General features: G+C 49.3%; 5 protein-coding genes across 13 annotated transcripts in view; 2 read left to right on the forward strand and 3 right to left on the reverse strand.

Moving 5' to 3' along the window:
* Positions 1 to 3,166: 3,166 nt before the first annotated feature.
* On the reverse strand, positions 3,167 to 10,589 carry ephx4 (epoxide hydrolase 4). The gene is made up of 7 exons (XM_048990038.1): positions 10,153 to 10,589; positions 9,265 to 9,350; positions 6,824 to 6,981; positions 6,454 to 6,582; positions 5,936 to 6,039; positions 5,105 to 5,253; positions 3,167 to 4,139 (listed from the first exon to the last, which is right to left on the reverse strand). The coding sequence occupies exons 1-7, from the start codon at positions 10,393 to 10,395 to the stop codon at positions 3,890 to 3,892; spliced, it is 1,119 nt and encodes a 372-aa protein (XP_048845995.1). The 5' UTR covers positions 10,396 to 10,589; the 3' UTR covers positions 3,167 to 3,889.
* An 8,798-nt stretch (positions 10,590 to 19,387) lies between these two features.
* tgfbr3 (transforming growth factor, beta receptor III) lies at positions 19,388 to 85,066 on the forward strand. The gene is made up of 17 exons (XM_048989067.1): positions 19,388 to 19,587; positions 25,461 to 25,595; positions 40,108 to 40,295; positions 53,497 to 53,634; positions 61,088 to 61,271; positions 63,357 to 63,519; positions 65,374 to 65,521; positions 67,683 to 67,866; positions 68,063 to 68,304; positions 69,202 to 69,348; positions 69,909 to 70,061; positions 71,261 to 71,446; positions 72,459 to 72,755; positions 74,095 to 74,215; positions 76,070 to 76,114; positions 76,221 to 76,328; positions 81,759 to 85,066. The coding sequence occupies exons 2-17, from the start codon at positions 25,535 to 25,537 to the stop codon at positions 81,875 to 81,877; spliced, it is 2,484 nt and encodes an 827-aa protein (XP_048845024.1). The 5' UTR covers positions 19,388 to 19,587; positions 25,461 to 25,534; the 3' UTR covers positions 81,878 to 85,066.
* Positions 85,067 to 93,453: 8,387 nt separating this feature from the next.
* On the reverse strand, positions 93,454 to 102,558 carry cdc7 (cell division cycle 7 homolog (S. cerevisiae)). The gene is given in 13 exon segments (XM_048989722.1): positions 93,454 to 94,106; positions 94,462 to 94,555; positions 94,557 to 94,612; positions 96,261 to 96,343; positions 97,076 to 97,251; positions 97,858 to 97,944; positions 98,697 to 98,916; positions 99,808 to 99,950; positions 100,051 to 100,144; positions 101,304 to 101,439; positions 101,549 to 101,635; positions 101,890 to 101,983; positions 102,459 to 102,558. Coding segments are annotated over 12 exon segments (1,590 nt in total). The 5' UTR covers positions 102,459 to 102,558; the 3' UTR covers positions 93,454 to 93,786.
* A 56-nt stretch (positions 102,559 to 102,614) lies between these two features.
* hfm1 (helicase for meiosis 1) lies at positions 102,615 to 121,328 on the reverse strand. Of its 8 annotated transcripts, none has more exons than XM_048989717.1 (41): positions 121,274 to 121,283; positions 120,917 to 120,947; positions 120,296 to 120,392; positions 120,033 to 120,175; positions 118,184 to 118,463; positions 117,513 to 117,793; positions 115,862 to 115,903; positions 115,159 to 115,229; positions 114,911 to 115,043; positions 114,402 to 114,553; positions 114,194 to 114,271; positions 113,924 to 114,079; positions 113,625 to 113,825; positions 113,451 to 113,539; positions 112,914 to 112,957; positions 112,681 to 112,782; positions 112,047 to 112,192; positions 111,802 to 111,896; positions 111,499 to 111,632; positions 111,335 to 111,382; positions 111,161 to 111,241; positions 110,911 to 111,002; positions 110,705 to 110,811; positions 110,566 to 110,613; positions 109,971 to 110,068; positions 109,540 to 109,674; positions 108,906 to 108,991; positions 108,727 to 108,810; positions 108,089 to 108,246; positions 107,879 to 107,982; positions 107,048 to 107,224; positions 106,804 to 106,896; positions 106,514 to 106,638; positions 105,966 to 106,045; positions 105,638 to 105,744; positions 105,310 to 105,390; positions 104,910 to 105,164; positions 104,665 to 104,725; positions 104,321 to 104,426; positions 103,899 to 104,038; positions 103,523 to 103,784 (listed from the first exon to the last, which is right to left on the reverse strand). In XM_048989717.1, exons 3-41 carry the CDS (start codon positions 120,364 to 120,366, stop codon positions 103,640 to 103,642), a joined length of 4,629 nt encoding a protein of 1,542 aa, XP_048845674.1. In that variant the 5' UTR covers positions 120,367 to 120,392; positions 120,917 to 120,947; positions 121,274 to 121,283; the 3' UTR covers positions 103,523 to 103,639. The 8 variants fall into 8 exon arrangements, 7 of the variants coding, with proteins under 7 accessions (XP_048845676.1, XP_048845674.1, XP_048845672.1 ...); XM_048989715.1 differs by lacking the exon at positions 121,274 to 121,283 and adding an exon at positions 121,185 to 121,223; XM_048989720.1 differs by lacking the exon at positions 121,274 to 121,283 and having other exon boundaries at positions 118,184 to 118,219; positions 118,313 to 118,463; positions 120,917 to 121,175.
* A 2,594-nt stretch (positions 121,329 to 123,922) lies between these two features.
* LOC125716807 (zinc finger protein 644-like) overlaps positions 123,923 to 141,501 on the forward strand; it is a 22,439-nt gene continuing 4,860 nt past the window's right edge. The window contains exons 1-3 of one of the 2 annotated variants that reach the window (XM_048989568.1): positions 123,923 to 124,046; positions 136,811 to 139,684; positions 140,089 to 140,658. In XM_048989568.1, the coding sequence (XP_048845525.1) occupies positions 136,825 to 139,684; positions 140,089 to 140,658 (3,430 nt within the window). In that variant the 5' untranslated portion in view covers positions 123,923 to 124,046; positions 136,811 to 136,824. The remainder of the gene's footprint in view (positions 124,047 to 136,810; positions 139,685 to 140,088; positions 140,659 to 141,501) is intronic. The other variant, XM_048989569.1, reaches the window with a different exon arrangement.

Genomic DNA, 141,501 nt, shown 5'->3' on the forward strand with positions numbered 1-141,501 from the left:
GAAAGTAATTGATGTTACCAGTGGCTAGTAGTGGATAGTGGCAGTTGAAAACATCACTGAGCCAGGATAGATTTAGAGGTAAGAGGCTTAGGCTGCCCCCCAGGAGCCTTTCTGCCCCTGCCCTGTCCATCTGTGTCGCTCATTCCGTTTCACCAATTGAGGGTATAAATAATGGGCTGCCCTTGGCTCTCCAGGGGACAGCGGTGAAGGCATTAGGGAATCGCGGCTCGTACAGAGCTGGGCCGTGGAATTGGCCCCTTCCAGCTCCCCTCCTTAAAGGCGGAGCAGGCTCCTGGTAAACCAGGGCAACAAGGGCGGCATGTTTCATACTTTCCCTGACAGAGGGCGGCTTCGTCCTGTGGAATCCCCTCAAGGCGATCAAAGAAAACCCCCCCCCCCGCAGGCTTTCATTTAGCGCCTCGGAAACAAAACAGCTTGTGTGAGTCACGCGGACGCCTGGCACACCAGCTCCCGTCTGCCTCGAGGTTTGTGGCGCCTGTCTGTGGGACGGGCAGGACCCCACTGGCACGTCCCACTGGGGAAATGGGGGTCTGGCGGGGGGAGGAAGGGAGGAGCAGGAGGAAGAAAGACTGAAAGGAGGATAAAAGGAGTGGAGGACATTAAAGGGAGCAACTGGCAAAAAAACTGATGGCAGACAGCTCCCCCCCCACCTCAAAAGAAATGTCCCAATGAGGGGCAACCCCCCCCCCAGTTCCCTATCTGAGTGAATGCTGGCTGCAAGGTGCCCCCTCCTCCATAGGTCTCCAGAGCACATGAATGTAACTGCAGCCCCACCCCAAAGGTTTTTATCCCTGGCAGTTCCTCTTCGCAACTCACTCAGAGAATTAATTAACGCTTCTTGCCTTTTAATGGCGTGCTTTCCAGTCAGCCTCCATCATGACTGTGAGGCTCTTCAAGGCCAGCGGGGTCTCTGCTGAATTCCCCTGAGTAGGAATGGCCACCAGGAGGCAGTGCTGTGCTCAGACCTGTAGATGGGCTTGAACCTGGAGCCCTGGGGCTAGCAGCAGAGAACATAGCTTGCTGAGCCACTATGCAGGAACAGCGCAGTCGTTTTACACAAAATCATTACAGCGGGGTTTACGGTTCAATTAAATCATCCTGGGCAGTTTGTCTGAGAGATTCAATTTTTGTATTTTCCATCCCTTAGTGGACATTTTAGTCGCTCTGTCTTTAAGCAAAGCGATGTCAGTAACAAAAACAGTTTACTCAAAATACTGCAGGGTTTAAACGGTGCAGTTATTTTTGGATGATGCATTGAAGGACTGGCATATGCATTAAACAGCATTTTATTTGAAAGAACGTATACATAGTTGTATATCTTGACTTACTTACCTTAAAATAATTTGTGAATTTGTGAGTGCCAGGATTTTGCCCAGGATACCACAGGAGATGCTAGCTAATAAAAGCACTACAGCGCGGAGGTTCACATGAAGGGGGAGCAGATTACAGCAAGGTCAGAAGGACTGGGTGAGACCGATAACCCTCGAACCTGCTTTTCTGCTGTTCCAAGGGTAGTGGGCGAATTTTGAAAATGCGGCAAGGAGGCACCGATGCGTGAAGGCAGGCCTTTCCTAGCAGATGCGTTGATTTATCGCGACAGCAGATCCTGTGCACCGGCTGTTCACTCTGTCTCAGAGTCATAGCGTGCCTCAAAGGGACGGGGACAGCAGTGAGAGCCCGAACCTAATGGAGGCAGGCGGCTGGGAGTGACACCTCGTATCTGTGCCCCGCCAGGTCCCCCAGGGGCCGCTGAACACCCACTCGGAATCGCCAGGCTTTTACTGACCCCGCAGCCCAGCACGCCGGCCGCTTTGGCTGAGCATTTTATTCTCGCGGAGGCTGGAAAAGGAACCACAAAAAAAATCGCTAAGTCACTTACTTGGGTGGCAGCTGAGCCGCTGATGTTAGCGTCCCTCATGCAGAGGATGGCAGAGAAAATGCGTCTCCGTATTACAAACTGTGGAGATCGTACGACCGCTTGTAGGCCAAGTGCTCAGACACATTCGAATCTCTGCAGCCTGTCTGTTGTCTCGTCACTGGCTTTTTGTGGAGAAAAATAGTAAAATCTATTCAGAAGTCTGTGTAAATGGAACATCAGTCTCACCTCTGGGAAAAATAAGTTTATTTAGACACAGGAAACGACGGTTAATACAGTTAAAGGCTTCTAGTCGTCTTCCTCGAGAATCATCACACTCCGTCTTAATCCCAAAAGCAGAACTAATAAGCGAAGCCTGAGGAGTTGTGCTTTTGGGCTGTTTTCGCACTGTGAGGGCGTCTGATGTCCCTAGAGAGGAGCTGCTTTTGTGGGACCACCACAGCTACTCCAGCAAATGAAAATATCGAGTAAGATATGCAGTAATAATATTAATCCGCGAATCTCACCAGGAAAAGCGGGCGGACGGTGTTACAGTAATGTCTTTGTCGGAGATTATTGATAATTGGAGTTATTTTTATAGCACAGCTGATTATATCTCTGCTTCATTGTTGCTTTAATGAATCGTTAACCTCAGGATCACCTCTGCGGAACGGACCGGCGTGCAAATACTGAGCAGTGCCTGCAGGTCTCAGACGGCCACACGCATGCTAATGGCAAAGCTAACAAAAGGGTAGGATGTCAGATAGACGTCAGGCTTTCCTGATCATGGCTTCAGATGCCAGGTCTCCTCCTTGTGTTTTGTAAGGTCAGTCCGTGACCGGCCCAGCACCTCTTGCCCAGATTTGGATTCCTGAGCCCATCCAATCAGCTACCGGTAACGTAGCGTCGCGGAGCAAAGGCCTCGTAGATACTGGCCATTTCACAAGTGAGAGGTAGCCGAGATTATAATCTCGGAGGTAGCTGAGATTATATTTTCCTGCAAATATAATCTCCATGTAGATGACCGAGTTTTCCAGGAAGTGCCGAAATTTCCCTGTGATATTAGATTCATCATTCTCCTCAGATTACTAGTCTTCGAATAGGTTACCAAGCAGCCCACCTTACCTAACCCTAACCTAACCCTAACCTAACCCTAACCTAACCCTAACCTAACCCTAACCCTTCAATTCACAGGTAAGAGCCTTATGCAAAGTCTTGGTGACTGATGGCGAGGTGACCTTGTATAATGCCAGCCGGCTCAAAAAATATTACAACCGTCATAAGAGAACATCATTTTCATTGCTGTTTATTTGTTTAGAAAATTAAAACGATGAAAACAATTCTCATTGAAATAATAAATGCCGTGTTCAGACAAATACAAGAAGTTTACGATACTCAACCATCACCTCGTATTACAGGAAGGCCAAGGTAACCGAAAGAGAGAGGAAAATGAAACGCAGCAGTAAAGACATTCATTAAGAGAACACATCACCTGATAGAGAGAGAGCAAGAAGGCCGGGGAGATGAGATTCTCCTGTCACAGCTAACAAGAAAGTGCGGAGCTTGGGAAGAGGATCACGCCCTTCTGCTGGAACCTCACAAGGGTACCGGTGGGTCTCCCGAAATTCCTCCGCAGCCCACGCAGTCCTGTCCCAGAGAACAGGCCCAGGGAATAATCTCACCTCTGGGAAATGGAGCAGATGCCTACGGTGATTGTCACGGGTTCAGTCACGCAAATGGGTGTTGTTGTTTTTTTTTGTCAGGACCACCTTGGTCAGTCAAAGGCACCATGCAATACGATTGACAGGGAGATTTTCCCTATTGGTAAGCTGCTCAATTACAAGTACTGAGGCCACGGGAAAAAAACAACAAAAAAAAACGAACCAAAAATGAAGACGACTCCAATAAAAATGTGCTTGTTAACTGATGATTAAGTAAGTCTGTACTATTGTCCTCACTGCCAGTGCTGCGTTGGGTCTTGTCCGTTTTCTGACGGGCGCCTGCGGCAGACGCCTAAGCCAGCGAGTGTCTGTAGCTCCTGCGGCTCTCGCCCTCCTTCAGGAAGGTCCAGATGAGCGTGTTGACGATGTCGGGCTGGTCCTGCTGCAGCCAGTGGCTGGCCCCGGAGATGATGTTAAGCCGGAAGTGACCGCGGATGTAGAGGCGGCACTGCTCCGCCATGTCCTGCTCCAGGAAGGCGTCCTGCTCCCCCCAGAGGAGCAGGACGGGACACCGGATGTCCCGCCTCCTCAGGGCCGGCGAGCTGGTAGGAAACAGCGGACAGCCACAGCATGTCTGGGGGATCCCCGCCTGCACCACTGCTATCATAGCTTTCATTTTATTATTTTTTATCTAGTTTCTATTTTATTTTCAATTTTCATTTGAAATCCACTTTTAGTTTTAGTTGGTGTCCAGCGTGGCTTTATTCATTTTTATTTTAAAGACATATTTCTATTTCATTTTATATAATTTAGCTTCTTTTTTAATTTTTGTAATTTAACTTCAAGGGATAGACTGAAAGTTCAGTTTGCCTGATCATTAGAGAATTTTGCACGAACCCACCGTGTACAAGGTCCTCAAAATGGACGAAACATATTCTAGAAATTCCAAATGGTCATGAAATATCACTTTAACTAAATAGTATATAAAAATGCTAACAGTTTTTACATTTTACATTTATCTTATCTAGTTTTGGAAGCCATATTTATAGTTTCATTTGGTTGTAGCTTTTAAATGTTTGTATCATTTTATGAAAATGTTGTTATAGTTTTAGATTCTGTTAATTGTAATAACGCCACAGTGGACTCACTGCAATAAATAACTGCTAGTTAATGTATAAAACGATAAGCTTCAAAGGTTGCTGTAGGACCAGGAGGATCCATGACCTAAAATGGTAAAACATACAGTTACAGGGCTTGAAACATGGTCACATGTTTGGTAAGCGGCAGATAATGGATGTATTGTTTTGTTATTTTTCATGGTGGGAAGAAATATCTCCTCTGCTTCCCTCTGTCATAGGGAGCATGTTACCAGACGGCCAGTTGTAGGCACCTTCCGTCTCATGCCTTTTTATCGTAACGTGCCTGTGGAGGCTTGAATCTTGCAATACTGCAGCGGAACACTAGAGGGCAGTCAGGATGCATGTCGCCAGCAGAGGGTGCCATAGGAATAGTAAGTGATACATGCCAAATAACGGGGCGGGTAATGCCCTCCCCCTGCCTCTCTCACCTGAACATGTTCCTGTAGTAGTTGAGGGGGCCTGTGAGGGCCCCAGGCTGGGAAAAGTAGTACAGGTACGCTTCCACATCCTCACTGGTCAGCCCGCTGCCCTTCCGGCCAATCCCAGTCCTGCTGCTGGTGAATAGGCTTTTCAGAGCCTATAGGGGGAGACACTGTCAGTGGTGGGGGGTCACGCCCGTGAATACCCGCCGTGTTCCCCATTCCTTGCATCTGGATTATCTGGGCTGCTGGCCGGCCACATGCGCATGCCACGTCACCGTAGTCACAGTGACAGCTGGTCTCCATGGTGATTTTGGGCTCTGGGTGAGAGACTGTACGAGGCCTTTAACATCAACCTTGGACCTGGACCCTGCATGCGTGCTTGCCCCCCCCCCCATTCTGGGACTGAGAGCTGGAGCTGAGTGCCTAACGGTCAGAGCAGCACGTGGGCTGCCCCCGGCATTTCCCATCACACGTACTCAGAGAGCGAGGATTCCCAAAGCAAACGCACAAGGACCTCCATTCAGGCTGTGTGTGCACTGACAGCGCTTTCCATTGGCGTTGATGGGAGCCCTGCAACCACGTCCCCCGCGCTCTGCAAACACGCGGCGTCACAAACCTATTTTAATTATAACGTTGCCCTTGAAATAGCTACCTTTGCTTACGTGCTTCTGGGGGTCAGGGACGAATGAAGAAACATGCAGAACAAATAAATGAAAGACTGGTACCGTGTGTGTGTGCACTGTTTAGTGAAAGGGGGCCTTTTTAAAAAAAATCGGGGCCTGGATCTCTTGGTCTGTTTCCATGGAAACCTCTGGGGGCACGCCACACACCGCTCACCTTGAAGTCGTGCATGGAGAAGACCAGCTCGGGAAGGCGGGGCAACTGGAAGAAGAACATGTAGCTGGACTTGACCAACTGGCTGAGGTGTCGGGGGGTGTAATCTGAAATGACAGACCGGTCCAAGTGGGGCGGCGGGGGACATTTCTGTTGTGCCTTTTGGCCTCGGCCGAGTTAATGATCGCCCGCCGTGGACTTTGTTTTCAGCTCACGTCCAGTTGGCACATTTTTGTGTATACAAACACACATCCACATGTACTCAATGACATCAGTGAAATCCCTTTGGTCATATAACCCCCACCACTGCCATTATTTACCGTAAAATAAAGGGGATGGAAACATCAAAAATGGGTTTTTGGAGGGAAATATTTGGTAGACTCAGGAACTGAATGTCCTCGTTTTACAGCTTGTGGTCTGCATCAACATTTATCAGGTTTCGTCTCAAAAATTATGACGTCTTGAATAATCGCTTGCATGAGCAGCTGCGATCACGTAGGTTGAAGCGCGTGAAAACATACCTGCGAACACGGAGGGGTGGGGGCAGTTCAGGACGATGAGCTTGGTTACCATCTCGGGGTAGTGGATGGCGAACAGCCAGGCCAGAAAGCCACCCAGGTCATGGCCCACAAGGATGCATCTGTTATAGCCTAGTCGCAGCCAAACAAGGGGGTGTGTCAGGGCAGAGAGGAACGACAAGGTGGACCATAAAAGCTGAGGGTGACCTCTGTTCTGGAAGGTGGCCCAGACTGAGAAGCAGCTGAACTATGAGATGTACACTAGACCTATCAGAACATGTTTCTCATGGCCCCCCGGAGATGTGGAGGTAGGTGTGGAGATGGGGGTGAGCTACACAGGTGTAGACGTGCTGGTGCGGATCCTGGCACCCACCCAGACACTCCATCACGTCCTTGATGTCGGCCAGCAGGTAGTCCATGCGGTAGCTGTCGGTGGATGTGGGCTGGTCTGACTCGCCGTACCCCCTCATGTCCACGGCCACCACCCGGAATTCGCTCTTGAACTCCCGGAGCTGGTGACGCCATGAGAACCTGCGGGAAGCAGGCCGTGCGGAGTGGAAGCAAGAGACATCTCTGCGTGCCTATCTAGGTGGGAGCCAGCTGGTCAGGTGACAACGCCGGTGCACCAGCATGACACAGAAACAACTGTGACAAAAGAGTTTGCGTCGACCGCTTGGGAAACACGCTAAAATTCTGTCATGGTGAAGGATTTTTTCATCCCACGTTTGTTGAATCCTAATAATTCAACTATTAATCTTCCAGAATTGGTGATTTCGTAAGATCGCTGTTCACTGTTACCGATATATATTCACATGATTACAAATGTCATTGTTTGGGCTGAAACCTCCCCCTACAGGTAAACCTGGCCTGACCTTTGTTCGGTGGCTGCAAACGTCCTCTCAGACCTTCTCCTTAACGATTTAAGGGATCAGGAGATGCCGCAGTGTAAGTAATGACTCAGCATGACAGTGACGCTTGAAAGCACAAGTGACACGAAGCACAAACATAAAGTCAGTGCTCCAGGGCTTCGGCCTGAAGAACTCAAGTTACTTAAGAACTTTTTGTGATTAAATGGAGGCAACAATGTCGGGGAATCCAAGATTTAAAAAAAAAAACTCAGTCACTAGTAGCATCATTTGCATAAATTCATGTTCAGAAACTGCACTATTCTGCATGAGTTTGTTTGTTTGTTTGTTGAGTCTCATTGTATCAGAGAGGCACCCAGATCCAGCCCCTTCTCTGTCTTCCTTGGGTGCCCTTTGTACTACCAGGTTAATATAGAGAAGCACGGAACAAACAATAAGGACATGGAGAGCTGCAAAGATGGTAACTTGCAGTCTGGAATTAGGTGCAAAATTGCACGAAAGAGAAGTTTTGAAGAGGTCGCGGTTGCCATGGAGACAAGAATTGTGACCGCGGTGACCTTTGCAGTAGGGACACGGTGAGCATCGTCCTTGTGGATAAAAGAGAAGGACACGTGTCGAGCTTCTGCAGAGTGAGAATCCTGACTACACGTGTACCCCTACAGACTTCCTCTCGGATATCCCTACATGCCGATCTCTACATACATGTGCACTAGCCAGGATCGCAGAATCAGCGTCACCATCTGTGGACCAGAGAGCGACCGGCAAAACGTGGAAACCGTAGGATCAGGGAGATGAGTAAGGTGGAATCTGCTAATCACTATGGCGCCCATCGCCTGGCATCAACGCACAACCGTCACCCTCGAACCCGAGGGTCAGACCGTTTCGAACCTCATAAGAACATACGTTTACAAAGGAGAGGAGGTCATTCAGCCCATCAAGCTCGTTTGGAAGGAGAACTTAACTAATAGCTCAGAGTTGTTAAAATCTTACCCAGCTCCGATTAAACCCAGGATTTTAGCTTGCGCTACACTCACATGCCCTCCAGCTCTCAGGCGCTTCCTGTTTGCTCAACCATCTTCGTCCCGCCACTTATTCTGTCCATTTCGTAGAAAACGTTTAATTAATAATGAGCCACATAAAGAACGATTAGCTTAATATGGCTACTGGGATCCATTCTTTCTAGAGAATACACAAATACCGCGGTTGATTCTACACAAGATGACTGGCTGTTAAATATCCAGGCAGCAAATTAATACCAATCAAATTATATTAGTACCGATACCTAGATCCGCTTAGGGTTACTCTAGAAAGTAAACATACAAAACTGGGATCTCTGATGGAATCTCAGCTGATTATTTCAGTCCGATGTCAGCCCTGGATTTTGTAATTGTTATCAAAATAAACATCATATTCAAATAAACTATTAATTAGACTCTATTGATATTCTGTTGAAGACATTTTGGGAGACAAAGGTTTCTAGCCAAACAGAGCACAAACACACCCAGGGGATAGTATGTCAGTGCAGTGTAATCAGCTCCTAAAAAACAGCAACTAACATAAACTGGGACTAACCAAAGCCCACTTTGGGGTTGTGTTTCTAGATCACATGCAGCCCTGGTTTCTGTCACATCTTTCAAAACCTGATACTAAGACCAAGATGGGACTTTAAAATCCTACAAAAACTCATAGAGACAATTATATTGCATTTGGCTTCATTTCTCCAAAACTGAAAGATGTGTTAGGCTTCTATAATAAGGGCGGATGTATTGTGGATCTTGTTCTTATTATACTGAAGCAGGGGCACCGCTAGAGGTTTTGCGCCCCGTGAAAGCATTTCATTTTAAGTCTCCAAACCAATGCAATTATGTTTCCAATTTTAGGGGGCCGTAGAATCTATCTCCCCTTTACAGCGCCTCTGTTTTGTATCTGTGCCTGTGTAATGTCTTACCAGAACTCGGGGAAACCATGGAGAAATAGGATGAGAGGTTTTCCCCGCTCTCCTGCCGCGACGTAGTGGAATCTCAGGCCAGATTCCTGGGATTGAGGAAGGGGGAAAGAACACGCGTGTCAGTACGCTGCATTATGTGTAAAACAAAAACTTTGGCTTCTTTAATTCCACACAAGTCTGAACCAGATCGCCCATCGCCGAGTTGAAGGTCACGCGGTGCGCCAAGCCTCCGCACCGCCTTATATTGTTATGAAGCATGAAAACGTGCAACCTTCTATTTATTAATTTAAACATGTTTAGGTTAAAGCTGGGGGTTTCCGTTCCGATGGTTAAGCAGTCCAAGCTAATTGCTGCTCCAGTCGGCCAATATCTAATTACTGGTATCAAGGCACCAAATAAGGCGAGAAGAACAAAATACGGGTTAATGCTACATATTCATATAGGGGCCCAAATTTAATGCTAAATATATTTTCAAAAATATTTAATACCAATCATAATACATCGACCATAAAATGCACTACTGCTTTGCATTTTAGGAGTCGTATCTTGCGTACGTGTATAGATGTAAAGGCAGTAAAATCGACGCTGGAACAGCGGACCGAGATTAAAACTACAGGAGCCGCGACTTTCCCGTAACAGCATAGAGAGCAAAGCCAACATACAGCCGATATAAGGGGACCGCTCGGAACGGGGGGGCGAGGAGCTGTCCTCAGCACCAGCTGGGTAATCAATACACGAAATACAGGGGGACAGACTGGTACCGCGTTGGAAATAAGGTGACTGCGTTACAAAGATCGGGGGGCCGCTCCAGTCTCACCCTCCGAGATCGCGGGGGAGGGACACTCCAAGCACAAACACGCAATGAAAGGAGCGAGAGGAGCGCCTTACCTTTATTTTGACATAACAGTGGGTTCCCAAGGACGTGTCGTTGAGACAGGCAGGGGCAGTCTCTCGGATTTTCCAATGAAATGCCCGAGACGGCCTCGCAATCGCGTTCCAGCAAAGTTTAAGCAGCACACAGCAGGTGCACAGCGCACAATAGCTGTAGATCAGGGACCAGAAGCCGATGCCTTTGATTTTGCCCGTTAACGTGAACGTAAACATGAGCAAGCCGCGGAGCAGCTTCGCCATCTTTACGCTACGGTGTGCAAAACAGCGCGCGTCACGTCGCCGGACGATTTTCGCTCCGTTAAGCGGTTAACGGCGACTGAAAGTGCATGACGGAGGCAGCGCCGTCCGCCCGATGACACCCCAGCGCGGACCGAGACCCCCGCAACATGAACTCGAGTCAGACGTCAGGATTTACGCCTGCGTGTGTGTATGGGGATGGGGGTGGGGGTGGATTGCGATTGCAGGTTCATGAAATTAAACCCTTAAGATAAGGGAGTTAACCAGTATTTATGATAACCTCGAATACAGGCGGTGTTAATCAGAAACATGCGCAAGTCTCAGGAAAAATATATTAATACTACTACCCCTATAACTAGTACTACTAATAATTAATATAATAGAAACATTTTAATCCCCTTTCTGCGTCCATTCATCCTTCCAGTCGTTTAGGCCTATCTTTGAAAATGAAAAGCAATAAATGATTTAAGATTGCAAGACAATTGTTTAAAACTGATATATTTTTAAGTTATGGGAAGGCGTTCTTTACAGTGACTTGTGTATGGGAAAGAGCCAGACCTTTGCCCCGGATGAATGATGAATTCACATTATGGATTTCTGTAACATCTCGGAGAACCAGAAGCACGTTCTGAAGCACTTGCAGTGATTTATTTGTTTTTCTCGGTTTCCCGAGGCTTCTCCTACCATTGGGACGTCGCTAATAGGAAAAGTGGTTATTGGAAATAGATGTACGTATGCTGCATCAGTCATCCTTACCCCACATGTCAACACGTATTCCTACAAACAAATCCATCTCTGTCTGTTGTGATCCAAAGCTGCAAATCTAGAACTCAGCATGATTCTGGGTCCAAAGGTTCGTGGTGCAGAAGAGGCCATCTGTCTGAACTTCACACTGCAAAATGTCCGAAGTCCTGGAGAGCACATCGTGTGATGTTGGACTGGGAAATGAGGGGCTGTGTGTGGGGCTGGGAGCAGACTGGGTGGGGAAGATGGAGCTTCGGGGAGCCGCTAACGTCGGGTATAGAAATGAAGCACCTAGAGTGGCGGTCGCTGATGCGGTAGCAGTCACAGTGCCTTGGGTAATGCTGTGGGACTTTGGGGAGGCTCTGGGCACTCTATACTGAAGGGTTTTCCTTGCAAAAGTCTCCTTTGCCAAATCTTACAAGGAATTGTGGAAGTGTTGTGTCGCGCAGCAGTGTTCCGAGGTTGGAGTCAGGATTCCCATCCAAGTCTAATATCCTGTAGTTACAATGGCACTCAAACCATGACGGATGGGGCACTGCCACCGGCTAACCCGAGAGAGGCAGGTTCGACAGTCCGTCTGCATTTATCACAGCAGGGAGGCGGGTCTTATCTCCATTCCTGTGATGGCTTTGCACCCTCACTGAGGATCAGATGTCTCAGAGTGTGGGGACAGTTGTGTCGGCCGGGGAGAGTGTGTGTCCAGTGAGGAACGTAGAGAGAATGTTATGTGACCTTGCAGGTTATGTACTGGTTAGCACTTGAGGTGGGGGTCCGGCCCACCCCACTAAAAGTCTGGCCAGATGTGTGCTATGAGCTGTCGCCAATTTTCACTTATAAAAATACATTTAACGTGAGGCCCTACTCACTACTCACATACTCACTACTCACATACTCACTACTCACCTACTCAATTGCTTATATGGTTACCTGTCCAGAATGGAAGATGGACTTTTCCAAGTTATATACATTTATTTCATTCCAAAGACCAATTCTTTCAACCAAATTATTTTCAGCCATATTTCTGGAATGTACCCAAAGTTTGAGAAGTGTGCAAATGTAAGTGTAAGGGTCTTATTGGCCAGTACGCGCACATTATCTCTCCTGGCTAGTTTCGGAATTACTCCAGTTTATATATCATATAAATTAAGAATAGTGGTTTGAGTGGTGATGTGAAAAGTACAATTTTAACACAAGGGGGCGCGAAAGGGTTAGGATTTCTCAATCGTCGTACTGCTTGTATGAAGTGACTGATTTTTCCATCCATCTTCCGAAATCGCTTATCCTATTTAGAGTCGTAGGGCGTCCGGAGCCTATCCCGGAGGCTATAGGCGCAAGGCAGGGAATAACCCAGGACGTTGCACCGACCCATCGCATGGTACACTCACGCATAATTCACACACATGCACACCTATGGGCAATTTGGTAACTGCAATTAACATCAGCATGCTTTTGGACTGTGGGAGGAAACCAGAGTGCGCGGGGAAACCCCACGACAACACGGGGAGAACATGCAAACTCCGCACCCACGGAATCATGGCGGAGACTTGGTCCCACAGGCGTGAGGCGACAGTGCTGACCAATGCACATGCCGCCCGTGGCTGATTTTTATTTTATAACTAGTGAAGAAGCCGTATTAACTTACGAAAAATTAATTCTGAAATTACAGAAATAATAGAATTCAGGAGACAAGCAAATATTATAGTGAAGAAATTGCCCAATAAACCCGGAGTAGTGGGTCCCTATTCAGTTCTGCTACATCAGAGAGACATGGCTAATTACAAGCTAACTTCGCTATCCCTGCCCCACACACAAGTCCCAGCTGTCCTTCAGCTTCTGATTGACTGAACACACCTGATCCAGGTAATCAGCAGTGTGTGGGGCAGGGATAGCTGGAAAACAAGCAGGGCAGTGGGTCTCGAGGACCGAGTTTGAGAACCACTGGTCTAGGAGGTGTGGATTCTATATTTTATGTATTTGTTGGCTTGAAAATTTGTTTCTGATGACTTTCTGATAATTATTATTATCAACAAAGAAGTCAAATAGCAAAAGATGATAAAGCCCCTTGTAATGTTTTGAATATTTCCGGAATGGTTACGATCAATGGGTTTTTCCTATTTTCGATATGCATGCAGCTTTATTTTTGAACCACTGGGTGGCGTCCACACTCTAAACATTCACGTTTCTCTTTGACAGATACTAGTAATACAGTTAGACGTAAAGTAAAATAAAATGATTTTCCATAACGGACCCAAATAGAAACGACAGGAAGTAAATAAGTAACACAATGTACAAATAATAAAAAAGCAGACCTAGAAAATACAGTGGCCCTCTGTCATATTAATCACTGAGGAGAATTCTAACCCCCTGTGAAAGTTTTGCTTCTCACTTTTCTGACGGAGACTTCTGAGGGGCACCGGAGCCGATTCAGTCCCCAGGGCGGCCTTCAGACAGCGAGGCTCCCCGGAACTTTAAACCCCGCGTTATACCACTTGGCTGAACTTGGCAAGCTGATGACGTGGCTTTGTAATGGTCGATGCGCAGCTCAAAACCCAGCCGACAGAAGTTAGCAACGAAACGCTAGTTTGCAGATGTAATTCATTCTTATATCTAAACTGTAATCGAATAGCTAAGACACGGAATGACTACATTAAATTAAAACATTACTTCAAGTGATGTACTACCACAAACAATCTTTTTAAGAGAAAATGCACCATTCTTTCAACGGATAGCCTACTGACGTCAACAACTACAGTTTTTCTATTAGATTTGATGAGCTAATTTGTAAAATATGGATACGCTCTTATGCAAGTTGTCAAAAGAAATCAGCAGTCACTTTAACATACAATGTTGCATTTCTTAAGCAAAGGAAAAGGAAACAAAACTATTTTCAATACTGATCAATCAGTTTTAGTTGCACGAAAGATCAAACCCAGCGACTCCACGTGGCCCAGGTAAGTGATTACAAACTACGGGCCCTGTCACCGCAGGTTATGGAGTTAACAAGACAATTAGACAATAATATTTTATGTGACTGTTTGCTTGCAATGGCAGCTTCAGGCGGTCATTTCTGAGAAATGGATGCTTATTCTTTTATACTATTTTTTGGACTTACATATTGGGTCTTGATTTAAGGAGGTGTTATTATCGTAACTCAATCCATTAAAAAATATTGTGACAGAGCTTTAAAATACAGGTGTAGGCGGACATTTGAACACCGCATTTTCTGCCACCGTGACATTACGCGTTTGCCGCCAAGACGCAGCCTAAATAAAACATGCAGCGACTGTCGCCTGGATTTTTAATGCGGTTAAATAAAATGTCACACACACACACGCGAACGAAGTCAACGCCAGCGCGTAGTGGGCTTTTCGAAAACATCCCATAAATCTGCCGGGAGAAAGAGTCCTATTTGTGCGCAATAACGTTTCTAGCAGAGCGCGCCGCAGACTGGTCACCAGGGAGCGTCTGCGTCGGAAGCGGAGCGGCAACGCGCTGCTCCTGGCCGGGAGCCTCGCACTCCTCCGCCGTCTCCTCCAGCTGCAAGGACAGCGAAGAAATGCCTCGCTAAAAGTGTATGCCATAAACGGACAAGAAGTATTTTCACAGCCGTGAAAACATTTTAAGTCTCAAGAATCCTACTGGATATTTCGAATATCTAAAAATGTTTGGACCTTTGCGGAATAGAATAGGAATATTATATGGAGGTATCGCGAATACCGTGTGTAATGTAAGACCGAACGCACAGAACACTCCAGACTATTAAAACATCATCCGTCGTGAGCGCAAACTGTGGCAAAACCATTGTGAGTTTATGGCAAGGACTGACAATAAAAATCAAATGGAAATTAGTACGGTTCGTATTTTATTTAATTTATTTGACGAAATATATGAAGAAAGAGGCTGCAATATTATCTATAATCTTCCTTCGTATACCTGAAGATGTCGTTTGGAACACCTGGGGCCCATTTAAACATCGTATATTAAACCAGGCATATTTGTTTAATCCCTTTCTTGCTAACAGGAAACAGACAGAAAAATATGTATAAACACGCACTTGTAGTAGACAACAATTTTTATTCCAGTAAGTCCTCTGAATGCTTGATAAAATTACAGGGATAGAGTGGTGTTTTGGAGAGAAATGCTTCTTGATTGATTTTGTGTTAGGAAGCAGGACCGGATATTTCTGTGGCTTGGTGTCCGGGATCCGTGTCTCCTCAGATATACCAATTACACCGTCCACGTCATTCTAAACTTGAGAGATTGTTCTACAAAATACTAAAATATAGAATTATGGGTTTTTTATACCGGGGAACATTCTCATTAATTATTAATTAAATGAAAGACTTGATATAGATTAAACGAAGTAATATTTGACCAGTTTCCGCATCTCTATGCCGGTAAGAAGGCGTACATAGTACAGGTCGCCACAAGGGGGCAGTGGTCGCCGTAACCGACAGATTCTGTGAGTAAAGTTGTATGACGTGATTTTTTATTAATAATATTTATGTCTACAAAAATCCAGCAAAGCTGTTGGCTCAAATAGTTTAGTATTGGAGTTCAGTATGTAAAATGTGAAATTAGCTCAGATTTAAGAAGAACGTTGTTGCAAAATTGGGGAAAATTGGTTTCCAAGACCAATACACAATAATTTCTGCAGTCTGAATAGCCTGCTGCTGTCAGGATTGGAGAGCGATAGACTGTTGTCCAGTAGACCCAAGCCTAGTGGGTTACGTTCTGCGTGCTCAGTCACAAGCCGGATCTCCTGTGTTGGACTCTCAGCGACACGCTTGTGACCTCTGACCCCAGAAGCTCTCGGTGCTCATGGACTCATGTCTTCCCGATTAATGCCTGAGATCCCAAATAAAGCCACATTCAGCGAGTCTGTCATGGCTCCTGCAGTGACCGCTGGAGGATTTCTGTGGATGGGGTGCGTGAATGACTCTGACGTTGATGACAGAGGCCTGGCGTGAGGTTCCTGAGACCCCAGGCCTGGGGTGCCCCCCCCCCCCAGGGATGTTGGGGGAGGACTTTGGTGCTGAAGTCATTGCCCTCCCCCAAGACTCCTCAACTGTTTCTCTTATGAAGAATTCAGTAGGGAGTTCTGGTGCTGTGTCACACTGCTCTTTGTTTGTCTTGGAAAATCTCCATTGACTGTCCTCTCAGCCCCCCCAGCTCGTTAAGTGAGCCCCATCACATCCTTGTTGAGGGCCTTTGTCCCCCTGCTGCCTCTCCTCCAGGGGGCGCAGTTTTACAGCCTCTCGCACCACCGACTCTCATTCAAACAGCTGAGACTGCAGAGAGGGAACTCTGGATCCTGGCCCGCAAACCCACCTAGAACATTCCACAAGACCCCCCCCCCGCGATCTGACCCAGCTTGTGGCCCAAGCAGCCTGTGCTGGCTGACATCTCTGTCGTCTATCCAGCGGGTGGAAGCGGATGAGGGACCCGGTCGGTCCGCTGTTCTGAATGTGGATTTGGTCACAGTGGTGTGTGCCAACCCAGCCCTGGCACACAGTAACCAGCCAGGGGAAGTTACTGCAGACCCACATGTGGCATCCTGCATTTCCCCTGAGCTTCTCTGTGCCACAGCCGCTGGGCGAGTCTGCTGATTGAGCAGGTCGCTGAATTTACGAAATTCTAACTTGATTGCCACCCTAGAGGGAAAAATGTGACGACCGTTGTTTGTGCATAAATTGAAAATTGAAAAAGAAAACACTGAAGCTTTCAGCCGATACTCTGGAACTGGCTCGTGCCCGAGTTTATGTTCGCACGGTCTGGCCAGAATAAACAGTGACCCCTGTTCGTTTGGAGGTGGGACCGGCATGCGCCTCGGCAGCGTTCTCACTGGCCGACGCGTCCCCGGGTCACCGCCATGAGGCCAACATCTCGGCTTTAGCGCGGCGCGCCGAATGCCTGGCAGGGGGGGCCCATGCCTCTTGGTCTAATATTCTCATATTCTTGTGGCGGGGCTTAGGGCCTGAACCCCATGACCATCTGCATTTTGACCTCCAGATCTCCCTCCTGCTCTCCCCATCTTTGCAGCGTTGCCATTTTTTTGAGGACATTTCGAAGACCTGCTATTTTGCCACCTCAAAGATGCAGTCTTCTGTTCGGAAAACAGCCGCCCAGCCAAGGAGAGGCAGAAGAAGAAGCGTTTGTCCAGAAAGACACAACCGGACCGATGGCTTTCTTTATTTCTGCCTTTTAAAAGTAAAAAGTTTGCGTGAGAATCTTGTCTCCTGGCTGAAAGGGCAAGAAGTAAACAGGAGTGAGGTAAAGGCAGGCGTGCGGGGCTGAACCCGCCTCTATCAAACACGCTATTCTGTCCACCACCAGAGCAAACACCAACAGGCCACTAAGCAGTAAACAGGACTGCACTCGGCACGGAGCGTTCTAGCTAAACATCCTCTGATGCCGCCCCCCCCAGTTCAAGCCATATATCATGCCAGGCCGGCCTCCAGCTGCCACAAGGAGTCTGCGCCACAGGCCAGATCAGTTTAGTGGCAGCAGGGTGGGGGGCTGGAAAACTGACATCAGTGTGAGTGATAGGGTGTGTCCTCTCTGACCTTCCTCCGAAAATGTGGCCTCCAGCCCAAGCGCTAAACCACGATTTCGACAGAGCCCCCCAGGGACAGCCTGGCCAGACCAATAGATTATTTTTAATGCTTTCATATCACCCCTGATGGAAAGAAAGAATAAACATTTGACTTAATGAAGAGGAAAGAAGCCGGTTACAGTTTCCAGTTTGATAGGGAAGTGTTTTCCTAGCGCGGTGTGTACCATTATGGAGACGGATACTGGGAACGTCTGCACGTCAGACAGTGGGACTCACTGCACAGAGTCACCGACTTTCAAAACACACAAAGCTCATAGAGAGTTTAAAACTATATGCACCATAGACTTAAGTATCTAGAAACAAAAAAATTAACTAATTTGCCTTTGCAGCCATCCAATAGCAGTGCATGCTGGGAAGGAGGAAGTAACTTGCAGTGTTCAGCATCACTTAAACCACACATTTGGCCACAGTCACTCCACTTCGGTAAGGGCAAGGGGCCCCAAAATTACTTTTTGAGTGGGGGTCCCGAAACAAGAAACCCACCCTTAGCTACAGACACCCCCCAGCTTGCCTGCCCATGCCATACCCCATACTGCTTTGGGGCCTCATGAGCTCAGACCTCCAGCTGGGGACCTCTGGCAACAGCTTCATCTGAAAACACACAGGGGTGAGTCCCAGATTAGACCTGTGTGTGTGTGTGTGTGTGTGAGAGAGAGAGAGAGCGAGAGCGTGTGTGTACGTGGTTAAAGTTAACTAACTGGCGTTAAATAATGCGCAAACCGCAGTACTCATTTCCTCGCGTAACAATAAGGCAAAATTGCGCCTTTTTTAAAGATGAAGCGATAATAAAACGCAGGCACATCTGTGACTTTTTATCACGTCCTTTCACCGTCTTTAATCCCATCGTTAGATCGCAGTTAATCATAAATTATGTAAATGGAAACAGAAGAGGGATTTTCAGAATTTGCCTGGCAATCAATGGGGAATTAAGCCGATTATATCAAAACACCGGAGACCACAGGAGCCCTGGATCAATTTCTGTCATTTTCCCCTATTTTGTTCAAAATAAACTCCGCTTGAGATAAACTTCCCATACACGTTATTTACTGCTCTTATAAATTCACACTACGAGCAGACACTCTGTATCATCGCAGAAGTAGATGTTATGGGAACACATTAGATCCACTGAGAAAGGTTACACGTCAATTTTACCTTTATTGTTCATTATTTTCATATATTCCTTGTCGCTGATCTCCGCCCACGTGCGAAGCCGGGAAATTAAATGTGAAATCAGCGCGCGATGGCTCCCCTCCACAAGGAGGACAGCGGGCTTTTATGGGGTCTCACCATATTACATTAGTGTGGATCGAGTCCCCAGTCTCGACAGAAAGCACGAGTTTGCAATGAATGGGCGTATGCAAAAAGCAGCCGATTGCAGAGGGTTAGACCAAGTGCAATGAAAAGTATTTTATTCCACTTTCATTTGGGTCGCCAAGAGCAACAATTGCGTACCGCCAGGCGCAAAGCAATGCCTTTGGGACGGGCTATAAGGTGGCCAAACCCGCCGTCTTACTCTGGGACGTTGAAATCCCACCTTTGGCCGTTCGCTCCAATGAGAGCCGAAGCGCAGCTTGAGTGATGGCGGCCCACACCCCCCCTTGCCAAGCTCCGCCTCGGCACGGCTCATCACTCAGGGCTCAGCTTAAAAACTTTTCAACTTTTTCGGTGACAGGAGAGTCGCCGACGTCAGCGTGGTAACCTGGCATTTCCGCGCAGTGTTATACTTAGCAGGAGCTGCGGACAAGCGTCTCAAATCCAGCGGAATTAAATTAAATTAAAAGTAAAATCGGCGAGGTTTGAGGCAGCGGGGCGGGATACCAAGTTCGCCTTCACGGGTACGTCGGCCGTCTGCATTACGCCAGTGTCCAGTGCAATCTGTGTACAAAGTTAAATAAAAACGCAAAACAGCGCTTTTAAAGTTATGCGAGTGAAACAGAAGCGGAGGATGTGTAGGAGTAACTTCACTGCAGGCGTGTTTACTTCGCAGGAGTAACTTCACTGCATGTTTACTTCGCAGGAGTAACTTCACTGCAGGCGTGTTTACTGCACGTTTGGCTGCTTTTGCTCCGCTTTCTGCTTGCTCAGGTTGTGCGGGTGAACATTCCAGAGCGGGACGGGATCATTATTAGGTATTAAATGTTAATTATTACTGCAGTGACAGCGGGCCAGTATTTATGCACGGGGGGTGGTTACGGGGCAGCAGTGAAGGCATTTTTGCCTCTAGGATGAATATGACATTCAGAAGTGGCGACTCCATCCCTCCATCTCTTTTTAACTGGCGGCACAGTCTGATGACTTTTACACCCATGTCAGGTTATCTGTAAATACAGCGTACGGTTCCTTTAACTGGGGGATACGTTTTTCTTAATCAAGACATTTTACTTTCGGCAAAAAAATGTTGTTGAGTTTTGGAGGAGAGAAAGCAGGGAAAGTGAGTGCATAGCTAGCGTGTGTGGAACCATAATGTGTAATGGGACACGGAGTGGCCGCTTTATCGCACTTGCTGAGCGTCACGGTTATAAGCGCTGAAAGTTATGTCCTGCTTAGAGTCAAATCGGGCTCTACTTACAGTGCGCGTTTGAAGGAAAAATCTGATTATACATAATTTTCAGTTCGTGATAATAAAGCCACCAGACAAGATAAAATTTTAAGCCGTATTACAGATATATTCCAAAGTTATTATTGTAAAATAATATGCATAAATTTGGAACGCAAAGAATTTTTTTAATGTTGACAACAGGTCAAACAGGTGGCTGTAATGCAAATACGTCGCAAAGTAATTTTAGCAATTAAACAAATGCGGTGCTGTTTTGGTGCCGCGTGTGTGACAGCGATAGAGACGCGCATTTTGCTGCGTCCTGCACACTTACCCACACATACAAGCAGCAGCCACCTGGCAGTGTTTAGCAGGGGTGTTTTTTGTTTGCAACTCCAAGACAACGATTGGCACAGCCAGATATCATGCCAACTATTTTCTATCAATTCAAAGCCCGTCTTAACGCATCTGGTAGCGTTTATATGAGATGTTACGGCTGCGTGTCTCCAGGTTTTGTTTTTTACGTGCTCAAATTAGTAATGCTTTAGTTCTGATGTAGATATTGATGCAGACGTTTCATGATGAGTACAAAAGTAAAAACCAACTTTCTGCTTTTTGCGTGAAGTGTACGCGCCTATATAGCCCATTAAAAATCGCGTGGCAGCCTGGTTTTTGATGTTACGAACGGTGTCACTAGATTTCAGCATGTTTGCTGATAATATTCTCGAAATAGCTGCACATAATGCAGGCGACCCACTGCGCCCAAATGTCTTTGCAGATAAGTGGCTTTATGTGCCACAGGAAGTTTAATTTACCGGCATGAGACAAATTCTTATTAAGCCGTTTCATGGGGCCGCTGAGACCGATCATGATTTGTTTGTTTGGCGGAGTGTCATAACCAGAACAAATTAGATGTATCTAGTTGAACAGCATGTGCCAAAAACCCATGAAATTCTAACAACATTCATCTGTTTCTGACTAACCAACGTGCCTGAAGCTGACACATTCTGCTGTTTTACTGCGTGATTATCTGTATTCAGATTCCTGACCGGTGTGCGGATAAACCTATTCTGACTTGTAGCTTTCGGAGGGGCGTAATCGATGCTTCTGCCAGGTGTGATCGCCGTGACTGTTCATACTCGTACTGCTCGCGGTTCTCAAAGCAGGAAATGCACGCCGCCTGTTCCAAGCACATGCACGTTGCAGATAAGTCGCGAGCAGCACGTGTGTGCGAGTGAACCCGAATGGAAGATTCCACAAAAATGGGGGAGGGCAGACTTACACTTCATACATGTATGGACCCATACAATAACCAAATGATGGCCTCCCTCGAGTTCAGCCTCGCTGCCTCTATATAATTTTTACAGCTCTACGGTCATAGGTCGCCTCCATCCAGCTCCCCCTGTTGGTTCGGGAAGGATCACTCCACACACACACGTCCATTCTGGGATGTTTATTTGAATAGATACCTTTTTTTCCGAAGGTGGATGTGAGATGGCGATGGCAGGGTGGGTGGGGGGGAGGCGTTCTGTCCAGCCCACAGGGGCTTGTGTGTTGCTTATATTTGTTTTGGGTGTGAAAGTGGCGTGTTGATCGTTCCTTCTCCGTTCCACAGATGTGAGCTTAGGCCTCAGGGAGGATGTGGGCTCCGGTGCTCCACCTTTGCTTCCTTATTTATTTCATCCTGTTCTGTAGCTAAGCTGCTGTCATGTCAGCCGCGTTCTGACTGGGATTCGTAGCTGTACCCCTCGGGCCCGCTGTAAACTTATTTAATGTCATGTGGCGTGCTTGCTGTCACTACACTCATCCCCGGTTTGATTTTGCTGATGACGGATGGATCTGTGGCGGGCAGCCAAATGGGCTGAGTCACACCCTTGGATGGCAGTCGGCGAGCGCACCTGAGCGGAAAGCTCCAGAAGAGCCGATTGGCCAATCGACGGCACGTTGACGAAGATGGTGTTGCCTAGCAACCGGCCTGCATGCTGGGACAGCATTAATGCTTGCGCTTACCTGAATGTGCCTGTTTATCGTCATGCGGACGTACATCTGCACCCACTTGGGTTTTTAAAGGGACAGTCACAGCTTTATTTCGCTTGAGCAGTGTGTCAGAGTGAGGCAGGGCACATGCCAGGCTTGAGCGCAGGAGTGTGGGGGTGCGTGCGTGCGTGCGTGCGCGAGTCACGCGGTGCTGCGGCGCTCTGCAGGGGTCCCTCGCAGCTGGCCGCTGGTGTCTGTGCGCCGGGCGTGAGGTCACTCGCAGTGAGGGAGTACTCCAAGGAGGCCCTGAGCGGAGGAGCAGATCCGCTCTTATAAACACATGACATCCCTGCGTTGTTTAGGCTGGGCCCCTCGGTTATTTATGAAAAAGCACTCTGTGCTTGATTAATGTCCCCCGCGGGGCCGCAGTACAGGCTCTGGCCTCTTTTTCAGACGGGTGAGAGGCCCCCGTACCTGCGACTGGGGGGCGGGGCTAACTCTTGGCCAGGTGTTCTTAACCCAGGCCGTGGTTGGGAGAGGCGGGGGCTGGAATATCTGGCCTGTTTCCTGTTTTATAACTCCATACCGTAATAATAAATGACATAAGTTGCCCGAGCTGAGTCTAGAGGTGGGACCCTAAAGATTAGACCTCAAAGTGAGGAGAACGTCTGGCCACCTGCTTCCAGGTCACCTTGGACCCGGGTTTCTCTTCTTTGCCTCTGATAATGTTTAGCCACTTGTTTTCATAATGGGGCCTCGTGAAAAACGACTCCATTGATGCGTGGCCTGGGGTTCTTCTGTTTCTCCTTCCCTGTGGGCCATGGATCGCCGGAGCACTGGTTTTATTCTGTTCCGGCCCGGCCTGATGACCTGCCTATATACTCCACCTCATCAGTACCCCATGGCAGTTAATACTTCTGTGCAGTTGGAGAGAGTTTGGGTCTGATGTGGATCCCAGACTGAGCGGTGTGGGGTTGTGTGCGGCCCGTGTTCTGCCGATGTTGGGGCATTTGCTCTGCACAGCCGGACTGGGGCTCTGAACCCCTTTATTCCAGCCTTTAAAATCGTATATTGAAACAGGACAGTAATTGATACTTTATTGATCCCCTGTAGGGAAATTATCTTTACACCTCCCTCAACTTGCTGTTTGTGGAGTACGGGCTGCCACCCGCAGCGGCGCCCAGGGAGCTGGGGGTTAAGGGTCTTGCTTAAGGAGCCGCAGACGTGCTGAGGCTGGGTTCGAACCTGCGACCTTCTGATTACAAGGACACAGGCTTAGCCCACTGAGCCACACGCTTGTTGGTTTCTCCACCCCCTGTCCCCTGTGAGATGTGTAATGGAGGCCCCCCCCCCCATGACACCAAGATTCGCTCTCGTGCCCCTGGGTTCTTTAATATATCCAGAGGGCCTCTGCTGGAGTCGGGGGGGCATTTATTGAGGTTTTTCAATTTCAGTCTGAAGAAGGGGGTGATAAGGATGCCCCCCTCCATATTTTAGCCCCGAAAATCCCTTGCTCTGCAGTTTGGATCCCCCAGGGCTAACCCCCGTGAACGATGAATCACCCCCCCCACCCTCTGTGCTTGGAAGTGCAATATTTGTCAAGATATTCCAAAACCCCCGTTTATCTCCTGCAGCTGTCAGTGCGTAAAAGGCTCTTTGTCCGCAGTGGCTACGCCCCCCCCCCCGCAGTGGCACTCCTGCTGCTTGGTGCTGCTTTGGCCTGCACTGACATCACTGCCGTTCCCCGGCCGCCCTGCTCATTGGACGCGGCTTTGACCGTGATGTCAGGGCTTTTAGCGCCGCCCTTTGTGTAATTTGGACGGCTTTCCCGCACGCCTTGCCCATTGTTTATTGTCTTGCCTCTAGGCCTCTGTGCCCCGACCTCCTCGGCTGTCTCCTCCCCGTGGGGTGAACACACGCCACGTTTTCACACCCCTCCCTAATTCCTTCTCCTGAAAGCCATGCCGTTTGAGGACGGCTGCTAAAATGCTGCGGTAACACGGGACTGAAATGGTGACCCATAGGATCCATAGCATCTTTCTGGGGTGTAGGGGGAGCTTAGCATGGTGTCATTAGCTAAACCGGTGCTTTCACAATGAGTGTTTCGGCGATAATCTCGTCAGCGGTCCGCAAGAGGTGACCAGCCCATCTGAGCTGGAAGGGCCAGAGGTCGCACTCACCCCAGAATGACAAGAACGACAAGGTTTATCCCCTTCTTTTCAGGGGCCATCTTGGATCATCGGCAGATTAGCGCTCGCTAAATTTAACTCTGTGTTCAGGAACGAGAGGGTTCTCCTTGTATAAAAGTCTGTCTGGGGTTGGCTCAGTCACAAACTAGTTTAAGTGTGGGCTGAATCATGGGAATTCTTGTGTTCTTGATTTGGTGGCTGGGAATCATGTTCATGGTTGGTCCGTGTCCGCCTCACCTCTGTGGGATTCCCCATTCTGCTTCTTATTAAGGTTGCTATAGCAGTCTCTTGTGCCCGGTGTGCTCTTGACAGACTAAGTTTAAGATGCTTCACATGGGAAGAACATTCTCTAATGGCCGCTGGGGATGTGTTGTTGACGTGCTGTTGATGTGTCGTTGTTCGGTTGTTGATATTCAGTCAGAGTTGAGTGGTGATTAATCGATCGGTAATGAGATACTGTACTGGTTATTCTGTATGTTTTACTTCAGTCCCAGAGTAATATTGAAAGAATTTGGTGACTCATCAATGCTAGCAGTTTTTTGGCTCAGAACAAGGGCTGGGCCCTTTGCTGTAAATGAAAAATGTTATATCTTTAATTTGACATCAGTGACCTGCCTGGACCACGAATGAATTTTGGTGGTGAAAAGAGTAAGAAGGGATGTCTGGGGTGACAGTGGGACATGTCTGTGTCTCTCAGCTATAAGGCTTTTTCAGCCCTAAGGTTGTGGCCCTAAAGGTTACCACAGAACCCTGAGTAATTCGTTAACTGTTAAATAACTCAACAGAATAGAATGACATTCAAAAGCTCAGTTGAGTAGGATGGACTAATCGTTCATCGTCCCGGACATCACAGACTCCCCCAGAAGTCCACCGACCACCACAGAGGTCACATGACTGGATTGTGAACTTTATCTCCAGACTCAGAGCGTCAGTTGTGTTGCCTTTTGCGTATGAGGTTGAGTTGATGATTGTCTTAGGTAGTGAAGAGTTTTCTGTTCTTCCACAGACGGGGATTTGAGAGTGAAAGACCACAGGAGGTTCTTCATCCTTGCACCTTGAGACAACCATAGCCTTAACAGAATGGCCAACTGCCTTCTCGTCCTGTTCCTTCTCCAGAGCCTCTGCCCCTTGACCACTGCAGGTAAGACTTGGACCGCTTCTGATTTGTTAGCACCTCCGGAATTTTTGGAGTCGTTCTAACCCAGAGATGTTAATGATTATAAAGCATTCCTTATTGTAGCGGCTGGTATGTGGATTCACAAACATTCTATTTGAAAAGTGCTGGGAGTGGCTTTTGTCTAAGTCTTCAAACGTATCTTGATATACTGATGACGGCATCATTTGGAGAAGGTACAGTGGTACCTTGGTTTGCAAGCATAATTTGTTCTGGAAACGTCCAAAGCACTCGTATATCAAAGCGAATTTTCCCATTAGAAATAATGGAAACTCAGATGATTCGTTCCACAACCCAAATATACTAATATAAAAATGATTAATACAAAATATAAAGTAAAAATACATAAAACCAATTAACCTGCACTTTACCTTTGAAAAGAATCGTGGATGGTGTGAGGGAGACGAGAGAGAGGAGAAGAGGAGGGTTATTTTGTAGGATGACTTTCACTATAACTAACAGAATCACTGCTATCTGTTTGCTCACTGGAATCTTTTTCTTTTTGTGCAACTTTAACAAGGAACCTATCCAATGACAGCTGTTTTTGTCTCCTTTTCGGAAATGCGGAAATGTGACATTGCATTATCCTTAAACAGATTCATTGCTCGCACTGCTACACCCTTATTCGGGTGTTTCTTTTCTACTAAATTTTAACTATACGAGTGAGGCACGCCGACTGGGACCGAGCATGGGAGACAATTACCCACAATACCGCAGCGTGAGAGAGAGAAGAACCATCGGCTCAGTTGTGATTGTCTGACGCTCGGCAGACAAAGCGCATACGTAATACTCGCATTGCAAGACCCCGCTCGTTTATCAAGTTAAAATTAATTAAAAAATTTTGCCCATCTTGCAAGACACTCGCAAACCAAGTTACTCGTAATCCAAGGTTTTACTGTAATGAGTATTTACATTTGAGCATTTTCTGGCAATGCAAACGGCAGACTGTAGAAAGTTAGTTAAGCTTTTGGGTTGCAGTCCTGGTGAGCAGTTCCTCCAGCTATGAGTGGTGGCCTGTCGGATGGCTGCATCACCTTCGCCCTCCTCTAAGGGAAGGGCATCAGCTTTGCCATGGGCGATGACTATGATCCCTGGAACAATGGCTACTTGTTGGTGGGTGCTGGTGGGGGCAGTCAGAAATGATCTTTCCATTCTGGAAGTTGACCCAACGCCCACTCCATGTCGCCAGTTGGTATGCTGCCATTCCATCACTCTAAGACCACAAGGTCCTCTGAGAGCAGCACCAAGGAAGTGCTGACAGTTTAAATTCCAGTCCTCAGATATGTGTGTCGGGTCCCCACTGCCCAGCGGTCCCTGGGCCAGCTCCAGGTCTCCTCCCTGATTTTTTCAGTTCTGCTGTTTATCATCGTCCACCGTATCCATAGACGTTTAAGAAAGCTGAAGTGAACGTGGTTTCTGCGTTATACTGCCGCGGCTCGGACATTGGGACTCACTTGGGTGAAAAGACGTGTTGAGTAATGCTAATTGCCACCCACCCCCTACCCCCAGCCCCCCTCTGACAGAGACAGTGAGGTCATGCTCCAGTTTTCCGCCCTCCCCCTTTTACAAGCTCTAGTGGAACGGTCTTGGCTGGGCCCGCATTGTTTTTCCTCACTCAACAGGCTGAAGTCAAATTGGTTAATATCCTCTACGGGGGGGGGGGGGGGGGGGGGTGAAGTGAGATAATGGGACACATAATGTTCTTGCAACATCTCCCTTTACACATGATGAGTAATGCTCACTGTGAGCTGTACCACCTTGGGCAGGGGGGGGGTTAGTGAAAATGAGTGGGACGTTCTCCAGATGACTTTTTAATTACTACAGCAAACCCTGTGATTATTATTTTGATGATTTATCTGCACACCTGGCTCTGGTCTCCTGAGAAACCTCCTCACCACACTGCCCTTGAATTCGATGAGGAGAGATTGGGATCAGGATTGGTGAGGATACAGCAGTTCTCACCGCATTAGGATTTGATGTATAGCTTGGATGTGTGAACATGATTCATCATTCAGCTTTTGGTTCACCGAGGACTGAGGTCTGTTCTTTTGGGAGCAGCTAGGTGGTCAATTTGGGCCCCACGCTGAATGCCATTAGCATAAGATAATTTTACCGTATCACAGTTGGAAATACTGAAAGGCATGTACAGGTTGAAAACCACCTGGAAGTATTACGATGCTGACACCTAGCTGAAAGCTGATTGGCTTCCAGAATGCCCCCTCCCCTGTCACTCACCGAATAAAAACATATCACTGGCTAATGATAAGGTTGACCCTGTTCTGTGAATTATGGCCCCTCTAGTGCCCCCCACTTTAAAAAGTCCTAGATTCACCCCTATGTGGCCCAATCAGGTGCTCAGCAGGGGACGCTGATGGTTTATTGAGGGTCGTCTATCAGGCCTGTCGTTTTCCAGTAGAAACAACCAAAGAGACGCTAATGAGAGGAGTTTGACTGGGGAATGTCAGCTGACTGCCGTGGCCAATGCTGCCGCTGCAGTCAGGGCTGTGTTTCTGTAGACGGCTAAATGCAGGTTTCGCTTTTGATTATAGGATATTAAAACCTTAATTTGACCACGTTCACCTTTTAGATGTCTATTTATAATGAGCCTAGGGGGTGTGGGAGAAAACTCCAGGGACACACAAGATGCATTTGACAGACTGACAACTTTTGTTTCTTAAGAGCGGTAAGGATGGGTAATCATGGGATGTAGCTGACCGAGAGCAGCCTTTAAGGCGCTGAAGGGGCTGTAGGTTTAAGGTCCTGCGTGTGAGGTGGGTGTTTAAGGTTCACAGTCACATGCAGTGGTACTCATCTCTGTGATATTCCATACATAGGCACAAAACAAGTGTATCTACAGTAACCTTTAACTTATTTATCAAATGCTTTTCTCCAAAGTGAGGCAAATAGCACATTACAAGAATACATGCTGTATGAGTGCAGCTACACCGAGCTTCCAGTGATCACCCAGGTGCGAGAGTGAGCAGGAATGGACCAGTAGCTACACGACACCTTATAAACAAAGCGAGAACCTTAAAAGCCTACAGTTATTAGGTGTCACATTTTTATTTGTTAATTTTGGGAGCAAGAGGTCAAAATGTTGATTTTAGTACATCCATACTGTCTTGGTTTGAGAACCTGCACTGGGACAACATGGGGCATGAGGTGGTCCCCTCCCGTGAGACCGGCTGGCCGCGATGAAGACGTCACAATTAAGTTAGAGGACAGAGCCCCTGGACGGCATCCTGGCTGTCAGTTCTCCTTTGTGTAAACATCAGGCTTCGGGATTGGTTAAGAGAACAGTTACGTAACGCAGCGATTTGTGTGCAGTGTGGCCGCCTCCTTCGCAGGGGCCGTCGCTCACTGGCGCTGGGCTTCACACAGCAGGCCGTCACCCCCACCCACTCTGAGCCAAGCTTCCCGCCAGACGCCGTCCGTAAAACAGAGCAGGAGAATATCCATGTTCGTAGTTGTTGAGCAGTGGTGGGCATGAGGCCGGGGGCGTGTGGGTGGTGGGGGACGGGGGACGGGGGGGGTGGGGGGGTGCCAGAAACACCAGCATCTCTCCTGCCAAAAAAAAACCCCCCACGGGATGCTGGTGACACCAAACGCATCGGCAAAGGGGGGCTTTCAGCGCGAACACATCGCTATCACCAGTGTGCACACCCCTCACACGGCGGCTCACATGCCCCTCACACGGCGGCTCACATGCCCCTCGCACGGCGACTCACATGCCCCTCGCACGGCCACTCACATGCCCCTCGCACGCCTCTCGCACGGCGGCTCACATGCCCCTCGCACGCCCCTCACACGGCCACTCACATGCCCCTCGCACGCCCCTCGCACGGCCACTCACATGCCCCTCGCACGCCCCTCGCACGGCCACTCGCACGTCCCTCGCACGGCCACTCACATGCCCCTCGCACGCCTCTCGCACGGCGGCTCACATGCCCCTCGCACGCCCCTCACACGGCCACTCACATGCCCCTCGCACGCCCCTCACACGGCCACTCACATGCCCCTCGCATGCCTCTCGCACGGCGGCTCACATGCCCCTCGCACGCCTCTCGCACGCCCCTCGCACGGCGGCTCACAAAGCGTGCAGGAAAGTCCAGGGTTGGTGGGACGCCACGCTGACTCACCACAGAACTGGGTTACCGGTCTGTATGTGGTGCCGGTGACCCTCTGACAAACAGGATGTCGAGAAAGCGATGAGGGGGGGTGGATGGTGCTGTGGCTGGCTGGCGCTCGACGCTCACGCTGTATTTATATGTGTTTTCTGTCCTGTATCACTTTATACCCTGAAATCTCCCTCCTGACTCTGTTCTGAGGGATGTCTGTGTCTCTTCCCGATTTTCTCTCCTCTCTATTTCCTTTATTCCCATCGGCGCAGCATCTTACGCAATCGGCGTAATCGGATACGTGTGTGGACTGCGGCCGCCCCCCCCCCATCTCCTCTCTCCCTGCACGGGCCCCAGCGAGGGCCCTCTCCCCAGTATGTTGGGACCAGATGCTGCCTCCTGACTTGCTCTCCAGCCTCGGTGCCCAGCAATGAGGAACCAGCGTATTTACATAGGAACTGGAAACCAGTTGGCCGAGCGCAGGCGCTTAATTAAAGCTCTCGGTGTTGCATCGCCGGCGAGGACCTGGCTCCCCACCCCCCGCCCCCTTTCCCGGCAATCGTCCCGGCTGCCTGCAGACTTGATCTTTGGCCAGCTGCGGGGCCCGGCTGGTGTCAGGCCTGCGGCTGGGCGGGCCGCGTGCATGGCTGCATGGCACAGAGGTGCAGGGCGCGTGTCTCCGCCCGCCCAGCTGCTGGGTCAGCTTGTTTGCACCTCATGAATATTTAAGGTAAATAAAGCTTCATCTGAACTGTGGGCTACAGACTTTTTCCATTTTGTGCGCGTGTGCCTGCATGTGTGTGTGCCTGCATGTGCGTGTGCCTGCATGCGTGTGTGTGCATGACGCACACACCCCCGTCCAGCCCCTGACAGTTCCCGGAGCGGCAGCGGGTCTAGGGGCGCCACGGTCTGCCGGACTGGCTTTGCCAAGAAGTGGTCAGACGAGGCCCCTAGGCTCCATTCCCACTCGTTTGTGGGGCCGCCTGGAGAAACGTCGGCAACTCCGAGCGGGATCTGGAACCGCTCCCTCCGGAACGCCGGTGCCGGATTCCTGTTGTGGGGTTTACCGCGATCCCTGCGCCACTCCTGGCCAGCTAGTCAGCCTGTTTGGATTTCGGAACAAGGAACTCGGGGAACTGCATCCGTGTTCTGCAGCCTGGGCAACGGTGGGAATAGGTTAGTGCCACAGGGAGGGCAGGTCGGCACGGTCTGGACTGGGAGCACGAGGTGGAGTGAAGAGAGCTGCCCATTAGCGGAGCGCAGCAAATGAATCTCAGAATGTCAGAATTCATTTTATCGGCTCACCTACATGTCCTAGGAATTTGTCTCGACAGTCCTGGTGCATTTAAGACATTTAACACAGAACATAAATACAAAAAAAGCAATGAAACAGAAGAAGAAGAACTGTGAATGAGGCCGTCTGAGAATCTAACCATCCACACATTTCTGACGAGGAGAAAATGACCCGAAGGCTATTTCACGGTCCCACTTTGAGGAAACCTCCTGGGGGGCTGGGTTCACCTTCTGAAGGTGTGTGAGCCTCGCATGCGGTTTGGGGGGGCTTGGGGCAGATGTGCACAGAGATGGTGAGTGACCTGACGTGCAGCACATTTTTAATTGTTTTTTTGCTGTTGTACTTTTACATGCTCCGGGGTACGGCGGCCAGTGAGCCTGCATGGGTCTTTCATGTGGGGTTAGCATGTATGGCACCCCGGAGGGTAAACGTGGCTGCCTGAACAAGCTGTGGCCCCGGTGCTACACATATGCACACACACACACACACACACACACACACACACACACACACACACACACACACACAAAAAACACATGCACACAGACTCCTAGGCCCCGCCTCCTTCCCCAGACAGATAAGACGCAGTGGTCTGCAGACCCAGCTGTTGGTCTCGTCCCTGACACCTTCTCAAGGCACATGGAAAGCGTGCGTCTGTGTGTGTTTGTGTCTGTGTGAGTGTGTGTGTGTGTGTTTGCGTGTGTGTGTGTGTGTGTGCGTGTGTGTGTGTGTGCGTGTGTGTGTGTGTGTGTGTGTGTGTGTGTGTGTGTGTGTGTGTGTGTGTGTACGCGCACGTGTGCGTTTTCGAGTAATCGGGCCCAGTGAATGATTTCGGTTTTGCTGTAATGGGCTCCAGATGTGGCCATGCGGACTTTTCCATTGTATTCTGGGGAGCTGCGAGTCTCGGCCAGCCGCTGGAGGCTGGAGCAGAGAGAGGCCTGCTCAGCCTGGGCCCCCGGTGATAGAGAGAGCCCAGGTGGCAGGTTGGGGAGCCCCCCTTCTGCTCAGCAGGGCCTGCTCGGGTTGACAGGTACAAAATTTGTTTTCCTCTTTTATAAACCAAAGGACATTTATTACTGTCTGATGTCCCCCCCCCAGCTGGATCACTCCACTTTCCACTACTCTGCACCCCCGGTCTGGAGGTGTTTTGATCCAGCGGTTCCATCTGCCAGGCCCCTGTCACATTTTCCGTATCTCTCTGCTCTTGTTGATAATTCCATGTACACAGAGTCCGTCAGTAACACTCCAGGAGTTAATAAGGGTTTGTAGATAAATCTACATTTATGTTGATTTTTTTTCTTTTTTTTGGCAGTTTATCTTTTTTCTGTGATTTTCTTGACACAGTTCAGGTTAAGTACCAAACGGCTCCAGCAGACCCCTGAGTGTCCTTAACCACTGCGCCACCTGCTGGCTGCTGTCAGGCACACAACATGACTCCCCAAGATAGCGGACTCAATATGATGTCGTCTTCTGTGATTGGTCAATTCAGTGTTATCATATTTGAATGTCTGACAGATATTTACATACTTTCTCGACTGGGGCCCTGCAAACTGTTTTCAGACAGTTTGGCCCCCCCAGTCTGGGACTCCTGCCCTTTTAGCTGGGGAGTTCTCAGGGTCTCACTAGCATCTATTCAGTGACCTTTGACCCCTTGTGACCTGACAGCTGCTGTCCACGACAGGAGCCTCCCTCCTTCTCCCTCCTTTACCTCACATCCCATAATTTCTGCTGTTATACATTAGTGGAAAGATGCAGTGGAAGATTTCACTATGTCTTTCCAGATTATGGGCTTAGACCCCGGCTCCCGTAACTCCCTTCACTGTATGTTCTTTTATTTTCGTTCAGTGTCGTTTTGTTCTGTTTGATTTCGTTTGAGCTTGTTTTGTTGCTGTATGTTGTGCAGTGACTGTATCGCCACCCAGGGCTCTGCACGCCGAAGTCGTTTCTTGTTCATTTTTGTTAATTTGCTTCTTTCGCATCCCCCGCAGTGGGTGGAGAGTCAGCTCGCTCGCTCGCCCTGCGGTGAGTGAAATCAGCACTCGTGCGGCTTCCTGTTACAAGAAGCGGTGTGCGGGGCAGTCCTGCAGTGCGTCACCCCTGCTGGCGCTGTGGGATCCCAGATCGAGAGGCCCGTGGCGTCACCATGAGCACTGCTGTGTTTGTGCTGCGTCTATGCGCTAGGCCACAGCGTGGGGGGATGTGCTCCTTTCAAACTTTCCCCGCAGCTTTCACTGCTGAGTAAAAGTGTCCCGCTTAGATAAATGCTGCCTTGCACTGTCAGCACAAGCACGCGGTCCCGCTCACTCAGGATGGACCAGGAGCCGTTCATGTGGGGAACAGCACTTGCACCCCCCATTACTCTTTCTCTAGTCCGAGGGAAGGGCGTTCTCAGACTGAGCTCTGTGGGGGGGGGGGGTCACTCTGGCCTATGGAAACAGGTGGACTCTCTGAAATTTCGAGTGGGTGATGCGATGGCCTGCATTTCTTCTCTCTGGAAAGTGACAGCACCGCCCTCACCCTGCAGCCGCTCTCGTGCTGCTGTGTGCCGCTCATCAGGTCCATTTGGCTTCAACAAGCTCTGGGTGGGGGGGCGCTCCTCATTCTCACAGCTGCTCGAGTGAGACGTTTCTTCTTCACCATGGTGTCATCCTTCAGCACGAAAACCCGCAAGATTTACAACCTGCGTCTCGAGGCTGGGGGGGGGGGGGGAGGGCACAGTGTGGCCCCCAATAATAATCCCCTTTTACTGGCTGTCTGGTCTCCTAGACAAACAGGCCGACTCAGAACATAAAACTCCGAATTGATTTCGCTTCTGCTTAATCTCTCCTAGAATCTCTGGCCCAGATGAATGTCTGAGCCTTATAAAAACATACGACTGGCTGTCTTCTGCTGGACGCGATATTTGTGCTGTGCATTGAGTGATGTGTCTTTTGAGATTCTCCGGCAAGGTGAGGCCATCTCTGTGTGCATGAGCCTCTTGTTGTTATCAGGGTTTGTTGTGCGCCCTCCGGAATTCCCTAAAGATCAGCTCTGCTCCTCCTCGCCTCGACCCACTCTGCTCCTCCTCGCCTCGACCCGCTCTGCTCCTCCTCGCCTCGACCCGCTCTGCACCTCCTCGCCTCAACCTGCTCTACACCTCCTTGCCTCGACCCGCTCTGCTCCTCCTCACCTCGACCCGCTCTGCTCCTCCTTGCCTCAACCCGCTCTGCACCTCCTCTGCTCAGCTGCTCTGCTCCTTCTCACCTCGTCCCGCTCTGCTCCTCCTCCATTCAGCCTGCTCTGCTCCTCCTCGCCTCGACCCACTCTGCTCCTCCTCCATTCAGCCTGTCCTGCTCCTCCTCGCCTCGACCCACTCTGCTCCTCCTCCACTCAGCCTGTCCTGCTCCTCCTCGCCTCGACCCGATCTGCTCCTCCTCCATTCAGCCTGCTCTGCTCCTCCTCACCTCGACCCGCCCTGCTCCTCCTCGGCTCGGTCCGCTTAATGTTTGTTACCAAGGCTTCTAACTCTTTAAAAAAAGTCTCCGTGCTCTCTGTGAATTGTGGCCTCTGGCTGAGAGACCTCAGAAGTTGGATTTGTCTTCTGATCCTCACGTGAACTTTTGTCTGTCCTCTGGGGGGCACCCTCTGTGCCTCTGAGGCCTTCTTCTTCTGGTCCGAGTGCCGGTTTCAGACCGGGAATCAAACGGATGCTCTGCAGGCTTTGGACCTCGGTGGATTTGTTTTATGTCCCTGTTGGTGCTTCATCCTGGTTCAAGGAGTGACCTGCCCTCAGAGCTGGGATGGGGGGGTGCAGGCTCTGAGGCCCCCAGAAGAAGGATTTACACCCGGCTCTGTTCCCCGCCTGGGACACCCCCACTTTATGTCTTCTCGCAGATCTTCTCAGTGCTGTGTGGATGGCTGGAATCTCTGTCTGTAAAATCGAAATTTGTTTTGTTAATTTTAGGTTGATCGTCAAGTTCAAAGGAACTATCCTTCCGGCAAAATCCCTCCCTCGTCTGTCGGTGAATCTCCTTTGGCCCTTCTGGGCGTACAGTTGTGTTTCAGATTTCATGTTTGGTCCGGGGAGTTTTACCATCTCCCTCCCTGATTAATGTCGGGCCTCCTCTTCATCCTCACCCCCCCACCCACCCCCGACTTCCTCCTGTCCTCCCCCGCTTCCACGGCCCATGTGCTGCCGAATTCATGTATTTTACTCGCCCGGCGACTTGAACACGTGCCACGCTCACAAAAGCTCGTTATCACAACCCGGAGGCGTGCCCCCCCCCCCCCCCCCCCCCCCCCCTCGTCACTCTGCTCGCCGGTCATCTGAATTACTGTAATGCCCAGATAAACCTTCCTGTCATTGTGCAGAATTAACTGTAAGGCTCCTTCCCACTTTGAGAGCGATAAGAAGAGTGCAGCAGAAAGTAAAGGGCTCTCATGCCTCTACCTGCTTGGTTACAACAGCCTGTTTTCTGCTGTTTGCCAGTGAAATTCTGTCCCCGACGAGGGGGGGCAGCATGGCGTGGCACGCGGGGGTCTGCAGGACTGTCACATTTAACTACCTTACAGATCCGCCGCTCACACAGAGTCTTGGGACGCTGGCTTAATTCGGAAAAAATATTGCCAATTTTTTGGTTTTATAAGAAAATCATTACTTTACTCTTTTGTTTACAAATAATATATATATATATAATATATATAATATATAATATATCACATTAGAAACAATCAGTAGGTTTAAGTACAGCATTAATTTGAAGTATTATAAATTATAAATGAGCGGTTCTGAGTTAAGAAGCTCATTGACACTCTGTCTCACTGGGTGCTTCTTAGTTAGTAACACATTTGCAATAACATAAAACGCCAAACGTTAGTATTTAGTGTCCCTATGGGAGCCATTGACTGCAATTTCAATTAGTAGCAAAATGGAAAGAACAGAAGTGAAGGAGTCGTGCGTAAACAATGCTTGTCGATGGACTTTTGTTAGAGACCAATAAATGTGTAACACTGTTCCAGAATTACACAAGCATCCCGAGGCTTCCTGTGAGCGGCGTGTATGGTGGGCTGGGGGGGGGGGACGAGGGATGGGGTGGTGCCCAGCTCCTGAACGGGCATCTGTATGATTACTGCGCGGATGCAGATGAAGAAAACAAAATATTCAGAACGTTTTATAAGATTAAATCAAAATAATGCCCCCAGCAACACTGCCTCCTGAGGGGAAAATCCCCAACCCCCCCAGGCTGTAGTGTTTCTTTATGGGTTAGCCCAGAGGCTGTTGAGTCGCGTCTGGGGGAGCGTGTCCCCCACACAGGTGCCTCCGAAAGCAGCTCTCTTACTGGGTGTCTGAGGCCTGTGACGGGCGACTTCCTGACGCCTCGCACCATGACGACGGCGGTACGTGTTTTTCAGGGAAGTGGGTGCCATGTGCTCGTCTGCTAACCTTGGTGTCGCCTGGATTCCCCCAGGCATCATGTTGAAACTACACGTGTCTTGCTGCAGCGACACTGCCATCAGATCAGCGTTCTCACTTTCCCCACCCACTCCTGCGGGCTGCGCTCTTTGCGGGGCGACGCCCACTCGGCACGGGGTTGATGCGTGGCGACCGGTGATCTGCTTCCAGCAGTCTTGCTCATCTGTGTCTGTGATTCTCAGGGTCTCCAGCAGTGCCGTCAAACTTCCGCACGGGCTTTTAAAAATGGCTTTGCTGTGAGACGCTCCTGCGGGGCTCTGGGGTTGTCCGCCGTGCCGTAACCGTCAGGGAGTCTGGGGTTCAGTCTGAGTCTAACTCCATTATTTCTGGAGTGGGTCGTGTAGTCGGTGCCAGAAGGACAGTGTTCTGATCCCTGATCACCGTGTTTGTTTTAGTGATTGGCTGTTTTCGTTGGACGCCTCCTGTGATGTCAGAAATCTCCTTTAATATTGATGCGAGCAGAAGAAAACGATGCGCGATCTCGGCCGCATGCCTTCGTGCCGCAGCCTCCTGACGCACGGCCCCGCGGTTTGTTTTCGTTCCTGCTCCCGCGAGTCACCCGCCATGCGAGAGTCCATCCAGGCCCTGCTTCGTAAAGCTGGCCACCTGAAGTGCTTGAAGGCCTTGGAAGTTTTCAGTAGATGTTTCTGAAGCAGACCTGGCAATATGTTAGTATTTTGTCCTGCTTCTTCTACGTCTTATGACAGAATATGTCAAAAGATCCACAGATATTAATTGAAGAGCACCATGTACTATTTGATTTTTTTTCACTGTTTCTTGGCTTGTAGGTGGTTAGAAAAGTGCTGATACCTTTAAAGCACTATTGTGTTTGCTGTTGTGGACCCAAAGCCAGTGGCACCCAATTTCTGCAGAAGTTCAGCCAGGTTTTCTTGGGAGTTCCTTTCTGTGCTACGACTGACGGCAGAGCATAAATAGTTCAGTGTCTGTTTACAGCTGAACGTCTCAGTCTCATCATCTCACAGCCCACATGAGCGGCACCATGTGTCCTTGTAAAGGTGTCCTTCCAGGCCTGACTCGTGCGCTTTGAGCCTTAAACAGTTGGCTTCAATGTAGTATGGATGAAAATGTAGTTTGAGCTCTTCTTGCAGGGGAGGTGCCTATGATGTCGGCCGTTAGAGGCTACCCCCCCCCCCAAACAGCGGCGACAGAAATGGCTTCGTTTGCTGCTCTGAGACCTGCTCTGTCACTGGCCGAGTAAAGACGCCGCTGTGTGACTGTTGGCTGGGGCTGCGTAGGTGCTCTGTGTTGATGTTGAGGTGGCCGAGAAGCAGGTGTTTGGCTTCATCTGACAGGCCTCACCCTCCCAGGCCTTCTGGAAGGTGCCGTTTAGTATGTCTCACCACTGGGAAGGTCTCTCGGCCTCCTGCGCCGCCTCTCAGGGCCCGACTGCGGTCCGTATCGCAGGAACTGCCCGTCTCCCCGACAGTGGCGGCCATCTTGGTTTCTGCTTTCACCTACCTGCCACATTCCGCGCTTCACTAGCCACACACATTCGAGGCGGGTTTAACTTGTAGGAGCTAAGCTGAGGTGTAGCAGCTCCCTCATGCGCTTGTGGTGGGAGGCGAGCCTGGCTAGACCGAGCTGGGGGCTGCAGGCACAGGGACCTCTTATGGGTGGATGGGGAATAGGTGGCAGGGGAGATAAACCATCCTCAAAGCCGGCGGGCGGATAAAGGGCCCTTACGCCTGTCCTGGACTGATCGCTGCTCCAGATGTGAGATCGTTTATGCACCGTTTGCTTCTCTTTCGGTTAGAATAACAGGGAGAAGGATGTGTAATCCCTGCGATACTGCCAGCGCACGCAGGAAGAGTCGCATCGTGAAAAGCACCATTGATTCTTCACCCCCGAGCGTGTCCCAGAGCCCCTTGGGGTGCGTGTGCCGCGTCCCTCCCAGCTTTTCCACTCTACAGGTCAGGTTGTCATGAATGGCTTTGCCAGATGTGTGTTGCGACACACCGAAAAAATCCATAAGGGATCCGACGTGAAATTTCAGGATTTTGATTCTTTTTCGCAAGGCTGCCCACGCACTGGATGGCCCGAGTGCTCTGTGGGACCAGTCTCGTCCGCTCAGTGTCCCTGGCATTTCTTGCAGCTTGGTGGTGTTTGGCTTGTGACCTTTACAGCCCCCTGTTCCATTCGGGCCGGGATGGCTTTGAATACATGCCCTGCATTTCAAAAACAACATTCCTGGGAGCCTGGGAACGTGCCTTGTTTACTGCCACCCAATTCAATCCCATTTGTTTTAGCGCTGGAAAACAAACGCGGGCTTCCTATAGTTATCTCGCAAATCTTACATATTCTTTTTCTGATGTATTTTTTTGTTTTTTGTCTGGAAGCACTTGGATGAAACAAAAAATGAACGTAATCTGTCGCCCATCTTCGCGGGAGCCTCTTGTTTTCTGTCTGGCTGATAATGGCTGATCCATCTGCTTTCTGTGGGACGCGCAGCAATAGGCCGCAGTGACACTCAGCTGCAGGATTCTGTGATTTAAAATGCGACACTGCAATTCACCGTACGACCTTCCCCCGCTAATTAGAAATCTGCAGCTCTCTCTGTGTGCCTGGTGGATTCGTTGAGCTCTTCCGAGAGGCCTGATATGAGATTCCCGGATGTGTTATGAGCTTATCTGCGAATCACCGGCGCTGATGTGGCTTAGATTTTCCTGAAAAGGAATTTCTTGTCGCAGTCATGCTTCCTTGCTCTTGTTTTCTGCTTCTCCACAGTGTTTCCACGCACAAGCCTTGCAGCATTGTGGCAGCGCCATTGTATTGCCAAAACGTTAGGGAAATATCTATGTCGTGAACCCCTCTGCGTCCATGCGCCTGGAGGCCCGCTGCCGGCAAACGCAGCATGAGCCTCGTCTTCCGGAAAAGGAGCCCAGTCAATACTTAGGAAAACATTGTTTGTATTTCCCACCAAAATCACTCCATGCATCCCTGCTGGGCGGTTCTGTTTTTGGCCCGCAGCCCTGACTAACACTGACCAGGTCCGTCTCAGAATGACATCAGCACGAGGAGGATTCAGGCTCCTTTAAGAGGTTATTCAGAAGAGATGTAGAGTAACCTGTTGGAGTTTAAGGACCCTCCCCCGACTTGATAGACTGTTGCTTGGATGTTACCCAAGTTAGTGGTGCATTTTTAAAAATCAGTAATTCCCAAAAAGGTAAAACAAAAGGTTCCTTATACTGGTGAGGATGGGGGGGGTGTCGCGGGGGTCGTAAAGGAGTGCAGCGTCCCGCTTCCGGAGCCAAGTCTGAGCATGCAGTCAGCCCCCGTCTCTCCAGAGGCCTTTGAAGATGACCTCAGCTCTTCCTACCCCCTTGGTCCCTCACGCATGCCCCTCTCCAGACCCCATGTGCTTGATTTGGAAGGTGGAGATCAGGGACGTCATCCTACGTGCACTGGCGGTTGGGGGTGGGGGGCGTTGGACGAGACAGGAAAGGCAGGTCCTCTCGATAGGGGCATCTGCTGGGCAGCCTGGAGCCCAGGCTGTATTGGGATTTCTCAATAGTTAGATGCCCAGGTTTGCTGTTGACATCATATCCTGTTTTTTTTCTGACAGTATATCCTTTCCTCGGTTTGTTGCCCCTGCAGGCCTGTTCTCCCGGAGCCCGTGTGAGCTGCTGCCCGTAGGGGACGGCCACCCGGTGCAGGCTGTGCTGCAAAGCTTCACCGTGCTCTCTGGCTGCGCCAGCAAGGGCACCATCAGCCTCCCGCAGGAGGTGCACATCATCAACCTGAGGAGGAATGGCCCCAACAGCGGCGCGGAGAAGACCACGGAGGTATGGCATCACCTAACCTGCGAGTGGCATTTAGGGGTGTCCAAATATGGCTGCACACATAATATTTAGTTGATGAATAATTTCGTTGAGATATCATCGGTTTTGAATTTCGAAACTTCGTTTCCCCGCAGTCGGCCCATAGCCTTGGTGGGAAAAGTGGACATTTATGTCAGGCCGGATGTTCTGGGTTCTTCTGAGCCATGAAGCGAGGTGAAGTGAGGTGAAGCCATCCTGCTTTGATAGGTGGCCATTGACTGTGGCCTTGCCCTCGGTGGGACTGTACGACTAGCGGCAGGGTCTCCGCTGCGCGAATACACGCCTGTACCGGCTAATGCAGCGGTCAGCAGCCTTTTTAAAGTAAAGAGCCATTTTCTAAAAAAGAGCCGCAGCCGCGCGGTCAGAGAGCCGCAGCCGCGCGGTCAGAGAGCCGCAGCCGCGCGGTCAGAGAGCCGCAGCCGCGCGGTCAGAGAGCCGCAGCCGCTCGGTCAGAGAGCCGCAGCCGCGCGGTCAGAGAGCCGCGGCCGCTCGGTCAGAGAGCCGCGGCCGCGTGGTCAGAGAGGCGCGGCCGCTCGGTCAGAGAGCCGCGGCCGCGCGGTCAGAGAGCCGCGGCCGCTCGGTCAGAGAGCCGCGGCCGCTCGGTCAGAGAGCCGCGGCCGCGCGGTCAGAGAGCCGCGGCCGCTCGGTCAGAGAGCCGCGGCCGCGCGGTCAGAGAGCCGCGGCCGCGCGGTCAGAGAGCCGCGGCCGCGCGGTCAGAGAGCCGCGGCCATGCGGTCAGAGAGCCGCGGCCATGCGGTCAGAGAGCCGCAGCCATGCGGTCAGAGAGCTGCAGCCCCTCGGTCAAAGAGCCACAGGTTGCTGACTCCTTTGCTAAGGGGATTAGCATTGTGCCCTAGTGGGTTCATTTAATTAGGAGCAAAGGTGTAAGAAGTGTCCTGCCATGACTAATGGATGACTGGTAATGGCCGCACAGCTCTCCTTGCTGACCGCAGCAGTTCTCTGGTGGTGAGAAATGTTTCAGCCTCTTTCATCCTTTTAAATGAGGCCCCTGTGACATCCAAGTGCGAGACCTCGCTCCTGCCTGTAGCCTCGCTGCTGACGCCCCCGGGATTCAGGCTCCGGTTCGGGAGGCCGGCTAGGCTGTTTCACCCCATTTGTGACAGAGCAGAGGTCCTTTGGCTCGATGTGAGCCGGGGCGACCCGTGTGGGTCAAGGTTCTGCGTTCTCTTGGCTGCTGAGAGCCGGGGGCTTAAATTGCGCTGAAACTGAATATCTGTCCCAGCGTCGGACACAATGGAGGATTTAATTTGCTCCATTGCCCTCTGTACTTCTCGTACTTTTCTGCTCCGGTGATGCGGAGTGATAAGAGGCCATTCTCACAGCAAGAACAGACCCTTGCAATCGGGCAGCCCGGTCCCTTGTCATTGTCCCTCAATGAAGCTCAGCTTAAATGTCTCCAGTAACCCTTGCATGAATGAAATAGACATGAATGGGTTAGTTGGTCATTTTCTAAGAGCATCTGCCAACGTTAATGAATGCTAGTCTGAAGAAACACCTCACAGAGGTTAGCAATGAAGCTAAGAGTTGACATTGGTTCTGTGTTGGGTTGGTAGATGTTTACCAAGCTGCCCTGGTTTGATGTCACGCCCCCCCAGATCCTTAACTATCACACGCCTGTTTGCATGAAGATAGATAACATTGTTCTCGCTGCTCCTCCCCTGCATCCTTCTTTTCCTGCCGGAGGCTGCCCCCGGAAGCCTGTGTTGCCCCGTTCTGGAGTCTTTTCTCTGCCCCCTTTACCCCCCCCCCATGTGGCAGCAGGCCGAGGGGGGGCCTCCCATGTAAACATCCATAAGAGATCAGATTGAGGCCAGAGACCGTGCAACAAGAAAGAAAGGTGGAGAATAGAGATGCATGCTATCTTGGGGGGAGCAGCTGGCTCCCAGCCTGAGAACCATGATGCTTAGCGATAATGCAGAATCTAAAATCCGTTTGGGCCGTAATGACATAAAGAAAACAAAACCAGACGTCGTTACATTGGGGGTAAAACATACATAAATCCATAATATGTAAGCATCACGTTGGGGAACAGCTGAGAAAGTCTGTGGTGGAATCTCTTAAAGTGGTGAAATTTCGACATAATGCGTAATCTCCACGATCATTTATCTCAATGGCACAGATTTCCTCATTCGGCCGGGGTCTTATCGGCCGCTAGTCGTCCACCCCTGAGTGGTGTAGGGAGATCGCTGACTTGGGCAGTGACCCCACACAGCGGTGGTGAGTCGCTTCTGGCGTCACTCCCTGTTACTCACCACGCACCAGTTGTGTTTTTAGCCCGAGGAAATATCCGTCAGTGTGTTAGAATCTAAACTTTACCCATCAGCTACGTGCGAAACATGCTGTCCAGGCTTGTCACGGACGCCCATGTGCCACTTCGCTTTTTTCCGCCTTCCGATTGTGATTGAAAAGTCTTCGGTTTCCGTAAAAGAATCCCGCCATTATACATGATCAGTTGTGCGGGTGTCTCAAATTCCTAAGCGCTGAAAGTCAAACTTTAAGCTGGACTAATTCAATACGCGAGTGGGGGGGCGGGGGAGGCTCTGATTTCCTCACAGGAATTAGTCATTAATTGCCTTTATAGTTCAGATAAAGTGTTTAAAGAAAGTTTCAGATCTCATCACTATAAATGGAAAGTGTGTTTTCTCCTGGCTTCAGACCTTTACGTGATACTCTGGGCAGATGTTAACCGCTAAACAGTGGAAATGGTATCTCAGAGACGCCATGCGTCAGACCGAATGACCATCATGTAATATGCCTGACACGCAGCAGGAAGCCTGCGCTGGTGTGCTCTTACTCATCGAGCTGTCGAACACTGAACATCCACATGCACGTTTGAATGACTTAGGCAGCCTATGCACTCACCTGAAGTCAGATCCTACCAGTTCATTTCATAATATACAGATATGAGCCACTTATTTCATGTACAAATTTTAGTTTTAACAAACTAGCTTTAACAGTCTGTTGAAGCCAGGAGTTATAATTTTGCTTTCTTCATGTTTGAGGAATAATCTGCGTTTTGCTAAACAGCGGTAAGTAATTGCCTTATATAAATGATAATTGGCTCTTACTGATTTGGATGATTATAAAGGTTGAATTTTTGGATACTTGTACCTGTTTTTCAGCATAGTGAGCTCAGTGAATTATTGACCAAACGGTCATATAAATGCTTGCTTGTGTACCAAAAAAGGAGAAGTGGACCTGTTAATTGTAAAATCGTGCTGTTTTAATGAGGATTCAATCAGAATGTTCTCTGTAGATATTCGACGCGCCAAGTATGATTTCTTGCAAATAAAGCATTTATTGTCTGTCTCTGTTTTTGCCAGTTTTGCTTTCTGGCATTTGCTGGGATTCAGTCCAAAACCGAATTCTACAGGTGTTGCATCATATTAAGAAACTAGCGCTTGATTGCCTGTTTTATTGAAGAATGTGTGGCAGAGAGCATGTAAGAAAGGTGACCTGGATTGTTTCCTCTTAGGCCCGAACATTCATCATCTGTAATGAGCATTTTTGTTCAGTCACCATTGTTCATTATTTTATCTTGATTCATCATTTGTTTGATTTGGTGAAATGGAATCCCACTCGTAGAAGCAGATTATTGCGTTGAACTGAGTTGGACGTCCCACTGCGGGGTCCCCTGAAGGACAACATCGGTCTTCTCATGCTTGGTCATGCTTGCTAGAGTTCTGTTTTTTACGCTGGGGATATCACGTGCTGAGACGAACTGTAAGCAGGCACAGTTAAACACACTGCGAGGAGTTGAACACACTGCGAGGAGTTTAACACTCTGCGAGGAGTTGAACACTCTGTGAGGAATTAAATACACTGCAAGGAGTTGGACACTGTGCGACGAGTTGAACACACTGCGAGGAGTTGAACACACTGCGAGGAGTTAAACACACTGCGAGGAATTAAATACACTGCAAGGAGTTGGACACTGTGCGACGAGTTGAACACACTGCGAGGAGTAAAACACTCTGCGAGGAGTTTAACACTCTGCGAGGAGTTGAACACTCTGTGAGGAATTAAATACACTGCAAGGAGTTGGACACTGTGCGACGAGTTGAACACACTGCGAGGAGTTAAACACGCTGCACTTTGTCAGCTGCGGGTCACAGATAAGATGCTGCACTCAGCTGTTTAAGGACCTCCATGTCTCTGCACCCTGTACCTGCACTTGACTCTTGATGGGCCAAGAAGAGGACCTTGATGATTGTCGATCTGTTAGCCTTGGAAGCCAAAACACTGAAGGAACATGAGGGTCAAACGGCCTCTGATCTCTGCGCTGAAGCCTTTTCTATATTCTCCAAAGGTTCTTGGTTTTTATTTGTGCCCGTGGCCGTCCGTGTGCCGTCCGTGTGCCGTCCGTGTGCCGTCCGTGTGCCGTCTGTGTGCCGTCCACTTAAACTAAACCAGCTAATTCCCACCATGAAGAAATTTCCTGGGTTTCACTTCTTGCTCTTTGGCTTCCTAAGAACTTATGAAACTTGACCCCTCTTGGTGCTTCGGGCCTGTGTGGTCCTGGGCTTGCTCGCCCGCTCACCCGTCTGTGTCGTCCTCTGCAGGCGGGCCAGTTTGGGTGCTACGGTCTCGGCTGGTCAGTCCTCAGGCGTGGAGGCTCAGCCCGGAGATTAGACACCACCCATAAAACTGAGGGACATGCCAAAGCCTAAAACATTTGACAGCTGGCACTCAGCGGTCAGGATCCTGTGGCTCTCATTGGCTCCCACCTGACCATGGATGGCAGATGCGGCCCGTATTCTCTTATCCCCCCCCCACCTAGAGTGGCTGTTCTAAAGCCACTCCCACCCCAGTGGCAACCCTGGGATTGGCTGTCTGCTGATGACAAGCCCCTGTGTCAAAGTAAATTTTCTTGCACACATAAACAGTTGGAGGATGAGTGACCAAATGGCTGCACTGGAAACTGAGAAGCCTTATAAAGTTGCAGCTTGGAGATGCTCAGCCTCCTCCAGGAATGCCGAAGAAGCGGATTTCGTTCAGAGGATGCCGGGAGGAATGGGTGACCCACAGAGCTCTGGACATTATTTTTGCTGAACTGTTGAGTTAACCCGTTGTGATTTGATTTATGTAGCGTTCTGCTTGCCTGCTCCTGGCTTTTACTGAGACTCCTACAGTGTAGAATATCTGGTGTCTGGTGTCTGGCTGTGAAGTGATTTCAGACCCCACGTCATCACTGGTCAGCACTGGTATTCCACTGTGACTGATGACCCGGTACCTCTGTTTTGCACTCTTCTGCTGTGCTAACACCCATCTGGGCCGCATGTCAGCAAGCAGCTTCCGCAAGTTGCTCAGAGGTGAGTCTGTTGGCTCTTCCAGTTGGACGGGACGTGAAGGAATCACGAGGCCCTGGTATCTGCCCAGGTGTTCAGTGGAGAGGCGGGATCTTCTTCATTGATGTTAGTCACATTGCCTCAGTTGAAGGGAGCATGCTGGCCCTTTAAGAGAGCTTCACAGAAATCCATCTTGTCCTGCTTTATGAGGGTTTTCCTTTGTTTATTTTGGACGGGAATCTTAGACAACTTGTTTTCCAAGTCAGCGAGTGGTCCGTCAGTAATCCCAGGGTGTTTTTTAAATTTTCTTCTTTTTTCATCCATGCCGAACTTCTCCTCTAAAACATCACCCAGCCGGACGTAAGAGGAAGTTGCTTGTTGGCCGGGACGTGCGTCGCGTCCTGCGGTCTGCAGCGTGTGCCGTCCAGGCCCACCGTCGTTCGTGACGCGCCGTTCTCCGCACCGCCTTCACTTGGCCTCTCCACATCCTGGAAAACTGTCTGCTGAGGTTCGCTTTCTGTACCAAATGTGCAGCTTAAAGCGTAAAATGAATGTTAAATTTAAAGCGGAGAACAGGCCCTGCTGTAAGCTGAGTCCGGGAACGGCTTCCTGCAGCTTTTGGGAGTCATGGGCGATTTTCTCTGATGAACTCATGCAAATCGTTACCTTCACGCATCCCAAGTTGCGTCTTGACGCCGATAACGGTTTTCTTTGGTCACCGAGTCTCTGGAGGTGTCGGCAGGCATGCGGGCTGCAAAAGTGCTGAATTTAAAAGCAGACCTTCGGCTTCAGGAGAGGCTGCTGACGTTCCTGAAGCTCTTGGGGACGTATCCATTCCTTCTTGAGACCTTCCAGGTTTCTGGTTTCCGCATAGCGATTTCTCCTGTCCTATGAGGTCACAGGCTTACCAGACTCCCCAGCTACAAACAGCGCCAGCCATCTTAATGTCCTGTCCTGGCATGACCTCATCTTGGACAGTGAAGGACATGGTATTTCATGTTGGATGGTGTAGATGGAGTGAAGGAGAGGGTGTGGGGGGGCTCTGGTCCTTCTCGCCATGGCCATGCATGCTGCCCCACCCAGGCCGGTCTTGGTTTGTCTCTGCCTGCCTTTGCAGCCTGATCTCCAGCATGTCTTCCCTGCTCCCTAGCCCTGGCACCAAGCAGCCTGCACCTCGGCCCGGAAAACCCAGCGAGCAGCTCCATCCAAGGACCACAATCTATGCAGACTTTTTATTTTCCGAGCTTCATGCAAGAAACGACTGGGGAGGAAAACTGCCAGAGTTATGATTCCCATTATTTTCCTCCGATGGAAAGTCAGGATTCTGCACTCAGACGAAGCTCTGCACCCATAAAAGAGAACAGCGCCGGTGTTAATTTTTTAACAAGCTCAAAACAGGATTCCTGGACCTGCCTTTGAAATTCCTGGAGTTAATAAATTTCATGCTGCAGTAACTGAATAACAGCCCAAGCATATTGCACCTCAGCTAAAGGTTGCAGGGCTGGGAAGAGGTCAGTGCACTGAAGTACAGTGCAGTCGGTGTAATTCGTCACCATGTGAGCGCTTGTGAGACGGGTGCTTTGGTTACGGTGCACCCCCACTTCGCGAGGTCCCCCGGCTGGATCGCTATGCCTGGTTAAGCACTGAGGGATGTGCAGAGCTGTGCGTTTGTGCCCTGGGTGGCTTTGGGCGTTCAGTGCGGGAGACCGCTAGAGGAAGGTCTCCCTGTCAGAGACGTCCACCTGTTTGATCATTAAGCTCCCGACGCAGTACCAGTCGGGCCTGACGACGGCTCCGCGAGTGGGTGGGGTCACAGGCCAGCTCGGTAAACACCGGTGCTCATGAATGAGCCAGGAGATTGGAGCACAAAGAGGTCATTCTGTACTGGTATCTGATAAGAGAATTATAGAGCGGATCGTGTGTGAGGTGGGGGTCAACACTGCTTGTTTTCCAGATAAGCGGCTGGATTTTGGCGTGGCTTGCAGTTCAAACGCACAGTGCGCCATTAATGGGAATCCAAGCTGGTAAAACAGGGCCACTCAAAGATGGCCGCCCTCAGGTCCAGGCCGGCCTGAACCGTCCTCACCTACCGATTAAACTCAGCCTTCTCAGTCTAAGGTGTTTTTCACTCCGTGATGTGACCTCATCTTTTTCTGTGTCACTCTGCCAAGTGCTCTAGCTCGGCCTGGCGCTTATATCCACAGAATATTCCAGTAAGAATGTGGCTCTAGGTGGCTCTCTGTGTTGCCAGGTAACCAGTGTGGCGGTCTGTTGTACGGGGATGAGGGTTACGGGCCAGGCCTCAGGACCGAGATCCTATACAGAGCCACGGCGTTCTGTGTTTTTGTGGAATCGCAAATTCCGAAGTTGTTTGTTCTCTGAGAAGCCGCTGTCCACCCCCCTGCACTGCAGATCACCCCCCTGCACTGCAGATCAGGCCAGCTGGGGGCAGGAGTAACGGAAATGAGATCTGCTGAAGCAGCGTGATGCTTTCATTTTATCAAGCTAAACATATTATCCTTCCCCCCCCCCCCTGCCATTTTCTGCTGACGGAGGATGTTATAGAATAACAGTGTTCTGGTGAGTGACTGTATTTTTACCCCCGTGTTGAGAGTTAGGCCAAAGGGGCGAGGGCCTGGTGTGGCCGAGTCCCGCCCTCTGCATACGATTTGGAGGAACAAGTGGGGCAAACAAGAGGCCAGACTGCTCTGTTTAATGTCCCGCGTGGACCCCCTTTATCTACGCTGGAGCCCCTTTGGAGGAGAATCAAAAGTTGTGATGGCATCAGACTATTTTATCAGGGTGGGGTCCTCAGACATTTGCAGCTCAGGAGAAGAAGTCGTCCAGCCTGCTGGACCAAGAGGCGAATGTTTCCCTGAGGGTCGGCAAAGGGCCCCGAGGGTCAGCAAAGGGCCCCTGAGGGTCGGCAAAGGGCCCCGAGGGTCGGCAAAGGGCCCCGAGGGTCAGCAAAGGGCCCCTGAGGGTCGGCAAAGGGCCCCTGAGGGTCGGCAAAGGGCTCTGTCCCCATACACCTCTTCCACCGGAGCCAGGACACGCTATTGGCTCTGCTGGCTCGTCTTCCCAGCCCGCTTCACCACTGGTGACTTTGAGGGCCAAACATTCTCTGACGTCTTCTGCACGTCAGCAGGAAGTGACTTCGGTAATTAATTAAGCAGGTGATGCCGGATGGACATTCGACCCCACGCCCTTCTGGGGTGACAGCGGCACGATGGAGACCCATGTGGGTCTGGTCCTGTCAGCAGTGCTTCTGTCGCATCGTGGGATGAGGTGCTTAATCCCAGGATGGCATTTGCATGCTGAAAGAGTTGGAAGTTTGCACTGCACTCCAGCTCTGAGCCCTCCAGTGTCGCTCATTAGCAGATTGTTTCCCTGAGTACGGAGGAATGTGGACATGTGCTCTCACCATGAAGGCTGTCAGTTACGAGGTCGCCTCTAGCGCCCCCTAATACTAAAAACGTAAGAAGCTGACCTGGCACCAGCAAAACATCCGACCGCATAAATGTGTGAAAACTGTAAAAATGTCCAGTAAAAGACAGCCTGCGTCCAAGTGGGCCATGAAGCCCCCCCCCCCCTGTGTTATCTCCCAGTGCTTTTATGTTCTGCCACCGACTGGAGACAGACTGATTTCCATCAGAGTGAAGCAGAGAGGCTCCAGGTGCAGATGCGGATCGCCGGGGGGCGGGATAGAGCCACCATCGGCTTTTTTACTTGTGCCCATCGCATCGGCGGCCCACCCTCACCCTGGCCCCTCCCCCTCCCCAGAGAGCATGCTCCATTCTTCATCCTCAATGACCTGTAAAAAACCAAGATGTGCATAAAGAGGTTGTTTACCTCCCCCACACACAGAGGAACACACACACTCACACACAGACACACCAACGTACACAAACTCTCTCACTTTTTTCTCTGCCTGTATGTATGTCTGTCTCTCTCTCTTTCTCTCTCTCACACTCTTTCTATTTCACTCTGTCTCACTCTCTCTGTCTCTCTCTCTCTCTATCACACTCTTTCTCTTTCACTCTCTCTCACTCTCTCTGTCTCTCTCTCTCTCTATCACACTCTTTCTCTTTCACTCTCTCTGATTCTCTCTCACTATTGCTATGTCTCTTAGATTCTCTCTCTCTCAGTCCGTCTTCCTCACTCTTTCTCCCTTACTTTCACTCTCTCTGTCTCTCTTTTTCTCTCTCTCTCCCCTCTTTTTCTTGTGCTTCCTCTCATTATCTCTCTCTCCCTTGTTGGCCTCTCCTGCTTTTTCTCTCCCTCACTCTCTTTCTCTCTCTCACTCTGTCTCTCTCGATCTCTCACTTTCTCTTTGTGTCTCTCTTTTGCACTCTGCCTCACTCTCTTGCTCTCCTTTTCTCTCTCACACTCTCTCCCTCACTTTTTCCCATTTTTCTCGCTGTCTTGTTCTTTCTTGCTCTCTTTCTTGCTCTCACTCGTTCTCTCTCCTCCCACTTTCTCACCCTCTTTCCCTACCTCCCTCTCGCTCCCTCTGTCTCTTTTGTGTAGTTATAAAGCACCGATAAGTCACTGACCAGGGCAGTGACCCCCCTTGGGGGCAGAAGCCCCGCAGCCCAAATGATAATGGGCCAATCGCACGCCTGCATTCATTTCGCCAGGTCGCAGTGTCTGGAAGCCCCATGATTGTCCTTTATTTCTGCCTGACTTCTTCCAGACCTTCAGACCTCCTCGTCTTGGAGTATTTTCTGTTATGGAGGGTCTGCCTCTGTGTACCTCAGAGATCCATGTGCCCTCACGGGTGACCAAGGCTGCTTCCTTGTCAGCAGAATCGGACCTGAACAGCAGGGTGTGATACTTCTGTCCAGGGCATGTGGAGGCATGTGTAGATTCCTTCTGGGGGGGGGGGGGTTGTCATTTATAGCAATGACAATTTGGGAGGATTTATAGTACATATTTTGTCCAATCACCGTTGCTTCTGCAGTCATGTGAGAAGCCAGTGGCGGCCATGTTTGCCAGAGATCACTTTCTGAGAGAGGGGCCTGTCATGTTAGCAGGACTCCCTGCGTAATGAGACGCGTATTTGGTCTGTCAACAGAGGAAACACCGTTTTCCTTCAGTCGGGGTCACACTTGCAGGCAGGGCTGCCATGCACAGCTGCGGTAACAGCTTCTGTGCATTTCTCCGCTGCCTCCAAGGCCTTGATTAATCACCTACTGACTGGAGCGGCTCGGATCTTTTTCACACTTTTCAGTGAATTTAAGTAGTCAGTGAATTTTCAGTAAGCTGCTTGCAATTTTTTTCTCCAGTGCGGGGAGTGACATCATGCCTGATTGTGACATCACACTGTGACATCACACTGTGACATCACAGCATCTGATTTCAGAGCCACAAGATTCCTTTAATGCCCAAAGAGTCCTGTACCTCCTGCGAGGGATTCTGTCACTGTGGCTGCATTGCATGGTGGAAATCGGGGATCAGGAGGTAGCTGAAGGATCCTGAGTGTCCGTAACGTTTTCCCAAGGTCCATGGAGGCGATATACACCCCCGACCTTCCGAAGGCGTGGGCCAAGGAATGCTCGCCTGAACGGCCACTCTGCTGGGCCGACAGCAGCTGTCTCTATGCGTGGAGTTCGGGTTTCTCAGTAACACGATCCATCCCGACAAGCGTCCGCCCCGCTGCCATCAACAATTCGCTGTAGTGGACCCCGCTGCTCTGACGCCGTTAAACTCCTGGCCATAAATCGGCTCTTTGCGGCCCTCCACGCTCCTGCTCCGCCATCCCACAGACCCCAGGATCTTTGCTGCTGACGTGGAGTCGCGCGCCGGCATGAGGCCACGCCGGCCCCGACCACTCGCCTGAATGCCGCGGATGGCCCCTGCAGCTTGTTTATGTATCTTGGTTGCCGTGGTGACCGCTGGGCCTCCATGGTGCCTCCTGGGACCCAGGTTCTGAAGCCCGGTGTGGGGGGAGGAGGTGCAGAGGCCCGGGCTATTCGCCGCTACTCAGTCCCCTCTAAAAAAAGGTGTTTACGCTTGTGCTGCGAAATTCATGCTTTTGGAATGATTTGTGTCCGATTGTGAAATTCCACAACTTTTACAAGCTCGAGTTACTCGCCATGACTCCCTCTCCCTCTCCCCCTGTCTGGTTTTATTGCCCTTGTTTAATCTGGAATGCCTCTCCGCACTTGAAGCCTGGCCAGAGTGAGCAGGCACTCTTTTGCTCCAGAGGCTGGCTGCCCGCGATCTGCGTGTGTTTTTCTGTTCTGGGGGCGTGGCCTGAGCACGATCGCTTCAGCAGATTTAGCTTCTGCTCTCAAAACATTCGGCAGAGAAAAACACTTTTTTTTTAATAAACCAATGAAACGGGCAGTCTGGGTCTTGAAGTCCTGCCTCTTGCCTTCCTGCCTGCGCCTTTTTGAGTTTTCCATCTCGCGTTTGAATATTCCGCCCATTCCCGAGCTTGAAAGCCCCGGCCGCTAACTCCCGTTGACCTGTGGGTGGTGTCCCGCCCTTTGAAGCTGCCCCCTCCCTCGTATGTCATGTCACTTAATTCCCCAGACCCTCAGGGTGTCTCGGGCACCCTAACCCCCTCCAAGGCCAGTATGTCTGCCCCTGGTCTTGAATGGGCACAAAACCGGTCTGTCTGTGCCCGACAGGCAGGTTTGTATGCAGGGTTTGAGGGGGGGGGGGGTGTGGTTATACCTGGGGATGGGCAGAGTCACACAGGTGGAGAGTTAAAGGGCTTTAGAACATACCATTCTGGGATTATTTCAGGGCCAAAAACATCACCACGGAAACCTTCAGCACATGGGATGTGCCACAGGGGCAGGTCTCCTTCGACCGTGACCGGGGCGTGTTCCTAACAGGCTTCTTACCTGGAAGGTCTGTGTCAGGACTTTGATGTATGACTGGTTCGCTGCATTAGAAGGTACCATCCACATCACGCCCAGACAGTAACTAGCCTTGGATGTTCTCCCCAGGTGTGGAGGGTCCGTACGTCAGATTGATCTCCCTAGTTTGCACATCACACAGATGTGGCCAATGGTTCCTACGCTTTCACCACATTTTGTCCTGGGGTAGTGCTTGAGCGTGGGGTGGGGTGACAGATCTTCTGGGAGGTTCTCCATGTGCTTCTCACGATGTTTTCTTCATGGGTCCACGTCCATAAATGAAAGCAAAATATTATGGAAAGAGCAAAACATAGCAGACCTCTGTCTCCCGGTCCCTGCAGTGGGGATAGTCCCAGCAAACCGTCGTGATTGGGTTACGGGGGGGTCGACGTGAATCGGGATAATTTGACGGGAACCCTGATGGATTGGAGCGGCGGGGGGCAGGTCAGTTCACATACAGGAAGTGCCTAATGCGATTAGCCTGGGAGCCGGGTGAACGTTCGGTCATGGGGGCCGGGCAGACATGGGGTGGGGGGGGGGTGTTTGGCCGCCACCTAGTATCACCCCTGCTGTTCCTCATCTCATCTTATGCCACTTAAGTCAGTCTCCCAGGGGAGGGGTCCTGTGTTTTTCTTCCCAGCCAGCTGACCCCTGAAAAATAAAAACTCAACTCAGAAAGCAGGAAATTATATTTATTGCAGCTGATGGAGCTGCAGCCTGCTTCAGGGAGGGAGTGAGGGTTGGTTTTGGTGTAGATCGAGGTTCACGGAGGGCCGCCTACTTCTTCCAAACCCCCCCCATTTGGGGGTCACCCCCTCACACCTTTCTTTTTGTTTGTTATGCAAGCAGAATCTTGTATAACGATCCGTCGTATTTGTGAAGCTATTGAAATGAGAATAATGTTGCCGTTGAACGGCGCACAGCCTTCTGGGAACACGGCCCGCGGGGCCAGATGAATATGTAACCAATCCTGTCCCCTTGCAGGTGACCCTCCATCTGAAGCCCATACACTCCTTGAAGGTCCACCAGAGGCCCCTGGCCTTTGTGCTGAACTCGCCGCAGCCGGTCCTCTGGAAGCTGGAGATGGAGAAGCTGGTGCCGAGCGTCAGGCGCGTTTTCCACGTGAGTCTGCCCCCCCCAGCCGTTTGCTGGCTCCTGTCTGTCCATCTGTGGCAGTTTCACACAACCGCCAAACTTAATACAGGCATCTAATACAGTAATACTGTAATACAGTACAGTAACATAGTAATCTCTCGCACAAACCCTTACGTCAGTTACATTTTATGTGCCGGATTTACCTTCCAGTATCATTCAGGACATCTTATATCTTATAGCAAAAACCCATAAACCAAATATGTATATACTAGTAATACATACTAAAGAACAAATACTAAATAAATTAGCAGATAAAGTGCACAAGTACATACTGTATATATGTCACCTTTTGTATCAGAGCTTAAATTAACCTCCATGTATTGCGGATATATTTTTGCATAAATTTGGATTTACTTTTGGATTTAAGTCGGCCGGCCTTATGTATGCCGAGAGCTGCCTATAGTATGGTATCGCAATGAAGCACGCATGTCAGTGTGGCAGCTTAAGACAACAGCTGAATGTAACAGCCAAACATATTATTATTATCATGTTCCTGTGTTTGGTCTTGTGCTTGGTGCCGTGTTTGGAGCCATGTTTTGGTGTTTGGTGGTGTGTTTGGTGCTGTGTTTTGGTGTTTGGTAGTGTGTTTTTGTGCGATGGCTTGGTGTTTGTGTTTGGTGCTTGTGTTTGGTGTTTGTGCTTGGTGCTGTTTTGGTGGTGTGTTTTGGTGCTTGTGTTTGGTGCTTGGTGCTGTGTTTTGGTGTTTGGTGGTGTGTTTTGGTGCTTGTGTTTGGTGCTTGTGTTTGGTGCTTGGTGCTGTGTTTTGGTGCTTGGTGGTGTGTTTTGGTGTTTGGTGGTGTGTTTGGTGCTGTGTTTTGGTGCTTGTGTTCGGTGTTGTGTGTGCTTCGTCTGTCCCCTGTAGGACCCTTATTGTGTTCCACAACGTTTTCAGTTTCACATTAAAACACAGCCATGTGCTATTTTCGTTGTCGAGTGATGATTATCAGTTCCCTGAGAAATGGTGCTTAAAATCGAACGGTGACCCGCATCCCATAATACTCTCACTGCTTCAGCTTCAGGGTATAGGGCGACTGCTGTCATTCATTGGCTTTCGCTGCTGTTACTAGGCAATTATGCAATGCAAAAAAAAATATCTAATGACCAGCACTGAAATACTTCGGCTTATTTTGGGGGTGGGAGGTGACCGGACGGCTCACCAAAAAGTTCTGGCGGACACTGTGCAGATCCAAAGCAGGATCACAATGTTAGACATTGACTCAATGCCTTTAAACGAGGCCTTTGGGTCTTAATGCTCTGACTCAGGGTTCCGCAGCGCTGTCCGTAACTCAGCGCCCATCATTTCCAGTCTCCCCTCGTTCAGTCAGACTTTTTTCTCATTTGCCGTAGGCCGGACTTTTGTCGCTTAGCCTCTTAGCATCCGTCCGCACTTGGGTGGCACATTTGTGAATGCGGTGCTTTGAAAATTGTGGGTATTTTGGACCTGGCACCCCGTCTAGGGCACACCCATACTGCGTGCCCTGCGCCATCTTGGACAGACTCCAGGCTCCTTACAACCTTGTCAGTGATAAACAGCTGGAAGATAGACAGATGGGTTTTCTGGAACATTGTGTTTGTTGTCTGTTAAAAATGGGCTAATGATGTCCCAGGTTGCCCTGTGACCCTCCTGAACTCGGAGTTTGAATGAGGACGTGGGGGGGCATGGGACCCATTTCCTCCCTTACTGGTATTTCCTGAAAACCAGTAGCTTCTACCATGTGAGCTGGAATGGGAAGGGGTGAGAGCGGCTTTGAGGTGACAGGTAACGGGGGGAGGGGGGGGAGTCAGGTGGGGTATTTTAACCTCTAAATATGTAATAATGCATGATATGATATGTAGACTTTCCAATATACCTGTTCTCGTATAGATGGCAGATAAAGCGTAATCTCATCTGGGGTGGGCCGTTCATCAGAAGGTTGTCAGTTCCAGTCTCAGAGTCGGCAGAGTCGGTTGGAGGCCCTCCGGACCCCCGGCAGGCCTTCAGATGGACGGCCGTGTGGCTAAACCCCCTCCTCACATCCTGCAGCAGGATTGTAGGCAAGCGGGAGGCATTGCAATGTGCAGGGTCGCACGTGGCCATGGGATCGTGCTCAGGTGGAATATTCGCAGCTCTTGCTGAGAGGCCGGCCAGCTGCACACGGCGCGATCGAAAGAGGCCCAAACATACAGAGGGAGTGACGCTCCCTCGCCAGATGGAAGCGGGAAGTGGGCTGAGCTCCTTAATGGCGCGGCTGCCTTATATTTGTCGGGTTACGGGAAGGATGCCCCAGCTGCAGCCGAATGCTTCTCGTGCAGTGCAGTGCAGTGCAGTGCCTTTCATGCGACCTGTGGCTTCTTAATTAACATCATGCCGGGCCGACACCGGGTCGCGGCCCCGGGTTATGATAGGCGAGTCCCTTCGCTGCGTGGTCTCACCCTTGCCTCGCGCAGTATGAAGTGACACGTTCAGTCATTCAGACGCACAAGCTGAAGCAGTGAGCTGGGCTGGGCTGGGTTGGGAAACATACCCTAACCCCCCCGGTCTGACTGAACTCTGATCCAGTGTGTCAGCTGCATCCACAATGTGCACATTTACCATAGATACCATAGATCAGAGGGGGCGGATTACAAGAATATAAAACAAGTTCTTACTATTAGAATGTTTTCTTCTGCGTTTTACTGGCGTAAAACTTGTTGGTCAGGTTCACAGCATCCATTTTGCGCAGCAAACCGACCACACGTACATCCCATGAAAATTAAAAAGACTAAAATTTAAAAACATGCCAATTTTAACCAATCACCAGCTCACCAAAAAAAATGACCAATAAAATCACTTTCAAAAATAGTCATTTAACAAAAAAACAAACGCTGGCACTCGGCAGGTCCAGCTCACTCTGGGTCCCCGGGATGCAGCCTAGTCAAACCTGCTGATTAATTTAATTAGCAGATGCTTTTTTTTGACGTATATTTTTTGGAGACAGTAGGGCAATTCAGGATGCCCTTCTGATCACGGACACAGTGTCCCAGCAGACTGAGCTCCACAGCGCCTCCCTCTGACTGTCTAAGTCTTGCTTATTGTTACTGGCAGAAAAACTGCGGAGTGAGACAGCAGCAGGTGTGACCGGGGGGTGGTGGACGATGCCCTGGCTCGAACCATCCTCCCCAGATAGCTGATAGACGCCCCGTTATGGTGCTGTTTGTGTGGGTCACTGTAGTATTTATCTGGAAATCAGCGAGCTCTTTTTGCAGCATGCAACTTCCTGTAAACAGCCCCAGATGGGAACTGGGTTATGAAAGCTGTGCTGGGTTTGCGTCCCGGACGGCGGCTGCGGTGCTCCTTAATGCGCCCCACCCACAGACGCACATGTGCACACACACATGCAGCCACCACATAGCTGAAGCTCTCGCAAGAACCCTAATGGAACCAGGCAGAGAGTCGCTTTGCTCTGCAGGTACTGTCGTCCTGTGATGTCACGGTGTCACTAGAGTGCTGTGTGCTCATTGGTCAGCGATCGAGAACAAAGGCACCGTCAGTGAAGCACAGATACCAGGGTGGAGCTCGACCAAAGCCGGTGACACTTAATTACTTCTTTCCATTTTGGGCTTCAAGCTAACGTCTAGTGCACTGGGCCCCATTTTGTGGTCACTGCCTTTTTTCCACTCACGAGTGGATTACTGGTCCCAGCAGCGGCCATTAAACCTCCACCACTGTCTGTGTTGACGAGCTAGATCATTTATCAGCATGGCGAAGATGGCTCGGCTCAGTTCCTTTGGAGGCCAAAACACGTACGACCCAAAGAGGATCTGCTTAAGAATGCTAGCGGTTTAGCATTAGCGTTCCGTAGCAGTTATATAAGGCGAGCATTTCCTATGGGTGATAAAAGCCAAAACTAAACATAATTTCGCGGACATTGTAAGTGGCAGATGCCAGCCTCTCTTCCAGCCTGGCTTCGATACAGCTGTGTCTCCTCCGGGCAGATTAACTAAAAAGCATGTTTTTAATGTGAAACTGCTTTAACTGCAATTAAATGATTCAATTTGCAGGCAGTTGGATTTCTTTTCTCTTCTGCCAAGCGTATGATTTTGTGTTGTTTACTGATCGGCCTGACTGTGCACACTCTGAAGTGTGTGTTTGGATAGCAGGACTTTACAGTATTCCTGCAGTCCCACTGAAGCACCGGTGTGTGTGAGGGGCCCCTCGACGGGTAATAGCACGTAACACCCCCAGCAGCGCCGTGGTACTCGGGGTGGGGTGGGCGCAGCGTCCCCCGAAGTCACGCTGACTGGCGGGAATGAGAGCCAGCTGCTCTTTTCTGGCGTGTTTTTGCGAAAATCAAGATGCATCTCCAAGTGACCATATTTAGTTTGCTTTACAATGACGGGCTCAGGGGTTTATCGTGCCGCGACCCCCCCGGCTCCGGCGCGGGTGAGGGGTAACGGCGTGTTCCTGGCTCTCGCTGCGCTGGCTCCGCTCCCGCTTAAATCGGTCACACATTAGTTCATATCTCAGAACAAGGCCGCGAAGGACCCCTTCAGGGCTGCGAGCCGCCGGGGTGAAAGTAAATAGGCGTTTGTTTATGTGGGGCGGAGATAGTTCTGGGTCAGGGGGGCTTCAGCATGGGGGGGCTTGTAATTAGCAAGGGCACGAATTGTACCTTTAGGGGGAGGGCAGTAAAACTGCTTTTATAGCCTGTTGCTGTGACAGGAGGGACGGTCGCTGGATTCCTGTGTGCTGCCCCCCCCCTGCCAATAAGACCTTAAAGGCCAACTGAGATCATTCCTCAGGACCTGATAATCTCAGCTAAATCAGGGTGGAGCCTGTCTCAGAACCTGGTTTGAACCTGTGATGTTTCTACGCTGGGACACCAGGTGAGCAGCCAGGCCTCTTTAGGCTCGGCTGTTGTACCCTAGTGTTCAGTCTGAACATTGTGCTCTGAGACGGCCTGCTGTAAATGACGCTGGAGACGAGTTCTTCGCCAGAGCCCCTGAAAGCCGGCAACGGTGAGCTGGCCCTGCCGAATGCCAGGCCGTTTCCCAGAGGAGCTGTTTCTTAGGCTCTGACCGCCGCATCTCCGCCTTCGGCTCTCGGCAGACGTGCATCACGCTAAAACAATTCCCTCTCGCCGGCGAGCTGGCCGACGCTGCCAAGGTATTCCTGTTAAAGTGACCTAATGCTCGCCTCCTTATTTCCAGGTTTTAAGCCCTAGGCTCGCCCCCCCCCCCCCCCAAAAAAAAAACTATGGCCTATTTGCAGTCTGATGCTTTCTTTGTCGTTTCGATGAGGTCGGGTGTCACCCGAGGACCAGGACCAGTCAGATGATGCAGCCTGATGCCTTTGAATTGATAATATTTTAAGATTCAGAATTAGAATGATTTTATTGGGCATGTATGAACATGCAAGGGATTGTCTTGGTGGGTGTTGCCCCCTGTATATCATGTAACATGCGAGACGATTTTCAGACAAGTGCGTGCACATGAAATTTCGCACATAATTTCCTCCCTGAACAGTCTGCTGACAGTCAGAAGTGGCATGGGATGGAAAATGAAAGGCTGAGCTAAATAGATAGATGAATCGTTAATGTGAGTGAACAGGTGACACTGGGATGAATCACAGTTACAGCCAGAAGTACGGAGTGTCTGCTGTTAGTGGAGCAGTTACTGAACATAAGCTGCCTTGGTGTGGAGACTGCCTTCAGTGTCTCCGTAAGGGGGGGACAGCGTCCCGGCACTGACAGGCGACTCCCCCAGCCCCTTTTTCCATACTTTAATCCCTGCCAGGAAACGCGCCACACAAACCTGAATTTTTATTGTTTCCATTTTTTTAAATTTTATTTTACCTTTCGTAAAGAACATCAGCGAGACAGCCAGAGGTCAAGCAGATGTTCAGCACCGCGGCAGATTATGATCGCAGGCGGACGAGAACGCGGAACGTAGCGGAACACCGCTGGGGCGATGCACTCCTGTCCTCTTTTCCGGTCACCATGTGTTTTTCTCGGAAAGCTTGGAAGTGTTCGAACGGCACCTGTTGGCGTCGTGAATCGAACCCGGAGTCTGACCGTAATGAATCTCGTTAAGGGCACTGAGCTGACAGCGATTCTCGAAGCGGGATTTCAGCAGGCCGATGTTACCTGTGTGCTGGGATCTCGTGGATCTGCGGTTCGTGCCGTGTCGGCCAGTCAGCGTGCTGAACCAGAGCGTGACACACTCATTAAGACCCGCCCCCGGTCACCTTAACACAGTCTCATTCAGCGCATTAGGGCCCCTTTTCCTTCCCTCTGGTTCGCATTGAACATTCTTGCTTTGTGAGGCAAGGACTGCATTTTGTTTTTCAGCCATTTTGGTTCAACAGTAATTATCAGTTAATGATTTGGTCGCTGGCATGGATGGGGTTCTTATGATGTGGTAAAACCCAGGCATGCGGCTGGGGGAGTTCGGCGTCACCGTGTTGCAGAGTGAGGAGGCCCCTGACTCAACGTGATTGTCTCTGCAGGCCAGCTGCAGGCCCCCACCAGTAGGAGGCGCTGTCCGTGGGTCCCGGCGAGGGGGCGGGTAGCTCCAAGAGGTACAGCTGGATTCCTCATGACGCACGGGAGTGCGTTATATAAACTGGTGAAACCCGACACTGCATTGTGCAAGCCGGGCGTCGTGAGAGAGCGGCTTCATCTCAGCCTCGAGCCGCTGGTCACGGATCCTGCAGAAACATCTCACTCTTAATGTTTACATTTTTTAACCTAACAAGTCCAGCACCTTCTGCTCCCCTCTACGGTCTCAGATTTCAGCATTTAATCTCCCTGTTTACCTTTGAAACCGGGCTGTCGTGCTCTGGTCACAGGTGGGACATAATTGCAAGCAGGTTGAAATTTCAACTTAGCACTTAAACACTTAATCAGACTTATTAATGTGCATATTGAACTAATTTCCTGCCACTTTTTCTCCTGAATCTGTCAGCTGTAAAAAAGTCACATGCATAATAAATCAGATAGCTGCTCTTACAATCTATGCTTTCATATGTTTTCATGCTCTGTATTTAGTGATTCATCCATATAGACTGTTGTGAGGTTTTTCTGCCTGAAACCTCGGCTGCGTGAGCCGTCCGACTCCCTAAAACCTTGTTCCACCTTGTTCTCACGGGTGTAAATCGTCGCTTCTTTCTGAAAAACTGCTCAGCAGAAAATATCATTTTAGCTCGTCTTTCAAAGCGACAGGCTGTCGGTTTTTCTCCCTGACGGTGTCTGAGGGGGTGCTACCTGGGGGTGAGGGGGTGCTGCCTGGGGGTGAGGGGGTGCTGCCTGGGGGTGAGGGGGATTGGTGACGGAGTCCTCAGTGCTCCCCTTGAGCCTGTCTCTCCATGGAGGTCCTTGGAGGGGTCAGCGCCTTCTATCCAGGGGGGGCTGATTAAAAAGGGGGCACCCCCCGTCATGGCCTCCTCATTCATCTCCCCCAGGTGTCCAGGGGCTCCGATATGCAGCTGAAGATGGGACATTTGAGGGACTCCTGCGAGGTTGAGAAGGAGGAGCTCCCTCATGCCAACGAGCGCCTGCTGGCCTGGGCCTATGAGAAGTTCAAGGCTGTTACCTCGTTCTCCGAGCTCCGCATCACCAGGAACGTGTACATCAATGTGGGAGAAGGTAGGTGGATCTGGGCATCGGGGAGGCCAGGAACATCCGGCTATGCTCAGGCTCTCCCTCACTAACCCAGGACCCTGCGACGGTCCATGGTCAGGACGGAGATGCCAGGGTTAGCTGTGTGAGTGGTCAGTATTCCGCTCACGTGATTCCAAATCCATGAGGAATTCTCGTTGGATGGTTTGCCTGCTTGTCACGGTCTCCTCTGACCCGGCTCCACGTGCGCTGGAGTGTGGGATTTGGGGGTGGGGGGAGGGAGGTGCATGACGGTAACGTACTTTTAGAGACTGACAGAAATGGAGCGAACAGCTGCCCCGATGCTGGGCTGCAAGCCAGCCATATTGTTTATGGTGTTATTGCAGATTTGTGGAAGGTGGGTAGGATGAGGGGGATGAGAGCAGGCGAGTGAGAGAGAGAGAGACAGAGAGGGAGAGATGGGGAGATGGAGAGAGAGAGAGAGAGAGAGAGAGGGGTGGTTGGCAGGGGATGACTGAGCAGATGTTTGGACTTTACAGGCCAGACATGGAAAATACAGCATTATTGGAATATGACAAATTCAAACAACAGCTTTGCTCCATCTAGACCTGCGGTTTAGACTCATTTATGCTTAAAGTCAATAAGTAAATAAGAGAAACGAGGGAAGGGTGTTTTTAAAAGCGTATTTTGCAGTACAGAAATCCTCTGCTTGCCAACTACCCCCCGCCCTCATTTTTCTGAAGTACTCCAAGGGGTGCCAGAGGGGTAGGATATGGATCCGTAACAATGCGGGGTGGAAACCCGCTGCTGCGGGTGAGCAGAATGGGCGTGCTGGGCAGAGTGAGCTATGTGAGCAGAGTGAGTGGAGTGAGTGGAGTGAGTGGAGTGGGCGGGGTGGACAGAGTGAGCTATGTGAGCAGAGTGGGCTGGGTAGGCAGAGCGAGAGGAGTGGGTGGTGTGGGCAGAGTGAGCTATGTGAGCAGAGTGACCGGAGTGAGTGGAGCGGGTGGTGTGGGCAGAGTGAGCCATGTGAGCAGAGTGGGCGGAGTAAGCGGGGTGGGCAGAGTGAGAGAAGTAGGGGGTGGACAGAGTGGGTGGAGTGAGCAGAGTGGACTGGGTGGCCGGATTGGGCGGAGAGGATCTGGCAGACCTGCTGATTGCTGGGAAAGGTGCCGTACTGCTCCACTTGCCTGGATAAGGACCACGAGTCACACCTTCTTTTTTCACCAGGTCCTGGCCGTCCGGAAAAGCGTCCATATTAATAAGCATCTTTATTAATGGTGTCTTTGCTCCCTGTCTTGGTAGTTTACAGAAGATAAGGACTTTATCTGCACTCAGTGAAATGGGAAATGGATCTCTCTTTATGTGCTGCCTCACGCTGAAATCCTTAACCTCTGACCTCAGGAAGGGAGGGTAACATTAACTCTGGTGTAGTGTCAGCCCCTCCACACACCCCCAGGCCGATCGCAAACCCCCCTTGGGTCATGGAATCTGTGCCTGTGCTTCTCTCTGTCTCTCTTTCCTGCCTCAACTCCCTTTGTCTTTCTCTGACATCTTCTTTCTCTCTCTCTCCCCCCTCTCTCTCGCGGAGGTACAGACCACGTCCATGCTGTTGCCCATGAGAGTAGCCCAGGGCGGACTTAGGATGGGTGCCGGTCTATAAGAGCCTGCACCGCCCTCCCCCACCCCCCGGCTCCCCCCCGGTCACCTCCTAATAAGGCATCACCGGTTTTCCATTTGCCCCGGTGCAGGGGGGAGGACTTTGGCGCTCATGCTCGGCAGAAGAACAGAGAGGCGCGTCCTGGAAGCCTAACACTGAAAACAATGAGGAGCGTGTGGGCCAGGCGGCGTGCGTCTGCATGCTGGGCCCCGCGGGGGCCACCAGGCCGTCTGCTTCTCCTTCTGCTTTTCGCTGCAGATTAAAAGCTGCCCAATGCTGCGAGTTTGGTCCCTCATCCACAGCGAGTCCTGCCTGTGAGGACCGGCGCCTGCGTTTATGCCAACAGGCTGAAGCGTTTCACATGCCGGTGGCTCCGTGTCTGTAGTCAGCCATTAACCGCCGACCCATCAGCCAGCACACCCCCGTAACGTCCCCCCCCCTTTGTCCTGCAGACCTCACCTTCTCCAGCACTTGCAAGATCGACAACAACTTCCTGTCCCTGAACTACCTGGCAGGCTACGAGGACCCGCAGCCGTCTCGGGGTTGCGTCCTGTCAGGTTGGAACCACAACCGTGAGGTTCACATCATCGAGCTGCAGGCCCCCAACTCCAGCAGGTAAGGAGTGGTGCCCCTGCTCCCCCGCCCCCCCCGAATGTGGTGTGGGCCAGACAGCAGGCTCCTGCCGTGCCTCCACCATTCCGTCCCACTCCCTTGCAGTGCAAATCTGAAGCACCACACACCCAACAAACTCATGGTTGGACTCTTCTACATCTTACCCGACACCAGCAACAGCCTGTGCATCCGTGTCCAGGTTTCCTTGGCAATGTCAAGCTTTGTTTAGTAATCTATCAGTCCGGGTCCCGCCTACGTTCAGAATTTTTGTCGGATCAATTGTGAGTGGAGACTGCAGCCGCGCGTGGCCCCTGAGGGTCGGCAGAGCCTTGGGTACTTGCGCTTCCGCTGTATCAGTCCTGGGGGGGGGAAGCGGTCCGTGTTTGGAAGCACGCTGGGCCTGTTTTGACAAACTGGCGGTGGCGTAAGATAACGCGCTAGCGCTGAATGGCCAAATTTGGGAATTGGACGTGGTGCTGTTTTAAAACGCAGCTGCCGATTGATGGCGGTGAGGATGACGCTCCCCGTAAGAGGCACGCTCACTAATGGGAATGTGTGTTTGCTAAAAAGCGCACAGCAAAGCTGATTCCTGATTAGGAAGAATGAATCTTAAGAGTTTAAAGAAATAATTGGAAATAACTTCTTTTTACAATGGTAAACTTGCAAAGCAGGCCTGTTTGTCAGAGGCACAGTTAACAGTGAACGGGGCTGTCCTCAGCCTGTATGCACCCCCACCCCACGTGTTGTTGGCCTGATTGCTGTGTACAAACCTGACAGTGTCCGCGTGGCTTTTTGTGTGACTCTGCATTTCCAGTTACAGTTACACCGTAAAAAGCCGGTGGTTTTTTTAGGGCTGTTATTCATTCACAAAGAAAAGTGTTTCTAAGCCACACGTACGGAGGACCGTGGCCATGGTAACGGCGCTCCACACGTACAGAGGACCGCGACCATGGTAACGGCGCTCCACACATACAGAGGACCGCGGCCATGGTAACGGCGCTCCACACGTACGGAGGACCGCGGCCATGGTAACGGCGCTCCACACGTACGGAGGACCGCGGCCATGGTAACGGTGCTCCACATTTACGGAGGACCCCGGCCATGGTAACGGCGCTCCACACGTACGGAGGACCGCGGCCATGGTAACGGCGCTCCACACGTACGGAGGACCGCGGCCATGGTAACGGCGCTCCACACGTACGGAGGATCGCGGCCATGGTAACGGCGCTCCACACGTACGGAGGACCCCGGCCATGGTAACGGCGCTCCACACGTACGGAGGACCGCGGCCATGGTAACGGCGCTCCACACGTACGGAGGACCGCGGCCATGGTAACGGCGCTCCACACGTACGGAGGACCGCAGCCATGGTAACGGCGCTCCACACGTACGGAGGACCGCAGCCATGGTAACGGCGCTCCACACTTACGGAGGACCCCGGCCATGGTAACGGCGCTCCACACGTACGGAGGACCGCGGCCATGGTAACGGCGCTCCACACGTACGGAGGACCGCGGCCATGGTAACGGCGCTCCACACGTACGGAGGACCGCAGCCATGGTAACGGCGCTCCACACGTACGGAGGACCGCGACCATGGTAACGGCGCTCCACACGTACGGAGGACCGCGGCCATGGTAACGGCGCTCCACACGTACGGAGGACCGCGGCCATGGTAACGGCGCTCCACCCACATCCCGCTCTTCTGGGAGAGCCGCCAGGGCTTTAGTCAGCTGGCCAGACACAGGAGACGCGATAATATGGATAGAGTGTGATAAATCCCCGGCCGTTCTGGCCCTTCAGGGACCTGTGTGGTTTATGGCTTCTCTCTCTCTCGCTCTCGCTGTTTCCATGGCAGTGCGTTCCAGGTGGACGTCATCGTGGAAGTCAGGCCCCTGGCGCCGCATCGTCCCCTGCAGCGAGACCTCGTCCTCCTGCTCAAGTGCGAGAAGTCAGTCAACTGGGTCATCAAGAGCCATGGTATCACCGGCACCCTGGACATCGTGGTATGTGCTGTGGGCCACCCCCAACCCCCCCGCCGAATGCCCAATGTGATATAACTGCGGCAGCTGTTATGCCCCTGGGGATATCACCCCCCACCCCCTCCCCCTCACGCCCCCCCCCCCCACAGAGTCAAGGTCTTGCTCTCACACTGGGAGCCCCATCCTGTCACCACACGTGTCAGTCTGTGAAAGAGCGAGCGGCCCCCGCAGACGCCTGTGTGGACGTGAGCCAGCCAGTCAGGCTGTTCTCTTCGCCCCGACCAGTTTCTCATCCTTCGCCTTGAGTTACGAGCCTGGCCGCCCCGGAGCCCGCAGTTTTCCCTGGACGTCCGTTGTGAGGCATCGGCTCCGGGCGGATAGCAGCTCTCAGAGTTTTCAGATCTCCACCGTCCATGTCAGAACCTCATCCTTTATTTTTTTCCAGTTATTGCTACTAACTGCAAAAATATCAGTGTGGAATTTCCCTCAGAAATCAGCGGTGATTAATAAACATTATTGTAATACTCAGCCTTAGCATGTGGGGCACCCTGACGGTCATGCCATCTTGGGTGGTGTCCAGCCTTGAGCTCCTTGTTGGATAGGCTCCACCCCCCCCCCCCACCCTGACCAGGATAAATAGTTTAATGGATGGACATTCATGCAGCTTGGCTGGGGAAATAATAGTATGAGAATGTCAGAGTGTGTGTTTTTTAAAGTGGAGACACGTCACCTGTGAAATGCATGTGACGTACAGCACCGGTCAAAAGTCTGGGTACGCCAAGCCGCCTAAAAAGGAACGCGATAGAGTGCGGCGTCACATGACCTGGCGGCCCGACCCAGACCCGTTAGAGTTTGGAGGAGTTTGAAGTCAAAGCGGCCAGTGAGGGCTCAGCGTATACGTGGGACCTCCTGCAGGACAGCTGGAAAAGCATCTCAGGAGGCCACCTCATGGAGCTGGTGTAGAGGAGACAGTGGGGTCAGCCAGACCATGGGGCAATAGGGGTTAAGGGCCCAATGGTGGCATCACTGCTGAACCATGGGTTTTAAACCAGCAACCTTCTGAGTCCCAACTAGCAGAACTGCCCCCCGCCCAACAAATTATTTTTTTTAAACAGTTTCAATGTATTTATAATTATAAATCTTTCAATGGGTAGGTGTGTCTAAACTTTTGACTGGTACTGTAAATCTGATGACAAATTTTCCATACCAAGAAAAATGGCTTTGGCTTTATGGCAGGCAGGGGATGCTGATGAGCCGCCCAAGCGAGGCCCCGTTTAGCCTTCAGCCTCAGCCTGGACCTTCTGCATTGCTCCGCCCACACAGTGACCACCTTCCTGGGAACATCGGCACGTCGCTGCAGTTTTGAGTTTTTCAAACAGGTGTTTTAATTTGCCAGGATGGATATCTGTGCCCACACGCATGTGTGAATGGGCATGTTGTAGACACACAGGAGACCGGCTCATTGGTGTGTGTGTGTGTGTGAACAGCCTGGCTGCAGCAGGGAATGTGGGATATGCGTGTGATATGACAGCCTCGTAAAATCAAAGCCCCGCTACCATTGGTGGATTGGAGGGGGGGGGGGGGGGTCCGTGGGAAACCACTGTGGGAAGGGATTAGGGTCCACTTCCATTAACAAGCCAAACAACTGGGGAACGAATGCGGAATTTGGGGGAAACTAGACACATCCGCGTGGGACCGCGGATCCCGGGAAGGACCCCAATCAAAGAGGGACCTTCGCCATGGCGACCCGAGTAGCGGGGAGGGGGAAGGAGCCTCTGTCTGATCTGAAGATGACAGTGTCTGTATGGTATAACACAGCCTGGCTTGGCTCTCAGATGTGTGCTAATCGCTGGCATTACTCGGCGTGGGGGGGGGGGGGGGCTGACTTCCTGTCCTGATAAAGAATCCTCACTCCTTCCTGGATTCTGATGTGCAGCCGGTTCACTGCAGCCACGGTAATGGAACATGAGGGTGCCTCTCGAACCTTGTACCAGCGGCGCTTCTTCGGATTCCTGTGACCCCAGGATGACTTACTGCACTTCTGATATATTTCTCTAGAAGGTTTTCAGGCAGCATTTACCATCCATCACCAAAAAGAGCTTCTACAATCACAGGTCACACACAAACCTTCAGAGCCCCCCAGGTCTTTCATGACGCCTAAATGTTTCCATTACATGTCATGCAGACGTCGGACAGCGTCAATCTGGACTCAACCGTGGACAGGAGCACAGCGAAGATCCATAGGCACCACCTGCCTTCGGATCCTCAGGCACTGATCCGGTGGGCTGAAGACAACCGCTACAGCCCGGTGACCTCCTTCACCAGCACGCCTGTGGCCAACCACTTCAACCTGCATCTGAGGGAGCTAGGTAGGGGACTGAGGTCAATGAAATGCCGAGTCGCCCCGGAGGTGGGAAGTGTAGGGGATTGGTGCTGCTGTCTGCGAATCAAACGGCAAGCTGCCCAGGAGGCGAGGAATGAAGACCCTTAGCTTGTCTCGCTTGTGCTGTTTCCCCAGCCTTATAACCTCCACACAGAGTAAGATCTCGTCTGTTTGTCTCCCAGATGTTCCAGATGATATCCCTGAGACGGGGCTCCCACCGGATCTCGCTGTCCTGTTTCAGCCTGACTCCCTGCCCAGTTCAGAGGGCTTGCCCCCCCAGCGGGGCCGCCCCTTCTCCCTATTCCCGCCCGTGGATGGACCCTTGCCAGAAGACGTGCCCCTGAGCCCTGTCATCGACATTGAGCTGAGCGTGCAGTGTGAGGAGCAGAAGATGGTGGTGAGCCTGGCCCAGGAGAAGCTGGAGGTAGGCCTGGTGCCGTGCAGAGGCGTCCCGCGCACACAGCGTGGGGCACGCCAGCCCAGTCACTCTCTCGGTCCCAGAGCTATTGAGTTGTCAAGCAGTTACTCGCACTTCTGACACTGTAACATGCAGCTGCCTGGAGGTTCAGTGAACTTTGGGTCAGTCACTTCACTCGCCTCAGCACTTAGTACGTCGCGGAACAGTGGAGGGCTGCTAAACACCATGAACTTTGTTTCCTAGCATTATTGAAAAGGACAGCCTATTGTCTGAAATCACTCAAGGTTCTGGGCCGGGGGCACTGTGACGTTCGGACAGCTAATAGTTTCTGTCTGTATTTTTGCCGTGTGCCTTGCATCTGTGACGAGTTTAATAATGCCTTTCAAAACCTCTGCTGGTGTTCAATTATATCTGGAATTTCCATAGAAGCATTCGTGCATCGCAGAGCTGTCATAAGTGGCCAGAGCGTCTCGGGCCAGTGGTACGCTCCGTTTGGACTGCGCAGGTTCCCCTCCGCCAGTGTGTGGCTCTACTCCCCCCCTCAGGCCCCCCGAAAGGAAGACCACATCACAGCCCCGCCCAGAACCCCCGCCCGCCCCAGTGCAGGCTGGGAAATAAGCCCCCTCCCATCTTCGGGCCCCAAACCTGCTTCAGGAATGAGCAGTTAGTGTTTCTGCGCAGAATGAACCCCAGTTCTGCCAGGCTCACAAACCACTCAGATTAATTAACATTTAATCAAAGGCACATGAAAAGTTTCCTTGCATCACATGACCTTTACGTTCTTACACAGCTCCCCCATCCCGTTAAAAGGCATTCATGGCTAGAGCAGATTGTACGCCAGTGTGCTGCAGTACGGAGCAGTCGCTCTGTCAGGAGACTGACATCTGCCCCATTCCTTTCCAGGCACACAGGCTTAAGGAGCCAGAGGTCACCCTTTTGGACTCGTCGTGCAAAGCCAGACACAACGGCACTCACTACGTCCTGGAGACCCCGCTGACGGGATGCCAGACCACCAAATTCTCCAGCCTTCCAGCCGTCTTCATCAACCAGGTTAACCAGCTTGACCGAGAAACTGCGGGGACGAGGTCGTCTCTCAGCTTTGCGGCCACGTCCTGCCGCATCTTTAGCTCTTTAAATATTAACCGTGCACAAGAGCCTGTTTTCTTGAAGCTCGAGCCCTTTGTTTTGCTCGTAAAGTCGCGGACGCTGACGACACCCGTGTTCCCACATCACATCTTCATCGTGTTTCACCACAGTCCTAATGTTTCTCAAGACTCCCTGACCTCACTTGGCCCAGATATGACCACATATAAAAATTAATCATCTAAATGCAGTATATTGAGCCTGACATCAGTCTTGTCTTTCTCATTTTTTTATTATAAAATTAAGAAGCGTTTCCTGGACTGGCTTTCAGTTTGATGTTGAAATGTCATTCCTGTCTTAATTCCCGCTAATTTCTTCCTGTATGCTTTGGCAGCTCTGTCCCGCACTGCATGCAGAGTGTGACTTTATGTCCTCCCAGGCACACAAATGTTTCAGGCTGAAACCAGAGCTGTCTGGTGTGGATAGTCCTGCTAACCCTCTTTTGACACCCCTGCCATGTGACACAGGTCATGATCCACCAATCGGAAGGCCAGGAAGAGAGCGGCTGGCATGACGACTATGAGGACATGGAGTCGGGTGATGGCGGCTTCCCCTCAGACGTGGAAGGGCAGGGCAGGCCTTCCCTGCAGCACAGGGAGCCCATGCTCTATTCCGTCATGGTAGGCCGTCCTCTTCGTCTTCCTCTTGCTACAGAGCTTTAAGGCATGTGCTTCTGTACAGTACCGGGGCTGGATACAGGACCGACCAGTACCGGGGCTGGATACAGGGCCGACCAGTACCGGGGCTGGATACAGGGCCGACCAGTACCGGGGCTGGATACAGGGCCGACCAGTACCGGGGCTGGATACAGGGCCGACCAGTACCGGGGTTGGATACAGGGCCGACCAGTACCGGGGCTGGATACAGGGCCGACCAGTACCGGGGCTGGATACAGGGCCGACCAGTACCGGGGTTGGATACAGGGCCGACCAGTACCGGGGTTGGATACAGGGCCGACCAGTACCGGGGCTGGATACAGGGCCGACCAGTACCGGGGCTGGATACAGGGCCGACCAGTACCGGGGTTGGATACAGGGCTGACCAGTACCGGGGTTGGATACAGGGCTGACCAGTACCGGGGCTGGATACAGGGCCGACCAGTACCGGGGCTGGATACAGGGCCGACCAGTACTGAGCTGGACACATTCACTCTGGACTGTAAAAAAAAAACACTAATAGTTAGGCATGTAATGATGAATCGCAAATCGCTTAAAAATCGATGTAAATGTGTGACGATTTAACGAATGAATCGCTACTTTAGGGTTAAAGTACTTAACTGAAAAACTGGTGTCTGAAAAACAGAAAAAAATTGCCTGCAGCTCATTCTGCTAAAAAATTGTATCGTGAACTCAGAATGGTGAATTGTATGGAATCGTGAGTTGAGTGTATCGTTACATCCCTACCCTCTGTGTGTATAGTAAACACACACCTCTTACATTTGTGTGACTTGTGCACCCAGCCTTGTGTAATTAATGTGTAAGGAAGTCAGTGGCTGACAGGCCCCCTGGTGGAGAGTCATGGTGAACAGGTTGTACTAAGACAGGGAGAGCCGTCATTGTCCCCCCGCGTCCCCCAGACCAGGAGTCTTTCTGGCATCTCCACACCACGGAGGGATCTTCCCTCCAAGCTCCATCCATAACGTCTGTCTCTTGAACTTCTGCTGACCTGATGTTTGGAGAGCTTCCACCCTTTCCATGCAGAATCCAGTTCCAAAACCTGTCCTACTTTAGGCCTCTTCAGATCCTCCCCCACCGTGCACTGTGAATGTCACACGCAGTGTTCCCTGTTGACGGCCATTTTCTGTGTCCCCCCCCCGCAGTTTAACTGCACCTACGGGAAGCTGCCAGACGCCCCACAGTCCAGGGTCCCCAGGCCTGGTCCCAGAAAAGGTTTGGACAGCAAGGACATGACCTTCAGCATGAAGCTCTATGACTCGGACCTCTTTGAACTCCATATGCCCGAAGTCCCACTCAGAACTGCAGACAACAAGCCCATATATGTGGAGGTAGATGACTTGGGGTTGGGGGGGTAGCACATTGACCATACACTGATGCATCCCAAACACCACACTTACGTGAACCCATTCAGATTCCTTATGGAAGAACCATTAGACATTTAAATAAGTGTATTTGGTTGTATGTTTAGTGTTCATTTGTAAATCTACATGTTTGCCAGGCACATTTTCCTACATGGCAGAATTGCGGGAAATGAAAGATGGCGTTGAGCTTGGTCCTCGTCTCGCATCTGAATGCTCTGAGCAGGTCCCTGTCTTCTCGGGTCTGACTCTCAGTGCCGGCTGTCCTAGCGGCATTCTGGCCTCGGATCCGGCCCCTTTCTCCCTGTACATTTCAGGAATACAACCACAGCTGTTTAGTGGTTGGAAAATGAAACTGCAAGCCCACTAGAGAGGCCAGCTGTCTGTTGCTCATGTCTGCAAACCCTTGATTGATAGTGAATTTTTGAGATAAGTGAACTTCAAGCCAGCCAGATGCCAAGGGGAAGCCATCCAGGCCACCTGCTGTGTCCAAACGCCACCCTGCAGACCTTCATGCTGTTTGAGGAGGGGTCTACAGAAGACTGAACCCCGTAGCGCTTCTCAAATTTATGACACCACCAGGACTTCCCAGGGGATGAAGTCCTGGTAGAAGGACAGATGTTAGGAAGCAGAGTGCAGGCCGCTCCACCTCGCATCTTCAGTGAGCGCCCTTTGCTTGGTTAGCTCCGGCAATGTGGAAAGGAAATTCTGCAGATGTAATGGTGTGTAGGAAAGCGGTACGGTCTGCTGCTGGAAAGATCAGAGAAGAGGCCTCACCCTCTGTCACTGCCTGTCTGGTCGTTCTGCTCGTAAAATCCAGATGCCAGCTCTTGGACAGGTGCTTTCAGTGATCAGCAGTCTTGGGGAACACCTTGTTTTCACAGGCTAGCTTCAAGCTGCCAAACGTCAATTTTTTAAAAATTTTAAATATGCCGACTTTGTATGTCAATTCTGAAATTTAAATCTGGACCTCATTTTCCAGGTCAGTACAAATGAAGCGGATACTGATATGGATTTCATGATCCAAGCATGCCACATCTCGCCCTACAACAACGCCAATGAGATGCTCGACTATGCGATCATCGAGAACGTCTGCCCGACGGAGGACTCGCTGGTATTCCACACGCAGGCAGCCGACTTCCTCCCCGTGCAGGAGTGGACCAGTACAAAGAAGTTCAGCTTTACCTTCAGGTCAAAGTTCAATGAGACCATTCAGTTCCTGCACTGCCAGATAACTCCATGCTACGAGGGGCCTACTGACAGCCAAGGACTGCCCAAGGTAGACGCTATGTCCTTCCTGCCTGTGGGATGGGTCTTAATGTGGGTACTAACCTAGCCTCAATGACTGTGTGTACTAACCTTGCCTCAGAGACTGTGTGTACTAACCTAGTCTCAGTGACTGTGGGTACTAACCTAACCTCAGTGACTGTGAGTACTAACCTAACCTCAGTGACTGTGGGTACTAACCTAGTCTCAGTGACTGTGAGTACTAACCTAGCCTCAGTGACTGTGAGTACTAACCTAGCCTCAGTGACTGTGTGCTAACCTAGCCTCAGTGACTGTGAGTACTGACCTAGCCTCAGTGACTGTGGGTACTAACATGGTTTCAGTGACTGTGGGTACTAACCTGGTCTCAGTGACTGTGGTTACTAACCTGGTCTCAGTGACTGTGGGTACTGTCTCTTGACCTAAGTGTTGTCATGGGAATTGTTTCAGAAAGGCATTCCCTGGATGCTATACATTTCAGTTTTCAGTATCCTTGAACCATTTTCCCCCTTACATTACCATCACATTCTTATGTTTTAGTAGATATGACAAGGGCTTGATTTGTCTTAATACCGTGATAATTGACAGAGATGAAAAACTGGATTTAGAATTTGGTTACAATTCCCATAAAACCCATTCTGTGGGTTTGGGCAGTTGTTGAGTGTCCCTGCTAATGCACTTCCTTATGTGCTTAACGCATTCTATTCTGGTAGGCCTTCCTATTCCCATTAACAGCTACGCATTTTAATGGCTTATATAGTTTAGGGGAGGATTCCTTCATAAATTGTTCTGTAAACTCTATTTACCAAGCTGCCCACAAAGTGAAGCTAAAACCTTCCTCTGCTTGTTTTGCTTTTATCAAGAGCTGCTTGGACTTTGTACATATTTGTTTAGGAATCGCTCAAATGTGAAGAACCCAGGTGTGCTCCCTGCTACGTAGAGTCCCAAAGCACCATTCCTGAAAAGCGCATTCTGAAACGCTGTAAAATGGCAGACATAGTTCGGAAGCCATCTTTGCTGATAATTCAGCGCTGAACAGAGAGGCTGTTTTCATCCTGCGTTTTAAAATGGCTTTTGTAGAAAGACAAAGTTCCCAGACAAACCAGACGCAAGATTCACAGTGTTTGAAAATGTACAAGACGAAGGTCAGCATTAGAAGGAATGTCCTGTTCGATCACATTCACTGTCCCTCACACTGTCGTACAGGCAAGGTGTCCGCTGGTGTCCTGATGTGAAAATGTTTGTTTGCTTGTATACCACTTTGGACAAACATCTACTTATAGTTGAGTGTAAATGTGATTTATGTACGGGTCTTACCCTGCTGTGTGTGTTTGTACGTGTCTCCCGGACAGTGTATGACCCCCAACGAGGCGTGCACCTCTGCCGACTTCAGCTTCATCATGTCCATGATGATGAACGCCAAGACCATCACCCGAGCGCTGGCAGTGACATCCAACTCAAGGCCCAGAGAGGGTAGGTGCCACCCCCCACCCTGAGCACAGTACAGCGTGTCCGACACAGTGGTGGGGGCATGAGCCCCCCCAGTTTCTCAGCGTTTAAAAAAACAGGAGAGTGGGGAAAACATGATGTATCTCCAGCAGGAGGCTGCAGTTTCATTTAGCAGCCTTGAGGCCCCCCCCCCCCCCAACTCTGAGTGAGGGTGGGGGCCTGCATGGTGGGACAGGGGCTTCGATGCAGCACTGCAGCCCTGATTCTGAGCCCCTTACTATGACAGTACACACAATCCCCCCCCCCCCCCCCACATGAACCCACAAACACACCCCTTCCTTCTCTGGAATCCCGTTAGTCAATGTTATCGCCACCGTGCTCAAGCTGAGTCGCAGGGGTGAGAGTCGTTTGTTTCGCTGTGAGTTTGGGTAACCCGCCCCCCCCCCACGGATTTCTTCAACGGAAATGAGCACAGTGAAGAGGGTTCCAGCACTGGAAATGCATGTCTAGCACAAAGGCTTCTCTCAGGTGGAGATGGTAAAGAAAACAAGCGTGCTGGGCGGAGCTGTTGGCCTCTCGGCCAACCGGCACAGCAGAAGGTTGTTTAGGGGTGGGGCTACCGGACTCTTAGCCAACCCGCACAGCAGAGGATTGTTTGGGGGCTCAAACTGCAGGCACTATCCTTAAAGCAGCCACCCCCCCTCCTTTTTTGAGAGCAGTACTGAGATGGCCATTGATTTTTCAGGCATAACAAATGAGATGGGATTGTTTCAAGAGCCACACGACGTAGGGTCTCTGTCCTCCTTCCAGTCTGCTGCGATTGGTTGGGTGTCACTCCGCCCAGTGCGCGGATTCTGGGAGCGGGAGCGCGGTGCGCGCGATAAACCACGGCGAGGCGGCGGTGCCAGATGGGTGCCGTAAGGCTCAGCGTTTGCGGTTTCAGCACAAACTGAGGTCGGCCGACACGAGACGGACCCACAAGCATGACATCTCCCCTGTATCCCGCAGCATCTGAGCTTCTAAAAGATGCACTTCATCTTTAAATGAAAGCAATGAAGCAGAAAATCAAGCTAAACTAATCAGCTAAAATTAGGTTAACAAAAATAGTTTACAGACTCGGGGACACACAGGGCAGGCTTTGTTTGTTATCTCGCGCTCACAGAGCGCTTCATTACGCTTTTTTTCCAAGGCGGCATTGAGGTATTGTCAGAGCGAGGTCAGAGGTCAGGTGCCCCCCCCCCACCTCTCGCTGTGGTCTCCCCCTGGTCTGGGAAGCCCCTAAACAGCCCAGTGGCCAGCTGAGCCGTGCTTTCCCCACACAGAGGCCCAGCATGAGGGAGTCTCTGTTCCCTCGGCTGCCTTTGCCTGGCCTGCCACAGGACCCAGGGCACCACGGTACCCCTTACCAAGAATAGCTCCCATTGTCCCACATATTTAATCCCATACCGGCTCTGTCCAGCTCACAAAAAGCCACAAAGAAAGTCCTCACAAAAGTGCCATTATATCAGTGACGGGGACATAACTACGGCAACTGTGCCTTTAATGTCACGCATGTCGTGGTTTAAACCGGCAGATCAGATATCGACTTAATAAGGCGAATACTTTGATAGGGGGTTACATAAACCCCAAGGGGCAGAGCGGGATGCGGATGCATGTCTTTTGGTCGATAAGGACCTGCCTTTGACTCCGAGCTTCTGCGCAGTAAAATCAAACTCCCAGCTAAGTAACTTAAAATTGTTCTCAGAGCATTTACTAAACATTTACTAAGGGCTCGCTTAGGTTCGGAGCTGTCTCAGTGACACTCTGTTTCTTACCCTGCACATGGCAGGTGACACTGCATCAATGCTTGTCCTTACAGTGAATTCTCTCCTGTTTCAGAACCTCCCTCTGTGGTAGATCCTAGTGAGCCCTCGCAGCCTATCTGTAAGTACTCCTGGGTTTACAGAAAGTCCGGGCGGTGAGCTGGGCATGTCGGTGTAACGTAGAACTGTCTGCTACGATGAAACAGCGAACTCTCCTTGGCCCGCAGCTCCAGCGCACGTGCTGAACACCGCCACCGTGGTCGGGATCGCCTTCACAGCTTTTGTCATCGGCGCTCTGCTGACGGGAATCTTGTGGTTCATATATTCGCACACAGGTGAGTGATTCGCTGGGATGGGTCTTCTCGATACCGGTCGAAGCGCCTGTGGAGATCTAGGCAAAATCCACCATCGATGCCCCCTGTCTGTCACAAAGCTATACTGGCTTACTGAGCTGTGTGTCGGACACCTTGTGGACAGACTGGCCCTCGGTGTTCTAACCCTAACCTCCCGCAGACATGAAGGTCGTCCTTAGCTATGAGTAAAATTTTAAAATGGCAGCTCTTCGTTTTTACATACACTCACCCTCTAATCTCATGGTGCATTTTGCGAACGTGTTCCTGGCAGCATTTTTAAGGCAGCGTTATTGATGTTTAGAGGTCGCTCAACAAGATCAAAGTCTGTAACTGTAAATGATCAAAGTATACTACATTTCGGCCAAACTTTTATGAAAGCAAAATGGCAACAGCAGCAAAGAATACTTGTTTACCTTCAAAAAAGAGAGCGGAGTGTGACACTATGATGGAATATTTAAGCTGGGCACAGCCTAGTTTAGTCACCCACCGCGGGTGATATTTGTCAGTGTCATGGGTCCTTCCTTTGCTTGCTAGCAAAAATGTGCTGAAATTGACATTTTTTTTGCAGTTTATCATCAAGAGCGCTTTCTACCATATTTCTTAGCATTTAGCATTAAAATATCAAGAACCATAACAATCTGAGAATGTGAAACTTAAATTTGTGACAAAAGAACAAAAGGCATTCTTTAAAAAAGTTTGGTTTGCAAGGTTGCTACCTTTTAATTAACAGTATTTTCATGGCCTAAACAATAATTGACACTTTATTGATGACTGGGGGGGGGATTACCTTTTATACCACCTACCCCCCAACTTACTCCAAGCTGGTTGAGAGCAAACTGGCTGTGGATGGCAGCTACCCCCTAGCAGCACTCAGGGGGGGGCCTGGCAGATGTACCCAGGTGAGGCTTGAACCAGCAACCTTTTGATTACAGGCACAGACACTTAGGCATGTGCCACCACCCACCCAAAACCAAACTTAATGTAAAATAAATACATTTATGTCACAAGAATATAAGAACTATCTTAAACGTTACCGGACTTTTGCTTGATATTTCATGGCCGATTTTCAAAGGGTCTCGTGTGTGTGGCATGATGGTGTAGTGGTTAGCACTGGTGCTGCACACCTCTGGGACCAGCGTTCAAATCCTGGGTTGCTTCCATTGTTCTCCCAGTCTTGTCATGGGGTTTGCTCTGGCCAAAGAAAGTGTCATAGAATTTAACCATCTGAAAATAATAATTGATACTTTAATGATGACTAGGGGGAAAGTACCTTTTATGACACTTCTGTGTGGACTCTGGGTCTTCGTGTTAGACACGTATGTAAAACCCTGGCATTTCTCTTTGTTTTTGTTCACGATGTTTGTAAATGCCAGTTTCCGAGTCCCTGGCGGAAGGTAACTGGGTAGACTGAACTCAATAAGGAACGTCAAGGGCCAAGTATTTTTCCACGTGTGCCTCATTGAAGCACATCCTGTTTCTCGGCTGATGCTAGCCCTTTGTCTTTTGTCCAGTGGATTGTTTGTGGGGTGAGGCCCCCTTACTTGTATTCATAGAACCAGCGCAGTGGGAATCCCCCCTCTCTCCCCCCCTCCCCAGCAGTAACCATGACCACAGAAGCCTGCACAAGAAAAGACAATCCAGCCTCTGGATGCCAGGTCCATTCCTCTCTCCCCGGGGTGCAAAAGTCAACGTTGCATCCTGGCCGGTGTCTCCATTCTGTCTCACTTCTCGGCCGTCGATATGCATATCCGTCCTTTAACTGGTCTGCTGGGAAAAACCCCTAATTCCCTGTCAGGACAGAAGGACGGCCTTGTCCTGCTTTGCTCGGCTCAGATCCATCAAGAGAAACCCCTTAGATAAACAGGGTGGAGCCCGTTCACAGCGTAATGAGGATCTTTGACAGCTGTGTCACATCAAAAGGCCAGCCGGCCAAAGGCAGAGAACCTTAGCATCTTCCTGCTGAAAGGTCAATGCCGTACTTGACCCTGCAAATGCTTCGCGATGAGTCATTGAAGCTACTGTGCACACAGCTGCCCGTCGGTCTAGTGGCATCAAGGCGAAACCATCTGCAGCTCCTTGGGCGTCTCCCAAGCAGCTTGGTATCACTGTTCTTCAGTTGCGCAGTGTTTCCTTGAGAAGGGTCTCATTCACGCGGTCTGTGAGAGGTGCAGCCATTTTGGCTCCATTTCTTAGTCATTTTTAAACTATAACTTGATCATTCTGAAGGATAATTTATAGGAGGAGACATCTGAAAAGATCTGTAGCAAAGAAGTTGGGAGGATTCCTACGATTTAACATGGTTTTCATCTGGCACAATGCACTGTGTTGTCTGCAGTGTGACAGTGTTACGCAGGGCCTTCATGGACTGGGAAGTTCTCCTACCGTTGAACTTCATGGCCGACAAGGATAAAACTTCAATGAGGAGGATGACACTTCTCCTTTTCCATCTCCAACATCCATGACCTCCTGTCAGAGCTGGGAAAGCAATTACTTTTTGTTTTTTCACAGTGAGATGTCCAAACATGGACATTTTGTGAGACTTCAGTGTCCTTTATTTTTGAAAGTTTAAAAAAAAAAATCCAAAGCTATTTAAAATATCATCTAAAGTTTTTCAAAACAGCAAGACGTTCTCTTAAAATAGCCCCGTGGTTCTCTGGAGGCTAAAGAAAATCAGCCACAAATGCTAGAAACAATACAGTTTACATACATTTGGGCAGCTTCTCCAAACTCTGCGGACGATGCCTTCTTTAAATATCACAAAGGATTGTGGGAGCCGTGACCTTCATCGCCGCGGTGACGGCTCATTCCCGCCCTAGCAGGGAAGTCAGAAGCTAGGAGAGGAGCGTTCTGCTTTAATGGTCTGTTACGGAGATGTGGCAGCCAGTGATAAAGTGCCACTGTGTCTGGCCTTCAAACCGTTTTGTGAAATTAGAAATGGTGGAAGATATGAGAGGACATCTGGCCCAGGATCGTCAAGCCACGAAGCGAGCTCTGGGAGGCAGCTGGAAACAGTGTGGCCGTTGGGAGAGGCTCGTTTGATCTACACCCTCAGTTGTGGCGCAGGTGCTTCTCTCACAGGAACACAGCCCCCAGATGAGCCCTTGGAGACGTCGGAACCTCACACATTGCATAACTGTGTCAACTAAAGACTTTCTGATTCCATCAAGCAAAGTTTTGACATTAAGGAGACCTTCTGAAAACAGCTAATGAAGCACCGAGTGTGACATTCTTATCAGATGACTTCCTGTTGTCTCGAGGATTGTTTACTAGAACTAGTCCGCAGCTGGAATATTTTGAAAAAGTAGCCGAAGACTTAAACTTCTATAACATATGCGAATACCGTGTATGAGTGAAGAATATAAGTATTATTTTAAAAAATGTACAGATGACTCCACGATCCAGATGAAAGAATATTTCATATAAACATACTTATGGCTCTTTTGTGGTTGTCCACCTTGAGTGCCTTTAAATATAAGTGCTGCTCCTCAAGAGTTTAAAAAACAAAACAAAAAAAAAACAGACCTTCTTTTGAACCTTTATCCAGATGTGGCTTCTTTACATCTCCTTCATGGATGCTGAGAGGTATGTGAAAGCCATTGCAGACCGCGCCTGGAAAGGTCACTCCGAGTGCGGATCACCGGCCTGCAACGGGCTGCCCTCCACAGCCGGGCCCATCAAACACGTTCTCCGCGTCGAGAGGGGGCCACTCTGTCATTCAACATGGCTCCGTTTGTAAAGGGCTTTAATCTGAGCCCCAAGCATCCAACACGCTGCAGAAGTGAGGGCCGGTCCTGCTACAGAAGCTGTAGTGAAGCCTGCAGCAGAGCAGAGATCAGCGTAACCGGGGGTTTGGCTGCGTCACCTTCAGCGGGTGCTCAGGCATCGCTGGGTCCTTTGTGTCTCCATTTAAACCCCAGAAAGCCGATTTAAATTAATTAAAAGCCAGAAACAAATATGTAAAATGACAAAAGGGACGATCTTAATAATCATGGGTCTGCAAGCCGCACGCAGGACGTGACCGTCTCAGACTCCATCACACAGTCAGTCATGGCAACAAACCTGGATGTCAAATTCAACCAGAGGTTGTTTCTTCTGCTCAGTCTTTAAAAGGAGGTGCACAGTCATGGGGGTGGGGGTCCCTCAGGAGCTGTTTTTAGCTAGGCCTTTTGTTCAGGCTTGGCAGAGCATCTCAGATCAGAGGAGAGGATGGGGCCAGCTTTCGGGGGGGGGGCACACCTCTTTTTTTCTCAGGAGGGGAATAACGGGCCCCCCTTCACACAGGGGACTTCGGCCTGCCCTCGTTCGACCATCCAGGAAGACGGCCCAGTCACAAACAACCAGAGGAAGGAGAGTGTTCCTGCACGCAGCGTGTAGCATGCCAAAAATTTCAAATAAACAAACAGCTTTTTCCCCAAATGCTTGTAATCCCTATGCCAGGCAAACATTCCAAAGAAATATGCTTTTTTTTAATTGCCCTGAATAAAATGGAAGATCCTCTTTCACAACATGGAAAAATGAGGATGAATGTGCATTTGGAGTGAAATGAAGAGAGCAGGCCTGACAGGCGGGAAGGGAGTCGCGGGCCAGAATGGCATGGAGAGAGCGGCGGGGAGAGAGCGGCGGGGAGAGAGTGGCGGGTCCACCTGGTGGGGAGAGAGCGGCGGGGAGAGAGTGGCGGGGAGAGAGCGGCGGGGAAAGAGCGGCGGAGAGAGAGCGGCGGAGAGAGAGCGGCGGGGAGAGAGCGGCGGGGAAAGAGCGGCGGGGAAAGAGCGGCGGGTACACCTGATGGGGAGAGAGCGGCGGGGAGAGAGCGGCGGGGAGAGAGCGGCGGGGAGAGAGCGGCGGAGAGAGAGCGGCGGAGAGAGAGTGGCGGGTCCACCTGGTGGGGAGAGAGTGGCGGGGAGAGAGCGGCGGGGAGAGAGCGGCGGGTACACCTGGTGGGGAGAGAGCGGCGGGGAAAGAGTGGCGGGTACACCTGGTGGGGAGAGAGCAGCGGGTCCACCTGGTCTCATCAGGACGTGTTAAATCCAGCCCGGGGGGTTACCCATCGGGCCCTTCTGTCTTCACAGACCCCACTGCATGTGGGGCTTGTCTTCTCTGCTCCAAGCCATCCCTGCATTAATTGGGCTGTTTCACCAAAACAATACCACTGTGGTCTTGACTGGTGACAGCATGGTAGCTGCATTATTAGAAAGGGACCTGGGTGGGAGAGAGAGCACTGAGGAGCACGGCGGCTAGCCTCAGCCCCAGCCTCATGTGTTATACCAGTTTTTATCAATGAGTTTAGACAACACTCAGGAATTGTCCTTCCATGAAAGCAGAAACTCCGCGACCTTTTCTGTTGGCCTGACGGGGTCCAGCCTGCTGGTGTTTCATGCGGCACATCCCCTTCTTCTCCTATTCCCCCTCCAGGTGAGACGGCCGGCCGGCAGCAGGTGCCCCAGTCCCAGCCAGCCTCGGAGAGCAGCAGCGCCGCCCACAGCATCGGCAGCACGCAGAGCACGCCCTGCTCCAGCAGCAGCACTGCCTAGCCCTCATGCGCCCACCAGCGGTGCGGCCGGGGGGGGCATTTCTCGACATGCGCATTCCTGGGATGAAAGGGATTACTTTGGATTGTTCTTTAAAAGAGAGAACAGCCCCCCCCCCATTCAATGTGTTTTTATGGTTCTGCAACCAAAGAACGACGATCACCTGACACACTGTGGTTCGGAGCCTGAAATGCTGCCCCGCCATCCGATAAAAGCTGTGAGGGAACCGATGCAGATGGTTCTGTATATGCAGGATCTAAGGAGAAAGCAGCAGAACGCCAGTCAGATTTTAAATCGCTTCTTGGGGGGGGCGGGGCCATAAAAAGCTGTCCATCTAAATCTATATAGATGAATGTCTGATAAAGAATAGGGATATCTGTAATTATGTTAATAATATAGATTCTATTGCTGTCAATATTGTAAATAAGTCAAATTTTAACCTTTAAAAATGGCCAAACATTATTTTCAACAAATAATTATTTAAGTTTGTTAAACATACTACAACAGGACTAGGCAACCCTGATCCTGGGGGGCTGCTACCCACCCAGTTTTCCGACCTTCCGGAGGAGTTCCCACCTGCCTGAGATCAGCTGTGGTTCATCAGAGACCAGGTGGGATGGAAAACCTGCTGGATACTGGCAGTCCGGGACCACGGTCGCCTGCCCCTCTGCTCCAGTGTCTTACATCATACTGTCTCCCGATTGGGCATTAAACAAAAAAAATATATATAGTAATTGCTTCAGATATAATGTGACTTTTCTGGGTCTTATGCCACTATCTCCTACGACATGCTCGCGTGTCCATGTGTCTGATCTAGGGCTTGTCCGTTAAGCTGAACGTCTGTGCCTGTATTCCCACCTGGACAGGTCATGTGACCTTTTCACTCCTCACCGACATTAGATAATGTATCTTGGAATTCAGGCGCTCTGCCCACGTTGCGATACAGGGATCGTAGAGGCGCTCGTTTGCTGTGACGCCACCGGGAAAATCCATTTAGGGCGTTTGTCCCTTTGAACATTCGCATCTTTGTAGCCTTTGCAGACAGAGGGGGCCATCGCGTTGCTCCCAGAATCCCGAGCGAGCCGTTCAGCAAGCGACGGTTACTGTCTCTGATTCTCATGATGTATGTGTGTGTGTGTGAGTAAGTAAGTGAGCTCTGAGTATTTACCACGGATGATATGTATTCTTAGTTTACTATACATGCATGTAAACGTCGTCATCATAAGCATGCTGAACCCACTGCCACTCATTTAATCGTTTTTTGGACCTTAAAGTGATGGGAAATTTTGGAAGTTTGATATATTTGTACTAATCATACAATGTATATATGTGAAACAAAGATATATTTAGACTAACTGTTTGCATAAACCGTTAGAATTAGCTGTACAACAGTGTTACCACCTGCAGACCTTATAGATTGTATATTAACGCAAAAGCTTTTTAAGTCCAGTGTTTAAAACCTGTATAGGGGTCTTCAGAGAAGACCAGAGAGTATTTTAGTAACATGTATATTTTTATTGTTTTGTGGGTCGTTTGTATAGAGGTATATAAAGTATATGTTTTAAGGTATGTACCTGAGAGCCAGCATATCCCATTCTGTTCGTACTGTGAATCTTTGCCCGCTGTTGTATTCTTCTACTGCTACGTTGTATTGTGTCGCTCCCCCTTCCCCATGTCTGGGTTCCGTGCCGCATCTGGAAAGGCTTTTAAACAGAAAGGTGATTGGAGCCGTGCTGACCGAAGCGTGGTCAGTCCGACCCGCTGTCAGGCAGCCGCAGAAAACACGTCCTTCAGACAGGTGTGTGCCGCCCAGCTCAATGTTTGTGTAGCTTATTTGCACCTGATATTTGTTGTTTGTTTTTTTTTGGGAGGGGATGGGGGTATCGTGTTCTTTGTCATAGCTATTGGATGCTACAATCAGTCATTTAGACGTCTTGTAATCGATAAAAGCACTATTATTTAGCAGTTCACTACCCATGTTGAATGAATGAATGTTACATTTATATAGCGCTTTAACACGCCCAGTGCGCTTTACAGAACCAATGCGGGGCCACTGCAAACAAGTCCCCTGTGTAGCCCCCACCTGGGTAATGCGCCGGCAGCCAATCTGCGCCAGTACACTCACCACACTAGCTAAGGTGGTGAAGCGGCAGGTGAGAATTCACCAGCTAGATGATTAGGGGGCCAGACGCAAAAGGGCCACAGTGGGCTATTTTTGTTACCTTCAGAGTTTTGTTCGCAGCTATTTTAAAAGTGAGGCTGTGAAAGGATTGGAGTGGCTGTGAAAAGCCAGCTGTGGTGTTTTTTGAGGAACATACGTCGAAGCTTCTCATTTTCTGAAAGCCAGTCGCAGAGCCAGCATCTACTTGCGGCCACGCCACGTTCCTTGTTGACCGGTGGCTCCTTAATGTCGGAGATCTCCTGGGTTTAAGCTGAAGGGATGCAGGCCCTCCGCAGGCTCAAAGGAGATGGACGAAACAGCCAGAGGCCTGACAGGGGCTACAGCGAGCTCCTCTCTCCAGATGTGAGATTCTCGTCAAGTTCCAATAACCCCCTCAGAGGAGGAAGCCTGTGGTCTGTTGTGATGGTATTGATCAGTCCTAGTGACAGTGATATCATGGGAAGTGTGTGTGTGTGGGGGGGGGTGTTGTGAAATCTCTTGTCTAAATTGCCACATGCGAAAGGCCCTGAGCTGGAGTGGGGGGTGATGAGGTATTACCATGGCTGGCAGCTGCCTTTATGGGGGGGGGCATCCCAGCAGATTACCCCCAGGCCCTTTCGCTTGGAGCAGACTCAGGATTGTATATTTGGTTTCTGAGTCTTTTTAACTGTCTACCTCATTTTTATTTCATTTCTTTTGAGAGGGTTTGTTTTGTGAGACTCTAATTGTGGCAACAAGCAGGTGTACCGAGTATTTTTTTAAGGGAGTTCGAATCCTGAGAGATTATGAATCCAAGGTCTTGTGTTTATATTGGCAAATGGGTCTATTTCATTGTGGGGGGGTGGGGGGGGTGGAATGTAAACCACAATATGTATAACACTTTGAGTGCCAACCAAAGCAAAAGTCCGAGGCCAGTTTGGACGTCCCTAAAGCTTTGCATTTGCTTTCAGTGCAGTTTGCGTTGTACAATCTTCGCTGTAAATATGCACATCTTTTATATGCAAAATAAAGCCGCATTACCTTCCACGAAATGTCCCGTCGTCTTGTCTGTTTCCAACCTGACAGTCAGACTCATTAATTCTGCAGGAACGCAAGAATAACCAGAGCTGCACTGTCCAATGGCGTGCCGGCTTCTTGGCTGCGGATGGCCAACCGGGTTACATCTTGGAGACCCTGGAGGGAGGTGACCTCTGACCCCAGAGCAACCCTCCTTAGAACACTGGGATTGAGAGAGATAGTGTATGGGGGGGTGTAACGGCACAGCTGGTCTGTCTCCCATTTCTGTGATGCCATTATTTAAACAAACCTGTGGGGGGGATGTTTCGTTAGGAGATGGCTAAATGGGCTTTTTACGCAGTTACACATAATGCCCACATCTGGAAATATTTTGTTAGCAATCTATATTCGCATAGCTGGAAGTGGATCAATAAATTGGACCTGGCCTGACAGCAAGCTGAGGGCTCGCCACCTCAGCTACTGATGGAGGCTACGTGTGATTAGCCTACGAGCTTTACGACATGCAAACTCCCACGGGGGTCCACACTTTCATTACCTACTTTAATTAATTAGCAATTAAACACCCTGCCGGCACCTGGATTCGGGTTTTGTGAAAGCGGCCATGGTTGGGTGGGGGGTGGGGAGACGGCACTGCTTGCGTACAGAGCACTGCAGACGGAGCAGGTGCTGCTGGTGTCACAGAGCCAGACGTCTGATTAGAAAGCGAACCTGAATTCCTCAAAGCCAGCAGCTGCACACCGGCTAGCAAACAGCCGATTTTATGCATGACAGCCTGCAGGACTCCTGGTTAAAAGCAGCTGGTGGGCTACTGCCAGCTTTAGCTTGTAGCTATAATTAGCGGGAACCCAGAGTTAGTGCGTACCCAGGGTTAGCAAACAGCCAGAGTTAGTGCGTACCCAGGGTTAGCAAACAGCCAGAGTTAGTGCGTACCCAGGGTTAGCAAACAGCCAGAGTTAGCATGTACCCAGTAGCCTGTACTACAAAGCGGGGTTACTGGCTTATCGGGGTAACTTGTCGGATATAAGGTACCACAGTTTAAATGGACTTCATATTTGTTCACTTGCATTTTGTCCAGACTACCTTAAGTTTGACAAGCTAGTAACCCCGCATCATAGTACAGGCCACAGGGTTAGCACATACCCAGGGTTAGCGCGTAGCCAGGGTTAGCACATACCCATGGTTAGCACGTAGCCAGTTTAACAAGAGGAAACATGCTCAGGCTTGTGATCTTATAAAAACCATCAGTTTAAACACCTGTTCCTGAGTGACAGGCCCGGGCACCGTCTCTCCGCAGGCCCTCTGTGAAGCCTTGCAGCTGGCTCATCTCTGCCTGGACTTTGTGGTTCAGCATAATTACGTTATGTGGGCCAGTCTGGTTTGTCTCTGGCCAGATTTCAGATCCTTATAGTGAAAGGCAGTGGTTTGGGGAACTACATTACACAACGGCACTCTCTCCACCAGGCTGGATCCCGCCCGAGATCACATGGCCCTCATCTGCTCTCAGCAGGGGTGTTTTCCGAAGCTGCTTTTTGCCAAGACGGAGCGAACACCCACAGCGATCCCTTTGGCTAAAGCGTGAAAGGAACCATGACCCGGTTTGGTCTGGTCACGCTTGCTTCATCGCAGGACAATGGGCCCATTCTCGGTTTGCGGTGCGGAACTATCCTTCATCCATTTAACAGGAACAAGCTGGATCTCGACCTTCACCATAGGGCTGGTGAGTCAGAAGCTTATAGTGCAGGTACAGTGTATAATGTGTGGTTTTGCCTACTACTTCTATTGTTTTCTCCACATTTGGGCCCCACATACCTTCACATACAGCATCGCTAAAGCTTACTTCAGAAGGGTCTTTGAGCTGTGGGTGCAGAGTTTGAGAGGGTAGCATGATGAAGTGTGGGAGCCTCACTGAGATTCAGTTTCTGTTAGGGGGGGGGGGGTGGTCCCTCCTGAATCCAGCACCAGTGAGCTTCCACATGCATCTTCATGTGTTCTTAACAGCTGCCACGCCCACCCTTCCCTGTAGGGATGCCTTCATCACTCTGCCCCCTTTTGGTCAGATTCACTCATGACACAGTCTGAGATCTAAGAAGTCAGCACCTGCCTCTCCAAGTTAAGAGTACGTTCTTTGTTAAACAGGCCCTGGGTGACCAGGCATCCTTATCAAGAGAAAGACCAATTGTTTTGAAGTCGTCTCTAAAAATCTCTTTTGGGTTCCAGATGTTTGGTTCCAGTGTCACAAAAGCGCCACCCCCCCCCCCTCCAGATGTTACACAGGCTCTCATTCTGCAGATCGGGCTTATTCATATTCAGAATAATGTCTCACTGTCAAACTAGTGTGAAACCAGTCTGAAAAGGTTTTATCCAGCGCTGCAGGAGCAGATGGGTGCCAGGACAGCTAAACAGTATCCCGGCTTTGGGTACCAGTCAGCTGAGTCGCTCCTCACCAGCCTCCAGGGTATGAGAAACTGTCACATGTCCCATCGAGAGGATCACAGCCCCAAAGGCTCAGCTGCGATTCTTTAAAATAACTAAAAGACACAAAAAAAATAAAAAAAGTTGTGAAAAACAGGCCACAGCTTGTCTGGTCCTGGTTGGTCTGAAACGTTCCAGTGGGCTCTGAGGTCTCGGGTCTCTCAGAAAGCTCGAGCTACACGGGGTCTAGCTCTGCTACCCCCAATATGAGGTGTCCACTCGCCTGGGTTCTGCTTCCTTTCAAACGCACTGTGTGGTGTCCCTCTCATCACATATCCTTAAGTCACAGATACCAGCTCGGGGGGGGGGGGGGGGGGGGGGGGGGAAGGAGGGGGCATTCAGCAAGCTGGGGCTTGGAGGGGGCAAGTACTCAACTACACCCTGTTATTAACATATCCCAGGGCGAGCCAGGCCTGGAGGTAATTAGCAGAGCCCACAGTGGAGGCTTCGCAAGGGTCTGGCCAGGAGACTCCTCTGTTTTTCTTATGATGTAGTTCTCAGTTTAAGAGCAAGAAAAAAAAAACTCCATCTTCGCAGGCTTGATAAATCTGCACTGAACTTTCTGGAAGGACTTTTTGCTGTGCTGCCGCGGGCCTGCTGATCCATCACAGTCGGCTGTCCTTCCGAACAAAACCGCCGAGAAAATGAACATACAAACCGAAGACGCACGACTTGATTGCTGACAGGATGTTATCGGGGAAAATGTCATCTCTTGCCTGACTCACAAGCTAGCGGTTTGGTGCAGGGAAGCAGCCTCCACGGTCTTAATGAGGAAATCCTACTTCACGACGATCTTTAAATGTGGTCCTTCTGATATTTGTGGGCTTCATTAGCCCCGCAGCCAATCTATGAGACTCGAAATTTGGCGTCGAACCAGCCCACAAGTTTAATTTCTTGAAAATTCCATGTTGATGTTGAATCTGAAGTCGCGCTACGCTAAGCGGAGGGTAAGATTACAGGGGCCTCAGCGGCAGGGAAACTGCTAATGACGCAGGAGGTTCGTTGACTCAGCGTTTACGCAAGTGGGCATAAGGTGAAAAGACAATAGAATGGACTTTCCGTACCTGCAGAGACTCCGAGTTTGTCCGCGAGCAACGTCAACGCGGAGGGGGTGAGATCTGCTTTATCGCCGGTAAGTGTGGCGCTCATCCAGCGCGGAGATCAGATTAGAAGCAGACATCCTACCGTGGCTGCCTGGCCTGTGAGAATAACAGCTCACTCCCTTGCAGTCACCCTCCCGTCGAAGGGAGAAAAATGCAGCCGCCCAGTATCAGTACACACTGCGAGGACATGAGGCGCATGCAAACCGGGCCAACTGGCAGCCCGTCCCTCGCAGCGGAGGCCGTCCGACTCGCCGGGGTGAAGCTCGCCAGCGTTCAGGGGGAGCGGCTGGCGATCGTCGCCCTGTGCCATGTCTTCCGAGAGCCCATTCGTCAGGCCTAATTGTGGCGCTCCAGCGCTAATGGGAACCAAATGGCGATGGAACAAACAGTCGCAGACTGAGCGCCAATATCTGTGACGATGGGAAAATGATTTCATGGGCCCTTGGGTGAGCTCAAAATCAGGGGGATTTCAGCATTTACCTGGAGGGGGGGGGAGGGGGGGACGCGGGAAGGCAAAGAGGGATAAAAAAAAAAACACACTAACAGGAAGACTAAACAGAAAGTCCGGCACTGGTTTTAATGCCGATGCCACACTGACTCCATGGCATCCAACAGACTTACGTGCGCTCTGCCCACGCCCAATCCGCGACCTGAAATCTACGTCCTGTGTAAAGCGGATCCTGTGCACAAACATTTCTCTAATCCAGACTAAGGCAACACGCCTCCTCTGGATCAGTGAAAGCCAAATGCCATGGAGGAGGACGCTTACAAGGCAGCGAAGAGCCAGATTTCCCTGAAATCAACCCCTGAGAATCGTGATCAGGCGTTACATCCAAGTTCAAAAAAAAAAAAGAAGTTCAGAATGACTAAATATTTTCTCATAACTTCTTGAGTAATCTGTTTCATTACATGGGTCAAGGGTCTCAACCCTGCAGTCAGCACACACATGGAGATGAGCTCAGCCTGGAATATGCCTGCACCTCATCCAGTTACAGCATGATGATAACAGCAATGAAACACACTCCCATGCCAAACAATGTCAAAAACGAACATGTCCTTAATTACATGGGTGTGCAGTGAGGCCTCCCACTGGCCGGCACCTCCACTGTACTTCAGCCTTGCATTTCTGACCCCGAAACCTCCCAACATTCACAACCCAGATGTTTGAGAACATCACCTCTCGCTGCCCGCGCTTTTGAAAAACAAACCCCAACAAAGCTGGATGGTTCACTCTCCATACAAGCCAAGTTCGCTTTTAAGCTTTTCGTCCCAACTTATCCAACATGAAACAACTATCTCTGCGATTCACGTTCTGCTCAGTTGTGAATATTTCAGGAACTCTGGGCGTCGTCCTTCTGTTCAAGCACAAACGTGAGCGCAGATTACACTCCAATCCAAGTTTATCCAAGGAATAATATTTTTAGAGCAGTTTCATCTTTATAAAAAGACTTGACACAAATATCCAGCTCACTACTCGAAACAGTAACATGACAAGTGACTTTAAATTAACATCAGAGCTCATTTTTAACTGTAATTTTTGTGGCACTAATGTTATTAAAAACATTTCAAGGCCACATGTGAAGGAGACGTTATGGATCTGCACCTCCTGCTCCTGCCAGGATGAGGCTCAGAGTCAGAGCTCGAAAAAGCCATACTACAGCGGTGCTCGACCCGCATAAACGTCCGCAGATGTGCTGCTTTGGGCCCCTAATCGGATTAAACCCACGTGGGCCCCAAGTTTCGTCACAGCAAGGCTCCAGGGGCCAGCTGAAGCGCTTTCACGGCCTGGGGTGCTACTGAGAGGGTGGGGTACCAGACAGATATTGTGGGAGAACAAGCAAACCCAAAAATGTGGTGGTTTTTAGCCGGGACCGTGTATGACACGATGTAAAAACTCACCATTAGTACAAGCTAGAGCTGCTTTCCCATGAGGCCAAATTTAAAACAGGCTTTTTCAAATTAAAACGATTTCCATCCGAAATTTCTACCACAACAAAACCCACAATCTCCAAAACCTGAATTTCACCAAAAACAGCCGCCACACAAAGGAGTTTCACAATGATCTGTGAGGAAGAAGCTCAGTCTCTGTCAAGGTCACCAGAAAAGCACCCGCGCACCCAAACCCGAGCACGCAAGCACCTGCTTACCTGAGCACCCGCGCATGCGGAACTCGTTAAGCCACCACTGAAGCCCCGTGGGCTGTAATTAGCTTCAGTCTCCATTACGCTCTGCTGTTTCGAACCGGCCTGAGATCTCCCATATTTCATCTCGACAGCTACATGGAGAATAAACATTTTGAACAGTTTGCTGTATTTATGTGTTTACGTCTACAAAAATAGGAGAAAGTCCAGAACATTCCTAGAGACCCAAGACTGCACTGCACAGACGGCGTGTGTGAAACAGCCGCAAATATCTTTACGTTAAGCGGGGCAGATGATGAAGAGCAGTTTGTTGGCAGGTGGCCGTCTGATTCTCCATCCCGTGAACTTTCTGCCTTCCCCAAGAGCCTCCATCTGATCCCATCGATCTCAATAGCAGATTCTTCCACGCGTCGTTGTCTGGGTCGAGCCTTTTTGGGCCACGGTCAGCCCTTCTGCTTTTTCACTTTGCCGCTGCCTGAACTGCACGCGGGTCCGAGGGGCCGGTCCTTACGGGGCCGGAGACCCGCCAGCACGGCAAGTCAAGAGAGCAGGTGGCAGGTGGTCTAGGAGCATCCAGCGCATCTGGGAGGAACACGTCTGACTTGAGCGCTGTTGAACATTCATTTTGTTTGTGGCTTCAAACCCTCCCTCATGGAATCACTACCATGCGTGAAGTGACAGTGTTTACCACCAAACTACACATTTGCGTGGGCCGCCTGAAATAAGCATACATGTAGAAATATGTGCAGCCCCCCCCATCGGCAACAATCAGTCACTACACTAGAGGGAGTGGGGGCCCCAGACACAATAACGCATGCATGCGCACACAGTGATGCGCCGAGGCCCTCGGATACCTCCCTCATCAGCTGCCGATCCAGCTGATGCTAACAATGCTAACAAAACACGAGCTACGGAAGGCAACAGCCCTTCCATTGGCTGCGCGGGTTGCACTCACTAGCCAATAGCAACACACAGAGCGTGAGGCCATCACGTGAATTACAAACATAGTCAAGGTGCCTGGCTGTATACTGGTCCGAATATTTACACGCAGGACACGACGGTAAAGCATCGTAATGCATTTAGCAGTGCCGTACACAAGCGGTTCATTTAAAAGCCCTGGCAAAAAATGACTGCCGGGCCACGGGCTCATTTCCTCACGTCATCCTTCACGAAATTCACCCAGACTTGATTCCATGCAAGAAAAACAAGAATTAACGCAACATACAGTTGCCCTTTAATGAAGGGCCATTTGGGTCCAATTCCGCTAATCTTGTTTAGTAATTCGGCTGGCATTAGGGACGGTAAGAAAAGGACGTGCGAGCGCGTTTATACCCTCAGAAGGGCCTGCGTGGCCCATCAGGCTCGCACGCAGGAAAATAAAAATCCTTTCAGTGAAAAATAAAATTCAATAAAAAAATAAAGCCCTTTTAGTGGCGTGCTGTGCGTCAAATCACATAAACAGCAGAAGAAAGGACAGGCCTAGTGCCGCATTTCCCTTCATACAATTAACGTCGCCATCTGCAAGCGTTTTGCTACAATCTGCCTGCCAAGCTGCTGCAGATTTTTTTTTTTTTTTTTTGGGGGGGGGGGGGGGGGGGGGTACAATCCCTCATTTTCAAAGTCACATGTGCTTTGATTCAGGACTGGCATGGCTGAAGTCTGCCGCCACTATTGAAAGGCAGACAAAGACAACTAAAGATGTTACGAAATCGCCAAACACCCTCCTCCCACCGAACGTCCAATCAGAGGCGTGGGTACGAGATGGACAGGAAGAGCATGAACAAGCGTGCCGAACATGGACGAGGGGGCACGGCGGGACAGCCCGTGCGAGGACAGCGGCGTGCCAAGCCTGAAACAGGGAAGCAGCCCACTTTCATATAAAAGTCAATATCATCATATAAAAAGCAGTATCATCACTCATTAAAAAATTTTTACATCAGTAATATTTCAGGTTCTAAGTACATTTATGCTTTTGTTTTAGTAACAGACGGAGATATTTTTTTGATGAAGCAGTCAGACAGTCTTTGGAGTAACTGGGAGTTAAGGGCTTCGCTCGGGGGCTCAACAATGAAATCACTCTGCCAACATGGGGATTCAAACTCATGACCTTCTGATCACAGACACACCGTCCCCAAGACTGAGGGCAGTTGCACATAATTAGTCATTTAAAAGCATTTTGACTGATTACACCTCCTAGCTGTGTACAGGCACCTTGACAACAGTCTCCGCCCATCAGCCGACTGGAAGTGATGCTCCCACAACAGACATGTGACCACGGGGGGCTTCGGCTCTCCCCGCCACACGGAGCCAGGTGGCCCTGCTCAGACTGTAACAGCTGTCCAGTGCTGGATCCGGTCATAAATTCCACGGCTGCTCCAAACTCCCTTGTACTGAATTTGAAAAACATTAAAAACTTACAAAATTGGCAAAGCATCCACTGTTTCAAGTGAGTCTGCATTAAACACATACTTTGAAAATATTCCGTAACCATCATGAAAGAACGGCCCCCTTCACGGGAAAACTCATTCACTGGTGTGTTACTTTACTCGCTGACCCACCTTAGGGTTTCCCCAAATGCAGCATCATTTAAAAACGCCATGGATGATGTCACATGACCTAAATCTTGTACAGTGGTTCACACTCACATGTAATTCTGCGGCTACACACACAAGGCAGTACCACCCCTCGTAAGAACCCATGCTTTTATTTACATTAAATACAACATGACATAAGAAACAGGTAAAACAGTCGATCTAAAAACTAGCTTAAATCAAAGTTGATTTAAATCAGGAGTTATGGTCCTATTAAAAGGGCATGAAAAGGCGCACAAAGATTAAAACAATGGGGGGAAACGCCACACGGGGCCTCCTGTCACACGCTGACGACGTCGGGGCTGGATTCAGAGCCGGTTGCCCCAGGCTCAGGTAACGGGCTACATGAAGGACCATAGCACTGCCAACGACCTTCTCGCTTGGAGGGACGGGAGACGATTTCAGAAGGAAAGCCCTCGTTCTGGCCTCACTGAAACTCCAGAAGGTCTTCGAAGAGAGGGTGGCGGAGAGCTGCGGACGCCGATATCCGCGTGGCGGGATTCAGGTCCAGTAGCTTGTCCAGGAGGTCATATGCTGAGTCCGGCACGCGGTCCCACCCCTTTCCGTGCGCCATGGGCCCGGCGTCGGACGAGGACTCCTCGGCCAGCAAATGGCACCGTTTGGGAGGGGTCGTGGGCACGCCGAGGTCTCTCTCCGTGTCCCCGCAGGGTCGTGTCCCCCGCAGCTTCTCGCAGAGCAGTCGGAGATCCTGGGCAGGCAGCTCGCGGCTGCACAGGACGGATTTGCCTATGTGAGGAAGAAGCCCACCCCCCCCCCCCAGGCTGGGTTACACCTTTGCTCCGGATTAAACACACCCCTCCCTCATCGGAACGTGGGTCAGGAGGGGAAAGGGCCACAAGCTTATCGCACAGCAGACAGCCATGGGCCTGCCAGACCGGGGTCTCTTACCAGCAGTGCCCCCGAAAAGCCAGAGGTGATTTTATATTCCCGTTTAGACCAGGTCTGAAAAACACCCCCCCCCGAACCAGGCACCGCATTCATCCGGGTGCGTGTTTACGAAAGAATCACGGATCCTTATTTAGGAATCGCAAGCATACTGAGGCGGGAGTGGGGAGGGGGGCAGAAGCCAAAGGCCACATACCAAACTTGCTGGCGGCCTGCATGGTCTCCCGGGACCCGCGGACGGTCATGATCTGAGCCAAGGCCACCAGGTCATCGCTGGCTTTGAAGAACGGGGTAGCGGCGACTGAGCAGCGACAGCAGGATCACGCCTGCCGACCACATGTCGATCGCTGGCAGGAAGGAGAGCGGCAGCGGATTGTCAATGCATCATGTGACCCTCCGCACCGAAAACACTCATTGGCCAAAGCTGCGACCATGACGGGCCACATGAGAAGCCCAAGAGTGAGGAGCTTCTCCCCTCCCAGAAATCAGTGCTGTTAGCATCTCCTGCAGCTCTGGTATGCAGGGCGGGGGGGGGCACTCTGCATCTTTTCCTGACAAAACCAGAAAACATGGAAGTACGTGGAAACACTAAACAATACCAGCCCCAAAATAACAGGGTAGCAGAGGAAACTATAGCACAGAAAAATGGAGCATGAGCCAAGGAATTTGGTGTAAATAAAGACCTAGATTATAGAAGCTACACACACACACACACACACACACACACACACACACACACACACACACACACACACACACACACACACACAGTTTGTCTTTGTTGGGATGTCCATTCATTTCTATGGGAAAAACCCTAATCCTAAGACCATAAAAAATGTCCTGACCAGCAGAAAACAACAGGTTTTTAATCACACTGTGGGGGCATTTGGTCCCCACAATGTAAAATCTACATAACCGACAGACATGCACACAGATGAGCGAACGTCAGAGTAACTAAAGGGGAACTGACCGCACAGAGCGAGAGGCAGCGTGGGGGCCCCAGTGAAAAGGGGTCCTGTTCATCCTCCTCAAGCTCCCAGAGATCTAACTAAATTATTCACACAGGATCATAAATGAAACACCCCCCACCCCGATCAATAAACTCTGTGCGCGGTGAGCCAACCAGCCTGCTTCTTTTTAACAGCGTCGTTACACTGGCCACATTAGAAAAACCCACAAGCGGGTTCCTGGGGGGCAGCTGCCTGATGGGCCAGTAACGGGACACAGCTCGGGGGGGGCGGTGTGCAGAACGGATCTGATACAGGATACCCAGTCCTACCCAGCATGCGTGTGGTGGGTCACACACACGGCCAGTGAAAGGCTGTTCTGACACAAGTGTGTCACAGCCCCCTCCACCCTCCCTGCCCCAAACAGCAACTCAGATTCATGCTGCCCTGCTTTGGCGGGCTGGACCGCCACCATGCGGAGAGGCTAGCCCCATCCCTTCCTGTCGGACATGGTCCACAGCGTCCATTAGCTTCCAGTGAGTGAAACTGGACCAGGCTTCTGCATGGTCCAGTTTCAGAGAGGAGATCAGGGCCGAGCACACACCGAGGCACTGCCATTCCAGGTACTATCCCATTAATACAGTGTCACCTCCAGTGTGGCGCCTCACGTGTGTCCGACAGAGGCGACGCACTGTGAGGACGCAGCAACTGAAAGACAGCGGCTCAGCAGGCCCACACCGGCTCGCAGGTCACCAGCTCCTCTGAGACGGACGCTCCGCAGGAAACAGAGACAGAACTCCAGAAAGGGAGCGCAGCGAAAGCAGGGGAAGGGGAATCTATTGCAGCAAAACAGGAAATGATCTCACTGCATTACAATCTGCAGGAAAATAAATTCCATATGTCACGCAGAGCCGGGGATGCGGGAGATGCCGATCTCAAAAACTGGAGACAAAAGCTCACGGGCTGCACACACACGCAGGAAGCTGGCAGAGGGGAGACGCACGTGCAGGTGGGGGCACTGGCAAGCTGCGGGCCGAGGGTGCTGTACCTGTTCCTTGATTGGGACACTTGGTGAGGACTTCGGGGGCTCGGAATCCCGGCGTTCCCGCCCTGGGGGCCACCTGTTGTTTTCTGGGGGAGAGGAGGAAGGAAACAGGAGCATCAGGACATGAGGGGGCACATGTATGTATGTATGTATGTATGTGTGTGTGTGTGTGTGTGTGTCTCTCTCTCTCTCTAAAGGTGTTCACAGGGCAGAGCTACGAAAGGACATGAAATAACCTCACTAAAAATGACTCAACACCAGGCTGCACAAAACGACTTCTGAGAAACGTTGGTTTTGGTTTGGTCTGTGTAATCAGAACCTCTCAGGGACTGTTATAATAAACCAAAAATAATATGAAACAAAGGCACAAATTATACAGAGGAACCTGGACTGGCTGCCCAGAATAATTTAATAGCAAAGTCTGAAAGGAGGGCTTTGGCGTCTTCCCCAGCGTGTCGGGTTACGGGCCCGAAAGAGCCAGGTAGGCGCGGGGGTGACGATGTGAGGGTCTCCATGACGACACACATCTGCACGTAGACGCTTCGCCTGCAATTCCGCCAGCCGCAGCTTGGGGGGGATGGGGGGGGTCTACCTGCCAGATGCCGTGAGAAGTGTCTGCTTTTTTGCAGCTACTCTGCAAGCTGATCTGCTTCGGAACGTGAGCGAGAACTAAATTAAAGCGAGTGGATGGGAGCCAGGGGGCCGCCGGCACTCAGCGAGAAACTCCAGAACATTTATGGTGAGCGCCGTGGCTGCCGTTACCGTAAATCACTGTGGGGCGTTACGGCGATCAGGTCACGCGAGCTCGCCACGCGTACCTGGACAGGCAGACGTTGCACACCCGGTCCGTCATGTAGCAGTCGCAGGTCAAGCCCGGCCCAAGGCTGGTTCGGGGCCTCTGGCTGCCCACCGGCGCCCTCCCTGGCATGGCCCGGCGCTTCGACACGACCAGCTTCCTTGCCGGCACGCTCTCCATCTTGGGGGCTTTCGCCAGCTGCTCGGACAGACGAACGAAGAGGCTTATATGACAGGTGACCCGCTAGGTCCTCTCGTTCTTTACCGTCAAACAAACGGTGGAGACGTCACGCCTTATCTCCCAAAAAGGCAGTACTGGAGGATGGTTGTGTGAGATATGGGGTGGTGCTGTCTATCCCACAATCCCCCACTCCACCCACCAACATTAACACTAATCAGTATGACTACGGCCTATCAGAAACGGGACATCCTTCAGAGTAAGCGAGCCGGGGCTTTCGTGGGGTAACAACGGCGTCCACGCTACGCAGTGCCGACTGCCCTCCCCCTGACCCGCGGCTGGGATCATCTGCATGTTTACAGCACAGTTCCAATGACCTTCTACCAAACAAAAAAATCCTTACATGACTGCGAAACAGCAATTCCTGGGAGCCTAACACGTCTGTCATTACCCTGCTTAGTGACCGGCATTAATTACTAAAGTCATAACGGAGAGGTCACATCTTAAACAGTTTCTCTCGGTCACGCATGGTCAGGTAAGACTTTAGAAAAGCCAGCTTCACCTCAAAGTGCACCGAGCGTTTCAGACGGGTGCAGGGTGAGAGCAGGAAGCCACAAGTCTGGTTACCTTGATGATGGCACCCTCACACTGGTTGAGGCTGTTGAGGTTCCTCTCCCCAAACACAGAGCGCTGGGCCGGGCCTGCCACGACATCCTGGGGGGGGGGGGGGAAGAGTCAGGGCTCCGTCACGCACGAAAGCCACGCGTGCTGAGATACACAGCATAATGCAGGCACGTTCATGCAGTGTGCGAGTCCCTTAGCATCCCTGCCATGCATTTCTACAGGCCACCCAGCACACAGGGCAGAACCCTCACTCCCTCCACACCAAAACCCCTATTACACACATCTGTCTGGTAATGGGACCTCACAGGCATTTCATATTTCAACGCCACAGCTCTGTACGGATAACGCAACCCACCCCCCCCCACCCCATACAGAAAAGACACCAGAGCAGGTGCTTATAAATCACCCCCCCCCCTCCCCGCACTGGAGCCACAGTGGGGTAATAAACACCTCACAGAGTGACGTGCCATGTGGATCTGGCGAGACGGGCAGGTTTTACACATACATCTAAATATATAAATGTGCCGGTGCCAGAGGCTGAAGCGAGCTTGCAGTCTTCCACAGGGAGACTCGCACGGGATCTATATATCAACAACCTGTGCGAGGCGAGGCCACGCTAAACAAATGGCTGATTCTTTGGATGCAGCTCCCCCTACTGGCCAGAAGTTAGAACACCCCGTATAACCCCTAAAAGCTATTCAGCATACAGGACAAACCTTAAGGATTATCGATTAATTGCCTCAGTGAAAGTCAGCTTCTGGGGGTCCATTTAGGTTTGCGAATTAATCCGTTCACAGGGCAGCAGGTGATTTTAAACACTGAGAGGGAACCTGAAGCAGTACCTTGCTGCGTTTAGCCTGAGTAAGAGGCAGAGACCTTCTGGCAGCAGGTACCAGGGAGTGCTGCGATGCCGGTCCCGGGGTGGCGGACGCACTCTGGGCCGCCCGCTCCGCTGAGGGCCCTGGGGGTCTCTCCTGGTGACTCTTCAGCTTGACCACCTTGAGCAGCTCGATCTGCGTGTCTGGTGTGCCCTGCGCCAGCCCGAAATCCACCAGAGCGTACCTGGAACAACAAGAGGCGTTTACATCGAGCTCGGTCGAAAGGCCGACACTGGGCATCTGTTCGGCTCGCACAGCTGGGAGCCCCACTTCACTCCAGGGAACTGACAAGGCCACTCCTGCGAGCAGAGCCAAGGAACTCATACCACTCACAGCACATGGTGCCCTGTGGACACGAGATCACTGGGAACTTTAAGAGCACCAGCAAAGCGTGAGCATATGGTCCTTAAAAGGAAGGAGGCTCTTTCCTGCTTGCAAAGACGACCCAAATGGAAGTTTCATGCCAGTTTAAGAAAGGGTGTTTTCTGGGATTAACTAGAATCATCCGGCTTTAACAGCACACTGACATCCACGCGAGATGAGGGGAGGAATCAATTTCGGCTGAACTGAAATGCGGGGCATATCTGAGACATACGAAGCAGATTCCTCCACAAGAACCCAAAGCTTTCCACGGCCCACATGGCGTGAAAAGTGCTTAGAGCAGAACCCCTCGCTCATTGGAGAACGCCAGTCCGAGGATCATGGAGGATGATCTCCTCCAGGCCCGGACTTCCCTAGGGCAAGTTTCAGCCCCACAACCCATGGGCTTCACCAGAACTAACATTATGTTTCATATCTACCGTTTATTTATTCCTATGACGACATAGCTTACACTCGCAGGCCGGGTCAGGCTTAGACATGACGCAGACAGTGATTACAGAGGGGCAAGCAGGTGGCCTGCTGTGGACAGATGTGCACAGACCCTCCCTAAAACAAATATTTAGAGCAAGTCAGAGGTCACTAAACAGGACGTCATTAATGGAGCACGGCCTGACAGCATGCGGTTTGAGAAGATATGAGGATGGACTACATTCCCGTTCCCTGGAAGGCACTGGAACCTGGCGACGATACACACCTCCTGTGCAGCCGGTCATACAGGAAGTTGCTCGGCTTGATGTCGCGGTGGATGATTCCAAAATGATGAATGTGCGCTAGGGCTTTGAGCAAGTGGAACATGTACTGTCGCACCTCTTCGAAGCTTAGGGAACCCAAGACGTCCTGACGAAGGAACCAGACAGCAGCACCATGTCAGGGCCCGTTATCCATTTGAGAGAGCAGCACATGTGGTCCAGGCCCTCCTGTACCGCGGTACACTCACCACAAAAGGCTGATGCTCCATGTATGGCATGACGACGACCACATGGTCATCCTTCCTGTAGCAGTACATCACCCCCATGACGTTCTCCTTCCCACTGCAGCAAACACCAAACAAGCATCATCAACCACCCCATACAGATGACAGCCCCTCTCTTCGTTTAACCTGATGCTGATTAGCGTGACCTGATTTGAGCTTGTTAAAAATAAGACGTGGGCAGGCTTTTTCGGAAGACAACGTGTTCCGGCCACTGTCGTCCTTAATGTTTAGGTAGCTCAAAAACCCGGAGAATTCTATAAACATTAATAAGACGGCTCTTGAACAGGAGTCGGCTCAAAGGCGTTAGACTGAGACATGAAGAAGAAAAAAACCGATTATGACGATTTTCCAATTATAATTATCAATTTCACCCAGGCAGCCGTGTTCACTGTAAGCGGTAAAGTAAAATGTGGCAATAAATTATATAAATATGATTATATGCAATAAATTATATTTCCTGCTCGGAATTTTCCAGACTAAACTAGCTACGGATTTGCATACGGCCTGATGAGGCACCTGCTTTCATTCATATGGAGTGTTTTGTTGTTAGTTCACACTTTTTGTTTACAAAGGTCCTAACCGGCAGTTTTGCCCGTTTTCCCTGTCTGAGCCTAATGTTCAACGTTTTAACGGTGATTTTCTTTACAGTGACTTCATAATCAATTTTATCTTGTGTTTTTGGTTGTTCTGTTGATTTATTTTGGATATTAAAAATGTCTTCCAATCCCAGTGTTAAATGTTCTTTAGAAATTAAAGTTTATTGATCGTTGAAAGGGTGTACCTGCATTGATATGCCATTATCAGTACAGCAGTTGAAAATGGTCCCACAAAGACAATATTATTATTTATTGCAATAATTCCTGAGACAATTTATCGTCCAGCAAAATGTATTGTGACAGGCCTACACATACTATTTCTGTTCTGCGGCAAAAGGATTGAAAGCTGCTTCTAATGTGGTGCTGGCTTGCATGTTAAATTTAAGCCAAGAATGGCTGGATATTCTGGGGGGGGGGGCTTCTGCAATGTAATTCGATCAGATTTTCATTTTAAACATTTTGGCTGCATATACAATAAACTTATGAGCAAAGGGGTAAGGGGGTGGTGCAGAGGGACCAGCCCAGCACTGAATGAGGTGATGACCTCATCCAAGCTTTCATGTAATTACCGTAAATAGTGTAAAACAGGATATTTGTGCATTGGGGCGCAGGCCGACTCACCCAGCAACCGTTAGGCACTGCAGCTCTGCGGCGATGCGAAGTGGGTGGCTAGTGGGAATCAGGTGCTTGAGAGCAAACTTCTCCCTGACCCCAGTCTTCATCTGGGCCTCTGCCAGGTACACAGAGCTGAAGGTACCTGGTAATAAGGAACCACATCTGAAAGCCTGACGGAGCATGCGGTAAAAGATGAGCTGTGAAGCCAGCCCTCGTCAGAATCCAGCCTGAGGCCATCAAGGGCGTCCTACCCTCTCCAATCTTGTCGATGATGTGAAACACTTTGGTGAGCTGGGGTACGGCTTCGTACAGCTGCTCGATATCCATCTTCACCTCAGCTGTGATGAAGCAGCACAGTCTCCATTCAGACACAAACCTGGAATCCCCTTCCTCATAAAGTTAATTTTAGCAAAGAAAACAATTTTTACATCCCCCACTATTTAGTAAATACTTGAAAGTGAGCCCCCACCTCCTCTACATATTGGATATCATAAAGTGACCCCTCCGGTATATAATGGATTTTTGAAAGCGGCCCGCCTACTCCTGTACATCGTACATACTGAATATCAGAAAGTGACCCCCCCGTACATACTGGATATTTTGCCTTTCCCGTTTCTCTCCACCGCATGCTGGCTCTCCAGCCCCCCAGGCTCCCCACATGTCCGGTCAGTCTCCATTTCCTCCATCTGGCCGGAACAACAGAAAAGGCGGGCGGAGGGCCTGATAAGAACAGGCAGCTGCGTGTCAGAGAAAATGGTGCCGCTTAATAGCAGGTTGACAAACAGGAGGGAAACGGAACAGAAGACCGCCTGTTGATGTCCGGATGCCGATCAGAGTGCGGCACCCGGGGAGATGAGCAGCACTACAGCGCCGAGTGCTACGACAGTAACCAGATGGAGGCAGAAAGCCAGTCCGGGCGCTCATGCAGCCCGGTTAGCGGTTAGCCGAACTAAGGGATAAAAGCGAAGCCCACAACCAGCAACTTCCGAAACACGGCACATAAACTATTCGCTTTCTTTGCTGCAGCTTTTTAAATCTGCCTGTAAATTAAGCGACATGCACCTATTTCGCTGGAGGATTTAAAGTTACAGACAAGGCGGCCATCGCTCAAAAACACTCTCCGTACGCCACCACTCCGTGTCATACTTTTATTTTACTCACTTTTATCGTGCACTTTGCCAGTAAGCTTAAGGTCTAAACTAAAATATTTTGATAAATCTAAAAATAATATAATAAAAGATGCCGTAGTAACTTACTGGTTAACTTCTGCCAACTCTCTTTCCGCCAGCAAACTGCGCGCTAAAACATGACGTAAGAGGGACGGCCTCCACGCGCTAATTAATATTCATAAGTCTTCTCTCATGAATATTCATGTGGCTCCCAGACAATTTTTCGCCTATCTGCGCTGCTAAGGAAGATGGAAACATCAGCCATACATGTCGTGCTAGTAAAACGTTTTTATTTTTACTGAAATAAAAATAAGACATCTGCATACAGAACAGTCACGAGAAATTCATCTGTTTCCATTCCTTTTTTCATAAATTTATTTGCAGACTGCCACTAGCAACTTCATTTTTAAAAACCATTTCAGCACCAACACCACAATATAAAACTATTGCAAAAAACTATTGCAAAAAAACCATTAACCAAATACAGTTCTGTTGAAAAAACAAAAGGAAAAAGTCTATTAAACAAACATCATATTCATAAAAAAACAAATTAAATCCCTAAAATATTCCATCAAATATTCCAATGAATGCATCCATTTCAGAGGAGCAGTCATCTGCTTGAAGCCTGTAATCAATCACAGGCATACTGTAAGCACAACAGTAATAAAATAGCTCTTTTTAGATTGAACAGAAAAATAGACTTATAAATGTCACTGCACTCATACCACATGGACAAAAGTATTGGGACCCCTGACCATTACACCCATAGGACGTCCCATTCTAAATCCACAGGCATCAATATCCAGTTGGTCCCCCCTTTGCAGCTAAAACAGCTGCCACTCCTCTGGGAGGGCTTTTCTCCAGATTTTGGAGAATATCTGTGGGAATTTTCATTGATTTGTCCAGAAGAGCATTTGTGAGGTCAGGCATTGATGTTCGACGGGAAGGCCTGGCTCACGACCCAAAGGGTTTTGATGGGATTGAGGTCAGGGCTCTGTGTGGACCAGTCAAGTTCTTCCACATTAAACACACCCAACCATGTCTTCAAGAACCTATGTACTTGGTGACCCCACTCTCTTACTTTACGTGGCCTGCCACTTCATTGCTGACTTTCTGTTGTTCTGAAGTGCTTCCACTTTGCAATAATACCACTTACAGCTGAATGTGGAATATCTATCTGGGACGAAATTTCACAAACTGGCACAAACTGCAAAGGTAGCATCCCATGACAGTGCCACACTTGAATTCACTGAGCTCTTCAGAACGACCCATTCTTTCACAGAAATGTCTGCATGGATAGTTGCTTGAATTTATACACCTGTGGCAAAGGATCTGAGTGAAACACCTGAATTCATTGATTAAGAGGTGCATCCCAATACTTTTGTCCATATGATCTATTTGCTTTACAGAAACATTTCAGAACATCTCCTACCTGCCAGTTTTTTCTGTTGCTCCTTCTGGGACACTGGGCTTGGCAAAAAAGTCAAACTTTGTACATGGTGTAGTCAGGCTGAATCCACCATGTTTTGGCAGCAAAGACACATTATCCCCGTGCATTTCTTTGCATGATTTCTACAGAAGAAAAATAAATCAGTTTTCAATCTTATAGCCTTAGAGAGGTACAAATTTCACATGCAAGGATGTGGTCACCTTCATGTTATCAAATCGCAGTGTAATCTCAAGAGCGGCAAACTTTCAACCAATTGAAAGCTTGCAGTTTAAATGAAACCATCTCCATATCACTACTGATACACACCCTAGGATCAAGCTCCATAGGTAGAGTAACTCATCCAGCCGAGGCTCGGGAACACAGAGTCACTTTACAGCCATGTACACATGTTTTATGTGACTCACGGTGTGTTCATCAGCAAGGCCTGGGAAGTCACATGGTTTGGGAGATGGAGAGAGAGGAGGCGCACACACAGATGGCACGGGGCAGCTGGCTGCAGCTGAACTTCTCCTGAATGAAACACATCATTTTTTTAAGCATTTTAAAACAGGTAAATATGACTTCGTGCATACTGCAACTCAAGAGGCAAACATGAAAAGCAGTACACCAACCCCAGTGCTTAAAACTGTCAGACACTCTTTGTTGTTCATCTGTTTTTTTTCTATTTGACTATTAGTGGAAAGCTGTCCTGCTAAACTGTGCAGTTCTTAATGTGCAGGCAGTGATGTGTTTTAATTGGTTCGCTTACCCAGGCAATCTGTCATCCTGTAAGATGGATTCCGGTTGATCGTTGCAGGGAGTGAAGCTTGCTGGAGGGATAGTTCATTACGCATTCAGTGATAATTCAGCGATTATATATTCAGTGTGAAAAATCAGTGAAAGACAAACCAAGTTGTTTCTGTGAAGACAGACATTTTATAGAAAAGAGAAGACTGTAAATTCACTCCCATTTGTAAATAGTATAACACTAGGTGTAACATCCAGAGAGAATACCTCCTGGCCCTTCGTGGTCTTTCTCTTGTGTCGCCGATTCTGAAATCTCACTGGCATGCACTAAATTTTCATCGTCAAAATCACCCCAGTCGTCTATTCCCAAGTCAAAGTTCACATCCAGGATATCAGAAGGGAAGTGGTCACTGTCGTGTGTGGGACCTGCTTCTGGTATGTTGAAACCACAGTGCATTTGGCTTCGATGGGTAAGAGCCAAATCCTCACTGCCGGAGTCAGATTGCTCACACACTGAAACATCTGAAATATAAGAAAATACATAAACATATGTCATAAGTTATTTTCAGGTATTTCAAGTATTAGTGTTGGTGAGGCAGTAAGGAAATGACTCAGGCCCAGGTCAGGCCGCCCGCCTGCCTTGCCAGCCAGTAAAGGCAGGCTGTACCCTTAGCAGTGCTTCTGACTGACTGGTTCTTCCCAGCTTCATCTGTCCAGATATATGTGCCGCCCAGAGACGTCCTGTGGTCTGCAGGGTTGCAAAACAGAGGAAATCTTAAAGTTGGGAATGGCTGCTTACACTGTGGTCACAATTCTCAGCAAATGAGTGTTCATGGGAAATGGCAACCAGGGCTGCTCTGATGGGATCATTTTGATTCTTTAACACGTCATTTGCTATGGCTGTAAGTTCTCTTGCCATCTGGTGGTCCCTCGAGCGAGACCACGAAAAACAGCGGGTCTGCCTCTTTATACATGCTTTACAAGGCTGCACATACCGTCAGAATAAGCAGCTCCTTTCCACATCTCCATGGAGCTTCCAATGTCCTCTACGGATTCCACAAATTCTGCTTGTGCATGAGGATTATAATAGTTTCTTTCGTACCTCAAAAAAAATTGGACAGATAAACAATTTACTTAATGCCCTAATTTAACTCTGGGCTATCACGAGTATGGCAACTAGGATCCTAAATGAAGATGCATACACAGACGATGATGATAAGAAATCTTTCATTTATTCCCTGATAACTTACCAGGTTCACACAAAATAACGAGACGTCCTTATAACAACTTGTTGAGAAGAATGTTTTTGGTACCAATGTCTACCTTGATGCAGCAGTGAGGGTGTCCTTGGGACGGTATGCAAAATGGTGAATGCCCGCAGCGGCCTCCTCAGACATCCTCATCTAGTGGAGGAAAGTGCATTTGAAAAGGCCTTTGTTATTGTAGGAGATTAAGGGGACACATGGAAATTCCTGAGCATTTCCTATTTTTCACCTCTAGGGGTCAGCAACATATCTCCATCTATCTGCAAGGCTTCCATTTTCTAAAGGACTCTTAACGATAGCTCAGTATGACTGTATTGTCTCCGACTGCAAGAAATATTTGTTCTAAACTTTGACACACAGAAGAAATTTCCCAAGATGCACAAGCTGAAGAAAACATGTTAACAAGCACCAGAATCCTGAGCCCCCAAGCCAATTCAGATGGAATACCGCCAAGAAGCATGCGATCTGAGCAGTGCCGAGCAGCAGTCAGGGCAGTTTACGCTCTACCAGGGCCTCAGCCGGACAGGCAGGACTGCACTGACAAGTCATCCTGGGGTAAAGTGACATTCCGTGGCCCACTGCTGGATACCATTCAGCCTTACGCGCCTTGAGACGTTTCACTGGGGTATCTGTCAGGGTTTCATTCCTGCTTCTGAGATCGTTGAGGTAGGAAGAAATGCCAGACCTGCGGTCTGTGGTCCTCTTCAGCAGCGTCCCCACACCAACTTTACCTGAAAGACAGACATGCATCGCTGCAACAAAAAGCACTAAAATGAGAGTTTACAAAATGACTGATATGTTGCGTAACAGGAGTGCACTTGTCACGCTAGTAACCCCTTCTGCAAGGGAAGGAAACATTTTCAGTTACATTAAGAAATCAGTTTTCAATTACTTACAACAGTCATGTCCACATTGCTCCTTATTTTTACAAAAATGGTTACACTGTCTTCTTCCTGAATCTGGGTTGACATTCTCTTTTAAACCTTTATCTGAAAAGGAGACCATTATAATTATAAAAGTAAAATCATAAAACTGTCAGTTAAGTTGTAGAACATGGATGGATGAATGATGGATGGATGAGATTGTAAATAAGGTCACATGACGCATATCTTAAGGTATGCTGTCCTGCCCTTAACATACCTTTGGTTTTTTGGCTGACTGTCTTCTGAGCCCCTTGGGCTGAGCTCAGTGCTTCCTGCAGTTTGCTCTGTACAGCCTTGGTTTTGACCTGCATGTTTTCTGAACCAGTACTTTCAGCTCCGAACCTTTTGGCTCCAGAATAGAAAACACTGTACTTCTGCTGAATGTCAAATCCAACTTCAAGATAAGAAATTAATGCAATTAGGAGTCAAACTGATTAACATCACATTTCGGGACTGTCCCAACAAAATGGCATGAATACAAAATTGTTAATACAAAAGTCTTTCCTGAGAATTAAGATTAGTGTGGACTCATTACTCGTGTTTCCTGCGGCCCTGAATAGAAGTGATTCTGTGTGGATTAAGACTGGGTAAGAAACACCGTGCTGCCTGACCGAGTCTACCTTTCCCCAGAACATGTCTTTCTTCAAGTTTTCTTTTTCTAGTACGGTGCTGATTATTTTGTGTTATGAATTATATTTTCACCAGCTGTAACTGAATATTAAATATCTGTCAGAAAAAAATATTGTAAAATAATAATGCTATCCCAGCTTGTCAATGGAATTGTCTCAATGAAGTAAACTAATGAGAGGTATTTTATCTGGCATAAAAAAACACAACTCCCAAAATTCAGAGACACACTATTACATGCAGAGATTCTGAACAGTGATGTGGACCTAAGATGAGTTGGTACTCTGCCAACTGGCACATTGCTAACAATGCTAATCGAATCAGTGACCACAAATGTACAAAAGCATTTCCCTTCTTCTCTAGTTGTTATGTCATTAGTCCATAATGTCAGAAAGCATGAATCACTGAAGGCCACACCCACCGAACTCTGAGCTAATCAGATTCACACTGAGTTCCTCTCCCTTGGGTGCTCTTGTGACTTCAATTTTCCTTGACCAGCTCCCAGTCTTCAGCAATAGAAAATCGCTGCGAGGAAAAACACAGACCGCCATTTTGTCCATATCTGGTTGTGCGTATGGGATGGAAAAAAAACGTCAGTGAAGGAACGCTGCGATGGGAACGCAACCCTTACGTTATTTTCTGAATGAACACCACACTGTTGTCGCAGTCCCCTATAATTAGGGTGACAAAATGATGGTTTGGTGCCGTTCTCTTATTCTTTAGCTGCTCGTAGTTTTTTAAGTGTACAGTCACAACGATCTCCGCAGTTGAAAAACTGTACCTTGAAATCTATGAAGTGCAAGTAAAATATTTAATCAGACATTCATGTGACACAACTGTCAATCTGTTTGTGTGAATGAGTACCACATTGACATCACTCTCAGACTGGAGAGGCTGTGAGCCAAAACAACTCAACTGGCATTATGCTGTCCTGGGGTTGGGTTAATATTGCTAGGGTGTCAAAATAACCGTCCCCTGGATACTACACAAGCTGTCTGCATGTTCAGGACATCACTGACAGGTATGGAGGGTGCTGTGTGTGGCCAAATCTGACAGATTAAATAATGACATTGTGACGACAGTGACTATGGCATTGCTTGGTGAACACTACGTCTGTGCTAGTGTGTTTCTGAATCTACAAAGAATAAACCAAACAACCAGACTTGGCATAATGAGTTATTATCCATCTTACTGGCATAAAAGAGGATTGCTATTAATTCTCATTCTGTTGTTTCGAAATGTTTTTGAAAATAGGTCAGCACTTATTACCTGTTCCAAAACAACTTCGTACTTAGGAAGATGGATGACTGCTTCCCTGATCTGGTTTCCAAAAGGAGGGTGCCTGTTGACGATCTGGAGAGCGTTATATTAGCCTTGCAGGAGGTCGGTGTCATTTAGGGCACTAAGAGAATAAGCTTGGATGTGATTCGCTAACGAGCTCCACACACCAGCTCCAGCTCTCTGGGGTTAGTCTCCTCGATCTTCTGGAAAGTAGTCAGGCCAGCATTCACCATCGCTGTGGACAGCATTAAACCTGACAGGAAAAAGCACCGTCAGCTGAATGTAGCTAATCCAGGTTGAAATCAGGTCTGGGATTGACAAAAGCCACATTTCGACCTGGCGTATGACCCAGGTGGAGGTGACATCGTAAATAAGAGTAGTAACCATGTAGCTGCAACTGGCCAAAACCCCCTTTATGTTCTGTTAAGGCACTGAAATCACGTGACCCTTTAATGGGCATAGATGGTCTAAATCGATAACAGAAGCACAAGAGCTGCTCTGTTCTGTTACATATATATTTTTGGCAAAGCATTCCAGCTACAGGCTATTTTTTGTCAGTAATAAAGTTTTTTTATTGACTGTGCAGCTTGTCCAGTTATGGAAAAGGGCAATAAGTGTTACAGATTTGCATTAAACTCATTCTCCTTGAGTTTTTGTTCTGGCACAACATCTGGAGTTACATGCAGCGGAGCCAGTCTTGAAATTATTGTTTGTATCTCAAAGGGACCCGGAGGGCCTCCTCACTGTGAAGCCTGCTTCAGCCAAAGCCCGTCCTTAGCCCTCTGACTGAAATATACACACCTATCTTCTCCAGCTGCTTCGAGACGAATGACGAATTCTCCCACAGCCTGGCCCGGAAGCACTTGGCCAAAATTAGAGAGTTGAGCAGTGCCGTGAACTTCCTCCTGGGATGTTGGCTGAGGTACTCTGACAAACCTGGTCCAACACAAGCCGAAGAGTGACCTATTACCATTGAAGTTGTTGTGAACTAGCTCACTGTTCCTGGGATGAGATACAGTTCAGTGATAATGATTCTGTTGTTGTCCTAGCCGAGTGTTCCAGGACATTCCGTACTGCCACCCTGCAAGTCTCCATTCCATTTTATTCTCAGGTGGTTGCTGTTTTATGGTTTAAAGGCAGGAGGCATTAGGAACAGACTGTGCAGCGCGAGCCAAGCTAACAGGAACAATGCAGATATTACCAACTGAGAAAAGGAAGAAAAAATGCATTACATTTGGTCATGCGAATTCCAATTCGGAATATCTTTCCAGTATCCTGGGTGAGTCCAAACTCCTGAGTCGGGATGCAGCCAAGGTGAGCTTGTATCAGGCTATGAAAATACAAGGGGACTTACAAAGAATTCAGCACACAACAGGCAAATAGAAAATGCTCACTGGACTATGTAGTTTCTACGTATTCCTAAGGAAAGTGATGGTTCTGCACAATGGAGGCACCAAAACTGAAACACATTTATAATATATATTTGTATTTATGCCAATTTCTTCCTGTTTGCATTTAGTTCTAAAAAATATAAACTACACTAGGCGCGATGGAGCATATTGGTATCATTGGAGTCTGTTGAAAACTACACAACCTAAAAACTATCATCAGAAAGCTAATTATTAAAAATCTTTTGTGACATTTCTTTGAAAATCTTGTTAGAAATTCCATCACTGCGTAAACTAAATAAGAAGCCTCCATAAATTACATTCATTGAGGAAAGTGTTCAGAAATATTGTGGAAGAACACTTCTTAAAAACTGCTAAAAAAATATGCATGTGCTGAAAGAATGTGTTTGCGGAGGGTTTATGGAGGTCTGGTCCACACCAGTTGACTTTCATTTCCCTGTTTTTTATCTTTCCTTCCATCGGAAATCTGAAAACACAGAAAACAAGCACGACTATGGCTAACAGGATTTATACCTGCAGTCTTTTCCAGAAAAATGCATTTTCCGCTACGCTCCGACCTGATCGTTAGCCTGTGTTTATCCTTGTTCAGAGTATTCAGAGTTCGCTTTTCATTCATCCTGAGCTGCACATCATTGAACTCCTTGCCTTTGGATATGACCTTGATCTTGTTATGAAAAGGCCTGCCGTCAGTTTGAGGGCGCTTTTAATCAGTAAATGCAGCAATAGCAAGTCAAAATGCAAGAGGCTTGGAAACATCACCCACCAGCTCAGGCAGCGATTCGGTTCCGCACACCGAACTGAAATGCTTCATGGTGTCAAAGGCTATACAGTACTTGGCCATCAGCTTACCTGCCTCTGCAGGTGAGAGGGACAAAACCTCATTTCAGCAAATAAAATACCACATAAATAAACTGAGCTGCAGTCGCAGCAGGTTAATCTGGATTTTCTGGACCTGACAACACATCAGTAAGAAATACGGACGCAGCAGTATCACGAGAGACATGGCGCTTTACCAGTGGGTTTAAAATTTATGTCCTCGTCCATAGTGATCAGGCATATTTCAGCCAGTGAGTTTATATTCTTAAGACAGAGCTCTGAAAAGATAAAAAGATCGGTCTGATTTATAATGACCTGCTTAAAACCACTTTCCAAGAACATTCCACTATCTTTCAGGGATTACTGTATACCTTGCAGTCTTGTTTCAATTCCAACTCTGTCCAGGCTTGACGTGAAACCTTCAGATAAATCGTTGTAAAATGAGGGAAACAGCACGTGTTAATATGCGTCTGTTCCATGTGGATGGAGAGTGCATGCAGGTGAGTGCTTTCTGCCAGGAGTCCGACACGCCCACCGTAATAGCTGGGGTTCTTCAGTGCTCGAATGTACAAAAAGGTGGAACGAATCCAGTCTAGAGCCACATTCACGTCAGAGATGGTGTGAAGGACTATCTCTGCATTCAGGTGTTCCACGAGGTGTTTGTGTAAGCTGGAGGGCACATAAGAAAGGTCAAGTGTCCATGAATAAAGCAACACATACATGCATTCATATACAGGCCTTATTCTATCATTTCATTCTCTGTATTTTATTGCTGTAATCTTTATTTCTGATCAAACAGGTGCAAAGTGATTCTTCTTCTTAACAAGCAGTGCCTTACCTGCTCTCAATGGTTTCGGACCCACTCACTAGCTTCAGGTATTTTTCTTTTGTCTGGGACCTAGTCATGATCACTGCTGTCGCGGTCGTGTCAAACTAGAGCAGAAAGCACATTTCCCACATGCACACGAAAGCACACGGCAGGCCGACGGTGCTTCTGAGGTGGCCGTGCCTTGCAGGGTTGATTAAGCATGCATGGCTTCTGGGTGTAGCGCGGCACATGTGGGCCAGTGTGTGACTGCGTACCTGGGGTCGGCCGGCCCGCCCAATCATCTGCAGGATGTCCATCTCGCTGTATTCCTCACAGGAACCACCGACGTAGTGCATCGTAGACTTGATCACCACCAGGTGAGCAGGTAGGTTCACTCCCATTGCTAAAGTACTAGTTGTAACTGGGTGAAATAAATAAGACTGAAGTACTACGTAATGGGCGGAACAGATCAGTCTGTTTGTATCTAAGAGCGTACACTTGAGGAAATTAAATCCTTTTTTAAGTAAAATTTTCCATACAAAACAACATAAATCACTGCTTTAACCTAAGTCATGTTTAAGTATCTAGACTGTAAAAACAGAGATTACACAATATCATGTGTAGTCGATTCACTTCTTGGCGTATAAATGAATAAGCCTTTATGGCTCTGCTCTGAGAGAGAGTTTTTAACAGTAAAAATCCAAAATATGTGTTTAACACACAGAAAGACAAAGGCATTCTGGGAGGTGATTTAAAGCTCGCGTCTTGTCTATTTTTTATCATTCTCCTGTCTAACAGCTGGGTTAAGAATAAGTTAAGGTTAAGACCTATCATGATACCAAAATTTCACAAATTATTGATAGTTTCAAGAAATGAAAGGCGGCTTCGAAGACCCAAGGTGACGCTCACAGAGTACCGGTAGGTCTCCAGCAGTGAACACATCTTCGATTATCTTCCGGTCAGAAACGTCTATGCCGGCATGATGAAAACCAACGCCGTGCGTTATTAGATCTGGAACACGAGGAACATCTAGAGGTCACTTATGAAATATTAATATCACAAAGAAAGTTTCAGAAGCACTTCCATATGCACTTATGGGCAGACACACATGAATGCTGCGGGGGAGGGAGTACCAGGGATACCTTTGAGTTTGGAATCAAGAAGGGAGTTTGCATATTTCATCAGCCTGCAAAACGAGAACAATAGCCCATAAGAAAAAACAAGAGTACTTTCCTGGAAGAATAAACAGGTTGGAGATGTGCACCGTCAAAAGCTCGACGGGTGCCTCTTTTGGAGTTAATACAATTCAGCTAGAGAAGGGGTGGCCAATCTTATCCGCAAAGGGCCAGGGTGTATGCAGGTTTTTGGGATAACCTTTAGATGAGCTGTTCACACCCAGGTGTGAGGATTCTTCAGCAAATCAGTCCTCTAATTAGTAATCTAATTAGGGAGTTGCAGCAAAAAACTGCATACACAGCGACCCCTTCTGGAAAAGATTGCCCAACCCTGAGCTTTAGGATGTGTACATTTTAGAAAAAAAAAGATAAATTACTCAATCTAAATGTCTTTTACGTTTCATGATTCAGACCAGTAGCAAATGCTCTAAACATGATGCAACAACGACTATGATCTTGCTATGGAGTGTGGATTAAAGAATAAATGCACAGGAGCCGAATGACCTCTGTTTCTGTTCCGCGCTCATGATAAAGCGGGCTTCTTTTGCCAGCACCGATGCACACTGCTGCACACCTTTCCTTGTGGAGCAGAACTACACAAAAAACAAGCAGAGAGAATGTTCGCTGATTTTCAGGCATCTGAATCAAAGCCTGGCATCCAGAGAAGCCCGCAGTCACCACAAGCGTGGGCTTCTGGTCCGAGTATGTCTGGATGATATTCGTCATCTTGTAGTTGAGGGACAGGTCGAACTTGAAGTCCGTCTGATTGGTGCCACAAGGGAAGCCAAGCACCAGCTTCCTGAGCTTCACCGGCCTGTAGCTCTCATCTAGCTGCAGGCAGGCGGCTGGACCCAAGGAGTCCGAGAGCCATTCGGCGACCTGAGAGCACAGCTGGTGTTAGCAGTAACCGAACATCAGAATATCACACCCAGACAAATTCCCCTTCCATCTGCTCTGCCATCCGAACAACGGCTCACGTCGGCAATGTTCGGAATGGTCGCAGACACAGCCACGAATCTCATGGGAAGACGTGACTGGTGGTCGCCTCCATTGCGATAGGCATTCATTGTTTTCATTCGGCTGACAACGACCTCCAAGGTTGCTCCGCGGGTTGAGTCTTTCACCACATGGATCTGGAGATGGTTCATAAATATGTACCACATGCCAAACATACAGTGAAACATATGCTTTGTTTGAAGAGAAAAGATATTAAAAATGGAGCAGGTCGCTGCAGGGAAACTCCTGACCTCATCTATGAGAAACAACTTGACCAGCTGCACTGGGCTGCTAAGCCTCCACTTCCTTGTCATACTGTCCCACTTTTCCTTGAAGGTGAGAAGAAAGGCAGAGATACATGTCAAAGGGAACCAAGTGCACACAGTGGTCAGTGTGCCCACACCGGCGGTGTTTGTGTAGTCTGAACCCACACAGCACCAACTGGAAAGCCTGGCCTACCGGTGTGGTCATGATGATGTGGGCGTCCTGAACCTCAAAGAAGTCATCAATTTCGGTGTCACCAGTCAGTTCTTTGCAGTTGAGCCCAAGAGGCCCGAATTTCTGCCTCCAATTTTCGTAACACTGGCTGCACAGGGCTTTAATTGGTGCCACTGCACACATATAGCACACAGCAAGAGCACGGTCAGGCTATTTCTTCAATCAGTGAGTCAATGAAGCAATTCAAGCTTCAACTCCAGGAAACATAAAGGCAGCTGGCAAAAGATAACCTCTCTAAAACAAAATAGCCAAAATCACAGCACATCTCAGAGGGCAATAACAAAAACAACCGTTTAAAAAGTGAGCCTTATTTACCAAACCTGCATTCTGAAAAGTTCATTTTCACTGTGCCAGAAGCATGGATGTTTGACCGCGAATGAAGCGATAACCCAGGGGTTGTGTTCTAACAATCAAACGAGAGAAACACCCTTGTGGCCTTCCTTTAATAACTGTGAACGACCAATACTTACTGTACACAACTTTAACAGAGTGCCAGGGAGCGGGGACCTCCATCAGCAATCGAATAATTGCCAATTCAAAGAGCACTGTTTTTCCAGAGCCAGTTGGGGCACAGGCCACAAAATTTTTACTGGTGTAAAGGATCTGCAAAACAGATCCTTTTATTATATTTGCATGTTATTCATCTGAATTAGAACCACTGAACTGAATTAATTTAACAGATAACAAGCATGAGTATGGGAGAGATTCACCCACTTACATCATCCAGGGCTTTCGACTGCACATAATTAAAGTAAGGGAACTCTTTGAAGACAGATCTGAACTGTGCAGCTTTGCAAGTCATATCAAGGCTTTTTTGTTTTAACATTTTCCTTTTAGTGAAATAGGCTGTCCGAGAAAAAAAAAATTGCAATTATCCGGCTTAGTGATGCGTCTGGTTTTTAAATGTAATATACCTGTGAAGTGTTTTGGATGAAGTACATATTTCAATAAAATGTATAATATTATTCTTATTTTGCAATAATAATAATATCAATAACGAACACAATAAGAAACCAATTTTGCATACAATTCACATACGATTCCTCCATTCTGACCAACGACAAACACGGGTCATTCAATATGGAGGGGAATCCACCCTTCTGTTGGAGCTTTGATGTGCCATTGGGCGCCTTCTCTTTGTTGATACAAGGCCCTTACTGCACACTGAGGAAGTGGCATTACCCACAAAGGGATACGCTGTCCCAACACGTCACGTTTAATCTATCAGACAAATAATAGCCACCCCTTTAACAATGCATGAGCACGCTGACACTGGCTGGCGGCATGCAGGGAGCCACCTGAGCACTTGAGAGCTTTATGCATGTTAACCTGAAGCACAGAGGGATGGATAGCTACTCGGGGAAGCCACCACTGAGGCTCATCACAATCAGCGTGGGGGAATTAAGATGGCAGAAGGATACAGATTTCGGTGACGGAGCGGAGGACTCCCGGCCCCGATCCACCTGAAAAAAAGGAGTCGTTAATAAATCATCCCTCATCTAATGAGGTGCAGCTCTGTAGAATATATTAGCACTAATCTTCCACAGTACCTGATCTGGCATATTCAAGAAGGACTAAAGCGCTGTATTTTCTCTGCTGACCCTGCTCGTGCCTATGCTGATTAATTGACATAAAACCCAAACATCAAAGCACATCTAAAACGATGTAACAATGTCCATATCGTATTGACTAGCTGACGGAAATGAATTTTCATGGTACAAATTGTATCTCAAGTAACCAGCTCTTAAGCAGCCAGTGTCTGCCACCTGGTGGCCTCAATGGGGACTGTCGACCAGGCCACAATCTGTTTAATCTGCTTACTTTGAGTAAAGTCATCCCTTTAAACAACTCAAACGTGAACATGTCATTTTTAGGTACAAAAAAAATGTGAAACGTTTTGTACATTCTGATGAGACTGTTGAAAGATATAAGAAGGTATAAGAACTTTTATTGGGACAGGCTTTCAAAAAAGCCCAGAGATGAGATATTTTATGTCTATGCCTTTGCTTGGTCACAAATACACTGGGGGAGGGACCCGCTGATGAGCGTCCCCTTCAAAACAGACTTCCTTTGCAGTCGCTTGAAAGTGTTCCCCGTTTACAGTTAAAACAGGAAGTGTTCTGTCAATGTCAGGAAGTGGCCAGCACCAAGGGATACCACATGTCACCTGGGCTGAGACGGGCCACGGAGGTGTAGAAGTGGCTGGCAAAAGGAAGGCATATTACTAGTTTCACACATTCCCAGAATTAGAGAGTAAATTACAGTCTCCAAATGGGTTATATACATGATAGACATCTTTGTCCAGGTAGGCCATGTCAGTCAATGAATGACAATAAAAGATCTAGAATATGTTGTTAATTTAAACAGAATTATATGGACATGACCCATTTCAACTGACTCACGTTTATAAAGCAGCTTAATAGTCTTAGCTGTGAGAGGGTTAGAGGCCCTTCTGAAAAATGTAATACTGGAATTTTAAAAAGGGGTTATGCATATTCAGTCTTTAATAATGCTTTAGCAGTCCACCAATCCACATAAAAGACAACGGCTGTTAAATGAATTTCTGTCTTGAGTAGTTTTACAGGCAAATCTCCCCAGGTGAAATCCTGAACTTTGTTGTGCCCAGGATTTAAACTTCTGGTTTTGAGCCCCTTGCTGAACTGACTGCTCTATAACGATGTGCTTTCCTCTGAAGTTCCCGTACAGAGAGCTCGAGGCAGCAGCTCAGCGTGCGAGACGCGAGATCGGAAAAGATGGGCGAAGTCAGAAACGAAGAAAAATAGCCTGCAGTGCCCTAAGGTATAAAATAAATTGCAGTGGATGACTGGGAGCACAAGACACAAACGGCATAATAGATCATCTAAGATCTTGTAGCCTTTCAGGAGGCCGAAATCAAACTCTGCTGCACACGCATGACAGGCCATTAAAAGAATAATTTCATGCTCTAAGAACAGAAATCCGATGTCACATCTGATTTCTCAAAAAAGAAATAGAAAACAAAAAGAAAGACATTCATCCTGTGTTGTGTAAGATGCTCACGGCTGCAATGAGCACACTGCCCGGTAGACTCACCTTGACCTTGTATATTGAGCGACTGGGGATTAAATGGAAGGATATGAACTTTTTGTATGGTTCGATCACACTCTAACGAAGGTGGGCCATCTGTGCCGGGCACATATGAACTTGTGAAAGGAGCCATGGAGAAAGTAGCAGTTGGAGTCATGAATGGATTTTCTGCCACCTTAGAAACTTGGCCAGCGGTAGTATCATTGGTGTCTGCCTGTTTCGGGCATGGCGCACTGTTCAAATGACCACCGGGATCAGCAGCCACCTTAGGTGGAGGTTTGAATGGTCTGAAAAATGACAGGACAAAATGAATTTAAACTAATGTTTCCCAATCCGGTGCTTGAGGACCTGCAAACAGTGCACATTTTTTGCTCCAGGAGGAAGCTGGGAGGGAACAAAAACATGGACTGGCTGTGGGTCCCTGAGGAACGGGTTGGGAAACACTGATTTAAATAAATATGTCTGAAAATGTATAGCCAAGTATACAGAGACAACTTTCACAATTAAGTACCCAGAACAGTACCTAAAAATAGCTGCATGCAAATCAAACGACTATGCTTCTATGAGTTACTCCAAAGACTTAAGCACAGCATCATAAAAGCCATGATGTGGATATTACCAACATTACGTTTCCACACAACAAAGCATACACACTTATGACAGAAGACAAACTATACCTTCTCCCGACCTGAGAGACATCCCTATTGTTTTGGCTAAACAAAGAAGAGAAAGTTTGCTTTTCCAGCAGATATTCTGAGAATTGTGATGTGTTAGCGCTGACCAGGAGACTCTGAGATTCTGTGCACCTGTCAGCCATCAAAACATGGGACCCATCTTGTTCAGGTAATTCAACTGGTGCTCCGAGATTCAGAAACTGCCCTTTTTGTGAGGAAAAACATCTATCCCCACCAGCTTTTTTCAAAGGAGGCAGGAATTTCTTTGACTTCTGATAAGAGCCTGTGAAAAGGAGAATCAGTTTGGGCTTGAGATTTCAACCAATGCTGTGAATGACTGTCGATGAGCTTCAATTTTATAAAGTACAGAGTGTAAGCTTCACCTATGGCTATTCTGTGGTGGTGTGCAAAAGATTCACGTTTCTGAACATATTTTGAGCACAAAATATAGATTTTGGAACAAAGTACATTGTAGCAGATTAGATCCAGATGCAACTTATTCACAGATTAGCAATATATATATATATATATATGTATATATATATATATATATATATATATATATATATATATAACAACAGCTTTCATATAACAACTGTCTTCAATGCACTGCTTTACCAATAAGGTTATGATTACCCTCCTCTATCCTGGAACTTGCACCATGTCAGAGTACATCTTGGATGGATTGCACGACCAACCGAGGACACAAGTACTTTTTGACACCAAGGTCTTTGTACCAGCGGAGGAAGATAAACCATACAAACCTGATAAAAACACAGCATGTACTCAGCCAGATTTGAACCCTAACCCTAGGAGATATGAAGTCACAACCTTCTCCATTGAATGGCTGTCATATCTCAGGTGTACCATGATTAAAATTAATGTAGTAAAATTCTAAACTATGTATTCAAATTTTCTTTAATAGACTAGAGTGCTTTAATTTACTATTTAATAGTTTAAGGTTAAGGGTGCTTAATCCCATAAAACATAAAATTATTTTAAATGACAAAAATAATGACAATAAAGAACAATATTAAGTCCTCAACTCATGTCTGAATTAACCTGAATCTAACAATAGCTGATATAGGTTAATTAAGAGCTCGGCAGGAACAAAAACCCGCACTTCCTTCAATACAAAGGCCAAAAAGTGCCCTTCCGTACAGCAGGGTCAGTGAACAAATGCTGAATTAATGATACTTTATTCTCAATTCTATATGCTATTTATAAGCTATTTCCTATGACATTTTGTCTTTTAGAACATCTTATGTGATTCTCAGCTACTGTGATGAACTGGAATCCCATTCAGGATATTCCCCGGCCTTGTTCCTTATGCTGCTTGGGACTGGTTCTCGGCTATCCCCAACTCCCAGAACTGGAGAGGTGGATGGATGGATATCTTAATACAAGTAAATGCAATTGTAATTTAAAAAATACAGAAAACCAGTGAAAAAAACTATATTAAGTATCATAACTCTATAACCAGAGCTAATTTTGTTGATTTAAACCAGGGGTGGACAATCTTATCCGCAAAGGGCCAGTGCGTATGCAGGTTTTTGGGATAACCTTTAGGTCAGCTGTTCAAACCCAGGTGTGAGGATTCTCCAGCAAATCAGTCCTCTAATTAGTAATCTAATTAGGGAGTAACAGCAAAAACCCGCATACACACCGACCCTTTGTGGATAAGACTGGCCACCCCTGATTTAGACTAATAGCAGTTTACTGTGCGGTGGTTGTTTTTGATAAAAATTAATTTTAATTAAGTAGCAGCATTTTCTCAGACAGACTAGAGGTAAACAGACCTGCTTTTTTATCTGGACTGTGCAGACCATTTTTAGGGTTTGAAGACCCTTACCTGCCAAGCATCCCAGATAATCTGTCATAGGGAGCTTGACCCCAGAACAAAGAGATTCTGCAGTTCCCTTTAAGTGCTGAGTTTCGGAAGACAACAGAGGTGGTTCCGATTGCCAAGTGATTTGCTCCTGACATAGAGGTTTCCTATAGAATTTGGGAATAAAAACACCACAGAAAACTACACTTTAAATATTTTTGGTTGAGGGTCAGTGTATATATGGAGACTCATGTTCCCATGGCATCCATTGCAGAAGTTCCACTCACACTTGAAGAACAACGGGTCTTTCATAGAACAGGCTCTCCAAGGACAGAGTGCAGTCATCAGAGTCCAGCATTGTCTTAGATCATCAGGCAGCATCAGCTGTGGGTAACAAGATCAGATGAATCAAGTAACAAGGATCTGAGCTTTTTCACTACTTATCTGACGCCACACAAGTCATTATACGATATCTGTAGCACTCAGATAACTATGCTTTACTCAGTGTTGGGGAAAGTTACTCCCAAAAGTAATCCATTAGAGTCAGAGGTGGAAAGTTCACGTCCAGAAGCTAGATATCCAGACCAAGATTTTGTTTCAACCAAACAGTTGAGCATAAACAGTCACAGAGTACTCAACTGGTTGGCTGAAACAAAACCTTGGTCTGGATTTGTACAAATACATGTTCGTCCATAACCACGCATGCATGCACGAACAAATATTCACAAACAGGATTTTTTTTTTTAACAAATAATACAAATATTTTTAAAACGTGAATATTAAAATAAAGTTGGAGTTATATAATTCAGACTGGTGGAGAGCACACAAATTGGGCTTGTTAATAAACAAACATAACATCGGATAACACGTAATACCATTAATGCGGATAATTGGATAGCATACTATACCGGCTATCCACAACATGCTTTTCTTGAACACCTTGTGGATGATAACATAATTAATAATTATGAGGTTAGCTCTGGTATGAACATTTAAGTTATCAGTCTTATGTTATGGGTGGTGTTGTGTAATTAAACAGGCTAATTTGCTTCAAGAATTATATCCGTCAGATAAAACACTGTAAATTTTGCGTGATACTCTAGACCGATATTTTTCGAGGGGGTAAATAATAAGTGAATTCTGTGAGGAAAACTAATTTAATAAGACATATACTACCTTATTAAAAGTACTATCGTTTAATGAACAAATGGAGAACGCGATACGTTAAACCCCTTCGGCTACGCGAGCCCGCCAAACCTGCCCACCGGCATCGCTCGAGCGCAGCGCTCACGCCCCTCGCGTCAGCCGCAGAGGACACTGCACCTGCGCGTGGCCGCGGTGCAGGAGCGACGCCGCCGCCGGCCTCGCGCAGCGCAGTCAGGTCTCCCGGTCATGTGACCGCGCCATAGCAGTGCGTCGCTCTGCAGGCGGTTAAGGTGACATCCTGGCTGAATGAACAACGCGTTTACCGTGCTGTTTAAATGCACGATAATACTACTTACGTCTCTCTACTACGTGTGAGATTACTCAGATGTACTAGACAAATATTAAACCCAATTTATAAACAGCTTTAAGAGAAAATACTGCATACATTCAGCGATTCTGCAGTACAGTGTTACAACGTTACAAAAACATGTCACTTATATATGTGATCTGCTTCCGCTGTTTTTGGTCCATGCATAACATGTTGGGGGCTGCCAGAGACACTGAATGTTAATTAAGAACTACGTACATTACAGTGGATCACTATATATAGGTGCTCACTAAATAACAGATAAATAAACCTTTATAATTAATATTAATGTATTCAGGACAAACTCCGAACAGCTGACATTAAAACCACTGACAGGTGAAGTGAATAACATTATCTTGCTTCAACAGCACCTGTCAAGGGTCTCATTATATTGGCAAGTGAATAGTCAGGTTTTTTTTTTTTTACAATGATGTGTTGGAAGCAAATCCTGATGACTAGATGACTGGGTCGGAACATCTCCAAAATGGCAGGTCTTGTGGGGAGTTACTGGTATGCAGTGGTTAGCACATACTAGAGGTTGCCCAAGGAAGGCCATCCGGGGAACCAGCAACAGGGTGATGGGTTCCAAGGCTCACTGATACATGTGAGGAGTGAAGGCTAGCCTGTTTGGTCTGACCCTACATTGCAGCTTGCTGCATATGGAACCATGTAGCCCCAGACCGGTCAGAGTGTCTATGCTGACCCCTGACTCGCACCAAAAACACGTACAATGGACATGTGAGCGTCAGAACTGGACCAATGGAAGAAGGTGGGCTGGTCTGATGAGTCATGTTTTCTGATACTTCAATTGGGTGATCAGGTATGTTCGATGTTTACCTGGGGAAAAGAGGGCACCAGGATGCACTATGGGAAGAAGGCAAGTCAATGGAGGCAGTGTGATGCTCTGGGCAATATTCTGAGAAGCCTTGGGTCCTTGCTTTCATGTGGATGTTAATTTGATACATGTCGCCTACCTAAACGTTGTTGCAGACTAATTACACCCCTTCATTGCAGCGGTACTCCCTAATGGCAGCAGCCCCTTTCAGCAGGATAATGCACCCTGCCACACTGCATAAATTGTTCAGAAATGGTTTGAGGAAGGGGTGGCATGGCGGTGCAGTGGTTAGCACTGTTGCCTCACACCTCTGGGACCCGGTTCAAGTCTCTGTCTGGGTTACATGTGTGTGGAGTTTGCATATTCTCCCCATGTCGTCTTGGGGTTTCCTCCGGGTACTCCGCTAACTGAAGTTGCTAAATTGCCCATAGGTGCGTATGTGTGCGTGAATGGTGTGCGAGTGTGTGTGAGTGGACACACGATCTTTGACCCAAAATATTGCACATTGAGACACCATTCCAAAGGTTTGTTTAGGGCATTAATAGGGGGGTTGATGGAGGGATTGATAGGGGAATTGGGGGGGGGGGGGGGTTGATAGAGGAATTGATAAGGGAATTGATGGGGGGGTTGATAGGGGCATTAATAGGGGGATTCCATGATCAGGAATGAAATTTGAACCAAAATCTGGGATGGTTGAGGAAAATCCTGGGTGGGTGGCAATGCTAGTATATAGATGTCATCATCATTAGTTATGTGTCTTTTAACCTAATATTGGCAAACATTGTCTTAGAAATTAACAGCTTATGTAAATGTTCTTATTTAAAGCAGGAACAGCAGCACTGGAATGTTTGTAGTCGTCTTCATTTGTTTGCTATTGGTGCAGATTTTACCATAGTACTCAAATTGTCAATGAAATGGAGAAGAAATACTCAGCTTTCAGTTGAACACTTATAATTTCACTTTAATGTCTTTAAGCACAGTATACACGGATGTATTGCTATTTAAAAACGTAGACGTGATTCATTACAAAAGGGAATTCACCTAAAAGATATTCCTAAAAATGTTTGCTTTTTAAATGATTTTAGTGTGGCCTACCACAGCATATTAACAATAAGCTTTTATACTTCCAAGGTGTTTTCTGCGATATTGTGCAACATTCAGAATTCTAATACACATATTCGAAATACGTACTGGTCATTATAGAGGCGATATATTTCCCTAAATGGATCTTGGTGCGATAGGTGCATTGTACCATTTAATATATTTAAAGGGCAATGTGTCTGTGCCCACTCCCACCATTTTTCCAATCTTCCAAGCAGCCACTTTTAACCAAGAATTTTTCTGCCTTCTGTATGGAATAATCCATTTATTAAAAAGGGGGGTATTTGTATTTGACAACCAAACCCGTACTACGAGCCAAGTAACATTAGATGGCAAATATAAATAAAGTAAAATAAAATTAGTCATAAGCTCAGTCTGACCTTTGATGTGATAATACATCAGGCACTTATCCCAGTAATTATCCTTATTGGCACTCACTGTGGACACATCATCCCTTTTACAGACATAGTTTGACCTGCAGAGTATCAGGCAAAATGGCGGCGGTGAAATGGATGGAGGACGAAAGCGAACAATAACCAAGAGTTGACGGTACAGCGTACATATCATTTACGTTTCCTACGCTGGGAAGGTAGGTTTTTTTTTTAATGCTGCTTGCACGGACCCCGCGGTTTGGGCGCGCTGAGGGGACGCGTGTACGCTTGGTTTGCCAGCATGTTGGCCGGGGTCCTCGCCTCTGGTGCGGAGCATTAATGGACACGGCGGTGCGCGACGACAGCGCGAGCCGGGCGATGTCTGTTTGATGCGGCCGGCGCGCGTGTGCGTGTGCGCGGACGCGGCCGCGACTCCCGAAGTGTTGAAGCCTGGAGCGTGTGATCGAGGCTTCAGGGTTTTTTTTTCCACGGGTGCGCGTTTGCTTGCAACTCTGGCAGAAAAAAGTTTCGCTGGCTTAAAAGCCGCTTAAGTTAAAAGGAACTTGACGCCGTGCCCCCTTGTTTTACGCGGCTGATGTCAGGGATGATACAAAGCAGTGTCAGTCACCGTGTGATGTAAACCCTCCGTGCCGGAAGATTTCCCCCCACACCTCTTTTATATAGCTTTGTACTTGGGCTGCATTGTCGCAGCTGCAGCTCAGGCTGCACGGGGAGCTTTGACACTTGGATCCCGCAGACGGGGGCGGGCTGCGTCGGCATCCCCCAGACTGCCGAAGGGCGCATTCTGCGCATCTTGCGCACCTTACGCAGCCAGTGGGCCGCACGCTGCGCCAAGCTCACCTGCCAACTTCCCTGGGCCTCACACTCCTCCCCCCGTCCCACCACGCAGGGATCCGCTCGTATTTTTAATCATACCTGCAGTGTCCGCTCGTGCCTCAGTAGCGAGCTACTGAAAATAATGATCCCGGCTCCAGAGCTCACTCTCACCTGTTTTATGCATAGGGTACTGCCTACACTTACATGAAATGTGGTTATTAGTATGGAATAATTATCCACAGACATGTAATATGTCTTCACACCGCCATCCTAGTTTTCCTGGACCATAACATGTGACCTTAATTCAGAATTCCTTGTCTCAGAATTTAGTTGGGTCACTGCTGGAATATTTTTAACAAACTGCTCTAATTTTTGAATATAGGATAAACTGTAGACCTACCCTAATTATAAGTGTTTTTCATGCCATATCTTTGTACTCTACATGTTTTAACCTACCAAGCACCCAAGGCAATTCATCGTAATAGTATTTATACATTTATATCAGTTTAATGTTAATCAGTATAATACTTTCTTAATCCAGAAATTTTAGTAAATATTTATTAACTTGATTTATAGTATTATACAGCGAGTTGTTGGGAGGTCTTTGGTCTCACACGTTTAAGGTTGTGGGTTCTAATACTGCAACCACTCTGTTTGTGTGGTGTTTGGGCACCTCTCAGTGTCATTCAGGTTTTCCCTGTCTACTCCAGTTTCCTGCCACAGTCCAAAGACATGCGAATCGGTGTGTCTAAACTGTGCATAAAGTATGTATGGAATACACCAATGACCAGAAGGTTGCTGGTTCAAATCCCACAGCAGGCAGAATTATTTTTCTTTTGTTGGGCCCTTGAAAATGGCCCTTCGCCTCAGTTGTTCCCGGCACCGTCTGACCTTGCTTTGTACATTGATTTGGATAAAGGCGTCACATAGATAGATAGATAAAATGAAAATGATTTTTTTTGTGTGATGGTAGATTAGCTGTCGGTGGTTTTCCATCCTGGGGTTGTGATTTCTGTGTCCATGAAGGATTCTGTTCTATCCATCATGGCTGTCCATAATGTGTCCATGTGTGACAGGCAGCGGAGGGACATGCTCGCCTGTTTCCCCAGTTCCCTGTCGGTCCGCTTTCTGATTCGCATTGTCAAGCACAACATGGTGCCGTGCGCGATGGCAAAGCCGCCAGCTTCCGCCAGTGACAACCGTCGGCTTTCCTCCAGTGGCCGCCCAACTTATCCCTGCCAATTTAGACCTTTCTTTTTTCTCTCTGTGTGACAGTGGTGTTGTATCGGGCTCCTGTGGGACTCCAGGTCACAATCGTTAAACGACATTGCCGAGCAACCAGCCCCTGCCTCGGAAATGCGCGTCAGCTGAGTGAGGCGCTCGGGGAGCCCTGGATGCCGCTGTCCGACGCCTCTGCCGTGAGCCTGGACTCTTTCTGCTCTCTTTTCATTCCCAGAACAGCGAGCCGTTTGCCTAATAATGATCCTTAAATCGACGCATCGTGACAAATAGCTTGTGTTTCTGCAGGACTCGGCGGCAGCGAAACGCCAAATCGATCTTATAGACCCTTCGGTTAATTGGTACTGTGATTGTTATTTAGCAAACGAAAAGCAAAAGTATTTCTGTTTAACTAGTTTAGATCCAGCAAAATCCAGTATGATGTTTCTCCATGAAAAAAAGCAAAAATTATTTTAATAAAAAACCGTATTTCACTGTTTAGCTTGCTGAGTCTCTGGGCCTGTGTACAGCCTGTGTTTCCTGTAGCTGGATTGGTTGGGCTATTGATCACATTTTTGTGTGGATTTCTTAACTGTATGGTTTGTTGCTTGGTTTACTGACAAAAAAAAACGTGGCATTTATACAAAAGACGACCACTGGGCACTGAAATTGGAACTCTGCTCCCTGCATACTTTAGATGGTAAGTTACACTCCAGCAGGGCAGAGTCAAAAGTCTTACGGCAGTACATTTAAGGGGCATTGCGCAGAATCGTGACGTCACCGCTGCGGAGGTCACACAGAGGCTATAAACGGAAAACCCGGCTGTATCTTTTTATGCCTCTGAAACCTGCTGGATGCACTGGACTCTGTTTATTCCAGCTTAGCGCTGGGCTGGAGTCCTTAAGTGTCCAGTGCTTGCAGTGCTTTGGAGGGGCTGAGTCAGGTGACATGCTAGAAAGAAAGAGAGAAAGAAAGAAAGAAAGAGAGAGAGAAAGAAAAATTCAGCACCTTGGAATCTGGAGGCATGTTCAGAGACCGGTGCTGCTAAATCACAGATACTTGGAATGATGAATGTATTTCTATAAAAAATAATATATACAGGGGCTGGTGTGTCCATTAGTGGATCAGGAGTCTGTTCTTGTGACAGGAAGGTTGTGGGCTCGGATCTCCGTAATCACATCACAGTTGCGACCTTGAGCAAGGGCCTTAACCCCAGCTGCTCCAGGGACACTGGCTCACGTCGGCTCTCGGCCCCTTAGCCTTGGACAAAAACGTCTGGTAAATGTAAATAAAATGAAATTACTGCTGCACTGTTGTCAGATGTGCGAATCTGTGGAGACCCGCTTCCTGTGTGTAGCTTGTTTTTAAATGTGCATTTGTACCTTAGGGTCTAATGCCAACCGCCACTGACCTATTGTATGGCGGTGCAGTGTGCAGTCTGCAGTCTAAAACCATAGAAACAAGTCACCTACAAAGTCATTGTAACTATGGCAATTGTTATGAAGTTCGTAGATCTAAGGTGTGAGACGTAGATGGATTTAAAGCAGATATTAGACTGTGCTCTGATGTAATGTACTGATGTGAGTCCAGTAAATAGTGGGGTGTTACCTGTTTCCTTATGGTAGGGGTTGGTGATGGGGTCCATTCTGCACTGTGCTGGTTTTATAGTCCTCATATTAGAGGTGTGAACCATCCGCAGATAGGAATCCATTTACCAGACACCTGAGCTCCATAACCCACAAAAGGCTGCACAGAAGCCCGAGAATCCACTGTTAATCTATGTTATGCACTTAATACATGCAGGCTGTGTGTGGCTCTGGGTTGGGACGCTGTGTCTGTGATCAGAAGGTCATGGGTTTGAATCCCATGGTCGTCAGAGTGATTTCACTGTTGGGCTCCTGAACGAGGCCCTTACAGTTACTCCAGGGACTGTCTGAGCCTGCTTCTGAAAAAGGCTTTGGATGAAAGCATCAGCTAAATAGGTGTCACGCGACACAGAATGAGTGCGGTTTTGTTTGTGCAGGCTATTTAAGAACGCCGAGCAGTATGGCACCTCTTGGTGCTGGTTTATATGAAGCTGTACAGAGCATCTGAGGAAGAGCTCTTGTAAGGATGCATTTTTCAGCAGTAATCTTCAGCAGAATCTTTATCCAGTGAGTGCAGTTGTGAATGTGTTTCTCACTGCATCTGGTATAAGCATACAAACCCCGGGGCCACTGTTGTTTGTGTGAGACATCAGTGACCATCTTCCCTTGGGAAAGTCATGGAAATTCTGCAGCGGTCCCTCTGGAAGGGTGTGTTTGTGTTATGGCCCATTAGGGTAAGACTGCAGAAAGGTGCCCCCCCCCCCATGGGCTCATCGCTCACATGGCGTCCTCCTTAGCCAGCTAGCCTTACTGCTAATTTGGATTTTCCATGCTTATGTTCAATACTCACGTGGGCACTGGGCACCAGCAATACTCACATGGGTACTAGCTTTTCGGTAGTATACGGACATTTATTTACGCCTACAATTTGGTAGGTAGATTAGTAGTACGCCTAAAATACTAATGAGGCATTTTGTGATGGCCAAAGGTTAGTATTCAGTATAAATGCGGCATATCCTTATGTTTAATGAACGTGTCGAACTTTAAGCTGTAGAAAGCATTGCCCCACAGACGTCTTTTTACCTTGTCTCCTCTTTTAAAAGATGTCATGGCTGCTGAGCTGTTCTGTTCTTCATCTCTCCTTCAGTGCATATCGCACTGAAGTATACCAAACCACAGTATACCAAAACGGTATTATGTGGTGCGCACCGCTACAGTGCATATCGCACTGAAGTATACCAAACCACAGTATACCAAAATGGTATTATGTGGTGCGCACCGCTACAGTGCATATCGCACTGAAGTATACCAAACCACAGTATACCAAAACGGTATTATGTGGTGCGCACCGCTACAGTGCATATCGCACTGAAGTATACCAAACCACAGTATACCAAAACGGTATTATGTGGTGCGCACCGCTACAGTGCATATCGCACTGAAGTATGCCAAACCACAGTATACCAAAACGGTATTATGTGGTGCGCACCGCTACAGTGCATATCGCACTGAAGTATACCAAACCACAGTATACCAAAATGGTATTATGTGGTGCGCACCGCTACAGTGCATATCGCACTGAAGTATACCAAACCACAGTATACCAAAACGGTATTATGTGGTGCGCACCGCTACAGTGCATATCGCACTGAAGTATACCAAACCACAGTATACCAAAATGGTATTATGTGGTGCGCACCGCTACAGTGCATATCGCACTGAAGTATACCAAACCACAGTATACCAAAACGGTATTATGTGGTGCTCCACTAATCGAATTTAATAAACATGAAGATGCGGTAAGTTTATACAGATAACTAACTTTTGGGTGTCACAAAATGCATCTCATTAACTGTACTACTAATCTGCTTATCAAATTGTGGGCTGTATAGTATCGAAAAGCTGGAATCCAACCAAATGTTTTGCCCATTGTATAAAGCCCAGGTGATTATTCCACATGCTTGATATAATATTGATATGACATCGCCCAGCCCTAGTACTTGGTATCGGCAATACTCACATGGGTACTGAACACCGGCAATACTGGACACCGGCAATGGTCGCCAAGGTAACCCCCACCATGTTTGCCTTCCTGACTGACTCATTGAGCTGAGTGCAGCCTTACCTGCTCACATTGAAGAGATAATCAGAGGTGTACATTTCAGATCCAGAAAGTAAAAATCCAGACCAAGATTTTGCTTCAACCAAGCAGCTGCGTCCTCTGTGTCTGTGACTCTTCATATTCAAATGGTTGGTTGAAACAAAATCTTGGACTGGATTTTTATTTTCTCCACCTCTGGAGATAATTGATGTAGCAGTGACAGACCTCATTCTCACAGTTATCACAGTGGGAAAATAAATCGATAATATCGATAAATAATAATGATAATAATGGCAAAGAGACTATGAACTGTGTTACTGTCACAATGAAACCAATTAAACTCTCTTGGTATAGCCCAGTAACTGAAGCGATTATTGCAGTTAGTGTCGAAATCGTTTCTGCTGTTCTAATTGCTGTATTTGAAGTCTGAGATGTGTGCGATGCCGTCGGTAAGGCCCCAGAGCACCCGAGTAACTCTGAGTACTAAGTAGGTCGCCGTCGGCTCTCCCGTCTGTCTCCTGGTGCCGATTCTAATGTGTGATGCTTGGAGCCGGTGGCAAGGGCTCACGACGCAGGGGAGGAAGCGGCCCTGAATTAGCAACTTTGTACGAGATCAGCTGCCAAGACAAGATATTTCCGTAATATGTCAGATCTCCCGAGAGCGTGTATGCCAGCATCTTTTCAATTAGTGCTAGGGAAGGAGGGGACATGTCACGTCCGTGTGAAGTCCGAGGACAATCTGCACTTTTTCGACTTGGTTCGGTCCTAATCTGCTCGAAACTCCGGTTTTACTTGACGTCGTTCCTGATCTGCAAACGGCTCGGCAAATGGCTTGGAAGACGTTGCGTGAAATTCTTGGGTTAAGTGCAGATGAGCCTTTGCTTTCAAAACCCTGGGTTACATTCAGGTGCCACATGAGTTGTCTTTCCGAGGAGCCAGCAGATATCTCTTCGGAGGTGTTTGTTCTTATCTCGAATGGACTCTTTTTGAGATGATAAAGACCTCTGTTATTCTCACCGGGGCCAAACTGTGCTCCGTTCACAGCAAACAAACTGGGCCTTAACTTGTGCCAGTGTTTCAGTCAACTGCAATTCGTCTTTCCGCCTGATGTGTGTTATACTTTCGTATGGCCACATGGTGGCAGCACGGGCTCAGTTATCCTACAGAATGCTTAAATACAAGCTGGGTAGAAACTTTGAGGAGAAGTGTGGGCAGATGATTCCCCTGTGTTGGAAATGACCCGCAAAGATGTATAAACTCATAGCGAATCCTGCTGGCGTGTTAGTGCACGGGGCCAGGACAGTGCGGGCTTCAGTGCGGCCAGGACAGTGCGGGCTTCGGTGCGGCCAGGGCAGTGCGGGGCTTCAGTGCGGCCAGGACAGTGCGGGCTTCAGTGCGCCCAGGACAGTGCGGGGCTTCAGTGCGTCCAGGACAGTGCGGGGCTTCAGTGCGCCCAGGACAGTGCGGGGCTTCAGTGCGCCCAGGACAGTGCGGGGCTTCAGTGCGCCCAGGGCAGTGCGGGGCTTCAGTGCGCCCAGGGCAGTGCGGGGCTTCAGTGCGCCCAGGGCAGTGCGGGGCTTCAGTGCGCCCAGGGCAGTGCGGGGCTTCAGTGCGCCCAGGGCAGTGCGGGGCTTCAGTGCGGCCAGGGCAGTGCGGGGCTTCAGTGCGCCCAGGGCAGTGCGGGGCTTCAGTGCGCCCAGGACAGTGCGGGGCTTCAGTGCGCCCAGGACAGTGCGGGGCTTCAGTGCGCCCAGGACAGTGCGGGGCTTCAGTGCGCCCAGGACAGTGCGGGGCTTCAGTGCGCCCAGGGCAGTGCGGGGCTTCAGTGCGCCCAGGGCAGTGCGGGGCTTCAGTGCGCCCAGGGCAGTGCGGGGCTTCAGTGCGCCCAGGGCAGTGCGGGGCTTCAGTGCGCCCAGGGCAGTGCGGGGCTTCAGTGCGCCCAGGGCAGTGCGGGGCTTCAGTGCGCCCAGGGCAGTGCGGGGCTTCAGTGCGCCCAGGGCAGTGCGGGGCTTCAGTGCGCCCAGGGCAGTGCGGGGCTTCAGTGCGGGGCTTCAGTGCGCCCAGGGCAGTGCGGGGCTTCAGTGCGGGGCTTCAGTGCGCCCAGGGCAGTGCGGGGCTTCAGTGCGCCCAGGACAGTGCGGGGCTTCAGTGCGCCCAGGACAGTGCGGGGCTTCAGTGCGCCCAGGACAGTGCGGGGTTGCAAATATTCCTTGGAAATGACATTTCTTGAGGTGGACTGGGGAATGAAACCTTTTCTTCAGGTCTATACATGGAGCGAACATAATCCAAGGCTTCATTTGCTACTGTTTTCTAAAAGGTTTTCTTCTTTTGATATTGCAGCTTATATTGCTATTACAGGTTCTTAAAGTGCGAATATGATTGCATTTTTAAAATACATATATTTTTAGCATGTCTGCGTTTAGTATGAGCTATTTGTTGGTCCCTCATTTTGGAAAAACCCTGTTAGTTGGCTATACCTGAGTAAGACCTGGTAGAGGAGACCTTGGCTACAGTGGAGTAAAGGCCTCTCTGGCCAGTTTTGGAGCCATCTTCTGGCGGCTGATGGGATTGCAGCGTAGAATGGCGGCAGGAATCCAGGCGGATTCGCCGTGAGCGGTCCCTGCGTGTGAACCGCTTCTCATCTAGCCGTGTGTTTGTCGGTGTCACTTATTTCCGCCTGTCGTCGGCGAGCTGTCCTCTCGCTGCACATTATTAAACGAACACACTGTTGTTCCCGTGGCTCGAGGCATTAAAGATTCCCTTTCAGCGCGGAAGCAGTCAGGTATTGATGAGCGGCATGGCTGGGCGTGGAGCCCCCCGTCAGGGTAATGGCGGTAAGGCGTGTGGTGCCTTTCATGCGGCGACTTGCCACGGTGCAGCCTGTCCTGCGTTCTTAAGATGGTATTAATTGGGATAATGAGAGGCTCCTCATTTTCCTTTGTATACATTAACCATTATCCTCATTAGCTCCGCGTTGCCTCCCAGCAAGGCTCCCCTTCACCCCCCCCCCCTCCTCCTCCCCAGCCTCGCGGGAGGTAATTTGCATCCCCCCCCCCCCCTTGCCGGATTCCTCGCCGCATCAGCTCACCATGGAAACATTAGCCTTGTTTGCAGCATCGCCCTGATTTATCTGCGGTCGGCGGTACCACGGAATCGGCTCCTCCGGTGATGACGAGCCCCCAATTGGCCGCCCCGACCCTGAAAACGTCGCCTTTTTGGTGGTGCGGGGGGGGGGTCTCGTGCACAGATGGCTTCTGTTCCAGATGCTGATGGTCCTGGTCCGGTGGTCAGTACCTCAGTGATGTCACCGTGTATGAGCACCGTCCGAAAACGACACTATTTATAGCTGTATCTATGTCAGCCCTCTTCGGGCAAACAGTAGAGTTATTGAGCCAAATGTTTACTCTTACGGGTTTTTTTTTAATCCGCTTTAAATGTTGAATATGGCACATTTGAAAGTATACTATTAAGAAGTGCTGCTGTATGCAAGATGCCACGTGACTTCAAATTGAAATATTTCCCCGGGAAATAAGTGGCAGAAATGCATCCGGATTTTAACGGGAGGAATGTTATTTAAGTATGTAGCTAAAATGAGCGATTCGCCTGCTGTTTAAGACATGGATGAATGTGTGTGAGAATAGGACCTCTGGCTTCTGGGGTGGGGGGTGGGGGGGGGGGTGTGGCATTAACGTAGCACAGGCCTAGGAGACCCCTGTCAGAGGGACTTCTGTAATCTGTTTAATTTTGAAAGGTATTGTCTTAAGCTTCAAAGTTTACGTGGCTTAATCCTCTACCTAACTCCACAGGCGGCCGGGCCAAGGCACTGTCAGTAGCCCAGCGCGTATCTCATCTACTCCCCGTGACAGAAATCCTCCTCCGAGACACGTCTGTCCGCGTCTTCCCGCAAACCCTTTGTTTGATGTCGCTGCCTGTTCTCAAACACGACTTGTGCCTTAACCCAGCTGTCACCCGTGCCCCTGTCCCCTTTTATCACCTCGTACCCAGGCCTTTTTTCATCAGCACAACCGCTCTCGGGAAACGGGCGGGTGGGTGTTAGGGGGGGTGTTTTTGTTTATTGGCTTTTATTGCTTTTGATGGGTCGGTGTCTGGGGCCCGTGTCTGTGAGAGTGCGGCGTTGCTCTTTAAAGCAGCTTCCCCTGCCCTCTGGCCGCCACTACCTGCCTGCCGCCATAACTAAGCCAAAGTCAACATTTAACTCGACGCTTCAACATCCCTCCTAGGTTGTTTGTTTTAATGATGCAGCGTGGCCTCCTGTCGCCAGGTGTGTTCCTGCACCATAAACGCTATCCCGACGGAACGTCATTTTCCGAAGTGTGATGTTTTTATCGTGTTAGGCTAACTTCCCGCGGCACTGTGCCACACCGCGCCATGCAAGCTGGCCTTGTCGGGGTGCCTGCGGGGGACTCGCCTGGGACCTCGTGCCCCAGTCCGGCATCTTTTCTTCGGGAGTCTCGACTCATCGCACGCTGGTGCTAAGTCGGGTTCATGCTAAGCTGCGGGAGTCTTGCCAAGTCGCTTTATTTAATTTAATTTCTTTTCTTTTCTTCATATCTCAGCGGTCAAACGGACCTTTGTTGTGAATGGCTAACAGTGGCCACACCCGGAGAGGTGAAATCACCCAAAGGAGGTGCAGGGTCCCCTTGCTCCTCATAAATTGCCCCCCCCCCCCCCCCCCCATTTGCTGGACTGCCTCTCTCCAGCTCCCAGTTCATTTTTTCTGGGTCTCTTGCCTCTGTTTTGTTTTGCATTCATTCATTTTCTGTTAGGTGTGACCTGCCCCCCCCCCCCCCCAATTCATCTGTGTGGTTCCATCCTTACTGGTTCCATCCTTACTGTCACACCATCCTGTTTCTCACCATAACAGTGACAGCTGTGAATTTTTTATTTTTTTTAACAGCCAATAATAGCTGTTGCTGTGTTGTTAAAAATCAATGACATTAAGTTGCATTTTCCACCCCAAACCAATTTTTCTTCTTAAGAAACACTTAGGTGGGTGTTCCTGGTGCTATTGATGATTAGCAATTAGCATAGCATACCATTGTTGTGCTTTATTAATCTCCTTCATTGGGCCTGATTATTCGGGTAGAGCGTTGGTGTTATAGACACTGAAGACTTATGGGTAATAAATTGGTTTAGATGAAATTATACCTTTTAAAGTGTCTGTATAAAAAATAAAAACGGTAAAATTCTTCTGTTACCAGGTTGTCCAGGTGTGGATACGTGGAACCATTTTTCGGGTTGTTGGCTTTTGTTTCTGTCTGGATCGTCCCGTTATTGAAGCAAAGCCCTTGTTCACTTTATATGACATGAATATTCATCAGTTACCGGATGGAAAAAGATGTCCAAATGAAAAACCCATTGGGGACATCCAGGGAGCCCGAGAGACAATCAGGGGACTCCATCCGAATGGTAAAGGTGTCCGAGGCCACTGCGCAGTGGTGAGGGCCACAGTGTCTGTCATTCATAGCTGCGTTGCATCAGCTGGGGACTGTTTCAGGAGACAGAGTAGTTATCCAGCTTCAAACCGAAAGCCTGAAGTACAGCTGGCACATGCTACCGTTTTCATTCAAGATCTGGAACAAAGCCCAGGTTCTTAATAAAGCTATTTGATGGAAGCTCCATGCAAATGTCAGTCTGTTTGCACTGTCTAACCTGAGCTGGTTTTATGTGTTTTTTTGCGAGGTGTCATGAGCGCCAGAAATCTGTAAAATATCGTAAACAGGAGAGGGAAGAGGCTTAATGAAATGTGGCCAAGGCTCGGTTTTTATGATTCAATATCCCGGGAAGCTTGATCTTCGGGGATTAGAGAATAATTATGATAATGTGCAATTATCACTTTGTGTTTTTTTTTTTTTTTTTTTCTCTTTTTTCCCCCTGCAGTAACCTCCACAAGAAGTGTGGGGAAGGTGTTAGCTGAAGTGCTGATAGTTTAAGAACAGAAGCTATGAGGAGAAGGAGGAACTCCTCCCAAAACCGCAGCTTTCATCTGTGGACGGGAACAAATCCGGCTTTCACGAGATTCGTATTTAAGCTACGCTGAGCAGCGAGACCTGCTGGTCGTCTTGTTTGTTTGGGGCGATGAGGTGATCTCAGATCCCGTCACTGGATCGGCAGCACGTGACGGAGGATGTAGGAGATTGAGATGTTGAGCGTTGGGTAGGCGGGGGGGTTGCCGATGACGGTTTAAGCTCGCACGTGCATCGCTCGGCTCGCCCCCGCCTCTGTCAGCCCGGAACAGGGAGCGTCTGGTCTCCCTCTGAACCCCTAACACCCCAACAGATGGGAAGAATATGGGGTACTGGATTTTTCCTACCTCCGAGGTGATGCCGGTGAAGACTCTCATTAACACCAGATTCACCACTTTGTTAGCGAGTTGGCCTCCTGTTGGGGGGGGGCGGGTGGGGCAGGAGGGCGGTGGGGCTTGCGGTATCTGCCAGGAGGGGTGCATCACAGCTGGCTGCAGGTCCACAGCGATTCCAGACAGTGGTGGGTATGGGGACACCGAAGCACCACAGCTCGAACCCAGAGCTGTATTTGCGGGCTCCAGAAATTATTAGCTGGCGTTTTCAGAAGCACTAAACCCCTCCCCCTCCGTGATCCTCTTCCTGCATCCCCCCCCCCCCCCCCCCCGAATCTGTCAGGAGCTTTCCGCTCCGCCAGCCAGCCGCGCTTTTTTAACCGTGGCTGGTGTTTACCCATTTGTAAGGATTTGAGCAACATGCGCGCCTCTCGCTGCGCCTGGCGCTGGCACCATTTGCGAGTGAGAAGCAGGAATATGATCTCATTGAAGGTGTACCTTTGTTCCCATGGAAATAGGCGTGTTCCTGTAACAGCTGAGAGTTTTCGAGCGAGTTGTGGGAGGGTTGCCGGCGAGAGGTGGGGATTCTTAATGCTCACATAATTAGAGCTCACCAGTGCATCCAGGGCTAGCAGCGGGGTGCGCCGTGAATGCGAGTGGTGAAAATAGGGGTCACGTAAGCACAATGCGACACTGAATAATATTCACGTCTGTCTGTGCGGAAACCATTTGTTTCTCCTGGCGATTTCCATGCATAGATGTATTTTTATATTTATGCACGTGTGTGATTCTTGTGTAATTTTTTTTTTAAGAGTTTAAATTCAGTTCAAGTGAAAGTATAGTCAAAGGGTAAGCAGTTGAGTCAAGTCGATTTGGGCTGCCCAGTTCACACCTGGCTAATGTTTCTAACTTGCCTTTCAGGTTGCATTGCCAAAATGGCCGACCTGATGCAGAATGCCAAGGAGGAGAGTGACGCGGAGGCTGCGTCGGACAATGCTGGTGACTCCCAGGAGCCCTTCGGGGGTCCGGCCGTCGCTCTGAAGGGCGGTGCGTCGCAGGCGCTGCTGCCGAAATTGCCAGACCGCGGGGACAAACCTCTTAATGGAATCCAGTCGGCTCTGTCCAAACACCGCAGAAGTTCCGGAAGCGATGCGGAAACTGGAGCTTTCACAAATGGACCTGGCTCACACAGTGACCCAGAGGAGCCTGGGGCTTCACCGGGAAAAGCCGCACCTGCTGAACGGCCAGGGAATGCCACCAGTCCACTTCCATCACAGGCACCCGGCAAGTCAAGGCCTACAGACTCAAATAATGGTGCAGGCCTCAGCCCCAAACCATTCGCGACACCAGGCTCCCATGACAGTGAGTCCGAGGAACCCGACCGGCTTTCTGTGGATGACCAAGACAAAATCCCAGTTAGCCGATACGGGTCCCCTGATGGGCTCGGCGGCAGAAGAATATGGGACTTTGATATGGACTCTTCAGAGAGCTCCTCTGATGACTATGAGAGTGATCTGAACTGGGACCCGCAGAAGGAGTTCATGCAGTTCTTGTGGAGTGACCACAGCCAGCCGGAACCGGAGCAAAAAAAGGAGACCACTACGCCACCTTCAGGCCAGAGGAGGAGGAAGCGCAAGGTGCAAATGCTGGAGAGGCCCAGTGTCCCCGAACGTGTTCACCCCCTGAAGAAGTCTCCCGCCAACGAAGGGCCTCCTGTAGACATCCTTAACTTCAAGAAGAAGCCCAACTCTCAGCTCACAGGGGAAACATGTGACAAATATTCCAATGACACCGTAGAGGCCATCAAACAGCTCATTTTACACGCACCCACGAAGAAATCCCAAGATGACGTTGACGTCCATGAGTTGGACGTGGGCAGTAAGCCAAAGCAGCAGAGTGCCGGTCCTCTGGCGGAGCTGAGCTCAGAGGAGGAGCCCTCGTTCTTTCCCTGCACCAAGTGCAACGTCAACTTCAAAGAGAAGAAGCATTTGCATAGACACATGATGTACCACTTAGACGGGAACAGTCAGGTCCGGCATGTCAATGTGCCTCGGCCCTTCATATGCAGGGAGTGTGGACGCTCCTTTCGGGATCGCAATTCCCTCCTGAAGCACATGATCATTCACCAGGAGAGGAGGGAAAAGCTCATGGAGGAGATCAAGGGCCTCAACGAACTGAAGGACGAGGGCAGGACTGCCAGGCTGCAGTGCCCACAGTGTGTCTTTGGGACGAACTGCCCCAACACCTTCGTCCAGCACGCCAAGACACACGAGAAGGACAAGCGGTATTACTGCTGTGAGGAGTGCAGCCACATGGCTGTGACAGAGCAGGAGCTGGAAACCCACCTGTACGCAGCTCACCGTGTCGTGCGTAAGCCGCAGTGCGACATGATGGGGAAAAGTGGCGGGCAAAAGGAGCAGAGGAGGTTTACCATGGTGAGAAACTACGTGCCAGACGCCACCTCCTTTCCCTGCAGAATATGCCCCTTTAGCACTCGGAACAAGAACATTCTGAAGAAGCACGTGGAGCTTATTCACCAGCAGCCATACCATGCTGATGAGGAGGACGTTGACAATAGGGGACCCCTGTATGACGTCGCAGATGACTATGCAACACCTGCGTACAGGCAGCACAAGTTTACGGGCAAGGCCCAGAAATCAGACACTCAGAGGCTGCAGCTGAAGCCAAAGTTCTGCATGGAGAAGCAGGCTTTCAGGAAAAGGGCAGAGCTGCCCTTTTGGTCTGAAGGCTTGGCCCACCTCTTCAGAAAGAGCAAAGTTACTCAGAAAGCTCGCAAGGGCCTGGGATTCCCACTGTCCAAGTGGAGCCCCGGAAATTCACTCAACAAGCTGTCAGCCTCTTTACGGAAAAGTGACAAGCAAAGCAAATTATCTTCTCAGCAGGCTGCAAGGATAGACGTTACGACGGGACTCCCCTATGTGGAAGACGGCTACAACGACGACGACCAGGGTTACGGGAGCCTATTTGCAGGAAACTTGGAGAAGCCAAACTCCATGCCTCGCTGCTACAAGCCCCTGCTACCGAAAACAGAGAAGTCCAACAGCATCTTCTATGCTGGTTATGAGCATGAGAAGAGGCAGGGGGATAGCGAGGAGAGTGACAGCAGGCATTTGAGAGTGGAGCCATCCATTAAGAGGAAGTCTCCCTCCAAGAGGAAGATGTCCACACCGTTTCACAACACTATGGAAAAGACGACCCATGTGATTTTACCAAAACATGAACAGACTCCAAAGAAGCACGAAATTCTCAAGGACGTGAGCTACGAGGACCCGTATGACTTCAGCGATTACACCAGCGAGGCCACGGCCAACTTCCTGGACAGTAACGAGAATGAACAGAATCCCTACGCTCGGAACTACTTCATCCGGAGGCAGAGGTTTCCCGCCAAAGAGGATCGGGGCTCGTCTGGGGACACGTTTGAAAAGAGCGGAGACTCTGGAAATGAAAGTGACACCATTCAGAAGCTGATTGTGAAGGAAGAGCGCATCGAGACGGACGTGTCTGCACACACCCCTGGGGTGGACGTACACCCCCATGTGGACTCCTTCTCCGACTTTGACCCACCCACCTTCGGGGGCGAGCGGAAGTCCTGCCCATATTGTCCCGCCATGTTTGAGTCCGGGGTGGGGCTGTCCAATCACGTGCGGGGACACCTGCACCGGGTGGGGCTGAGCTATGATGCGCGTCACGTGGTTTCACCAGAGCAGGTGGCATCTCAGGACCGCAGACCCCGCATACGGCGGAAGATTACCACCATACGGCGGATGAGGAAAGGTGCCCCGTGCCGGTCGTTTGCTTGTCTGGTTAAAGCCTGAAACTTGAGGCTAATCTTGTGAAAGGCCAGCTGGTAGCACGGTGGCTAGGACATGTGCTTGTAACCTGAAGGTTGCTGGTTCAAGTCCCAGGAGAGCCCCTACTGCTGTACCCTAGAGTGAGGTATTTAACCTGAATTGTTCTACTGAAATATCCAACTGTTAACAAGTGATGCTGTCACTTTGGGTAAAAGCGTCAGCAAGGCATTTAAGCTGTTTTTTTAGTCATCCAACTAGTGCAATAGTTTCATTTTGGAAAGTCGGTAAATGCGTCGGACATGAATTATAACTCTTGGTGCATCGTGTACATCGAGCGTGCTTTGGCAGGACACTAACAGATCGCTGTATTGTCTGTGTGTCCTTCAGCGCACAAATCGGAGTCGCAGTCTGGCCACACGTGCCCGCTGTGTGGAGGCTGGTTCGACACCAAGACGGGCCTGTCGAACCACGTCCGCGGTCACCTGAAACGCATCGGCCGCACCGTGTCCAGCACCAGCAAGTCGCCGCTGTGCATCCTCAACGAGATGATGCAGGACGAGAAGGAGTGCCAGCACATCCTACAGGTCCTGAACAGGAAGCGCTTCCTGTCGCGCCCCTTTGTCTCGCAGAAGTTTGCCAGCAGCGATGGCCTCTTCCTGTCCCCCACTGGCATCCCTGTCAAGATTCAACACATGGGCCATGAAGAGGGAGCGTGGGGGTCAGCCCCCCCACGGCATGCGGCGGAGGGCCTGCAACCCAAACAGGAGGAGGCCAGGCCTGAGGTCGCCGCCACCCCCTCCAGCACTTTGATTGAGCTGCTGAAGAGGAAGAAGCTGGATGAGGAGATGGAGATGAACAATCGCTCGCAGACAGCCAGGAAGTGTCTTGGGGTGTCCCCTCCCAAAGAGCACAATGCAGCACTGCATCCACTAGGGGCAGAATCCACCTGGATACCAGGTAGGCAGGCTTATCACAACAGACCCACAAAAAGCAGGGCCCAACTCTTGGCTGAGGATGTCAGAGGATGTTTTGTGCTGGACCAGTACAGGCTATACATATACATGCAATAATCAAGCACAGTCAGCATCTTTAATGTTTATTATACTAGCTAAGAGTATTTTGTACTTGATTACTGAAACCAGATGGTGTGAGCCACAGAGTAGGCGCAGGTAAATGAATAATCTGCGTTCTTCCTAATAGATGTTGAGACCAACAACTTGGACAAATGAACTGAACTTCGGTTTTCCTGTCGTGACCGCCATGAGACGGTCTCGAGATAAAGCGTCCAGGCGTGTTTAAGCCATTTCGTGGACTTCATTATTTACAGGACTCCCGTGTTTGACTGCTACCCCGTCGTAGTTGGGGGGGGGGGGGGGGGGCGGGGCTGTGAAATATTCATGCAGGTTTCATCATGTTTTTGGGCAGTAATCCCAGAGCAATCGTCACCGGCCGCGCGTAGAGAAAGTTCACGATCGCTTCAATTATTGTAGCGTGTTCAAAAAGAATACACACCAGCCAAGGCCTTTGAAATTCAAATGAAAGCGATGGCAGGCTTTGATGTGGATTTGGAAACACATCCATTCTGTTTATTCACCTTTGTTTTATGTCGGTCCAAATAAACCCTTCAGTCGAATGTGGAGCCGCTCGTCTTTTTTTTAAAAAAAAAAGGAAAACGGCGAACAGCTTTTTCAGTCATTATGCCGGCTCTGACTCCCCATTAACACAGTGCTGCTTCATTAGTATGTAAACTACCTCCATAATGGTGATCCCGGGTCTGTTCACCTCCGTCTTCCACGCATG

This window comes from Brienomyrus brachyistius, chromosome 21 (genome assembly GCF_023856365.1).
Source record: "Brienomyrus brachyistius isolate T26 chromosome 21, BBRACH_0.4, whole genome shotgun sequence".
Classification (NCBI taxonomy): domain Eukaryota; kingdom Metazoa; phylum Chordata; class Actinopteri; order Osteoglossiformes; family Mormyridae; genus Brienomyrus; species Brienomyrus brachyistius.

What these genes read in the sequence shown, in the direction of transcription:
- hfm1 (XM_048989716.1), bottom strand. Translation starts at nt 120,366, where the DNA reads ATGCTGGACTCTGATGACTGCACTCTGTCCTTGGAGAGCCTGTTCTAT. An exon ending in GGCGGGCCGGCCGACCCCAG is followed by an intron (nt 111,897 to 112,046) that starts GTACGCAGTCAC and finishes TTTCTGCTCTAG; the next exon opens with TTTGACACGACCGCGACAGC. An exon ending in TCTGATTAGCTCAGAGTTCG is followed by an intron (nt 107,225 to 107,878) that starts GTGGGTGTGGCC and finishes CTTATCTTGAAG; the next exon opens with TTGGATTTGACATTCAGCAG.
- ephx4 (XM_048990038.1), bottom strand. Translation starts at nt 10,395, where the DNA reads ATGGCGAAGCTGCTCCGCGGCTTGCTCATGTTTACGTTCACGTTAACG. An exon ending in CATGGTTTCCCCGAGTTCTG is followed by an intron (nt 6,982 to 9,264) that starts GTAAGACATTAC and finishes TGCTTCCCGCAG; the next exon opens with GTTCTCATGGCGTCACCAGC. An exon ending in CCACCCCTCCGTGTTCGCAG is followed by an intron (nt 6,040 to 6,453) that starts GTATGTTTTCAC and finishes CTGTCATTTCAG; the next exon opens with ATTACACCCCCCGACACCTC.
- tgfbr3 (XM_048989067.1), top strand. Translation starts at nt 25,535, where the DNA reads ATGGCCAACTGCCTTCTCGTCCTGTTCCTTCTCCAGAGCCTCTGCCCC. An exon ending in GCGTCAGGCGCGTTTTCCAC is followed by an intron (nt 53,635 to 61,087) that starts GTGAGTCTGCCC and finishes CATCTCCCCCAG; the next exon opens with GTGTCCAGGGGCTCCGATAT. An exon ending in CCATGCTCTATTCCGTCATG is followed by an intron (nt 70,062 to 71,260) that starts GTAGGCCGTCCT and finishes CCCCCCCCGCAG; the next exon opens with TTTAACTGCACCTACGGGAA.